General features: G+C 42.8%; 3 protein-coding genes and 1 long non-coding RNA gene across 23 annotated transcripts in view; 3 read left to right on the forward strand and 1 right to left on the reverse strand.

Moving 5' to 3' along the window:
* Positions 1-4,269: 4,269 nt before the first annotated feature.
* Sytl2 (synaptotagmin like 2) lies at positions 4,270-112,732 on the forward strand. Of its 18 annotated transcripts, none has more exons than XM_076547089.1 (21): positions 4,273-4,655; positions 47,578-47,608; positions 49,447-49,935; positions 60,353-60,504; positions 63,009-63,141; positions 70,602-70,683; positions 72,156-72,270; positions 74,677-75,471; positions 79,005-79,076; positions 85,296-85,397; positions 87,735-87,788; positions 88,990-89,037; positions 92,473-92,567; positions 95,360-95,479; positions 96,737-96,906; positions 100,447-100,549; positions 102,335-102,505; positions 104,808-104,886; positions 107,492-107,591; positions 110,370-110,575; positions 111,745-112,732. In XM_076547089.1, the coding sequence occupies exons 3-21, from the start codon at positions 49,835-49,837 to the stop codon at positions 111,888-111,890; spliced, it is 2,844 nt and encodes a 947-aa protein (XP_076403204.1). In that variant the 5' UTR covers positions 4,273-4,655; positions 47,578-47,608; positions 49,447-49,834; the 3' UTR covers positions 111,891-112,732. The 18 variants fall into 18 exon arrangements, with proteins under 18 accessions (XP_042135195.2, XP_076403204.1, XP_076403233.1 ...); XM_076547101.1 differs by having other exon boundaries at positions 4,343-4,655; positions 63,090-63,141; XM_042279261.2 differs by lacking the exon at positions 47,578-47,608 and having other exon boundaries at positions 4,270-4,655; positions 79,005-82,724.
* A 6,992-nt stretch (positions 112,733-119,724) lies between these two features.
* Ccdc89 (coiled-coil domain containing 89) lies at positions 119,725-121,129 on the forward strand. The gene has a single exon (XM_006991140.4). The coding sequence runs from the start codon at positions 119,829-119,831 to the stop codon at positions 120,939-120,941; it is 1,113 nt and encodes a 370-aa protein (XP_006991202.1). The 5' UTR covers positions 119,725-119,828; the 3' UTR covers positions 120,942-121,129.
* An 18,796-nt stretch (positions 121,130-139,925) lies between these two features.
* Positions 139,926-142,363, reverse strand: LOC121830211 (uncharacterized). Its single transcript, XR_006073257.2, has 3 exons — positions 142,248-142,363; positions 141,219-141,362; positions 139,926-140,448 (listed from the first exon to the last, which is right to left on the reverse strand). It is a non-coding gene; the product is annotated as an uncharacterized LOC121830211 (long non-coding RNA).
* A 189-nt stretch (positions 142,364-142,552) lies between these two features.
* Crebzf (CREB/ATF bZIP transcription factor) overlaps positions 142,553-144,179 on the forward strand; it is a 4,861-nt gene continuing 3,234 nt past the window's right edge. For 2 of the 3 annotated variants that reach the window (XR_013043120.1, XR_013043121.1), the window contains exons 1-2: positions 142,553-143,762; positions 143,977-144,054. Coding sequence is in view for 1 of the 3 variants with exons in the window: in XM_076547132.1 (XP_076403247.1) it covers positions 142,696-143,766 (1,071 nt within the window). In the remaining 2 variants the exon portion in view is untranslated. Of the gene's footprint in view, positions 144,055-144,179 lie in introns of those variants that run through there. The other variant, XM_076547132.1, reaches the window with a different exon arrangement.

Genomic DNA, 144,179 nt, shown 5'->3' on the forward strand with positions numbered 1-144,179 from the left:
TCCTGTTTCCTCAGACTGAAAGCCTCTGAGTTCTCATCCAAATGGATCTCAGCTGAGCTGCTGCTAAAAGCCTAAAAGCTTAACCAGTCTAGTTTCTGGTTTTCACGCCTTATATACCTTTCTGTTTTCTGCTATTACTTACTGGGATTAAAGCCTCTTATTACCATGCCTGGCTGTTTCCAGTGTGGCCTTGAACTCACAGAGATCCAAATGGATCTTTGCCTCTGGAATGCTAGGATTAAAGGCATGTGTGCTACCATTTTCTTGCCTCTATATTTAGTGGCTGTTCTGTTCTCTGACCCCAGATAAGTTTATTAGGGTGCACAATAATTTGGGGAACACAATATCACCACAGTCATACTTTCTTCTTCCTATGTAATTACTGTTGAATTAGACTCCAGGAACTTCGAGAACTCCCTCTCAATCACTATCATGCTATTAATTAGTGTTGACCAAGAGTGTACTGTACTGTCTCTTTTGCACAGTACAAGTAATGTTATCATTTTCATTTTATAGAAGAGAAGACCTGACAGAGGTTTAATGACTGGTCCAACGTCATCTAATTAGTTCCATCGAGGAACCTGGACCAAAGTCTGTACATTTAGCCTTGCTCTGTAGTACGCCTATTCTCTTGCCTTTCTCTTCGCATCTGTATTTAGTTCTATAGAATTTGTGTTAATTATATTATTTCACGTGGATGGATATTTTACTTGCATGTATCTATTTGCACTGATCTTTTGCCTGGTGCCCATGGAGACCAGAAAAGGGCATCCTATCCCCTGGAACTGGAGTTACAGATGGTTGTGAGTTGCCATGTTGGTGCTGGGAATCAAACCCAAGTCTTTCCTTAGAGCAGTCAGTGTTATTAATCACTGAGTCATCTTTCCAGCCCCTCTGTAAACTGTTTTGGGGCCAGTGTCCTACAGGTTAAACAGGCCATTGTTGTATAATTATGATATAATTGTGTTAATAAAGCTTATTCTACACTTGTCATATACAAGGCACTGAAATAAGCTCATGTATTTTTCCATTTTAACTCTCATAGAGAAGATAATTATTGTTTTTGTTTGTTTGTTTGTTTGTTTGTTTGTTTAGGTATTAGATATTGAAGCCAGGACATTGTTCATGCTGGGCAAGTGATTTACCACCAACCTGTATTCTTAGCCTTATTTCTTTTTTAATGCTGAGAGAGAGCCTTCCTAAGTTGCCTAGGATGCACCTGACTGAACTCATTCTTCAGGCAGCCGTTGAACTTGTGACCCTTCTGTCTCAGGCTTCCAGGAAGCTGGGATTGCAGGCCTGCGCCACCAGGCCTGGTTTATTATCATTTTAACAAATGAGCAAACTAAGGCTCAGAGGGCTTGAGTAATTGGTGTAAAGTTTTATTAGAAACCGAGGGGATGAGTATTTGCACCTCAGCTATTTGACACTGAATAAGGAGTCTTTTTCTGTCCTGCCAGCCAGCTCCCAAATAAGGTCATAGAGACTTCTTATTAATTATGAAAGCTTGGCCTATAGCTTAGGCTTGTTCCTAAGTAGCTCATATAACTTAAATTAACCCATTTATATTAATCTATGTTCTAACACGTGGCATTACCTTTCTTTCATCCTTGCACCTCCTGTTTCCTCTCTGTGCCTCCTGGTGTCTCTCCTCCAGGACTTGATTCTCACCTCTGACTTCCTTTCTCTCCTCGGAAATCCCACCCCTTGCCTAGCTATTGGCCAGTTAGCTTTTTATTACACCAGTCACAGCAATACATCTTCACACAGTGTACAAATATCCCACAACAACACCTGATCTCTGGCTTTAATTTCTGAACTATACAAGATGTAGAATAAGTTGGGAAACGTAAGAAGATTTTACCTCAAAATTTCTCCCCCACCTGCCTGCCCCAGATCCTGAAGTGGGGATCCTGATCCCCCTAGTGGTTAGGCATCCCTGTTTATTTCTAGGGTAGATGTGACACTGGGAATAGCAGGGATTGACTTTCTTCAGTGCCCTGTGCAAGATGTTGCAAGGTTTCTACAGGTGAGCAGCACCATGTGCCTGCCCCCCAGGGCTGGAGATGGGAAGGAAGACTCTAACCAAGGCAGATGTAATCAGCCATGAAAATGAGACTCTGAAAACATCCAGCCACACCCGCCACTCAAATCATCCACAGCAGCTATCACCAACAGGGCACAGCCTGCTTTCCTCGAGAGCGAGCAGGCATGGCTGCCCTTCCAGTCTCCTCAGTTTTTTCTCTGCCCTGCTGCCACTGTGGTAATATGACAAGCACTGCCATGTTCACCAGTGTTTTTCATCCCTTCTAGCTGACCTAACTGTGGGCCCTCTTTTAAGAACCACCTTGGCCACATGTGTATTTAAGCTTTTGTTATGACAATCTTCGTGTGTGTGGGTGGTACTTGTGCACACCCAGTAGTACATCGCTTATCCAAAATTGAAATTATTTGCAAAGTAGCCTCTTTAAAAGTGAAGTGATTAGTTTAGTCAGTCCTCTTGTGTAACCTAAATGCTCTCTCACAGGACCCATGAAATGCCTCGGTATTGAGAAAAAGCCAGAATACGTTCCTTAAAACCTATAGTTGAAGGACTCCCAGGCCTGTTTGTGGCCTACAGCAGAACTGAGGCAGGACAGAAATACAGGGCAAGTTATGGGGACATGGAAGGGAGAGGAGACCCTACCCTTGTTGTGGTGCACAAGTCTTTCCAGCTGAGACTCAGGATTGCTTTGGGCCATTCTCCTTTCCCAACTGTGAACCTGCAGTTTTCTAGGACTCTTTCCAGAAGCCCCTTGTGAAACCCCAGTGGCTCCTGGTTTCATCAGGTTTCATTGCAAGCCCATACAAGGTGCCTCCAGAGCCACACTATAATCTCATTTTTTTTTTTCCAGAGCTGAGGACTGAACCCAGGGCCTTGTGCTTGTTAAGCAAGCACTCTACCACTGAGCTAAATCCCCAACCCCTACAATCTCATTTATAGAAGGAGAATACAGAGAGAGCCGGAGAGGGTCCCTTGGAGATGGGTTAGGCAGTGAAATTCCAAAGGCTTCCACCATCCTGTATAGTCACCATTAAGACTTAACCACGACTCCTCTATGAGAAGCCCACACCTGTGGTCTCTGTCAGGCGTGCTTTATTATTGTGTGCATTTGTTTCCATTTTTAATAAACTCCCACTGTGCTTCATCCTGGCTCGCCTTGAAATTCTTTCCTGCACAGAAGCCAAGGATCTGGTTTTATCTGAGTCTGGGTCTCTAAGAGGTTAAGGGAACTTCTCAGACTGCATGGAACTGTGCCTTTCTGACAGAACGAAGCTGTTGGAGGCAAATGGTTTTGTGAGTCCTGGAGAAGAGTTTTAAAAGAACCAGAAGCAGACCGGATCCAACCTTAGTTGGCTGGACAACGCTAATCCCGAACATGAAGAGGAAGGAGAAGGCCTCATGTGCAGGAGTTTGCTTGGGCTGGCCATGTTCTCCGATGCTTAAAACCTGGACAGGATACACTTCTGCCTTTAAAGATGTGCCTGCTTTGGCCAGAGCCTTGAGGATCACTGACGCTAGAGAGAAGTGGGAAGAGGGAGGGAGGGAGGGAGAGGGAGGGAGGGAGGGAGGGAGGGAGGGGAGAGAGAGAGAGAGAGAGAGAGAGAGAGAGAGAGAGAGAGAGAGAGAGAGAGAGAGAGAGAGAGAGAGAATCTGTTTCCTCCTTTCAAGGAGGGATGAGGAATCACACTCAGGGGTTTTGGATTGTCCGAAAACTGCTTTTATCAGTGAGCCATCTCACTGGCCCTGTATTAGCAGATATTTTTAATATGCTTTTTTTTCTTTTTAAAGAGTCCCATTCTCTAGTAGAGGCTAGCCTCGACCTCAAGGCAATCCTCTTGACCTTGGTCTCCCAACTTCTACTTTTAAATCATCACATCATTTAATTCTAACTATCCCCATAAAGAAACTGATCGTGAGGTACCTCTTCTCCCCGAACAGTGGTGACCGTCCCTACTTTTCAGATGGAGGGTCCCCGCACTTCTTATGCATTGGGATTTTTTTTTGTCTGTGTGTTTGTTTTTTAAAGTACGGCTTTCTGTATTTGAATAAAAACCCATGGCTTCCCGGATAAGAAGAAAAGGAGGCTTGGAAGGAAGCTCGAGGAAGCTCAGGGACTCGCGCTCAGGAGGCGGCGCGGCGGGCGGGGTGGGCGGGGCGGGCGGGGCGGGCGGGGCGGGCCCTGTGCTCCGGGGAGGGTCCGGCGCTGCCCTCCCACTCCCGCAGCCGGGACAGCAGCGGGCGACACCTGGGCGGTGCAAGCGGCTGCCAGCCCCGGTGGCAGAGAGAAGCTCGCAGCGCCGGGGAGGTACCGCGGGCAGCCCGGGCGCAGACTCCAAGCAGCGGCCGGGGAGGTTGGGGCGGAGACCCGACGCGCGCTCTGGGTCTGGCTTTTCTGCCCACTGGCCGTGCCACCTGGACTGCTTTTTGGGTCCTGCCCTGGGTCTCAGTGTAGCCGGAGGGAATTGGTGTAGAGAGATTTTTGTTGCCCTTGCTATTCTGACCGCTAAAACGTGAACGGTGTCGGCAACCGACAAGCTTCATTCCTCAGTTTCTCCTTTAGCAAGACTCACTCCTGCTGCCCTCGCCGCGTCCGTGAAGCTGGGGAGTCCAGGTAAGCGGGACTATGCTGGACGGTAGCGATGGGGCGGGGCGGGGGGCGGCTTTGAAGGACTGATCCCAGACCTGGGGCTGGAGGCAGCAGAACCTGGCTGCAGAGCAGTGGCCCCCAGGGCGCTCAAATAAGGACCGGCAGAGGGTAGAGCTTTGCTCAGGTGCTTCGAAGGGAAGGGCAGCTAAGGGACCCGCCAACTCTAGTTTCAAAATGAGCAGAATTGTTTTGGGACAGTTTTCCCTACATCCAGCCAGACCTCTTCTCTTAGCTAGCTAAGTTACAGGGGTGGGATTTGCCCGCTTCAAACTGCAAAAGCTAGTGTTTCAGGGTGTAAGACTCCAGCCGCCGGTAGGAAGTGGGGTAGGAAGTGGGTCTCTGCCCTCATCGTGCCTCCTCCCTTTTCCCTTTCCCCTTTCCTCCCTTTATAAGTCGCCTTTGGCTATGAGGGGCTCCATTTCCTGCGTCATTGAAAAGTTCTTATTTTTACCAAGGACTAGTATGTGACCAGCAGCCTCCGGAACTCCAGGCTGTGGGCTCCCGATTCAGAGGGGATTCTAGACACATACTTGGAATCACAGCTCTCTGACCCTACAGCCTAGGAGCAGTGTGCAGAGGAAGCCTGATGGAATTCAGGCTGACGCTGGCGGGTAGGATGAGTTCAAACTGCTGCCCAGCCTTCTCTTTCCCCTTTGACAACCCTTCGGGGCTAGTATACTGGTCCCTGCTGTCTGCAGGATGGAGCAACCGGACAGAGCAGGCGAGCTGAAAGTAGCTGAGGTCTTGAATCAGTTTCTGTAGCTCTCCAGCCTACCTGTCGCCCCGAACAACTTCCTGCACCTCCGCAGCTCTGCCCTTCATCACTCCTGGAGTGGCAACCATTTGAAAGCAGATTCTAGGACCCACTAACTGTGTCCAGGAAGAAGAGAAGGTCGGGGAAAGAGGGAGGGGCGATGCCGAGTGCTCTTTACAGGACGTTTATTATGGGCCAGACACACTGTTCTCTGTATAAGGTGTTCCTAAATTCTCACAAAGCCTCTCCAGGTTGATACACTACACCTCATTTTACAATTGAGACACTGAGGCTCAAAAAGACTGTTTCTCTTATTCTACCATAGCTCATCATTGGCCCAGCTGGGATTCAAATCTAGTTTCTAATTCAAAAACCCTTCTGCTTTGTACTCTTCTGTAAAGATAAGCTGGAGCAGGTAAAAACCAAGCAAGCAAGCACCAACTAACCCACCCACCCACCCACATTATCGAGCTCTCGCTAAGTGCCGGGCACTGTTAAAACATCTCAGAGGTCCTATTGGCATCTATGGTCAGGACCGTCCATCGTTTTGGGGGAACCAGCCACTGACATTGCCTCTCTCACAGCAGCCCTGTTCCAGAAGGCAGGTCACACCCACTTAGCTGCTACTGCTTGGGTGGGGCAGGAATTCTGTTTGCTTTATCCTGGAAGTGGTTCGGGGGTCTAAAGAAGGATTGATTGTCTGAATCTGATCCGTTAGACCTGACCGTTGGCTTGTGAATGATCCCTCTGTCCCCTAAGAGGCTCATTCCAGGCTTTGCTCAATAAACACTTGTGGAATGAATGAATGAATGAATTAGCACCTTGTAGAGAGCGATCTGCTACCCCAAGGACAGCAAAGCAGTGTGTGGGCAGCCTAGGCCTTATCCTCCAAACCCATGATGCCAGCCAGAGGGTGTTGGGCAAGGGAGGTAGGGTAACCTGTGCCTTTGTGGACTTCCAAAATTCCTTTGCTAAAAAGTTTATACCCGTTTTTATAGAATTAAAAAACTTACCTGAGAAGTGATTTGGTATTAATGAGGTTGTCAATGCTCTCGAAAAGCAAGGGGCCTATAAGGTGGTTCTGTTTGCTTTAGAGCTTCCAAAATCTCTCCTAGAAGGATCCCTAATGGGGAAGAAGAAGAAGTGCTCTTGGGAGAAGGGCACAGATCAGCTCCAGCAAGTTTGGCTATCGCCTTGATGACATAGGATGTTTTCATGATCTATGAATCCCAGCTTAACTGCATATTAAAAGTTTTTTTCTGGGCCAGTGAGATGACTTAGCAGGTAAAGGTGCTTGCCATCAAGTGTGACTACCTGAGCTTGAGATGTGGAACCCGCATGCATGCCATGGTGCGCGCGCGCACACGCGCGCGCGCACACACACACACACACACACACACACACACACACACACGCACCATACAAATGCAACAAACCAAATGAATTTAAAAGATTGTCCCCCCAAGAATATTTGAATGAAATTAATACTCAGGTAGCATATTGCTTAGGAGAACCCAGAGAATCAGGCAGTCTCTGGTCTGGTGGCTTAAAGAACAATTTGTGTTTTCCTTTTCTGGTTCACAGCAATTGAGCTTTTTAAACTCCCTGTGAGAGGCAATTCCCTTATCCTACTTTCCAGAATGAAGAAAATGTGTTAAAAATAAAAAAATGTTCTTTATTGTATGCTTTTTATTACCTAAACTATACATATTAATTGCAGAGAAAGATAAACACAGAATACTACTATAAATAATAAAACATACATCTATGCTTAGAAATAGCAAATGCAAAACTTGGGATATAGTTTTCTAAATCTTTTCTCTATATCTATGAATAAGTTAAAACATACACACACACACACACACACACACACACACACACACACACACACACACACACATCCCTTAGTTTCGGTTGAATTCCTATCAGAGTTGAGAACCATCTGACTGCTTTTAAAGAAGACAGAGAATGAATAATAAATACTTAAAGAATCATAAAGCTTAATTGCAGTGCGAGCCCCAGTGTGTATCACTTGTACCCTGTAATTCTCCTTTATCATTCAGTCTCTAGCAGAGAGATGTGTCAGGTGGTGGGGCTGCCCTGAAGTTACAGGGTCATCTGCGCTCCGCCTTGCTGAGTGTCTCACAGGAAGGCTTGCTCTTCTCTGTGTTGCTGTGCAAGATTAGAGCAGAAAATTCCAAAGCTCATTTGTAAAGCAAGAAGGAAGCCCCTCCCACCACCAAAGGTCCCTGCTGACCACTGCATTTTATTACCCCAAATGACCTCAGGCAAAGCTGGTAGCTTTTGTGAGTTCTCCCTTTTGTGAATGGAGATAATGAACCCCCTTATGTTCATCAGGCACTCTTACTGATCTTTTTTTTTTTTTAATTAATTTAATGTGTATGTTTTGCATGAAGTATGCCCACGCACCACATGAGTGCCTGGTGCCCCTGAAGTTCACAAGAGGGTGTCACATCCCCTGGAACTGGAGTTACAGATGGTTATGAACTGTCATATGACTTCTGGGAATCTGACCTGGGTGCTCTGGAAGAGCAGCCAGTGCTCTTAACCACTGAGCCATCTTTATAATCCCCTTATCCTTCTTCTTAAAGGTTCCAGTATGTCCCAGGGGTGTCACCAAACATTTAACACCTTCAGGGGACCACTCCTCTGCTTTCCCCTGTCTGTCGCATGAGAACCAAGTGTTAGGAGTTATTATTTATTACTTGAGTTGCACACAAGTGTGCGTGCTATTAACACGTTTAAATACAGAAAGTTTAGATAGAAGCTTTGTCAGACTTAATGAAGTGGTGGGATTCAACTTTTGACTCAAAAGGACTTAATATAATATGTTTTCTGGAACTCGAACCCAAGTTTCATTTTGTTTCTTCTTTCTCTCTCTCTCCCTTTTTGATTTAAAATTAAGACTCCAGGAGTATTTGGTGGCTAATAGTTCTCTATCTTAATCACAGTCCTGAGTAGAAGAGGCAAGCAGACACTTCTGTTTTACAGTGTGATGGCAGCGTTGACCTTGTGCAGGCAATTCTGAAGCAGAGTTGTGCAGGCAGAGTTGTGTTTGTGCAGGCAATTCTGAGAGCTGTCCAAGCTAGGCAGAGGCATGCTAGGTGGAAACAGTAAGAGCAGCTTGAAAGGCAGGGGCCCATTGGTGAAAACTGGGAGCTGTGAGCCATGGCTCCAACAAGGCTTCTCAGGCATGACCATACTCTTTGAACCCTGGGAAGATGGACAAATGGGTCCTACTGTGGGAAGTAGGTGACTTGGCTATCACCTCTGCACCCACAAAAGACAAATTGTACAAATTGGCCTTCCCCCTTCCTTCTGAACCCGGGTTTTTTTTTATTTACACAGTTAGGGAGCTGGATTGGATGAGATTCCTTTCAATCTTAAAAAATCTGACTCTGGATGATTTTCTACTCAGGTCTCAAATGACTCAAGTAGTCAGACAATGTTCCCACAACTCTCTGTTGCTTTGAGCTTTTGGTGACCCTGTTGGGATAGTCCTCACCTGACTGCCCTTCACACACTGTCTAGAGGGCAGTTGTCATTAGTCATTCAATTGTAAGCTGTTAGTCTAGAACCTCCTACAATGTTGGGAGGAGAAAACAGTTTGGGGGATAATTTTTGGACTGGCAGGATATGGAAATATAATAAAAACAGGGTTTTAAAAAATCATAATAAAGTCATGCGGTTCATCATGTACTTGCCACTTAAGTTACTAAGGACAGTGCTTTTCTGCAGTGCGCCCTTGGGCACTTGGCCATGTGCTAGAACTTTTCCAGAAGATGGGAGAAGCACATGACCCCACTTGACTAGCACAGCACCAGAGGGAGTGAAATAGAGGATCCAGCAGACAGGAGAGGGAACCCAGCAGTGGTCAGAACAAGAATGCAATGAAAAGATCCACGTAGGAAAAGACTGAGACCCTGAGGGCTCGGACTGTGCTGTTCAATGCTGCACCCTGAGGCTGGTGCCCCATAGAAGTTTAGTGAGGTATTTTAAACTGCAAATGAACAAATGAAAGAAAGAATGAATCAGTCTGTTGAAATGAAGTCTGCTGAGACATGGTACTATGCCGCTCTGATGGTTACAATGGCTTCTTTATGAATGTAAACCTCCAAAACCACATTCATAAGTATTATAGGGCTGGGTCCTGGAGGTGAAGTGCTTGCTTAGCATGCACAAGACCCTGGGGTTGATCCCCAGCATGTACAGAATACAAGAGTGTGGGCCCACATGCATACACAGAAAGACCTTGTAACCAATTCCACACACATCTGAGCTAGAGGAGAAAGAAAGGCATCACGTGGCCTCTGGGTGAACAGTCTCTTCTTTTTTCCCCTGTGCAAGCATTGTTTTACTGTGAGGTTTTCACAGCACTGAACTGACACCATCGGCTTCTGATCAGACAGATGTGTTTTATGCTGCCATTACTCACGGCCACAGGCGCCTAAGCTTTCCTGCCACTGGCTGAGTCACTTGGTTAAAACACAGGCCTGTGAGGCTGAGGGCATGAGCTGGAGCCCAGACCAGAAGAAGCCGTTCAGTCAGATCTGTGCTCTGACCGCTCTGCGTCTCTCTGCCAGGCATCTTCATGGGGAAGAAGGTAGATGTGGCAAGCTGGATTCTTTAAGGCAGATTCATTACCACTGTTGGTTTGAGACTAGTCATTTGAATTTTGGAAGTAAAGGGTTTGGATTTTCAGTTTGATGTTTTCCAAATGTAGGCTAAGGTTGTTTAGTTTCGTCATTGTGGAAATGTTCAGGGAATGCATCTTGAGAACTCTGTTGTCCCCAAATTCTAACTTGTTACTGTATCCTATAGTCTTTATGTGTCCCTAAGATGTCTTTGGTCCTATCTTCCTCCTCATATCGCAGAGAGACTTGGACAAGCTTGTATATTTAAAGAAAATCAGCCAGAGCAGACGCTATTGTCGAGTGGCTGGTCAAGAGTCATCATTTGAAGACTTGCTGCTTCTTCATACCCATCTGAGGCCATTCTGATTTAACTAGTTTCCATGTGTCATGTTTAAGGCAACTCACGAGCAGTTAAAACCACAGACACTCAATCCATGAATGCAAGAAGTCTTTTTCATCACTGTTGGCAAGGCACCACCATTGGTTATATAGGATTCATCTTCCTCAGTCCCTTTGAAAGCATTTCACCTGAGCTGGGTGTGTACATTATCTCTAATCACTTCAAAATGCCCCTTTCAACCCCATGATGCAAGCAAGTAATGACAGTGGTATCTGACATTGAGTTAGCACTTATTATGTATCAGGTATTATTCTAAACACTGTACCTAGGTACGTTTGTTAATTATCGAAAGTTTATTACTGATACTGGTTTTGGTTCCACTCATTGAAAATTGAGGCACAGTTAAGTTATAGAAGGTCACATAGCCAGCAAGAGATGTGCACTATGGCATCCTGACCTCAGAGCCCATGGCTCAGACCATCAGAAGACAAGTCAAAGTACCTGGTACCTGCCTGTATCCCACTGGCATCCTGACCTCAGAGTCCATGGTTCAGATCATCAGAAGACAATTCAAAGTACCTGGTACCTGCCTGTATCCCACTGGCATCCTGTCCTCTTGCTCGTGAACGCAGGATACAAGCTGTAACTCAGGTTAAAAATTGACCTCTAGGTGCAGAAGGAGGACGCATAGTTTATACAGTGTTGAGACTACACAAAAGAATATTTGAAAATGGGTGTGTTGTAAAAATTTGGGAAATTTTCCTATAGAAGATAATAATAATGGGGATTAAGTAGTTCAGGGACTATCTAGGGTGACAATAAATTACAAAGTGATGAGTCAGTGGCCTGTCAATACTGGGCCTAGTAAGATGGCTCAGCAGGTAAAGTCTGATGACCTGGGTTCAAGCCTACGGACCCATACTATGGAAGGAGGGAACTGACCCCTGATAATTGTCCCCTGACCTCCATATTTGTTCTGCAGCATATGCCCCATCTCAAATCAAACAGGTACACTTTAAGAAAGGATCAGTACTGCTCTAGAGGAAGGTAACTAATGTGTTATCCTCAGAGCATTAAGCACTAGTGCTGCACACATTAAATGAATCATATATTTTATGGTCTTTAGAAGAGAAAACATTGTTTCTCCCCCCATTCATTTTGGTGATGCTACAAATAATAACAAGAACATAGTGATAAGCAGAACATCCATTTAATATTTATTTATTTTTATTTTATTTATGAGTGTTTTGTTTGTATGTATGTCTGTACCACATGTGTGCCTGGTACCCGTGGTGGTCAGAGGAGGGCCTCAGATCCCCTGGAACTGGAGTTACAGATAGTTCTAAGCCACCATGTGGGTGCTGGGACTAAAACTTGGTTTCTCTGCAAGAGCACAAGTACTCTTAACTGCTTACACTCTAGTCCCAAGCAGAGCTATTATCTAGTACAGTATTTTCTCACCAGTCTTTTGCTTATCTAGCTGGAAGGAGAGCTCTCAGAAATAATACACACTGCCTTCACAAAAATGTAACCATTGTGGTCTTGCTAGACTCCTGGGACACTTTGCTAACTGATGGTTAATAATGGACATTTCTTGAAGCACACCCATAGATAGTCAGAAGCTGGGACTCTCATCTAGTCACATGACAGGAGAAGGGTTATAGTAAAGAAGGTATTTCTGGTTAGTGTTCATGGTCAAATATGGGTCTGGAAGCCCATGTTTCCCACAAAACCAACTGGCAGAAGAATAAACCTGGCTTTGGAGTCAGGTCACCTTTTGGATTCATTCACCAGTTGCTGAAATTGAGCAGTAACCTAGTCTCTCCAAGTCTGTTTCCTTTTCTGAAAAACTGCTTCATAACCTCGTAGGGTGAGATAAGATACATTAAAGTAAAGCTGTTCCTCCTGTGTACAGAGTACCGAGGGTTTTACTTCCCTGTCGCCATCCCCAAAAGCCAAAGGAAGCCAAGGGGAATGGAAGAAGACCAGACAGAACAGAAATAAGGACCAGGAGAGGGGTGGAAAGGCAGCAGTGTTGGCGAGTGTCGGTTCCCTTCTGTGTGCTCATGTGTGCGTATGTTCATATGTGTACACACACGGACGCACGTGCAGATGTGAGGCCGGAGGCCAACCTCGTGGACCTTCCTCCGCCATTCCCCACTTGATTTTTTGAGACAGGCTCTCTCACTGACCCTGGAGCTCATGGACGGGGGAGACTGGCTGACAAGGAAGCACCTGGACGCTCCTGCCTCCCCATCCTCAGCTGGGATTAGAGGTGTGTGTTGTCACTCCCAGCTTTTTAATGTGGGTGCCCGAATCTGAACTCAGGTCTCCATGTTTGGGTGGCACTCTACTGATTGCCATCTCCTTGTCCTTACTCCGTCCATCTCGGTCCTCTTCATTTCTCTTGGCCTCTTCTTTCGGTTCTTTTGGACAACAACAGTTAAGGAATAATCACGGTACAAGGTGGTGAGTGTTTTGGTAAAATAAATACAGCTTACTGTGAGATCGCTGAGAAAGCAGCTACCTAGAAAAGTTGGAATGTGACAGATGACGTAGATCAGGCTGAGTGGCATTTCGCTAAGTTGGGAAGGGGACAAAGTGGAGACAACAGATACAGAGACACGCATCTTTCAAAAGTACAGACAGGAGGGACCCAAGATGGGAACATGGAGAGACCACTGAGTTGTCACACGAGGCAGTTCAGTTATGGCTGGAGGTTCTGCCAGTGTGGTAAATCGACAGCCAGAAGTCAAATCAGGCTTAAAAACCTACCCTTTATCTTCAAGAATTCAAGACATTAATGGAAGTTTCTCAATATTGTGAATGAAATGGCTAAGTGTCTTTTTAGGACAGTCACATCCTGAAGGATAGAAAATGCACTTGAGGTTGATTGGTATAATTGGTATAATTGTAGGTACAGATGAGGCACCGGGTTTTAAAGATTTCTTTCTTTCTTTTTTTTTGGTTAACATTATATGTAGATGTGGTACCGCTATTTAATTCAAAGTTGCTTCAAGAAGATACATGGTATATTGAAAAATGATGATCCCTATATTTCATTTTATATGAATCACATAGAAGCCATTTTATTTGAAAAAAAAAAAGGCAAATATGTTATGCTTTGGGGCTAAGCTTATTTTCTATTTTATTTATTTATTCATTGTTTGATTGGTTGAATGTGTATATGCATATGTATGAAATGTATTTATTTATTTATTTGAAATAGACATTGAACTCAGGGACACTGACATGCTAGACCAGAACTCTACCATTGAACTGCAGCTCCAGCCCTTATTTGCTATTTCAAATAAAAAGCAAGGTGTCCTTTTGGCAAAATGATTGAGGCTAAAACCCAGAAAGAGCATCTAAGGACCCTTGCCATATCTCCAGAATTGAGTTCAAGAGTCTAGGATTAGACACCCACTGTGTGCTGAATTTGGTCAATGCACTGTACCGTTTTCTTGTGCTTAGTAGGCACTATTGTGGCTAGCAACTTCTGAGTTTCCTGGCAGGAACTTCTCCACAAGCAGTTAGGACCAGACACAAGGACATACAAGTGTGTGTTTGTGTGTTCCTAGGACTCTGTTTATGTTTTCCAGAGTGCTATCTGCTTTATTCAGACCACAGGGAAAACCTGACCTATACCTGGAGTTCCTTAGGGAAAGCAACTGGGGAGTTATCCTTGGTTACTTGAGTTCAGTGTAAAGACAATCACTTGCCTCCCTCCAGGAACCAAAGTATGGCCAGGAGCCAAGGGTGTGGAGGAAGTGTAACTCCACCTGTCAGATCCTGCCAGACAGATGCCCTGCCGTGGAACGGAGCTGTTTGCTTGGGGCGTGAGGAAATAAGGAGTGGGTGGATCTGTTTGCTTTTTCCTTTTTCTTTCAGACTTTCCCCAAGATCCCTCTCTGAGCAGCCAGAAACTAAAAGCAATCTTTGGGCTGATATTCAGTGCACAGAGTACAAGGCATACACTTTAAGCTTCTACAGGTATTCCACATTGAACTGTTGGAATACTAAACCTTTGAACCCAATCTCTTTCTTGGGCCCATGTTCTAATGGTGTTAATCAAGCACAGGATTGGTCCTGTGATAGATTCTGCATTGATCTCTTTCCTTTGAGACCAAGGCATTATGATAGATTAAATTCCAGTACGAATGCTCAGGTCCTTGAGGGTGTGCGATAACCATGCATACAATTCTAGTTTTACATGCATTGGTAGAATTGGCTGTCCTTCATTGAAAAAAAAAAGTGGCAGTTTATTGAAACTGTTATTAAGCTATAAATATTTGTTGATAAAAGGAACAATATGCCCTGGCCTAGTGGGATAAATATCAGGTTAAAGGATGTATTAGCTCATTCAACAAATACTGTTTTCTACATACCAGAAATTGTTTGAGGCTCAGAGTCCTGTGGGGAAGACAGGTGTCCATCATTATTGTGCAGTATGGTGTTAATAGTCAGAAGTGAGCAGAGTTAGGCAGCCAGATGGAAGAGGAAACCAGTGGTATAGAAAGGCTTCTTGGAAGAGAAGACACCTGAGGAAGAGACTTGGATGAATAGTACACAGCGAATTCAAAACAGTAGAGAAATAACACAGTGGGTAATGGAGTCTAGCCAAAGCAAGGCTGACAGGACTTGGAAACTGGCCGAAGCCAGGGAGACTGGAGTGGGCTGACTGACCATGGATAGCCTTACACCTTTGAGATGGGATGTTTATTTCAGTGGAGTTGTGTAGTCTTTTGTCAAGCTCTCCCTGGCCCCATCACTCTCGAATTCTGCTGTCCTTAAACCCCCAGGGCTAGGGGTTCTTCCCCAGCTCTTCCTGGTCCACTGCTGTGTGTGTGTGTGTGTGGGGGGGGTCTTGTCCTTCTCTGACTGGCTCAGCGTTTGCCTCATACCTCCTTTCCAGGGTTATCACCCACCACTGATTCACCCATTTGGACGCACTCCCTTTGTCTTCCTTCTTGGTTGGACTGCCTTTAGAGGCAGGGACTCAGGGAGCTTACTAGTCCCTGAATTCCCAGCACTGGGAGACCAGCAGTGGGAAAGTACATAGAATAAATATTTTGAAGCACCACTCACGCTTCTTATAAGAATTTAGAGGCTAATAAACAATTCTTTTAAAAATATTTATTTTGTTTTTCATTGTGTATGTGTATGGGGGGCATTGTGCCTGCAGAGGATAGAGATGTCAGATCCCTGAAGATGACGTCATAGCTGGTTCTGAGCCATATGATATGGATACTGAGAACAGAACTTGGGTCCATCACCCAGTCTTCTGTAAGAGCAGTATGTACTCTTAACTGCCAGGCCATCTCTCCAGCCCACCAACAAACTATTCTTAACTACAAACCTACAAATTCGAGTTTTTGATCCCATGAAAGCTGAAAGGAATTAATTTAGCAGGCCTAAAATTGCTTATCTGTGTCAGGTCTACTGGCAATGTTGGCCCTGGGCTGCCATCTGGGTATCAGGAGGGTTCCCAGCACTCTAAATGATAGGAGCAGCTCACTGTATCTAGGCTGCAAAGATAGCTTATGCTGGATACCTACTTTCCTTTGGGGAGTTCTGAAAGTGGGTACATGCCTATGTGACCATGTGACCATCTTCCCAGATAACCCTGCACCAAATCTCTGAGGAACTCTTAGTTGGAGACATTTCACACACATTGTCACCATTTGCTTTGTTCCCTCGGTAACTCCCTTGAGGACCTTGGAAGCTCAGACCCATTTGTTCCCCCAACGTTACAGCATGTGCTTTGTCTTTTGCTGACTCAGCTTGGTATCTGTTCACTGTGATAAATTCATAGAGGTGAGCGTGACTTAATCTTGAAACCCGAGACTACACTTGGCCGTTCCTTCAAAATAACATGAATTGCCACAAAGTGCAGAGCCAAACTATTTATTTGTTTTCCATTTTATTGTTTATTTATTATTTATTTTCCAGTCAGGGCTTTGTGGATACAAAATCTCAGAGAGGTTACCAGTCCTATAGAGATGAACCCGTTTCTTAACTCATATGTATATAGTACTATATATGTATGTACATAGTACTTTGAAGAAGTGCTTTCAAAGCTTTCATGGGGTTTTGTCATTTCACAAGCCAAATCAGATTTCATCCTTTGAAAATAAATGTCAGGCTTTGAAATACCAAACTTTGAGAATGTTGGGGTCTCTGATTTTTTTGGGGGGAGGGGTTTGGAAGCAGAGCGAACGAAGATGGGAATGTTCACAAACATGACACCCACACCAAACCTGAACTGGAATCAGTGTGGATAGATTATGGTATGAGGTAGGGGCCCTGCACAAGTAGAAAGTAGCCACCTGGGGAGAGTTATGCATCAGCACAGGAGCCTTAGCTTTTGGGGAACCAACAAAAGACTAACATCTTCTAACATAATATTTGTATGGAGATATACAGTTTTCAAAATGCTTTCACAAATTCTATCATCTGATGCCAAAATATCTCCATTGGGTAGGTATCATTATCAGTTCAAAGGTGAGGAGACTGATTCAGAAAAAAGAGTCTTGACTTGGTTAGTTTCAGATAGAACCATCCAGCTTTTCTCATTTTAAATTTAGATCCAGAGAAGCTTCAGCTCTATGAAGTCTACTGGAATCCACATGGATTCTGGCTCTAATGTGTGTATCAGTCAAGCTTCAAAAATGAAGAGTAGCAGTGAGTCAGTGAAAGCTTCGAGGCTAAGTCTCCACGCTTGCTGGGCGCCATCTTGGGTGCAGTTTACTTACAGGGAGAGAGTGCAGGTGGCCTTTCTGTTTTAGTACCTAGGTTGAGAATTGGACAGAAAGAGAAAGGGACAGAGGACCTGGGAGGATGTGAGCCACGGTTCTGTGCTCATGGTAAGTTGTAGGACAAGGCGGAAGGAAGCCTTACCGCTGGCCCCCTACAGGATCTAGATGAGAAGGAACTAGGGAGAAGGTTTGGTTGTCCATTTCACAGCACCTCAGATGCTATCAGAGTTAAAAAATATATCAGCAGAATTAAGGTAGTAGACAAATTAGGGCCAATAATTGCTTTCAGTTCCTTCTTCTTATTTCTGTATTTCCACACTGAACCCTTTGAGGACAGTCATTAATTATATTGAGTTTCTACTGGGTGTCAGGTGTCTAACATAAAACATTTCTTTGATTCTCAAAAGTAGGAAGTTTAAGTCATCTAAGAGATAACAAGATGAGACTCAGAAAAGTTTAAATATTTGCCCAGGATCACACAGCAAATTCATGGCAGCCCAGGATTCAAACCTTGATCTCAGACCTAAGTCAGGGCTTTTTCTTTACTCTGTTGCCTGAGAACAGTAGCATGACTTCATGAAATAAAAGCCATTCTTTCATATTGTTTACAAGTAGCTAAATCTTGTGCTGTTTTTATTTTTGGAGATAGCCTTTCTGGTATGTAGTCTAGGCTGGCCTGAAAATTTTAATTCTCTCACCTCAGCTTCTTCTCCTTTTCTCCTTCATCTTCTCTTCCTTCCCCACCCAGTGTGTGTGTGTATGTGTGTGTGTGTGTGTGTGTGTATGCATGTATGTGTGCAGGTGTACTCACTCATATGTGAAAAGCCAGAGGTCAATGTGGGGTGTCTCTCTTTTTTGAAATAGGGTCTCTGACTCACTGAGGCCTCATGGTTTTGGTTAAATAGACCAGTGAGCTTTGGGGAATCCTCCTGTCTCTGCACACACCACCACCACCACAACCACCACCACCACCACCACCACCATATTGTGGTTACACATAGGTGCCACCATGTTTGGCTTTTTCTTTTCTTTTCTTTTTTTTTTTCTTTTCTTTTTTCTTTTTTTTTTTTTTTGTTTTTTTTTGAGACAGGGTTTCTCTGTGTAGCTTTTGTGCCTTTCCTGGAACTCACTTGGTAGACCCAGGCTGGCCTCGAACTCACAGAGATCTGCCTGGCTGTGCCTCCCAAGTGCTGGGATTAAAGGCGTGTGCCACCACCACCCGGCAACCATGTTTGGCTTTTTGTGGGTGCTGGGGACCCAAGCTCAGGTCCCCATGCTTCTGCAATAACCTCTTTACCCACTGAGTCATCTTCCCAGGCCTGCCTCAGCTTCTTGAGAACTGGAGTTGCAGGCAGGTACCACCACGCCCAACTCTTTCCTGGGCCTCAGTAAGTAGTAAGGTTCTTCTAGTGAGAAGGTTAAAGCTAACGGCCACTTGAGGGGGAGACATTCTTAGTGAAGACAGCACATGCTTTGTGTGTGGATGTGTTTCCATTCCTGGACTCCAGGGTGGCAAACTTTCTTATTCTTCTTGGATAAAAGGGGCAGTAATGGTCTCTTCTGTTCATTGGCTTCAGAGCCAGCTTATCTAAAGCCATCCCTTCTTGGTAAAATTTCATCACCTGGGAAAAATCCGCCTTATTAGGTAAAGATTTTTATATTATAGAACTATAAGAAAGAGGAACACAGATCATTTGAAGCATCATTTCTTTTAAATAGTCAGCACATTACACTGAAGAGACGTTGTATCTTGAGATACAGTGGAAGAGCTGACCATGGGCAATTAATAGATTCCAGGATGATATATACTGCTGCACACAGACTAGGGACACTGTAGTAAATGCCTGCAACCAAGACTCCTGGGCACGAGCATCTGTCTCAAGAGCAGGGGAGCTCGGGGCCTGTGAGCCTGCTCTGGCTGCAGGTGGCAAGGTTCAGCTTTTCTAGATTAGATGGTGAACCAGGGGCCAGGTCACCACCACTTCAGGGAATGGAAATGCAAACATTCTTTTAGAGGGTGGGGCATGATTTTATTTGGGATGCTGAGAACAGAGCACTGTGAGTAGATGTATCAGTTAATAATGACTAAGTTCTTTATACATATGAGCTCACCTGATTTTCACATCATGCGTTTAGGTAGGTATTTTACCAATGAAAATGCTGTCCTGAGGTTTCTGTTGCTGTGATAAAACACCATGGCCAAACCAGCTTGGAGAGGAGAGGGTTTATTTCAGCTTACAGTTCCACATCACAACCTATCACTGAGGGAAGTAAGGGCAAGAACTCAGACAGGGCACGAACCTGGAGGCAGGAGCTAATGTAGACAGAGGCCACGAGAGTGTGGCTTACTGGCTTGCTCATCCTGCCTCCTTATAGAACCCAGGACCCAAAGCCCAGGGCTGCTAACCCCATACACACAATGGCCTAGGCCTTCCCACACCAATCATCAATCAAGAAAATGTACCACAGGCTTGCCCATGGGCCAATCTGGGGTGGGGCATTTCTTCAAGTGAGGTTCCTTTTTCCAAAATGACTCCAGCTGGTGTCAAGCTGAACTAAAACGAGTCATCACAGATGCGAAGTAATTTACCTAGAGTCATTCAGAAAGTTCGAGATGTACTTGCTAGGTCCACAGTGCAGCTGGTTCCCGTTTTAGCGACACTGCTAAGGAGTTAGGACCTGGACATTTAAAAACCACAGCTATTTCTTGTGCTGTTGTTACTTGAAGAAGCAGTGTGAAGTGGCTCCACTTTCCATCAATTCATGGAGCAATCCCAGAAACCCAGCTTTTCTTTGATCTCCATGCAAACCAATGAGAATGTTTGAGCTGATTAATTAATGATGGATGTTCTTATACATCATCCTCAATCTACTGATACATTCCTAACCATGAAGATACCAAGCAAATAGCAGAAATCAACCCAAACAAGCAGGAAGACGTTGAAAACCATAATCCTGTCAGTAGAGGACTAGTTCACAGAGAGACATGATGCTTATCTGGAACTTTGGATACTTCTCAGTTTTGTGTTATGGAGGTAAACTCTATGATCCTGAGGAAATAGGTTTTGTCACTTCTTTTGTCCTTTATTTTATTTTGTGTGTGTGTGTGTGTGTGTGTGTGTGTGTGTGTGTGTGTGTGTGTGTGTGATACATATGGAGGTCAGAGGACAGCGTCAAGTTGTTGCCTTCTGCTTTGTTTGAGACAGGGTCCTCCTGTTGTTTTATGGCTTCATACACTGGATAAACTGACCCCTGAACTTCTGGGATTCTCTTGGCTCCACCTCCCATCTTCCCTTTGAAGCACCGGGATTACAGGCGTTTGCACTGTGTCTGGCTTTTATAGGGGTTCTGGGGATTCAAACTCACATCCTCACGCTTTCACAGCAAGCACTTCGACCTACTGAGATGTCTCCATAGTCCTCTTTGGTCCTTTAAAATTCACATTTGCTCTTTTGTGTCTTTGGGAAACAGGGATGGAAGAACTGAGATTTTTTCCCCCCTCTAATGAATTGTAAAATTAATTAATGATAAAAAGCATTAGCTTCTCATTTTGTCATGTTTGCAGTTACATTGGACTTCTTTTACAAACCACGTAGTTATTGCTAATGAAATGGTTTGTAAGGATCATATTTGCATGGAGGGAGGATCCCGAGGCTAACAGCACAGACAGGCATGCTCCCCAGATTCCTGTCGCAGATCCTCTAACCTTTCCTTTGGTAATAGAGGTTGTCACTTGTGCGGAACTAAGTTGTGTGACAGCTGGGAGACCTTCATCGTGGAAAAACCAATTTCTCTGCCTGTTGAAGCAATTTCCACGACAGGAAGTGTTGGGACCGTGGCCTTGATTTCTAAGGACAGATGTATAAAAAATTGGTATGAGATCTAGCAGCTTAAATTTCATGGATGTGAGGAAAGTTTGAGATGGCTGAAATTTTTCTTTGTACATGTCTCTGAGAAATTTTGTGACTCAAAGTCCCCAAGGAAGAAAAAGAAAACTGTTTGACTTTGTAACACAGAAATTGGCAGTAAGAATGCTTAATTCTTTTCCTTGTGGTTATTTGTGTTTTGTAATGAAGGAGGCATAATAAAATACAAAACTAGGATTCTTGGGGCAGGGGAATCATTAGCAAGTAATTTGTTTCTGTGATTTCTCTTATGAACTCCCTTTTAGCTTTTGGTTTATTATTTCTAGAACGTTGCTTGTTTGAAGAAGGCAAAAAGATCTTCTAGGAGACTGCAAGGCCCTTAACATGACACATTTGGCAGGAGCCCCATTTAGAGACATTTTGCGTTAAACAGGATGAAAAGGTTACAGGTTGAGAGACACATGGTTGGCCCTGACATGAAATGGAGCATGGAAAGATTAGTGAGGTGTGCCTCTCATTGCCACCACCACTTTGTCTGCTGGCCTGTCCTGAACTGCTCCTGTCACGTAGGTTTGAGGAAGCTAGATTCTTTGAGCCCAGACTTACCCCTAACTTGAAGATCCATTGCTTCCTACTAGAGGCTACATTGGTATCATGGCTTCCCTGGTGAGTTACATTATGTTGAATAATTCCAAGTCTAACCTTCTAGAGAGCAGCAGGCATTCTCTGGGCCAGTCTATATTCCTCATCTAACCTTTCTACCTGATTTCCTATGACTCACATTGGGTACACATTGTAAATTTAACACACAACAATAACCTGTCTTGCAGAACTCACCAGTTGTGTATGTGTTTAGTTTTAATTTTTTTCACTGTCAATATATCAAGGTTATTAATTCCTCTCTCTTCCAGCTCTTGTGTCCTCAGAGCAGCTGGTAGAATCTCCAGAGAGTAGGGTTGAGAACCATGTGTGATTTTCAATTGCAAGAAGCTGAGAGGCTGAGGGTAGTTCAGCAGCAAAGCATTTTTCTCTCTTGTGGGCCTGGGTTGGATCCCCAGCCTTTACTCATGATCTCGAAGTTTAGACATGAGTCCACAGGAATTAGTTTGGATATCTTGCTAAACTCACGACTCCATTCAGCACTTGGATTTCGGCTAGAGCAGAGAGAGTGAGGTGGCCATGTGGAAGGGTCTCCCAGTATGTGTCTGAAGAGCTATTGTTGGCACGTTGGAAAGCAGCTGTTAGCTGTGTCCACAATGGACAGAGCAGCAGGGAACCACAGAAGGCAAATTCAACAGTAAAAATGCAGACATCAGAGGACTGGTCTTTCTTTTGATCAGGAAAAGGTACTGAGAGATCACCTTTCCCAAGAGGGTGAGTCCCAGTTCCCAAGGTTAGTGTTTGCATGTCTGCATGTTGAGCTGGGGGCTTGGGGCTTGCGCTTTGGTGTTTTCTGGCATTCCTTGGCCCCAAGTCCTTAATCATCAGCCCCCAGTACATGGTAAAGTGTTCCACCAAGGAGAGTTTGAAGGCTATTTCTTTCTGGAATTTGTGTTTCAAGTCTAGATAATTTTCTTACTGGGGAAGTATAAGTAAAGAAGAATATTCTGGAACTCATCACAAGAATATTTACAGAAACATCTTTTGTTGGAAGACACACATTTGTTCTTTTCAGCATTTTCTCTGCTGGATGTTGTCTTTTCATGCGAAAGTGATTTCTAGGTACCTTGGTTCTTTTCAGCTGTAGGATTGTGATCTGATAGGGATGCCAGAATCCTAGGGTGCATCTCAAACTCCCTAAACTAGGGAGGGGTTGTCTTTAAAACTTGTTCTTTATCTTGAGGTAGATGAGAGTGCAGAGATCTCAGGGAGCTCCTGGGAGCAGATGGAAATAAATGCAGATGCGCTTAGCATGGCAGAGAAGGCCCAGGTTTTAGTGGGCCTGGTTCCTTAACAGAGGGTTGAAGAAATGGACCAGGGCTCCCGTGTTGGAAGGGAGCCTAAAGACAAATTCTACTCACCCCTTTCATTTGACGGAGTGAAGTACGCAAGACCGAGATGCTAAGTGGCCTGCTGAAATGGCAGTTATTCAGGAGTGGTGCTGGGTTCTGTGTCCTATAAGACTGAACCAAGGAAAATGGCCAGTTTGGTGGATAAAAGCCATTTACACTGACAACTTCTATAATGGTGCAGCCTCATTCAGCATAGTATGTTTTTATTTTATTTTATTTTATTTTTTATCATTTTATTTTTTTTTATTTAAGAGTTCTTTTTTCACATTAGAGACCAATCACAGTTCCCTCTCCCCTTCCCACTGTTCCCACCCACCCTCCAATTTTCCTCCACCCAACCTCCTATCCAGTCCTCAGAGAAGGTAAGGCCTCCCAGAGGGAGTCAAGGAAGTCCTTGCAGTCCTTGCAGGACCAAGCTGCTGCATCAAGGCTGAGCAAGGCATCCCTCCATGGGGAATGGGCTCCAAAAAGCCAGTTCACAGCATAGTATGTTTTAAAGATCTATGCTATGTATATTTTAATTTTAGGAATGCCAATAATAACATTGTCTTTCTTCCATAATCAAGTAAGAGGATAGTAATGTAGGACTGATTTTGGAATACTAATTCTGAATCAGTAGCTCCTTGGTTTTTCTAAGCTGAGATTATATTGAGTAAAGACTATAATTATTAATATATGCATCACTCTTATTTTTTCCATTTTATTGCTGTGTGTATATGTATGTCTGTATGATGTGTGTGTATATGTGTGTTGGGTATGCAAATGCGATGGTGCACGTGTGAATGTCAGAGGATCACCTTCTGGAGGCCAGTTCTCCCCCTCCGCTTTCATGAGGGTTCCTGGTACTGAGCTTTGGCTGTCAGGCCTGCATTGCTGGTGCCTCTTCCTGCTCAGGCGGCTTTTTGGTCCTATAAATTTGGTCCTATAACCCTATCACTTTGAGTTTTTTTTTTTAATTAAGTGATATGATTCTTTGAAGGGCTTAGTATAGGTAGGGCCGGGCACACATTAAGTATTAATAATATTATTCAGTTCCTAATTGTACTAAAGAGGAAGAGAGCAAACTCATCAGGTACTACAAATTTATAAGATTTCTAAAAAGCACATTTACCTTTCTTGATATCTGGAGCACGTACCACACCTACTTGGACAGCAGGGACACGTCCTTACGTTATTTCCTATGCTAATCCTACATGTAGGGAATATACTTGGAGTGGTGTTCTGAATTTCGAGTCTGTTGCTTTTATGCACATCTGTGCGCCATGCAAGATCACGCAGCAGGAGCAAAGCAAACAAATGGGAATGTGCAGAAGAAAGCCACAAGCTCCTCAAGGGAGGGGCCTGTGTGCAGCAGTCACGGATGGCTCATTTTCCATTATGAGCAAAGGCCAGGTGCATAGCTGTGGCCCAGATGCTGTTGCTTGGCCACATGACTTACAATATGCCTTAAACACTGGACACAGGACCATGTCCCATGTTTGTCTGTTCCTGCCTCATGGATCAGCTAATATCTCCACTGCTTGGGCTCAGAGATACCCATGTGTAAAGTGTTTGTCAGAGAATCCCTCATGACCCATGACACATCAAGAGCAAATATTCTGTCAAGCAGCTCGACACTTGGGGGAAGAGTTACCACCCTGGGGTAAGAATAGGTTGAGGCACTCCCAGTTCTGAGGACAAACAACTTCCCTAGCAGCGAACTTAAGAGGTTCCTTCTCCTCCCTTTCAGGACCTCCAGTCTGCCATCCTTTCTCCTTGGTAGGTGTTTTTAATTTTTTTTTTTATTCTCTGCTGCTGATGGCCACTGCATGAATCCATGGAGGAGATGAGCAAGTCCCAGACAAGGTCTCTTGGGACGTGGCTTGTGGTGTGAGGGATTTTCACAGCATCATCCTAAATGTCCCTAGTATCTTCATGTTGAACCAGCCCCTCCCATTTATTTCATCATCTTTCTTTGACGTTCTGATTGCGAGCCTAGACTTCACTGACAGCTACCTCTCCAGTGCTTCATCATCTTTATGCCTTTAATTTATCCACATGACTTTTGCTGTTATGGATGGAAGCAAATTTTAATCTTTAGAAGAGAGTACTAGCCTCTGTTTTTAACTATGATGTGGACATTAGTGCCTAGGGGTATCTATGGGAGGGTAAAAACACTCACTGAGAATGAGATGAGGTTGGCTTCAGTCACAGCCTTGCAGGAGCCCAATACCATAACCTTCACATAGCAACTTTGCAAAGTATTGCCCTCCATTTAATGGAAACTCAGAGATTCAAAGATATTAGTCAGCACATGTTCACACAGCAATGATTAGCACAGCTCTCTGACCTTTACTAAAGTGATATACACTCTTGCTACTGGACAGGCTCAGCTGAGATGGCATTCCGTTCTTCGGAGGCCTGTGAGAAAGATGGGCACAGCTACGTCAGCCTTGTGAAGTACAGAGAAGTAGCACAGAGCATTGTGACTTTATAGTTGATCAAGTTTGTGACTGCAGAGTGCATTGATCCATCCCTTCAGAACACTTGCTCTGAGTTTTGGCTCAAGGCTCAGCTGTAGTATCCTGGGAATGAACATGGAGGAGCTTTACCCTGGATTGGGGCTTCTTATAGATTTTCCACTTGTTGCCTATTTTTACCAGCAAAATTTTATGAGACCCTGCATAGACAGGCTATATAAAGTAGGTACAAAATAAAACACTTACTGATAATAAATTATAAGGAAATTTGTGAGGCAATTCTTTGGTACCCATATAATCTTATTGTTTATTAAAGATGAACACAAACACATACACATGAGATGGATATGATTGCTTATTTTTTTATAGAGGATTAAATCTTGGCTGAATATTTGATACTAAAGGATGTAAAGCATCTTCAACACTATTCAGGATTGATTAGCATTTTAATTTTGTAAGAATTGATGTTGACAATGCTTCTTTGCATACACACATTCTAGAAAATGGCAGAAGTCCGTCTTAGGACCATCTCAGAAACAGCTAGAAATTCTGTTGTAATCCCAGACCAAAGTTCACTGAATGATATTTTAAAATGAAACTTAGCTGGGCAGTGGTGGTGCACGCCTTTGATCCCAGCACTCGGGAGGCAGAGGCAGGCAGATCTCTGTGAGTTCAAAGCCAGCCTGGGCTACAGAGTGAGTTCCAGGAAAGGCTCCAAATCTACACAGAGAAACCCTGTCTCAAAAAACAAAACAAACAAATAAACAAACAAACAAAAAACTTAAGACAGCAAGTCTTAAGACTGAAATATCAAATATGCTAACACTATACAATCCTGAGACATACTAATACATACTTACATGTAGAGAAGTGATGGTATGAAAACGCTGGAAATCTTTGTGTTCTGTAAATTATGACATTAACATTAGCGCCTGGGAGCAAACCAGTATGCTTCTATAAGAGCGGGAAGTCGGATTATAGTAAAAACACTGTGGTTGCTAACACACAGTCTTGAGTCTGCGTGGAAGTGTTCCAGACTACATGTTGGCCTTTGGTGGCATGAGAGGATGAGCAATGCAAACTGTGCATATTAGGCGTCCAGCTGCGGTGACGTCATCTGGTGCTATGTAAGTAAGCATTCCCAGAAACCCATGGATTCCGGACACGTGGAATTTCTGGTTGTTGTGTGTTTAAACATCTTTACAGTTGCTGAATTTTTTGAAATCCCCACATGCATCCAGTTGCATCACCCTACATGGGTCACAACGCACAGTCTAAGAAGCTTTGTTCTGAATGACAGGTGAGTCCCACAGTATTTGTGTGTGTGTGTGTGTGTGTGTGTGTGTGTGTGTGTGTGTGTGTGTGTGTGTGTGTGTGTGTGCAAGAGCAGGAGATAGATTACCTGATAAAAGTAATTGGCACACTGGTGACTTTAGAGATGGGAGAGACTCCTGGAGACAGGAGAGGTTTTGTGTGTGCTAAACACTCCTTTCTTCCCCTCCATGAAATGAGGCCCCAGCAGTGGCATGGAATTGTTTTAGGAGGTTGTAAAGTTAAGTTTTCCATTTTGGTCAACTATAGATTTGCACAAGATTAAAGGAAACAACACAGAGAAATCCATGTACCTTTAATTAGCTGTGGTGTGAAGGGCTAGAGATTCCCAGGGCTGATCAAAACTGGTCTATAAACCTGGATAAAAGAGACACGTTTTCTTCACCAGCTCTGTGTATCTGTGGAATTATGGAAAATAAGATTCAAGGTGCTATATAAATGTTATTGCTTCTCTGCCTCCTCTTCTTCCTTCTTTCTCTCTCTTCTCCCTCCTTTATTTTTCTGTCTCTCTTGTGACTTAGCAATTATCCAACCTAGTTTCTCTCCCTCTCTCCCATCTTTCTGTTAATTTTTCAAGTTACATACAAAGTGATAGGTTTCACTATGGCATTTTTAACGTGTGTATCATTTATTATACTTTGTTCTAATCCTTCCTCCTCTCTTTTACTGTCCCCCTAATTCCCCCCCACTAGTCTTTCTACCCCCAAACATTTCTAATTCTGGCTTACCTGTCACGTGTATTCTCCTCTCTCTTTCCTCTTCCCCCTCTCCTGTAAGGTATCTTCCTTCCCCTCCTGGACTGCTTTCTCTGTTAGCATGGTATACACACACACACACACACACACACACACACACACACACACACACACACACACACACTTTCTCCCCCTCCTGGACTGCTTTCTCTGTTAGGATGGTACACACACACACACACACACACACACACACACACACACACACACACACACACACACACGCAGAGGAGGGTACCACTAGGTCAAATAGAAGCTCTATTTTCAGTTGGTTGAGAAATCTCCACCCTGGTTTCTAAGGTGGCTGTACCAGCATACAGTCCTCCCAGCAGCGGATAAGTCCCCTTCCCCACATCCTCGCCAGCATTTGCTGTCATCTGTTTTATTGATAATAGCTACTCTGACTGGGTGCCATGAAATCTCAAGACAGTTTTTTTTTTTTTTTTAGTTTTTCGAGACAGGGTTTCTCTGTGTAGCTTTGCGCCTTTCCTGGGACTCACTTGGTAGTCCAGGCTGGCCTCGAACTCACCGAGATCCACCTGGCTCTGCCTCCCGAGTGCTGGGATTAAAGGCGTGCGCCACCACCGCCCGGCTTCAAGACAGTTTTAATATGCATTTCCCATGTAGCCAAAACTATTGAACACTTTAACATATTCACTGGCCGTCGGAGAACTGTTCACTCAGATCACTATTCATTGATTTGATGTAGGGCTTTGTATTGATTGATTTCATGCATTTATTGATTGGATATAGGGCTTTGTTTTTGTTTTGTGGGTGTGTGTATTGTGTTAAGTATTTGGAATTTATTCCATTTCCTACACATTAATCTCCGGTCTGATGTGCAGTTGGAAGCATTTTCTCCCACCCTGTAACTTGTCTCTTCACGCTACTGATTGCGTCCTCCTCTGTGCTGAAGGCTTTTACCTCATAACATCCCATTTATCAGCATTTGAGGTGATTTCTACCAGAGACCTTTTCAGAAAGACTCTGCCTATGTCCATATCTTGAAATATTTTCCTTATTTTTTTCTCTTGCAGTTCAAAAACACTGAAGTATTTGATTTATTTTCAATGATTTTTTTTGTACAGGATCAGAGATACAGCCTTAGTTTCATTCTTCTACCTGTGACTATCCAGTTTGGCCAGCAGCATCTGTTGAAGAAGCTGCCTTTTTTATCCAAATGTATATTTTTGAAAACTTTGTTGAAAATTGGATGGCTGTACCTATAGGGTATATTTCTGGGTCTTGGTCTGCATGCCTGTTTTTTTGTGCTGGTACGACACCCTTGTCACCGTCTTGGTCAGGGCTATTATTGCTGTGACGATATACCTTGATGAAAGCAACTTGGGGAGGCAAAGATTTATTAGATCATAGTTCACTGTCAAGGGAAGTCAGGACAGGAACTCAAGCAGGGCAGGAACCTGGAGGCAGGAGCTGATGCAGAGGTCATGGAGGGGTGTCTTGCTCATTGCTCATCATGGCTTGCTCAGCCTGCTTTCTTCTAGAACCCAGGACCACCATCTCAGGGATGGCACTACCCACAATGGGCTGGGCCCTCCCCCATTAATCACCAATTAAGAAAATGCCCTATGGCTGGATTTATGGAGGCATTTTTTTTCTATAGACATTCCCTCCTCTCAAATAACTCTAGCTTGTGTCAAGTTGCCATAAAACTAGCCAGTACAGTCACTATATAGATAGGGAACATAACTGAGACCAGACACTGTGATTCCCTAGCATAGCTCTTTCTGCTTAGTGTTGATTTGACTATTTGTGGTTTTGTTGTTGTTGTTTGTTTTTGTGTGTGTATGTGTGTGTGTATTTTTTCCATATGAACCTTAGAATTTTTTTCTAGCTCTGCAAAGAATATTATTGAGATTTAGATGGGGTTTGCATTGAATTGGAAGACTGTTCTTTAGTTAATACAACCATTTTTACAGTATTAATTTTGGCAATCCATGCTTGTGGGAATTCTTTCCATTTTCTAGTATATGTTCCAATTTCTTTTCTTGGCATCTTAAAGTTTTCATCACAGAGGTCTTTTGCCTCTTCTGTTAGGTTTGAGTACCAGGTGTGTTATCTGTTTCAAAGCTCTAGTGAGCGGGATTGCTTTCCTGACTTCTTTCTGAGCAAGTTATTGTATAGAGAAGCTGCTGCTCCTGACATGTCGAGTTTACAACCTGTTACGTCATCAATTTTGTCTCTCACATCACGAATCTTCTGATAGAGTCTTTAACATTTTTGAAGTACAGTATCATTATGGGCAAATTTGGATCATTTGACTTATTTTTTCCCTATTTGTATACCTTTACATTTTTCTCCTGCTTTTTTGCTCTAAGACTTGGAGTACAATATTGACTGTATAATAAACCACTTGTCCTAGCTCTAATTTTAAAGGACACATATAGGTGTGTCATGTTAAGGTATGTTCCTTTTATTCCTAGTTTTTTTTTTTCAGGTTTTTATCATGAAGGTCTGTTGATCTTTGTCAAAGGTCTGTTCTGTATTATCAAGATGACTATATGTGACTTCTGTTCTTGGGCTGTTCATGTGCTGAATTATATTTATTGAGTTACATATTTCTATGCTTCTAATGTATGTAATCTAATAAATAAACAAACATACAGTAATACTTAACCCATGATGATATATTTCCCTTCTCTTTAGTGGCATTTGCCAGCCAATATTTAGAGATGATTGTAATCATGGTCCCTAAATTTGAGATGAAAAAGCAGTATAGTCTCAATAGTTTTTCTTGATTTCTTTTGGTCATCTACTTTTTACTTTCTTAGATATAAGACAAAAAAGTCAGTGGAACAGAATTCATGTCTTTAGACAAGACTTCTCTCCAAATCTCTCTCAATTTACTTACTCCTTTGTGTAAGATGGTCATGGGCTTTCTTTCCTCTTGGTGGCTTTGGCGCCCTAACAGGAGAATCAGGCTGGAGGAATCTGAGGCATTCCGTGGTTCAGCAGCCCTGAACACTCAAGCTCTATTTTCATACCATTGTATTGCTCCATCTCCACCATTAAACTTTTGCAAGCTGCTGTCCCTATTTACAAGTTCATCAAGCACTTTCACTGGGGAAGTGTCCTCTCTTCCAGAGTTGGTCTCTGAACAAAGGTGAGAATTCTCCTGGGGTTTGTGAAGGGAATTTCCAACTTGGAGTGGTGCTGCACTCTTATAATCCCAGCATTTTGAGTTAGAGGCAGGGGGATTTTGAAATCAGAGTTAGCTTTGGCTACATAGTAACACTCTGTCTCAAAAAAAAAAGTGCAGTTACCTTGTGAAGGTATCTGCAATTAACACATAGACCTTGTGGCTAAGCAGTGTCCATCATGTGGTTGGGGAAAGGCTCCTGGGGACTCCATTCCTTGGGATTTTTGAGAATTTCAGTTAAGTTTGGGAATAGACTCTGAGCTAGACATTAGAAAAATGAGTCAAGGTATGGAGTTCATAAAGGTCATCAATAAGAGATGAAGAGCCAAGGACTAACAAAGATACAACCCATCCCATCTGTATACTGGGACACTTCCACTGAAGAAGGCAGGGTGGTTTGGAGGTCAAGAGTGTGCACACTGGGACCTGCCTGGACTGAGTCTACCAGGTCAACCCCGGTCCTCGGGGGAGACCTTGATCTGGAGGAGGTGGGAATGGGGGGTGGGCTGGGGGGAGGGGTGGGCGAGAGGGGGAGAACAGGGGATTCTGTGGCTATTATGTTGAACTGAATGGTGTTATAAAATAATAATAATAATAATAATAATAATAATAATAATAATAAAAAAAAAAAAAAAAAAAAAAAAAAAAAAGAGTGTGCACACTGAAGCTGGACTTCCTGTTCTTTTTAAAATACTACTGTGTCACATTGTGAGCGATCCAAGTGGTAATGACGTGAAGTGCTTAAAACAATGACTGGCATATTCTAAATGCTACACAAGCCTTATTGTTATTAATTAATATTGTTATTAATATTAACGGCTTATTTATCATCAAGAACACCTAGTCTCATCTCACCACAACACAAAACAGTTTTGTGACCCTAGATTATGTGTTTGCCACATAGAAGCTGAGCAATCAATTCTCTCAGACATTATCTGGGTATGCTCTCACTCAGTGCTTTATCTACATGGATACAGCACCAGAGACCACAGCTTAAGGGGCTCGGTTCCACAAGACTGCCTTTGCTTCAGATGATATTTGTAAATAATAGGTTGTCACTTACACTTCTGACTGACTACAAAATGGAGTGCCTGCTGTTTTCTACCACTTGGTCTTGACTGAGTACAAGACCTCACAGAACTCCAACAGGCCTGTATGTTAAGGAACAGTGATCACACAAGATCAATTAATTTAGTGGAAAATAATCCCACTCTTTGGAAGATTAAGCACTATCAAAAGAATGACTATGTAATTTCCTACCAACTGTGGGGTAGCTTTCCTCTGGCGTTTGAAATGAAACAAGTGTTAAGCTTGTAAGTTACTGTGGCATGGTTTGTTGTATCCCAGTTCTGCTGTGGCTCGAACTGTGTTCTTTCTCCACTCCATGTCACAGTGCCCATTGCTGGAAGGTCGCTATGGGAGAGGTCATCTTTTCAATGGCTTCTTTGTGAATGAGGAGATAGAGACTTCAGGAGGTTAAAATTGACTTTGGTTTTGCATTATGCCCCAGTCTTCTGTGATCATACCCATCTCAGCAGGGAAATGTACCCAGTGAGTCTCACATAGTATGCCCTTAGGATGGACTCATCCATTGTCCCCCATTGACTGAAAAACTAAAAATGAGTACTTGTTTACCTTCTCAAAGTTATAGGTAACGTTGTTTTAGTGAAATCTTTTTAGTTTGCTGTTCTTGCTTGGGCTTTCATTTAAGATTTGCCTCCACTGGGGTAAAAACAGAGGTTTTGTTAGGTGTTCACTCACGTTTGGAATTTTTCAAATGAAAAAACATACATACTATACACACACAAAAATACATACATACATACACACACACACACACACACACACACACACACACACACACACACACACACACACACTGAAATGGCCATAAGCAGGGATTATACTCTTCAGTAAAATGAGCATGGTAAAAACACTCTCCTTTTGGTGTTGACCATAGCCTGGTTGAACTATCTCTATAAGTATGGTGTATCTTCATCAAAATAACAATGACCACACATATAATCCTGATACCATCCTCCCAATATTCATCTACCTCTTAACCCAAATAAGCCTTGTTAGAACATTTTTCTGTAGGGGAGTGGGTGCCTGATTTTTACTCCCTGGTACCAGTTTGATGGTTTTATAGACACTTAGCAATCACCCTTATAGCTTTCTCTGTATTACATAATGATTTAAAAATTGTATGCAAATGATTGAGAATTAAGGAGGGGGGAGGGGAGGAAGAGGGGAGGAGGAAGACGAGAAGGAGAAAGACAGAATTATCCCACTCTTAGAGAAGCTTAGAGAAAGATTGGTTGAAAATTGTCACACTCTTTAGAGAAACCTAAGTACTACTGAAAGAATGCACACATAATATACACACACTATACATACACACACTACACATACATACTACACAATACAATACACACACACATTACACACACAATAACACACCACACACATACATACACACACACACACACACACAGAGTATAGTTAGTACAGTATAGTACCATGTGTACATCTCACTTCTCACTAAGTAGCATTATTAGGTTTTTACTTAGACAACTCTTCATGTCTCCACAAAGCTTGATACCTTCAGTTGAGCTCAAGATACTGCAAACCCTGGAAAATCTGCTGAAGAGCCTCCACGCTAGCTCAAGAGCTCCCTTTGCTCATGGCATTTGCTTCCCTGTTGGCTTCACAGCTGATGTGGGGGAGGAGAAATTTCATTGTCAGAGCTGCTTTCCAAGGTTAGGTTTTGGCTAACACAGTCACACAGCACCTGTCCCCACACTAGCCACATTGCTTGCTAGTTGCTTAAGGATAGAAATGATTTTTTTTTCAAAACTTCATTGTACCCTATATTGTATGAATTACTGTGAATTTCACCTAATGACTCCTGATGAAATAGATATTATATATGGGTTTCCACGTGTAATAAAATTATTAGAATTCTGTAGGGTTGACTCAACACTCACTGGAAGTTAGACCTATAATTCTGAGAAGAGTAAATTGTCTTCTAGGGCAGCCGGGTGGTAGTGGGTGGCACACGCCTTTAATCCCAGCACTCGGGAGGCAGAGCCAGGTAGATCTCTGTAAGTTTGAGGCCAGTCTGGTCTACAGAGCAAGATCCAGAACAGGCACCAAAACTACACAGAGAAACCCTGTCTCGAAAAACAAACAAACAAACAAAATTGTCATCTAGGTTCCTTTCCAAACATAGGTCTGCAGGTAACCTAGATCTTGCTCTCCTTTGTGTGTGAGGCCTTTTCCTTAAGCATCTCCTGCTATTTGCAGCCTCCCCACTGGCAGTTTGGCTGATATGCAGAACACTGGCTGTTTTTCGGAGCCAGGCCTGCTAGATTAAACCTCTCTGTGATCCTGAGGCTCTATCATCGCCTTGAAATCTTTCCAGCCATTCTCCTCCTCTCCCTTCCAGCATCAGGAACAGGTCCAGGTTGCTCATTAATTACATTCTTGAGGCTTGGTAGCAGCAAATGTGGTCCGGGAGGCGGGCTTGCTGTGCAGGCATGTGACTGGTCACATCCACAGTTGGGAGCACCTTGCCGGGCAGGGTCAGCTACCTCGGATAGTTACGCAACAGTCAGCAATGCCAAGGTCAGATGATTTCATCCTCTCCCAGTGCTGTAGACCCCATTCCCTTTGCCCTACACGAGACCCCTCACAATACCCCCATTTTCCTAACTATTCCCCTCTCCTTCGCTATCACTATACCATATGGAAGGTGCTTAGATTTTTTTGTGTAATACAGCAGGATGACTTTTTTTTTCCTTGAGTAGTTTAAATAGTCTGCCTCTGTGTTTCTTTCTGCTCTCAGCTAGCTCAGTGGGGAAGCTGGCATTTACTTTGTCATTTGATTTTATGTGTGTGGGGAAAAATAATATTGACGGGTACACCTCATTTCACAAGAGTGGTCGGCCAGCCAAGTGAGTAACGTCAGGGTCATTAGTAGTCGGCCAAGGATGAGAACCCAGATTTTTGTTCCTCTAGGCAGGGCATAGCAAACCCTATAGACACAGGGTTTATAATCATTTACTCCTTCCTGCCTTTTGGGCTGCTTTAAGATTTGACTAATACCATTAAGTTCTTTCCTAGACCAGTGCAAAGGGATTTTTTTTTTTTTTAAATAAAGATTTAGGAAAAGTGCTGATGTGGCAACATCGTAACTTCTACCTGGACCCTAGACTAGGAGGTTCTTCACAGACATTGCTACATTGGAGCCACACGCAGAATGAAACTGTTGGCATCACATGGCAAGTTTAACAAGTGAGTGTCCTAGGCATTCAGAGGGCCTGGGAGTGAAAGTCCAGCCCTGTTTGCATCCTGCAGGGTTCCAGGGGAGTTCCTGTGCAGAGCGCCACACACCTGGTCCTTCCTGCTGTCCGTATTTCTTCTCTCCCTGATGTGTCGTATAGAACTTAGGAGCTCCAGCTATCTTGGGGCAAGTTCTGACTCAACTGCTTAGAAGTGTTATGGACACAAGTTAAGTCCCTTATTCTCTCTAACCTTCAGTGACTTTCCTGGAATGTGAATGATGGTGACTCTGATGCGCTATACTATAAGACTGGGGGAAGGGAGTGGAAGAAGATAAAATGTCTGTTTCTTTTCAGACTCTTCCACCAAGTGCACATCCAGCTAAGGGACTGTATTAATTAAGTTTCTTTTATCTTCTGTAGCACATACATACTTTAGTGTTATTAGTGGTTAATAAGGCACTTTGATTTTCCTGTAGAAGACTACATTCTTCCTTGCTATTTGTTATTTAAGTTTCCAGCATTTGGTTGAGAAATCTTTGGAAAAGGAAGTGTATAATTATTCCTTTGGGCTCAGCAAAAGAAAAAGAAACCACCAAGCTGGACATCATTTATAGCTTTGAGTTGCCTTTTTAAGAACTGTGGTTCAGTTGGTTTTAAACCAATGAAAGTTTCTTGGGGATAAATGTAATGTATATTTTCAATCTTGGCAAAGATTATGTCATAGTTCTGAGCAGCTATATATGTTTTTTCCTAATATGGTAAAAGCTTGGAGAAAAGTTACTTTCTCACTTTTTGAGCAGAGAAAACACTTCTTAAAAAAAAAAAAGAAACGAAAAAAGAAGAAAGTTCTGATCTTTTGGAATAACAAGAAATGCATGTGGTACTTTGGTGAAATTTGGTACAAGGTCACAAAACATGGAGTGGCAGACATAAATCTGGCACTGGGGAATTCTGGGGAGCCAGACAGGATATCTCTGCTTCCAGGGGAGCTTAGGTGAGTGGAGACAGGAGGTAAACAGACAGTCACTCTATAACTCAAAGCTAATGTGATTTGTGAGATGGGCTAGCCTCATCTTTCCAAAGAAAGCAGGTATGTGGAAAGATGCGTAGGAGTTTAAGGAGGGCTGGATGGGCCTTGCAGTAGGGGGAGCTGAATATCTCAAAGGAACAGAGGTGTGAGAGGTAGGTGTGAGGCACTTCCAGGAACTGCATAAGGAAAATGGAGAGGAAGGCTGGGGAAGATGTGGGGGCCGGTGTAAAGCTGGGGTCTTGACTGCTGTTTGGAGGCAGTGAGGAGTCATTAAACGTACCTCCTAAAAAGAAGCCTTAAACTGAGCAAGGGCCTTAGGTCAGAGCCCACCACTTTATTAGATAAGTGTGGAAACTCTGCCGACAGAGGAGAGGTTTCTCATGGCCACACAGGTCATGAGGGGTTGATGGTATCCACATGTCTTTACATAGGGGTGTCAGGGCTGGATGAAATGAATGCATTTCATCACAATGAAATGCAGCATTGACCTTCTGAAGGCAGATTCTCATAGGAACGTTTGGCCAAAGATTTATCACGGGGGACTGTACTGTTTGGGCTAATGACCCCAGCATGCCTTTTTGCATAGTATTGCCTTTAAAGGAAAGGCCATCACTCCCTAGAAATGCTCTTTGGTTATTTTTAAACCATGTGGTAGGGGGAATTAGTGGAATTCCTAAGGTCATCTCCAGCTGTTTTTCTCCAAAAGACCAGCTGAATATTTCATGAGATTTGCTCATTAGGACTTTTATCCTTCTGTGAAGCATTGTACCGGGTCTGAGTCAGGGAAGTCTGGGAAATAAGAGCAGGGAGGGAGTTTGAGGGAGACTGAGCTGGTGCTGCTGCTTTTGGCATTTAATATTAACCTTAACTGCAGTTCTACATAAAGGTGGTCATTTCTCTCACCTTCTCATAGGCAGGGGGCATCTTAGTGGCAAATGACCACTTCCTCAAAGGATGGCTGGAATTTGAAGGGTCAGGGAGGGACCAGTTCACCATGATGCCTGAGCAGAAGTCCTGACCAAATTACCTGATCGTTAACATCATGTAACAGTTCCCATAATGCAATAGCACTTCTTAGTCGAGAAGGTTACTCCAGCCAGATATTCCTGAAGACTTCAAGGAGGTTTCCAAGTGGTATTTGATAGCTGTGGCTATAACACGACTTCTTTTATGTCTTAGGGACTAATTGAAGGCAGATGAAGAAGGCATTCTTCACTTCCTCTGCATGGCACTATGAACCCTTCTGTTAGCCAAACTCAAGGGTATCTGCTAGGAGCTCATGCTGTGTTAGAAGATGAATAGGTACATATAATTGTGTAGCATTTTATTTACAAAATGCCTTTGGATATGTGGTCCCATTGGCCCCCTGTAGCATGTCAGCAAGGGAGTTTGGAGGATGTCTCAACTTCAAAGTGGAACAAATGAATGCTTAACTGAATGCTTTATTCTTGGTCAGCAAGCTAGTGAGTGACCACATTTCCAACAACATGCTGTGGATTTAAATCTCACAATTTTCCCTTGTGACACTGCCAAATAGATTTGGAAAAGGGGGTCCAGTTTCCCCTCTCACAATAGAAATGGTTTAAGGGATACCTTTACAGGAAGGAAATTCTGCTGCACGTATGCCTGAACAGTGAAGGAGAAACCATATCATGGGTTTTTAGACACAACAAGTCAAAACAACTTTATCTCACCAGTTCTGGAACAATGGTTGTTGTTTGAGGTAATGTTCAATGATGTCACAATAACAATGCACAATTATGCTAATGAAAACAATACTTATTTATTACTCGGCTGGGATAAATCATGGGTTAGTAGTATCAACCAAAGACGGATTCTGCAAAGTTTCCATCTTAAAATTTCTCTTGGGGATAGGGAGTTAGCTCAGTTGGTAATGTGCTTACCACCCAAGCATGGGATCTAAGTTTGAATCCTCAGCAAAGAGCCAGGTGCAGCGGCCACACCTGTAATTCCAGGGTGGGGAGGGGGAAACGGGCAGATACCTGGAGCTCACTGGCCGGCCAGTCTAACTGAAACAGTAAAATCAGGAGCAGTGAGCACCTCTGTCTCCAAAAAGTAAGGAGGAGAGGGACTGAGGAAGACTCTTGGCATTGATGTCTGGCTTTTATACACACCACTACACATATGTATATCCCTGTACATGCATGTCTGTGCTACGTGCACGCAAAGGAATTCTAACGGTGATGCTGAAAAAAGATCCAGTGTCCTTGTCCTCTGCCTTGAAACATCTGGAGGTGAGGTCATCCTTGTCCAGGTGGGCAGGACACTTAGAGGAATGCTCCCAACCTTTTAGTACCTTACTCAATACTTAAAAGATTTTTGTCACTACCATGGGCAAGAAGCAGTGGCTTAAAAAGATGAACTGGAGAGAAATCTTCCCTAAAAGAGTGTGTGAGTCAGAACTGCATTTAGAAGTTACAATAATGCTGATGCTTTCATTATCAAGTCACTTGTCTTTTAGACACTATTTGCTTTATTCTTCTCAGGAACTTAGTAAGACCATTACGATTTTACCTATTTTACAGACATGCCTGAAGCTCAGGGAAGCTAGGCAGCTTGTGCTGTGGGAGTACACATGGTTTGTATCAGTCTACCTGACTCCAAAGACTGTGTTCTTTCTTCCTAGGAGAGACGTAGCAGCATTCCAAGGCCTCAGTGAAAGAGTTAATATGGCTGGATTGCGGCAGGGGTATTTGTGACCGGAAGTGGGCTGTAGGAGCAGTTTCATGAGGGAGGTGTCGTTCAAGCTGGGGCTTGAGAGAGAGAAGGTTTTACTGTAGAAAGATACTCGAGAAAGGTGTTCTGGATGGAGGAAGCAGCATAAACAACCACCAGGTGATGATGTGTATGGAATGAGGGAGGAGTGCCTTGGCTGGAATTCAAGGGATAGGAAAGAGGCCCAACGGGAAGGAAAGTTGGCTACCGGCCTCAGACTACGAATGATGTTGATACTAGGTTAAAGAATCTGGGTTCTGATTCAAGAAAGCTCTGGAAGAAGGGTTTAAGTGTTGGTATAGCATAAGCAGAGTGAATCTATTAGATTACTTAATAATCCAATACCAATGGAGAACGAGGCCGGAAGTAGAACTGGAAGGAGACTGCAGAGGTCCAGTCAGCTGCACCAGGAATGATTGGAGAGAAAAGTGTCCAGGTTGCCTATAGTTACTTATAGTCAGCAGGGGTGCTGGGGAGGTGACTTAGGTAGAGTGCTTGCCTAGAATGTGTGAGGCTCTGGGTTTTATCTCCACTCCTGCAAAACAAAACAGAACAACCACGAAACACTAAACACACACACACACACACACACACACACACACACACGCACGCACGCACGCACGCACGCACGCACGCACACGCGCACACGCACATGTACACGCACAAGCACAGAGGCCTAGCCAGCAAACTGGGGATTCAGAGACAGATGCGCATGTATTGCTGCTATGCTAAATTTAGTGACATTAAACACCAGCAGATTATGAATGACAAGAGTCATAGGCGCTAAAATCAAGGGGCCAACGGAGTTGAGTTCCTCCTGAGGATTTGTTTTGTGGCGAATGTTTCCTAGTTTTTCCAGCTTCTAGAGGTGGCGTCCCTGACTTCTTCCTCCAGCTTCACAACACACCATTCCAACTGTCTTCTTCCAGGTATCACCGCCTCTCCTCTGGTTGTCCTTCACGTAAAGACCCCATGGTCATGTTGGCTCTACCTAGATAATAGAGCATAGAGGTTCTCCCTATGGCAAGACCCTTGATCCTATTTGCAAAGTTCTTTTTACTATATAAGGCAACATATTTACAGTTTCTATGAAATAGCATGTGGAGAGATTTGAAAGATGGCCATTCTGCCTACTGCAGTTACCAAATACACATATGGAAAAATTTTATATGCCTCGTGTCATCCAGCTTGACATGTGTGTGTGTGTGTGTGTGTGTGTGTGTGAATTGACTTGATTTTCCTCTCTATCCTCTTTCCCTTTGTCCTTCAATTATGCAATAAATGAGGTACCAGCTATGTGTCAAGCCCATGCTAGGCACTGGGGACACGGTAATGCCAAGGCCTCTGCACACTACTGAAAAAAATAAAATCAGAGTAGAATCAGAGCGGAGAAGTTAATGTAGAACCAGAGACCAAGATATCACACTTTTGGCTTATAGTATGCTAGAATGGGGGTCAAAACCTAAACAGGAGGATTGAGAAATTTTGACATTTTAAGAATGGAATCCTCTCACCAACTTCTCTCTTACCCATACTTCAAATTTAGAAGACTTTTTAAAGTTCTCTTCAAAGACCTCAGTGGTGGGGTCTGCATGAGTACACCCATAGAAACCAGTAATTTTCTCCCTAAAATGGGGTGGGAGGGCAGGGGAGGGGAAGAAAGTCTCTTGAGGTAAGAGGAAAAGCAGTGGCAGTCATGCTCCAGCCTCAAGGCAACATGGGAAGGTGGAGAGCTAGGAAAACACTGGAGCCTTCTTGTGAAGGGCTGTTTAGGGGCACTCATTATGCCCATTCTGTTTGACTTACAGCCAAATGTCAACATCATGATAACCCTGTCCAGCATGTTTGGCTACCCTTGAAATACAGACCAGGAAACTAACCTGGAGTCCTTAAGGGTGTCTTGAAAGACTCATAAGAGATCAGTCGTCTTCCAAGAAGACTTAAAAGCCAGTATAGTATGTTCAACTATATCACAGCAGCCCTTTAAGTCAGGAGCATTGAGAATGATCACAGAAGACACTGGATTTCAAAACATCTGTTTAGAAAGTGAAGAGGACGAAGGAAGACTTCACACGTTCTAGGAACTGGTGTGTCTTTGATGGGATGGTTCATGGAATGAGCAGAGATGTGAGTGGGTATGAGACTAGGGTGAGGAGCCTGAGGTGATCTAGTGTGTGGTAGCTTTTGAGACAAGGATGGTAAGTGTGGCTGCTGTACTGGCAGCATCTTTAGCACCTCCTTAAAATCCGTGTCCTGGCTGCATCACTCTTAGGGAGACATTCATTCTCAGGGTACTGGTGCACGATGCTGGACTGGGTGGCGCTGCTTCATGTTCTGTACCCTGGGTGCCTTATTTGCTTCATTCCTCCATACTGGATTTGAGCAGGGTTTAGGTGGGGGAGAAGACCAATTAGTTCAGCGGTCTCATCTCAAGCGCTACATTACAGTCACCTGGAACCTGTAACAGACGTCTCCCAGGGCTCCCACCTCTGACCTGTTACACGAGAATCACTTGGGGTGGGTGGCAGCAGGGAAGGAGGAGGTGAAGAAATCTGAACAGATTTCCTTTGAATACTTGAAAATTAGGATGCGGAGTGAGGGGCTCACTGTTGCAGTTTTGTATTATGTGTCTTACTGTGCCTTGTTCTGATTTATTCATCTCTCCATTGCCCACTTCCATTTCTCCTGAGTATTCTTGGTAGTTCCTTGCCTTCCCCTAAATAGGAGAGCTGGGAATTTTTTTTAAGTTTTTCAGGTGATGCAGTGGCAAGCTTTGGGAACCTCAAGTGAATACATCTGGAGAGAGTCGCCCCCCCCCAAGTCTGGCTGGGAATGTGCGTAACTCTACCCAAATGAGGCTTTTAAAGTCTAAGCTAATGGAAGCTCCAGTTGAGTTAACTTTATGTTTCTGGGTTAATTCCAGTCTAGTTAATGAATCAGCTGGCTCCTCTACTCCCTCCCTTTAACTGTGAAACCTTGAGAATAATTAAATCTAGAATTTGTCTGTAATTCCTGCTTGCTATCAGTGTGTGGGTTTCAGGAATACTGTGAAATGCAGGCCAACTCATCTAATAATCTGTATTTCCGCTGAAACGGGATATGCCCTGTAGGAGAGAAGTTTTCTTTGAGTGTCCTGGCTCTAATGCCGGGCAGCTGTGCGACCTGAAGCCCTTGCCTAACTCCTCTCTGCCTCAGTTTTCGTGTCTGCACAAAGACCTAGTGAGGACTCCGCAGCTGTGACCTCGGGGGTGGGCGTGGGCATTCACTCTTGCCACAGCTGGAAAACAACTGGCATGTAAAGGAATGTGTTCAACCTTTAGTGATTGCTGAGCTCTTAGCCAGTCATCAGCCATTTCTGACCTACTGGGGATCTTTTTTTTATTTTTTGGTTTTTCGAGACAGGGTTTCTCTGTGTAGCTTTGCACCTTTCCTGGAACTCACTTGGTAGCCCAGGCTGGCCTCAAACTCACAGAGATCTGTCTGTCTCTGCCTCCCGAGTGCTGGGATTAAAGGTGTGCACCACCACCACCCGGCTGCTGGGGATCTTTTATAATGGTCAGACAGACACATCATGTGGGGGGACATCTTAGAAAATGCACATTTCTGGACATCAGCACCTAATGTCGAGTCTGATGATCTGAGCTTGGTCCTTAGGATCCACCTGGTGGGGGGAGAGAACTGACTCCCCCAGGTTGTCTTCTGACCTCTACATGTGTGCCTTGGCATACTCATATCCATCTACACACACACACACACACACACACACACACACACACACACACACAAGAGGTGGGGAGGTGTGAATCTTAAATGGTCTTATTAATGAAAACAAACCCAGAGCCAGATATTGGGGTGAATGCTGAAAGATCAGAGAAGCAGAACAAGCCATAGCCACCCTCACCTCGCCAACTCCTCAGTTGATCTTGATTCCTCAAACTGAAAGCTTCTGAGTCCTCATCCATGGATCTCAGCTGAACTGCTGCTAAAAGCCAAAAGCTTAACAAGACTCTAGTTCCTGGTCCTCACGCCTTATATACCTTTCTGCTTCCTGCCATTACTTCCTGGGATTAAAGGCATGTGTCATCATGCCTGGCTGTTTCCAGTGTGTCTTTGAACTCACAGAGATCCAAATGGATCTCTGCCTCCGGAATGGTAGGATTAAAGGTGTGTGCTATCACTGCCTAAACCTATGTTAAATATAGTGGCTGTTCTGTTCTCTGACCCCTAGATAAGTTTATTGGGGTGGGTGCGCAATATGTCAACCACAGGGGGGAGGGAGGGAGGGAGAGTTTAAATAAACAAACCCTGTCAACTGTGTGACTGAACTGGAAGTGTTGGGAAGGGCAGCAGCCGCCGAATCCAAAAGTGAGGCTGAGGATTGAGCTCTAAAGTGTAAACTGCTCACTGGAAAGCTCTCCAGATAAAACCCAAACAAGTAACTCAACCAATGAATGCACAAATCTCAACACAGAGACAGAAGAAGGATGAAAAGACAAGCCACGTGGCTCCTCTAAAAGATCATTGCTCCCTCACAACAGAATTTAAAGATACAAAAGAGGGTAAAATGCCAGATACAGAATCTAGAAGCTTATGTATGAAAATGGCCCAGAGGTTACAAACAGATGGATGAATAAGTTAAGGAAATTAATCCAGAAGAAAGAAAGCCAGAGACAGATGAGAAGAGCAGCAGTATGGATGCCAAGGGGACCATGAGATAAATGTGGCTGCAGGGGGCCAGGTGAAATGGAGCCGGCGTGTAGAAGTGACCCGCTGGCTCCACCTTGGTGCAGTGGTGTTAGCTTTCATGCCTGGTTGCCCGTGCCTGGGGTGGAGGATATTCAGGAGAGGCCTTTCTTCCGGTGAGGGAGACATGGAAGGATCCTGATTGTCCTCCCTCCACCCTCAGCTTCTCCTGCGGCACCCGTGGGTTATTCCATGCACCCTTCAATGCCACTGTGATTAGAAAGGCTATGAGACGTTCAGCTCTGTGTGCAACGGGGCTGGTAAGTATTACTACCAGGAACGAGAGATCACTGGTCAGAGCTTTTCTTATTTTTATTTTATTATATTTTTGGTTAAGTACCATTCTCTCCAACTCAGACATATTTGTTTTGGCTCTTTTTCTATCGTCCAGTGTATTTTCCCCTTCTTTTTAGATTTGATCCTTGATGTCATGGGACTATCAGAACAATTTGCTTTTCTTCTGAATGATTCATCATGTGAGAGTCACTGCAGACATGAGTTTTCATCCCTTTATCAGGGCTTGAGGCCTTTTTGATACACCAACAGCTTTGCAGGAAAGCAAAGGATGGGTTCTGGCTCCCTTCTTGTGGCAGAGCATGCTGGGAAAGAGATTCTTTAATTAACCCGAGTTTAGTCAGCAAGATGACTGAGGTTGAGGCTGCAAACCCAGATTTCCTCTTTGTTATCAGCAAAAGCAAGTGCTGCTATGGTCTAGTTTTCTCCCTCCGGTTTTGTTTTTAGACACTTGACGGGAGGAGCACTCGCTTTTGTAGCTGAGCCGTGACAGGGGTGACACACAGCAAATGTCAATCAAGCAGTGCACAGTCAAAGCTCTCCTGTTTCCCTTCTGTGTCGCTGTTCCTAGGACTTCACATGTGCCCTAGTTTGGTTTCTGCCGCTGTGAACAAAAGCAACTTGAGGAAGAAAAGATTTATTTGGTTTAGACATCCTGGTCATAATTCATCATTGAGGGAAGTCAGAGCGGGAACTGAAGCAGGGCAGAAACCTAGAGGTAGAAGTTGATGCTGAGACCATGGAGGAGGGCTGCATATTGGCTTGCTTCACATGGGTTGCTCAGCCTCTTCTCTCTCTCTCTCTCTCTCTCTCTCTCTCTCTCTCTCTCTCTCTCTCTCTCTCTCTCTCTCTCTCTCTCTCTCTGATATGGCATGGTTCATAGTGGCCTGGGCCTTCCCACATAATTCATTAAGGAAATGACCCTGTAGACATGCCCACACGTCAATCTAATGGAGGCAAGTTGTCAGTTGAGGTTTCCTGCCTCCCAGGGGACTTCAGTTTGTGTCAAGTTGACAAAACCAACCACCACACTATGTGTCATCTGTACAGTCCTATGTTCTCACCAGCACTTTTTAATAATGTCCCTAAAGAAAAGAAGGCACTCACTCATCCTCACGGGATTCTTAGATTCTTCTCTAAGACAAGAGTCTAAGAGAAGCCATGTGATGGTCAAACCCAGTACAAGATCTGGAGCTAGAACCCAGTGGGTAACGTGGATTTGAGTTCTTACTCCTGGGTCCTAAAGCTGGGTTTATGGGAAGTAGATGCTCTATCCCTCCCTCCCCCCGGTCCCACCCCCTTCTTTAATTTCTACCAATATTTTCATTCCTATTTGAGTGGCAGTTGCTGCGGACACAAAACTCTCAGAAACCCAAACCGTGCCTCTAAATCAGTGGGTGGCAATGAGTGGACCTGAGTTCGAGACAGGCTGATGTCTATTGCGATAGTCTGAGTCATCTGCTAACAGAACACGGCAGAGGGACTCCAACCTGGCCTAGAGCCATTAGAGAAGGAGACAGGTACAGTAAGTAGCATGTAAATTAGGAACCAGAAGGCAAGACTAGCCTATGCAAAGACCCGGTGACCAAAGGAACTGTAGGTGTTCAGCATGGCTGGTTCTGAAGGGAAAGAACTTGAGGAAGAAAGAGGTGTGAGTTCCCAGGCCATGTTAAGGACTTTTAGCTTCAGTTATTGGACCATGGAAAGACAGCAAAGGGTTTTCAGCTTAGCATATGTTTTGTTTGGAGCTGAGATAGAGAATGATCACTTGGCAGCATGCCAAAGATGGGTGGGAGGCTGAGCACACAGGAAACTTTCTACTCACCGCTGCGATACTTCTGTGACTCATTGAATCAGTGATCCCTGTGAATACAGGAATGTTCTTTTTTTGGCTTCCTCTCCTTATAGATATTATTATCCCCTTCTAGGGTTGGTAAGAGTGCCTGGCACTTCAGGGGATATAACATCTTCTTATAGCCACGAGGCAGCGATTCCTGTATGCTTTAAGAAGAGACTGATGGTCTACAAACAGAAGAACTTTATTTTGCCACTTCATTTTAAGGAGTCTGTGTCGAAGTGGGCACCGAATAAGATGCCAACAACAGGTTGGGCTATCATGTCAAAACAATTGGTAAATGCCAATCTCACTTGATGGCAAAAGTCTTCTTTGGGCTCAGCCTCTTTGTCAAAACACAGAACCCACCTCAGCATCCTTCTGTGGAGAAGCAGAATGAGTACCAGGCATGTTGGGGGCACTTAGGAAACATTCACCCCCTTCTCTCTTCACCTGCCTCTCCTTAACGCTGCTCCATCTCAGACTGAGAGCCAGAATCTTACAGTCCTTCCAATACCCAGTGCAGTCTGGACCTCTTCCTCTCTGACCTGCTCTTCCTGTTATCCTGGCTCACTCTGTGGTACCCAGCCCTAGACAATTTGTGGTTTTCACTCCCACCTCAGGGTGCTCTGATATCAGCATGGCACATCTCTTCATCTTTCTCAAGTTTTTGTTCAAATGTCATGTCAGTGGGGCCTACCCTAACCAAATCCCCCTTCTCTCACATGGTTACTCGACTTCCTCTTCCGCTTTTTTCTTCCGTAGCGCTTGCCACCTTCCAACACAATACATAGTTTGATTATTTAGACTGTGCAGTTTAGAAAGAATTGGTTGTATTATTTAGTGTGGCCAGTCTCTTGCTGGTCGCACGTGAGGTCTACACAGCAGGAAACACTTCTCGCTTGCCCTTTGCTGCCCCTCCAGTGTGTGGAAGTATACAGGGCTCTCTATTGGCTGAGTGAAGGAATGAAAGAAACACTCATTTAGCTCCTAGCTAAATGCCATCTGAAGTAGTGGGAGCAGGTAAGGATGTGGTTCTGAAGAGTCTCAGCTGCCCTGGGGCAGCCTCTTACCGTCTGCTGGGTAGAGACCCCTGACTACCCACCTACGAGGAGAGGGTTCCAGCCCTGCACCGCATTGGAAAATGAGAAAATTACCCTCTGCCTTGCTGACAGCCTGCCATAAGAGGAGCTTTTATTTTTGGTTTTGCTTTGACCCTTAGACATCAGTACACACAAGTACCGGTTAGCTTGCCTTATTTTCCTTGGAGGTGTGGAAACCAACATTGTGCCTTCGGCAGCCCTTCCCATTACTACTGTGAGACGACTGAAAGTGTTTTTTCTCCTCCTGTCCCAACTCCTTGATCATAGAAGCAATCTCTTACTCAACCACACGGCAGTGCAGGGAAGGTCTCACTGTGGGTGCAGTTCTAAGTATGTGGCTTAAATCCATCTCCTTGCCCATCTTGGGGACCTGAGGAAGTTGCTGTGTGTAAAAGAGGAGAACAGAGATGACTGTGTCTTGGTAATGGTGTGTGTTGAAACTGATTTGTTCATGTATTTATTCACATCCAGAGATTCAGTAAAATAGAGGGGTCTGAGAGCAATTATAGTAGGGAATCTCTCTTTCAATAACATAGAACACTCACTATTGTAATTATATACAGATAAAGGAAATAAATATCCATATGTATTCATGAAATATATATTCACATATGTATATATACACACATTCATATATATATATATACACACACACACACACACACACACACACATATGGCAAAGGAGGATGCTTTGTATCAGCTAGGCTTCTGCTGCAAATGTGAAACTTTAGTGGTTTCTAACAATAAGCATTTGTTTCTTTCTTTTGTAGCTGTGCGTCAGCCAGAGTGATCCTGAATCAGGTGGGTCAGGTTCAAGTCTGTTGCAGGGAGGGCATGAAAAGTTAGGAACAGTAATTTAATGTATGCTAGGTTTTACTGCTGGCTATAGAAGTTAGTAAAGGCTTCATGGAGGTGGTAATTTTGATCTGCCTTGAAGAATGAGCAGATTCCAAGGCAGACAGGCAGGGTATAGCTTATGCCAGTACATGAAGTTTTTAAAAAGAGACTATTGAAATAATGTATTCATATAGATAGATAGATAGATAGATAGATAGATAGATAGATAGATAGATAGATAGATGTGTGTGTGTGTGTGTGTGTGTGTGTGTGTGTGTGTGTGTGTGTGTGTGTAGTTATTGTGGCAAGATAAAAGAGCTACAGGAAAATGAAACAAAGTCATCAGTTTCTGTTTATGAAGCTCAAATTTCTTATCACAAAGACAAATGGAAAACAGACAACCAAGCAAAATCTTTGGGTGTGTGAGTGAACATTTATTTTTCTCTTTTAAAAATGTTTATTAAAATTGTTTTCATACAATATATTTTTATCATATTCTTCTCCTTACACCTCACAGTTTCTCCCAACCTCCCTTACCACCCAACTGCATGTTCTCTCTCTTTATCAAAAAAAAAAAACAACAAAAAATGAAAATCAAAACAAATTATAAAAAGAAAATCAATAAGAAAAACAAACAAAAAAGTTGGAGTCAGTTTTGACCAAGCACAGTCTCATTTGGCAACAAAAGTCTGGGCTCCAAAGGGAGGCCAGGATGTATTTTCAGTGGCTGGTTTTGGTACAGGGTGCAAGATACGTTCTTGTTATAGTCACTGCTTTACTTAACCACTACAGTCTGTGAAGAACATCCTAATGCTGAGTATAGAGGAGCAGGTAAGACCTCGGGTGGAGTAACTTGATTAATGGCTTATAGCTAGCAAGCCAGTGGCCTATGGTAGCTGCCCAGTAGTTCTGTTTTGCAAGGTATCTATCTATAAACTCCACTCACTTGTGTACACATTTTTTTTTTCCTTCTTAAATGGGACTGCTTTAAGAATTGCTTAAGCACATGGCTTTGAGAGTCTGTTCCACATAGGCAGCTCTAGACTTGTTAAAAGGACCCATAATCGAGTAAATCATCTCTAAGGTTTTGCCTCATGGCATTCTTCAAATTTCACCCTCGTATTTCACCCATTTTTAGGATACTTCTGGTAAAATAGGATTCTTACCTGTCTTGTGACTCAAAACTGCTGACTTGGCATGGGAGTGTTTTGGAACCCTCTCTCTTGCTTCCTTTCCCCCAGTTTATATGTGCATATCATTAAGTGTTCAGAAATGAAGAAAGACAAGCTTGGCAGGTTCCTCCAGGCCTAGTGAAGGTTGGAGGTGCAGCTGAGCCAACAGTAACTACAGCATGTGCTAGATCTGCCCAGGGTGAGTTCTGCTGCATTACAGAATACAGATGGACGCCAGCAAAATGCTCCCACCTGCAAAAGTGGCAAGCACTTAGAATCTCTATTTTCTGTTTTTTTCCCCCCATAATTCCTTGACACCTGCAGTTGCCTCTTCCTGGCCCTGCTGAACTCCAGCATCACTTTTTAGGCAGGGATTTCTAGGGAGAGAACCTCCACTGCTCAGGTGGGTTGTTAAACACTGACCGGCATCGCTGTGTGTTCCACCTCTGTGATCTAGAACTGGGTGGAAGCATGTTTTTGACACATTGACCTTGAGCTCAGGAAGCTGGCAGAACTGGTTTCCTCCGCTCAAAAACCATCACCTCTGGTCATTTTAAAATGTACCGCTGAGCAGTGCTTACAGACAGGGACTTCTCATTGATTGGTGTTTGTTGTCTCCTGATCCTGCAGGTCAGGGATGCACCAAGGTGGCTGTCTCTCAAGATGGTGGTGATCGTGGAGAGTCTGTGTCTAAGGCTGGTCCAGAGAGGGCACACTCAAGGAATGTTGCTGAAGGCACACGAAAGGAATGAAGCATCTTCCTGAGACCTGTTCATCATCCCACAGACTGCTACTACCTCGAGGGACCTTACTTTTAGGATTTTGATGTCAGCTGCCTCAAACCTTTGTGGAGCCCAGACAAGACTTTTTCCTACCAAATAAGATATTTCATTTTTGTATCCTGTAATCATCCTGGTTATCATTTTAGCTGTTTTCCCCTGAGAATCCCAGGCCTCGTTTGTTACTTTTTTTTTTTTTTTTTTTTTTTTTGTGTGTGTGTGTGTGTGTACACTTCAAAATGATTGACTTAAGCTTCCTGACAGAGGAGGAACAAGATGCCATTTTAAAGGTTCTGCAGCGGGATGCAGCCCTGAAGAGGGCTGAAGAGGAGAGAGTCAGGTAAGAGAGAGTACTTGGGTATGAGGGAAGGAAGAGGCGGTCCACAGAAAATAGGGCTGTTTTCTTTTCAGTCATAACTGGTAGTTTGTCTTGCAGCCTAAACTTATGCATTCCAATTTTAGAGTAACTTCCTGGACAGAACTTTTCCCTCCTGATGCTACTTTCTCTCTTTCTTTCCTTTTGTTTGCTTGGTTTCGTTTGGTTTGGTTTTTGGTTTCCGAGACAGGGTTTCGCTGTGCAGCTTTGGTGCCTGTCCTGGATCTCGCTCTGTAGACCAGACTGGCCTCGAACTCACAGAGATCTGCCTGCCTCTTCCTCCCGAGTGCTGGGGTTGAAGGCGCGCGCCACTCCCCCAGCTCCTGATGTTTGTTAATTTTACCTACTATACTCTTGCTAGAAATAGGGTCTCAGTTTAAACTTTAGCCAGGCATGTGGCGTGGACCTGTAGCTCAAGCTGCTCAGGAGTGTGAGATGGGACCACTTAAGCTCACTGTTTGTGATCAGTGTGGGTAAGACAGTGACATCCTACCTCCTCAAACAGAAACATACCCATAGATGCTTTTGACTCAGTTTAAAATGAGGCACAGAACCAGGCATGATGGCTTATGTCTGTTCTGTAGTCCTAGAATTTGGGAGTCTGAGTCAGGAGGATTGCCTGGAGTTCAATGCTAGCCTAGGTTATTATATAAAACCCTATCTCTTAAAAACAAACAAACAAAACAAGACCAAAAAGCAAATAACCAACAGAAAAAGGCACTGGAGGGATAGTTCAGTCATTCAGGTGTTTGCCACCTAAGCATAATGACCTGCTAGGCATGGCCACATGTGTTTATAGTTCCATTGCTGGGAAGACAGGAACTGAGGACCTCTGAGGCTTACTGGCTAGCCCGTATAGCTGAATGAGTGGGCTCCAGCTTCAGTGAGAGCCTCTGTATAAAAAAAATGTAAGATGGAGAGCAATTGAGGATGAATATGTATTGTCAATCTCTGGTCTCCACATGTTCCTGTGTGAACACGCTTGAGCACATGCACACCAGCATGTGTGCAGGGGGGGCTCCCCCCCCACATTCAATACTGCACATGAAAAATGAAAATTTTAAAATACAGAAAAGGAAAAGAAATGTAGCTGGTAGTTGTGTGTGTGTGTGTGTGTGTGTGTGTGTGTGTGTGTGTGTGTGTGTGTGTGAGAGAGAGAGAGAGAGAGAGAGAGAGAGAGAGAGAGAGAGAGAGAGAGAGAGAGAGAGAGAGAGAGAGATTTGAGATTGAGACAGTGTTGCTGTATAATCCAATCTGGCCTCAGACTCAGGATCTTTCTGTCTCAGACTCATAAATAAGGGATTTATGAGCATATGTTACTATGTTCAGCTAACTTTGTATGTAGTTTTATATCCATTGACTTTTTTTTGATAAAGAATTGTGACCTAAGTTAAATTTTAATTTTTGTTTTTTGTTTTTTGAGACAGGGTTTCTCTATGTAGCTTTGCACCTTTCGTGGATCTCGCTCTGTAGACCATGCTGGCCTCAAACTCACAGAGATCCACCTGCCTCTGCCTCCCAAGTGCAGGGATTAAAGGCGTGCACCATAAGAGATGGCTCAGCCGTTAAAGGCTAGGCTCAGAACTAAAAATAAATTTTAATTTTTAAAGTTTAAAAAATAAGAGAAGTAGTTCATATTTCTAAATACTTTCAGAATTGCTATAATTTGTTTTAAGAGCAAAATTAAAAGTGCTCTTCAAACAGGTCAACTTTCCATTTGACTTGGGTCCTTCAAAGAAAAGTGCCAACTTGACCTACGATCCCTTTTGGATATAACCCAAATGTTCCCTGTCACTTTCACTCATCTGCACAGTAGAAAGAGCACAGAGCATGCTGCTGAGTGGCTGGACTTAATTATTCACTGTCCCTTCTAGGGTCTGGGTCCTGCCACCTACTTACTGTCTCTGTGATCATGGGCTTTGAAAGCAGCAAAAGAGTTCCTGAATGTAAATTAGCGGTATTGGCTTAGTGGTCCCAATCCCAGATTTCCAGAAGGAAAAATAAGCCATGCTCATATTTCCTGGAATACCCAGGCTACAAATGATGGATTTGTTTGTATTGACTCTCACTGAACAGGAATGATTTATTAAAAAAGCTCAATTCAAGCACTACAGCGTGTCCAATCATTGCTACCAAGGACAATAAATGAACGGTGCTTGGCAAGTCACAAAGGGATTAAGATGCTCATTATTTCTCTTGATCTTGCTCTCTTTTGTGCATTTGAGCAATGGAACAGGATATGATGACCCCAGTTGATTACATGTGGAAATTTACTATGTGAGAGGTGGGTGATTTGGCCAACTAGTAGGTGTCACAAGTGAGAGTCAAATCCTGATCTCTACTGACTTTTTCTCTCTCTGAGACATGCCAGTGGAGGAGGGGTGTCAATCATGATACCAGGCTGACATGGAGCTGTGATCATGAGAATGGGACCATGCTTTCTCCCATGTCACCTGCAAATGTAGAGGACTGATACCAATTCAGCCGCCAGAACTTTGCAGCAGCATTAATGCTCCACCCACTTACAGTTTACAAACCTTTTGCTAAACTTTATCCTCTTGTGCTTCTCGTAACAGCCCTGAGCCTTGGCAAGGCTAGGACTGTACTGTCCACTTAGGGGCAAGGAACCACTGGGCCATAGCCTCTTCAGCAGTGCTTTGTGTCCTTTGGGAGATTCTCCTTGAGTCTGTTGTTCTGGGAGGACCTGGCAGGATTCTGAGGGTTCCTGGCACTGCTGTTTTATTGCTGTTGTAAATACATGATAGGAAGAAGCCTAGAGGTGGCAAAAAGTCTTGTGTCAGTCCTAGCTACTAACACTTCTTGGGCATCTTTCTAACTAGGCACCAAGAATTTCTTGTGGACTTGACCACAGGTGGGGCCAGGCCCTTAGGACTCGTGCCAATGTGCACTGGAAAGGGCAGACGGTCACAGAACTGAGGATCCTACTGAAAGAGCCTCATTTGATGTGTCCCAAGAATGTGGCTCTGCAACCAAGTTGCTTTGGAGCCAAAGGGATTTGTAGGCAGTGGTTCTCAGTCTCTTCTGTGTCTGGCCCGGGACAGGGTCTCTGGTTTCTGAAAACGATCCTCCTGGGGCTTTGGCTCAGCAGCTCCTCTGTAATCCTTCACAGTTTATCTTCCTTCTTTGGTCAGTTATGGCTTGATAGCTCTGGCAAGACATGCTGTTGTTAATCTGCCTCAGTCATTTTACGGACAGGCAGGATGACAAAGCAGGGAGAGGGGAAATGGATTACCCAGGATCGCACAGCTGGTCACTGACAAAGCCATGATCTTGGTCCAGCACTTTATGTCTGTCTCATGCTGCTCGTTGAAAGTTTTCTTTCAGAACTGAACAACGAGAGTTCAGTCATTGACACAGGGACCCTGGAGTCAAATCCCATCACCAGTACTTGATCAGCTGTGGCTCATTAGGGCAAGTCACTTAACCTCCTTTCTGAGCTTCGACTCAGAGACCAAGAATGAGCAGGTCCTAACCAAGTCAGATTGTAAAAATGCTTCTTAATCTTCCTGGCATGCAAAAGGCGATGGGTACATTTGAATCCTCCTTCCTACCTAACTCGCTTGTGCCTCTCAAAAGGCACAGAGAGCGCCGCCTAATAGTTTGGTTCCTTATCAAGGAATTACTCCCCAGAGTCTCAACTATTTTTCATGCAATAACATATAGATGCATATCTTGTAAATGAAGAAACTGCCCTGGAGGATAATGCAATTGGTATCTGAAGATGATTGAAGATATGGTCCCAGTCCTTAAGGAATTTACTATCCCATGACTTTTATCCATTTAAAGGACTGTCAATTGGAAATTTAAAAATCTAAATTTTGTTCTAACACAGTTTTACAGCTTCAGTTATCCTTCTTGTCTAAGCCAATCTAGGGGTGTGTTAATTATAGTGAGTATCATTTGAAAAGTAAACTTGCCACTACTATCTACTCGGTGTGTGTGTGTGTGTGTGTGTGAATGCAGGCATGTATATGTATATTCCACCCTTGAGGGAAACATTACTACACACATGTGTGTGTAATTTTAGACTTTTATGGTTTGAAAATGTCATGGAATGCATGTATAGGTCAGAATAAAAGCTTGGGTATTGGCCCTCCATTTCCACAGTTTTTGAGACGCAGTCTCTTTTATTGTTCACCACTACAGGCATCAGGCTATGTGGGCTGTGAGTCGTTCTCCTGTCTCTGCCTCCCATCTTGCTATAGAAGTGCAGGGCTTATAGATGTTGCTGTACCTGGCTGCATGTTGGTTCTGAGGATTGAAGTCAGATCCTCATGCTGGTGTAGACAGCACTTTTTCTCACTGAGCCATCTTTCTAGCCCCTTTCCCATCTTCATTGTGTGGCCCAGGCTAGCTTCATAATGTGGTGCTCCTTCTGCCTCAGTTTCTCATGCACTAGGATTTCAGTTGCTAATGACTCTCATTTGTTAATTGTTTTGGGCGTTAGGAATACAGCCATCCCATAGCTTGAGGATGCCCATGGAGGACTCTTGTACTGTTTTCTATAAAGTCAGCCACTGATTCAGAATCCTTGTCAGTGAGGCTGTGGATAAGGTTTATACTCTCATGGAAGCTGGTTTGCCACTTTCCACACATCTAATGCTTCCAATTGCTCATGTCCAAATTCATGCAAGACTCTTTGGGGATGGTGTAGGTTGTAGGCTGCCTTCCACCCTGATTTCATGGATGACAAAAATGAACATCATGCAGGAAACACCCTCACTTCCTAAACTATCCAAGCTGTCAGTATAGCATATGGACTTGGACCCAGGGGAAATCCTCACAAGGTGGTTGGAGGGGGTTTTTACTTTTTTTTTGGGGGGGGGGGTCTGCCACCCAGATCCCAAATGAATCACACATGGAGATTTATTAATATTCTTAATTATGAATGCCTGGCCTTAGCTTGGCTTGCTTCTTGTCAACTTTTCTTAACCTAAATTAGCCCATCTACCTTTTGCCTCCGGGCTTTTCCCATTCTCTTACTTCTGTAAATCTTACACTTCCTCTGTGACTTGCTGTGTAGCTGGGTGGCTGGCCCCCAGGTCCTCCTGCTTCTCTGGCTACTTCTCCTTTTATATATTCTCACTGCCTGCCAGCCCCACCTATCCTTTCTCCTGTCTTGTTATTGGCTGTTCAGTTCTTTATTAGCCCATCAGGAGTTTTAGACGGGCACAGTAACACAGCTTCACAGAGTTCATCAAATGCAACATAAACAAAAGTAACACACCTTGAAATAATATTCTACCACACAAGGTCTCTAGCGTGCACATGGGAGGGCAACAGCCCCAGGTTACTCTTAATACATCATCTGACTTCTGTGCTGTTTCTACTCCAGTCACAAGCATTGGGCTCAAGTTGCTATCATCTTGTGCCCCCAACTCCCGAGTGGAGATGTTTAATAGGTCAACAGAGAAGCAGACATCAAGATAGATGTTTTCCTCTCTTCCACCCTGGCCCTCTGTCTGACTCTTCCACCCTTGAGGGAAACATTACTACACACATGTGTGTGTAATTTTAGACTTTTATGGTTTGAAAATGACATACTGCTGAGGTGGCGTTTCCTGTGCTTTGCGTCACCCTGCCAGCAGGAAACTGATGCACATATCTGTCTGTACACCACACCAGCACCACGTCCCAAACCCCATCTGCATACAACCACATCTACAGTGATGGGCGTTTTTTGCAGTCGATACCATCTCAACCGCTACCACATCTTATGATTCTCAGCTGCCTCTTTAGGACGTTGCTTCTTTTTTAAATGAAGGCAGTTTTCAATGAAGAACTGTGTTTCCAGGATCTCTGATGGTGTTTTCCATGAAAGCAAAGCAAAAAAGAAATCAGTGTTTATCCCCGGGCTGCAGCATTGAGGGGGCTTCACATGCATTTTTCTTTTGTTCTCAGAACAGTGTAGCTCAACTACCTCCAGTGGATGGGGAGATAGAGTGGAAGAGGGTAAGCAGCCTGTGAGACGACAGTCCTGCTGATCCAACTAAAAAAAAAAAGCCTTGGGCTTTCACACTCTGTGCTGCTACTCAGCAGCTTGTGGGGATCTGTGCATCTCAGAAATGCATTTTTCATGATTGTAAGGGATATTTCAGCTCATTTTCTTTCCAGGTCTGTTGGTTTCCAGATTCTTCATCAATGCTTGATAGAAAGCGTGAAGAGTGAGAACTACCTTAAAAACCAAAATCTTGTTAGGTTTTACCCAGTGGGGCGGGATTGCTGAGAGTCAAGCTAACTTCTGGGTCCGGCTCTGTGTTACCCTGAGCAAGTCTCTTAAGTTCTCTGGGCCTGAATCATTTAGTTTAGACATTGAGGCCATTTTTAAGTCATACAATCTTATCATCTTTCCTGGAATATATTGCAGGGCTTGTGGGGTGGGGGAGGGACTGACTCAGGAGAATGAATATGAGCATCTCTTTGACCGGTCTGCTGAGCTTTCCTATCCACATCTGAGTAGGTAGTATTGATCAGGTCTTGCCTGTGATGTCAGGCCTTTGTCAATCATGTCAAGGAGCTGGAAGTTAGAGTGCATGTGTGTACACAGTGAGAAGGAGGTGGGCTGGGGACAACTTAAATCCAGTCTGGAAAACGCCATTGTTCTTGTTTTCCTCTGTAAGTATGCACACTCCCCATGCACTGAAAAGAGTGGCCACTGGCCATCATGGCTGTAGACTGAGTTTTATGCCCAATGCTTCGTATATGTTAAGAAATTAATGAATGACCAAGTGAACAAATGACCAGAAAAGGTTTAAATGTGGCATTTAGCATACAGAGCAGACAAACGGCCATCTTTTGCTCTTGACTAAGTTCTTTGTAGTGAAATCAGAAGGATGAAATGCCATGCAGAGGCTAAGTGTGAACTCGCTCAAACAGAGCTTGTGCAGATGTTAATGGGCAGATGGGGTACTGTGCAGAAGACCTACTGGACACTTGGTCTGGAAGGCTGACAGGACAGTGGCATTTTTGGACTGAATGATGTCCTGCTGTCCACCAGTGTTTACCGGGCATTTTCTTTATGCTAAGTTAAACATCACGTGCATGTGTAGAAAGGGTGATGAAGCATGAACAGTGTCAGTTCCAAGAAATTTACCCTTTCCCACTTCAGCTAGACAGTGTAGCAATTAGAAAACCCAATGCTAATATGGCTCATTCAACCTTAAATCAGAAGAAAGGAAAGATAACGGAGCAATTGGAAGAGAAGGTTTTAGCACCACCGCAGGGGGATTATTCAAATGATTGACATCTTTACAAACTTGGTATTTGATGTCACACATATGGAGTCATCTGCAGAATATAACAAGTGACCAAGATAGAAAAAAAAAAAAACCAGAGGTTATTAAACCCAGCAGAAATAATCATATTAGGAAATACCAAAATGGCCCTCATTAAATTTGAAAAATTCTCCTTCTTTTGCCACTTTCAAACAAAAGAGCCAGAAACCTAGTCCTTACCACTATGCTTACCAGTCTCTTCTGGGGCTGTGTGTCTCCATAGGCATAACTCACATAGCCTGGGCTATTTGTGAGTCCTCCAGGGCCTTGCAGGCAGTTATTAAGATGAGAGAGGTTCCAGCACTCGGGAGGCAGAGGCAGGAGGATCTTGGTGAGTTCGAGGCCAGCCTGATCCAGGAAAGGTGCAAAGCTACGCAGAGAAACCCCATCTTGAAAAACCAAAAAAAAAAAAAAAAAAAAAAAAATGAGAGAGGCCAAGAGCGAGCGGCAAAGACCTCCAAAGGATCCATTGCAAAGTACTTTCCAGTTACCAAAAGCAATCTCATGAAGAGAAACTGGGAGTTGCTCTGCTGTGAGGGTTTGTGGTATGCTGACAGGTAACCATATTTCATGATCTGTTTTTTCCTGTTCTGATGAGAGATGAGCAGTCCTACATCATCAGAAAACCCTGCCACTACGGTGGGGTCTGGTCCCCTGAAACTTGGCAGTGACAAGATCTTCGTTATTTCTTTTGCTCAGACTGGGGTGGCTGTTGAGCACTTAACTGCTCCATGACTTACTCACTCTACAAACAGTTACTGGGTATCAACCCTGTGCCAGTCTCCGTGCTTCATGGGAAGACTATAAACGGTGATAAGGATGTAATCCTTGTATTCGAGGTGTTTGTAGAGTCCACAGTTGACTGGGTGAAACAGACATGCAAACAGAGTCTTGGGATACTGTGTGAGTGCTGAAGGGAGGCATTGTGGGAACGAGGAAAAAGGAAGCATGTCTTTGTGATGCTCAGGCTAGGCCTGCAGCGGCAGGAGGGGGACTATGCTGAGAGAGGTCATTGGCCTCTTTATAAAAAGATGGGCAATGCTACATGCTTCCAGGCAAAACACTTCAATGAATTATCTCAGAAGTCTTCAAGGGGAGGTCTTATTTCCCCCATCTTCACAAGCAAGGAACACTAACCTGTCCATTGTCATGTTTAGATAGAATTCAAACCAGGCTTTGGTCCTATTTGGAAAAGTCTCCAGAGCCCAGCTGTACTTTTCTACCTCTAATACCTACAGATGACAAAAGAGCAGTTTTGAGGGCAATAAGAACTTGAGTGTGCTGGCAAGTGGGGTTTTGGAGTGTCTGCTGGGAAACAAACCCCCAAAATCAGTCTGAAGCCAGGTGAACAGTTCTTCACAAAGCATTCCTTTACTCTTCATGCACATTGCTTTTTAAGGCACAAGGCAAATGTATATGAAACAAAGACCCTCCTTCCAGGAGCTCCATCTGACCAAGGAGAGGTGCAATTTTTTTCTTCTTCTAGAATTTGCCAGAATCTTGTGCCTGTTGGAAGAAGAAAAAATAAGAACTACAGCCAGTTGCCCAGTCAAGGCTGTCTGCTTGATCAAAAACCTTAGGCAATGAGCAGCTCACTATTAGAAGCATTTAGGAAGAACCACAGGCCTTTGCTGACTCAGGGTTGTGAACTAATGATGCTGTCCCTGCCAGGATCTGAACACAGGCTGTATGACTAAGAACTATGAGGAGCACGTTTGGAGCAGAATCACTTCTTCCCAGGTGTTTGGGAGAGGGGGAGAGATTGTAGTAGAGAGTTTATATGTGACAGGCAAAGAAGCTGTTTCCTCAAGCATACTTAGGAGCCTATCATTGCTGAGGCTGGGTAGCTGCCCCTCCAGCTCCTTCTCCATTTCCAGATGTGCCTCTGTGCGGTCCTCATCCCCTGCCTGGCCACTACAATGGTCCATTCACATTCTCTGGCTAATACAGACTTGCCACATAGACAAGGAGCATCTAAGCTTGAGTAAAAATCATAAACCCACTTGGATTTGTGCAACACATTATTTTTCAAGAGTTCAAAGTTTCCCAAAGGCTTTCTGTTGGATTTTACCCTGAGTGCATCTCTATGAGTAAGAAAAGTTAATTTGGGATTCTCATTTTATTGACTAGAAGGATGTAGAGGTTAAAAGACTCATTGATTAGAACACCATTTTTTCCCAACTGATATAAATTAGGGATGCTTTAGGAGGGCATCGGTTGGTTTGCTCTTTAGGTTTTAGTTATTCATTGCGCATGAATGATTATGGAACCCTTAAGAGCAACCTTGGCACTGATGGAACTTGCCTGTACCTCCTCATTTTAGCCTGCCTCAGTGCATAAAGCATCATGCCCCCTTCCTTCACAGATTTCCAGGAAAATCTCTGATAAACTCATTTCACTGTAAAGGGAAGAACCAAGGAACTGCTTATCACACACTAGTTGTCCAGTAAATGCCTAATAGGCCCTTGGCAGGTGCAGAGGGTGGTTTAAGTGTTTTAATTTAATCTCAGAGAAACCCCATGAGATGGGACATTTAACCCCATTTTAAAGATGAGGAAATGGCCAGAGATGCTTTCTCCATCACTGCTCTCTGGTGGTGCCCATTTGAATGGTAGACATAAAAGACTACAACTAAGAAGTGAATCTGCTCTTGAGAAGTTTCAGGTAGAATGGTTAAGAGCACTTGCTGCTCTTGTGGAGGACCTGGGTTCAAATCCCAGCACTTACAATTCACAACTATCTATAACTCTAGTTCTTGGGGGGGAATCTGACACCCTCTTCTGGCTTCTGTGGGTAATGCATGCCCATTATGCATTTACACGCAAAACATTCATACACATAAAATAAAATAAATAAAACCCTTTAAAAATCATGCTTGGCATCTCTGATTAGGTTTTATTTTATTTTATTTTATTATTTTTTTTAGTAAAAGCAGAACATTTGTTAGCCATCTGGGAGGTTTGTGGCACATAAATTATTAAGAGCTTCATTTTGCCTCATATTTACAAATTTCTTCATACAGTGTCAGAGTGAATTGTTTATTTACTGTGGGTCCTCAGCAAAGTAAACTTCTTTTCCTTTTGTAGACATTTGCCTGAAAAAATTAAGGATGACCGACAACTAAAGAATATGAGTGGCCAATGGTTTTATGAAGCTAAGGCCAAAAGGCACAGGGACAAAATTCATGGTGCTGACATCATCAGAGCATCCATGAGAAAGAAGAGGCTCCCAGTGGCAGGTGAGGTCACAGCCAATGTTTGTTTAGGAAGGAGGGTGGGGAAGGGTATGAGACCCTTCACTGAAATTTGCTGAAGGAAATCATTTGGTGGTGTGCTTTGCATAGTGTATGTCCTCACTCAAAATCCTCTTGCCTTGGATTTGGATGGTTGAGGATAGGGCTAAGTTACTGGTTATAGACGAAGACCACTCTTCAGGCACCATGTTTAAATGTAATAATAGTCTTAGTGCCTGGGTCTTATGAGAAATGTACATGCCTTTCATTGACCTTTTTTGATGTGTGTATCTATGCACATGGTTATGTATGGATACACATACAAGTATATGCATGTGTGTGGAGGCCGGAAGTCATCCTCAGGTAGCTCTTTTAGTATAGGTGCTGGGTATCAAACTCAGGTCCTGATGTTTGCATGGCAAATGCTTTATCTATGGAATCATTCCTTTGGCTTTTAGCTCTGGAAAGTCAGAGCCTTCTGAATAGCACAATAAAAAAAATTTAGGCAGAAATCAGATTTCATGTTCAATGATCTTGACACGTGGTACTTCTTTAATCAGCCCAACACTTTACCTAATAGACTATAAGAGTTTATTTAGAATTCTTCCTTTTCTTCTTTCTTTTACAAAGTAATTACTCCATTCTTTCTTTTTTATTTTATTTTTTGTGTCTTTCTTTTTTAACTTATTTAATGTGCATTGGTGTGAAGGTGTCAGAACCCCTGGAACTGGAGTTACAGACAGTTATGAGGTGTCATGTGGGTGCTGGGAATTGAACCCTGGTCCCCTAGAAGAGTAGCCTGTGCTCTTTCTTAACCACCGAGCAATCTCTCCAGCCCCTAGAATTCTTTTTATTTCACTACTTCATTTTTGCCTGCATGCTTACAAATTTCTATCTAACTCATTTCTATTTAACTCAAGATTAGTCATTGTAAACCTCTAGGTCTAGCTTGTTAAAGTAGCAATTAATGAGGCAATTCCACATAGTTTATCTCATAGTTAAAAGAGGTTTAATTTGGGGTGACTTCCAACCAGTAAAGGGGTTTGGTTATAGGATCTGGGAGAGGTGAGGTACAGTCCAACATGGTTCTCTGGAGAACTCTGACTTGGTCTGCAATCCAGCATCCAGGATCATGAGGAGCCAAGAGAGGCCAGCATGTATGCATCCCAGGTCTTAAGGGCCCCAAAAGGCCATGCCCCAGGGGCAGGTCATAGGCAGGTGTAGCAGTTACCTGCTGCCTCACTAGGGGCAGCACTTCAAGGTCAAAGCTGGAACAGCTACCCGCTACAGCTTGTGGACAAAGAAAAATACTATTTTTAAAGCATTTAAGATACAGTAAATGTTAATTATCTATTTTTTTTTAACTGTAACAGCAATTTTGTAAGGTAAGTATACTTTGCCTATAAACTTTATTGGGCAACTTAGGTTAACTTGCCCAATATTGCTAAATGGCACATGTGGGATTTCAAGTCTTTTGACTGTATCACACTTATTGCAGATAAAGATGGAATTCTAAGCATGTACAATGCATTGCTTGAAGCTCTCTTGGTTTTCAAGCTTACCCAGGCCTTAAGAAATCTTGGGTGGTACTGGTGGTAATAGTGGACTCCATTTGCAATCGAAGATGCTATACTGATGTGTGCCAAGAGCAGTAGGGGATAGATTCCACCTTGGAATATATTTAGAAATTGGAAGCCCCAACATTGCCTCATCTTAACACTGATGAAATTATTCTTGACCCTTATAATGTGACCTTAGGCAATTTTCTTGAACTTTTTGGTTTTTAATTTCCAAGTTTATGAATTTAGAAAATACCTCACCACATAGGATAATGTCCACAAAGAACTCAGCATAATTCTTGCTCATTAGTCACCACTCAGTTGATGCTAATCGTTTCAAAGATTTAGGTAAGGAGAATGCTGAGTATTGAGAGGCAAGAGAGACTCCTGAAGACACAGCACAGAGATTTTATGGGGGCACAAGAGCAGTGTGTTGTTGTGAATTTAGAATTTGGATTTGTGGGGAGACCCATGGGATAGGAGAGGCACTGGAGAGGGATATCCTCAGTTAGGATCATTCCTTTTCCTTTGCACCCCAGAGTCGAACATTTTGTTTGGCCTATTGTAGGCATTTAGTAAATTCCTAGTAAGGAGCTCAGTGATTACTACCACTCTGAGAATCTCTTGCCTAAGTATATCCAATCCTGACTCCAACTCAGGTTCTGTTAACCTAGAGGCAGTTAGAACCTTGCTTCAGTGGTCTCCAGGGTTACCTATATCTTTAAAGGCACACCTATCCTTTCAGGAGCCTGTTTGGGAGACAGGGACCTGAATCATGCAAATCTACTGGCTTCTCTAACAGCTATAATTTTGGTCCTCAGACACAGTGGTCATCTTGGTACTTAAAAGGCCCAAGGTTCTGATCTGAGCCCTCACTAATAGGAGCCAATGAGAAGGCTATAGATTGTAGAAGTGAGAGATAACCTTTCTGTCTATCATTTCCTGTTTCAGCTGAGCAGAGTAAGGACACAGCAATGAGGGCAAAAGAAAGCTGGGTGAATAATGTCAACAAAGATGCTTTCCTTCCCCCAGAGCTAGCTGTTGTGGAAGAGCCAGAAGACGACACAGCTCCAGCAGGCCCAAGGTAAGACAGTTTCACGGTTGGGATATGTAGACAAATGTAGGCTTGGAGTACAAATGAAGGACTGGAGTCATAGGTGTGGGGATGGGTAATGTTTGGGGGAATTCTGGGCTCCAGTGGGATGAAGCCTGGACAAGACTTTTCCCCAACTTTCAGAATTTCCAACAGATCTCAACCATGGAGTCAAAATGTCAAGTGGTTGTTTCTTCCAGTGTTAGGAGCGGTAGGTTTTCACTCTTATTTAGGATTTTCCTAGAGTAGGCTAAAGAGGTCTCTGAGTGCTACAGTTCATTCCAGGGGACAGATGGATTGCGATCACACTGTTCTGTCTAGTGTGATGGAAGAAGCTCAAGGACAGGAGCCAGGCAGGACAGACAGGAATGATAAAGACTGATCAGAACTGGTTCTAATGTATGCAGGACAGTAGGCACATAGGAGGGAGCAAATGTCTCTATAAAATGCAGAGAATCCTCTCTATTCTAGTTTTTCACTTTTTGATGCATTTTATTGGACATTTGGATGTTCTTTCCAAGAAGTAACCAACTGTGGGGGTATGTTGTTCTATAAACTTTTGAGGCATAATCAGTTGTTTTTACATATTTAAAGATACTCTCATTGACACACTTCTCTTGAGGGTACAGTTACTGCCTTTGGTGGGAAGAAGAGTTGCATTTTACCCATAGTGTCTCAGTGGAGACAGCTCACTTCAGAACCTCATACTGGCACAAAGTCAATGTCTTTGACAGCAGGACACATTGAGTCTAGGTCCAAGACCAAGGCAATGTGGGAACAGAGATATTTCCAACAGTTACAGGCAAGTAAGGGTGTGTGTGTAATACAGCTACCAATAAGCATCTCAGAGTCAGTTATGAGTAAAGTGATGCCACGCAGGTAGTGGAATACTGGCTCTAATAAGGTGTCTGCTAATCACCTACTTGCCATAAGTGCTGGGGGTCAGTTTTCCTCCAGGACCATTTGTAATGTTCTATTTCATCTGCATTGGTGTGCCATGTTGGCGAGAGGTCGAGGCACCTTGTTAGTAGCTGCTGGTTGACAGTGTGACCTGACAGTAGTCACACTTCTTTAGCCGTTACTTCCACAGCTATACAGTGAGACTGATAATCTGCTAAAAGAGTTCATAGGAAGCCGAATAGCTAGTAAATACAGAATCCCTAACATAGCCCATAGCATGTACTGTGTGTGCACTAGTAAGTAGAGATGTGGGCTCTTGAATGTAGCATTTCAAGAAACTCAGGACACTCTACTCATTCCTCTTGGTGTCCCACCCCACCCCCACTGCCTGCTCTACCTGGATGGATAGCGTCCTTACTGTCATAAAAAGAAGAAAATGAAGATGAGGCCTAAAATCTTAGAAACCCTGGCAGAAAAGTCCTAGTCATTTGGAGATATGACCAAGAAGCCTGGAGCAGATCTTAGAATCTGGGCATGATAGGGGCGGGGAGCGTGGGACATTAGCCAGCAGAGGGAACCAGCACAGCTGTAGAAGAGGCAAGAAGATACCTTGGGGCCTCAGAGGCAAACAGCTCATTCCACAGTTGGATCAAGCCCAGGCTTCCCATCCTCTCTCCAGGCTCTCATTCCATCTCAAAGGACTTGAGGGGCGAGGGCACCCAACTCAATTTCCTCGTGCCCCCCAGGCTGGTGAGCATTCCTCAGTCTTCCTTACTTCCAGGCTAATATAATGTCTGTGATTTGAGCATGCATTGCCCTCTGTGTGGCCTCAGGAAGGTCTTTTGGGTCGTATCTGTAAACTAGAACAGGCTTGCCTTCCTAGGATGTTGTGAGGTTAGCTGAAATTAAGGATGGGGCCTGGTTAGCATTTCTCAGGAAGAACAGACATGGGTAACTTCCAGGTGGCATTACAATTACACTATTATATTACCTGGATTAAGTGTGGTTGAGAAAGGCCAGCACACAGCTGCCAGGCGTATCAAGCATGCTCTGCTTGGGAAAGGCTAGTTCTGTGAGACGTGGCATGGGTGGCAATCAGTCAGCGGGACCAGGAGCAACTCTTGACTTCCTCCTTTCCCTGTAAGTGGCCACCATTTTCCTTGGTATCAATCTCCAGCAATGCTTCTCACTTATGCTTTCTTAACCTTTGTGAACTGGGTGTGTTAAGTGTGTTTTGGGGCCTGTACTTCTAGACGAAGTGGTTTGTAATAGAATGACTCAACGCTTGTCAATATTTTCTCAGCCAGGAGTGAAAAATTGGGGGGAATGTGAGGCTGGACAGTGCGGTTTCTTGAGTAGGCATGGTGGCAAGATCTTTTATTGTGCTGTAGCCCGGAGATGTTGGGGGGGGGCTCACCTATAAATTAAAATGCTGTGGGTGATCAGCAAGCATTCAGACGTGGGCAGCCACCTGCATTCTCTATGAACTCACCTATGCTTACAGCTGTAGCACTGGGAAGTTCAAAAAAGTCTGTAAACAGGGAAAGAACTCTGTTCCCTGAGGGCAGCAGATGGAAATCTGGTCACCAGCAGCTATGGCCCTGGTCACTAACTTAGCTGGATGGTGTTTGCTGAATTTCATAAACTATGCTGGAGGACCTGCTTCATTTTGTTTTTAATCTTTGATTTCTAAATGTCTCGGGCTGATGCCTTGATGAAATACAAAAGGGAAAAACCACATAGATCACTGTCTACTGAACATTTTGACAAATTACTGTAAATGGTCCTTAACACATACTCTCAGTCCCTGTATTTACATCACCAGGAGTCAGTGATAAACAGTTTATGAATTGCCATTGGCCCATGACCCCCACATTGGTAGCCTATCATATCCCCTCCTAAAATCGTCATTGAGCATGTGCACAAAAAGCCACAGGATATGGCTTATTCAAAGTGGGGCATACAGACTGAAGACCAGAGAAGCTCTTCCCTCTGTGTGTCAAAGTGCTACCCACAAGTGAAGTGTAACATGTCCTGTGTGGCACGGGAAACCATACTTTGTTATCTGAGATAATAATGTGTTCCATGAAACAAGTATGGGGCCCTGGGTACCATCGAGAGTCTAACAGGCATCTACTGACCAGGGCCTTTGATGTCTCTGCTACAGACACTTCTTTGGATTGAATAAACCTGAAAAGGGTGGACTTGTTAATTTATCTCTGTGTGTCTGTTCCTTTGAGACCACCTTTGGAGACTTCCCCTCTGATAGCACATATTGTTTTATCTCTACAGTTGCAGAGAGGCTAGCAGAAACTTCTAGAACACCAATCCTCACTTAGGTGCATTGTAAGCTTCCAGTTCTTTCTCCCGTTTGTCCCTTGTCCTCTTCTCTGTCACACACCCCTCAGATGCCTAACAGTGTCATGTGTCCTCTTGGAAGGATGTAACATGAATTAGATAATAGAGAATACTTAACTGATCCCCAAGTACTTAGCCTATGTACTTGGAAGCTTCCATCTCTTTTCCTTTTCTTAACGGTCACCTTCCTGTAATTGGGACCCAAACATGTTTGTGCCATGCTGGCAGGTAGACCAGGTGGTCTTCAGCTGCTGTGTAGCATAAAGAAGGTTTAGCCAGGCAGGGATCAAATATCTGAGGGGTTCCTGCCCTTCTACTGTGAAAGTTTTATTACAAAACTTATTAGGATTGACGACTTCTAAAAGTTGTGAGTTATTTTGTTATAAGCATCCTCATAAAGCTCAGAGTCTTCAACCAAACAAGTCAAATTCATAGGAGGGCCTTTGGGGGTACTGGTTACCTCAGTACCTTGATACTGTTTAAGAAAGGTGCCTAAACAGGGGGGTAAGGTCATGACAGGGGAACCCACAGAGACAGCTGACCTGAGCTCGTGGGAGTACACAGTCTCTAGACCAACGGCTAGGGAGTCTGTATGTGTGTGACCATTGTGTAGCTTTGTCTGTTTGTGGGGCTCCTAGCAGTGGGATCAGGACCTGTCCCTGGTACTTGAGTTGACTTTGGGGAACCTGTTCCCCATGTTAGGCTGCCTTGCCCAGCCTTGATGCAGGGGGAGGAGCTTGGTCCTCTCTCAACTTGATGTGCCATGCTTTGTTGACTCCCAGGGGAGAGGGGGAGAGGTAGATGGGAGATGTAGGGGGGGAAAACAGGAGGAGAGAAGGGAGGGGAAACTGTGGTTGGTATATAAAATAAATGAAAAAAATTTAATAAAAAAAAGAAAGGGTCCTAAAAATTAAATGTTATCAATAGAAGTCAATATAATACCTTCACTTTATCACTTTGACAAACCCAAGCCATAAATAAAAAAGAGTTAGGATGTATAAGTGGACCCTGTCTCAAAACAAACAAACAAACAAACAAACAAACAAAAAAAAACTTGTCATGTGTAATATATCGAATATCTTTTATTTTCATAACATAGTCCACCTCTCTCTGGGAGGAGTGGGATTCTAAGGTATAAAATATACGGTATCTGGCAATAAAGGGACTATATTATTTTAGGAAAGATAATGCTTCCAAGTAAAGACCTGATGTCATGATAGCAAGCAATACCAAGCAGGGAACAAATTCTAAGTCCAAAGTGCCAATAAAAAGTGTCATAATGAAGCTGGGCAGCAGTGGCACACACCTTTAATTCCAGCACTTGGGAAGCAGGGGCAGGCGGATCTCTGTGGGTTCGAGGCCAGCCTGGTCTACAGAGCGAGATCCAGGACAGGAACCAAAACTACACAGAGAAACTCTGTCTCAAAAAACCAAAAAAAAAAAAAAAAAAAAAGGTGTCATAATAAGAAAAATGATGCTATAGGAGGTGAGATTTGGATTGGACTTGGAAATGATAGGGCTGATTTCAACAGACAATGAAGTGGGGAGTTGAGTGGAAACAGTCAAGAGTCACGTGATTAGGCCAACTGCTTTGTTTGACTAGAGAACTCTGGGACAGACTTCAGTAAGGGAGAGACTGGTTTCATCTCGAGTGAGGAGAATCCTCATGATGTGCAATTTGGAGGTTGGGGGCACAGGAGCTGAATTTCCAGGATGCAGAGGAAACATAGGGTCAAGGTGCTGCTTATCTTCTGGGGCTAGGGAGTGGGAAGGAGCAAGTCTGCAGGAAAACATGGCTGTCCCTTAGGGACCCCCAGCCTCTGGGTTGGCTCTGATTATTCAGCTGCTTTACTTACTAAGGGAGATCGCTTATACTGAACCAGGCATTTGCTGTATATCGGTCATCATATGACCCACCAGCTCTTTTTATAAATAAATTTAAAATATTTTTGAGATAATATAATTACATTTACTTCCCCCCTTCCTCCCTCAAAACCCTCCGATGTACTCCCCTTTGCTCTTTCTCAAATTCATGACCTCCTTTTAAATTGTTGTTACATATGTGCGTGTGTTCCTAAACACATAAATATAACCTGCTCAGACTGTTTAATGTAACGTGTATGGATATGTTTTCAGGCCTAACCATTCCATATTGGGTAACTAATTGGTGTACTCTTGCATACTCTTCCCTGGAGAAGACTATCTCTCTTGCTAACACTCCTTAGTTGCCTATAGTTCTTTGTGCAGGGTGGGCTTTGTATAGATGGGCTTTCCCTCGTCCATGTTAGCATGTCTATTGGAGCTGTTCTTGTTCAGCTCATGTTTAGGCGGCAATGTTGGTGAGACTTCATCGGTGTGGTATCTGACTACATTTGTAGGAGACAGGATCTCATAGCAAACTCCCTCTCTGGCTCCTACAGCCTTTCTGTCCCCTCTTTTACAACGATCCCTGCGGCTTAGGTGTAGGAGCTGTGTTGTAGGTCTATCAGTTGGGATTGGGCTCCACACTTTTGCATTTTGGCCTGTTACGGTTTTCTGTAACGGTCGCTGTCTGGTGCAAAGAACTTTGCTTGATGATGGATGAAGAATGCACTTACTTCTGGGTATAAGGACAGATATTTAGAACATAGTTAGGGATTATGCTAGTGAATATAGTGGCAGTTGTAGGTTCTCCTCCAAGATCCATGACTTCACTCATGCCAGCTAGTTGGCTCCATTGCCCTACTGGCCTCTTAAAATGGCACTGAATAGCAATTGCTTCCCAGTTCTGATCCGTCGGCCTTTCATTGTGTGGACACCGAGTTCCATCACTGGCCATCCTTCTTTTTGATACTTTGCTGTTACCCAACTTCCTTTGACTTTGTGTTCATCTAGTGCAGGAATAGATTTCCTGTCAGGTCCCTTTCTGTCCAAATGGCGGTTCCATTATAAGTTCTTCCTGTGTTTTCCATTTCACACACCCTTCCTTCCCTCTTTTCCCCTTCATGCAATCAAGCTGTCAATGGCACCTCATTTGCTATACTTTGCTTTGAGATCAATAAAGAGGGTGATGGAAGGAAGAATGGCTTTCTTAATGGTTTCCGGGGACTAACTGTGAAAAAAAAAATTAGCAGTTCAAGTACAGAAATAAGAAAAGGAAACCACAAAATATCTAGCCCTGGGGTTGAGTGGCAGTAATCTTGGGCAAGGTTCCATGGCCCCAGGGTGAATTGTTTCCTTGCCTGGGGTTTCTGTTCCTCTGCCATGTGGGGAGAAACCATCACTTTCAGAGGATTTTTCCAAGCTCTTAAGTCTGATGTCACTAAGAGCTGGTGGAGATTAACAGGGAACAGTGGCTCCAGCCAATAGTGACTTCATCTTTTATGTCTACAGCAAGGCTACTGGAACGGGCCTTCTCAGCAAGCCAGTTTTCCTCCTCTCCTGGGATCCTGTGACCCACTTTTCATCTTACTCATAGTCAAGGGAGTGACCTGCTCAACTCACCATTCTCTGTGAACTCCTGCTCTACGCTTACCCCAGGGCTGCCTTGCCTCTGCATAGTGCCCCATGGTTTAGAGAATCCTCTGCACTTCTTCAAGCCAGCTGCAGCCGTCTACCCACCCAGCACCTTCTCAATGCCCCGTGGTACTTGTCTCTTTGTACTTGAGTAAGACTTCATCTATTAACGTGTTGGATTGCAAGGCCATAGGAAATTGCCCCAACACATCAGCCTCTGTGTACAGCTGACTTGGTCATACTATCTCTTTGCCAGGTCACTTGCTCTCCTGAGCCTTTGTTTCGGTTATGTCCCAGATGCAGTAGGGGAAACTCTGCTCTGAAATCAAGATTGTGTGACTTTATTTCATCCATAAAATCCATTGCTCACATTTGTCTCTGATCTTAGATTTAAGTTCGAAATGAGTTCATTTCTGCAAGTTTAAATTGTGAACCTCTTGCGAACCTGTACGCTGGACATCTTTAAAGGTCCTAATAGACGCCTTTGCCTTTCTTACGCTGCACACACTCTTTGCCCCACCGTGGCCTTTGTTTTTGTGCCTGAGCATGGCTGGACCCCGGTTTCTTCTCCCTTCCTGGCAGTTTGATCTTACAAACTTCCTTCCCTCTCCTGCCTTCAAAGCTCTCGACTGTGGAGCCATGATTTATGCTTCCTACGGGGTGAGATTTTGCTCTCTGAATGATGGTTTCTTTTGCAGTTCCAATGTGGTGGATCCAGCTTCCAGGGTGATTGATATGTCCCAGGAAAATACAAGGAATCCAGCTGTGTCTCTGCCCAAGGTAGATTGAGCCCAGACGTTGAAAAATCTCGTTATTAGCAGGAATGCCATTTTCCTCATCATTACCAAAGCAAAACAAATGCAGAGAAATCTTGTAGTTCATTTTGTATCCCATATGTGAATAATTTGGGTATATAGTTTAAGAAGTCACTCCTGTGGTGGATAAAGTTGATAATTATATTTGTGTTGCTAAAGACACAGATTTCTTTCTGTCCTTGAGAGTTAAAATGTCTAGGACTAGAGAGATGTCCTCAGTGGTTAAAAGAGTTTACTGCTCTTCCGGGGACATGAGTTTCTTAACTGCCTGCAACTCCAGCTCCACAGAGATCCAGTGCCTCTAGCCTCTGTGACCACTCACAAGCTCACTGTACCCCCAAGTACATATACATAATTAAACCTTAAAGTTATTTTTAAAAGAGCCAGGTGGTGGCCCATCATTTAATCCCAGGCCTTGGGATGGGGGAGAGCAAAGACATGGGATCTCTGTGAGTTCCAGGCCAGCTTAGTCTAAATAGCTAGTTCTAGGCCGGGCATTGCTAGGTAGTGAGAGCCTGTCTGAGAAAATAAAAATGTAAAAAGCCTATATGGTACTGCCATTCTTAGGCTATTCAGTATGGCCTGTTAGTTCTACCATAGTCCTTATTTTAGGCATAGCTTCTTACATCTCTGTTACAGGTCTGTTTCCAGGAAGGAACTGTCAATTTATAAAACTACAAACAGCAATCATTCACAGTCAGTCTTGTATTAATATGAATAATCAGAGGCAGGAATATTGTGAGCCCTAAGCCACTCCATAGACTGGGTAGGTAGGCCTTGTCTCAAAACAACAACAAACCCAGCCTATATGTACTTGTACCTTTGCTGTCATTAGAACTGGCCATAACAACGGTGAAGGCTTCAAGATGCCGGAGGTCATTTCAAACAGCTGTAATCTAGTACAGTAACTAATGCGGTAGGAAAAGCCCTGATGGGAATCTGACCCGATTAAAAAACCTAGGATTGCCTTACCCTTGACCAGTCTTTGCTATGATTCAGGGTCATTTTTTTTTTTTTTTTTTTTTTTTGAGACAGGGTTTCTCTGTGTAGCTTTGCACCTTTCCTGGGACTCACTTGGTAGCCCAGGCTGGCCTCGAACTCACAGAGATCCATCTGGCTCTGCCTCCCGAGTGCTGGGATTAAAGGTGTGCGCCACCACCGCCCGGCCAGGGTCATTCTTACCAATAAACTGTGCTTCTGATCTAATTTCAAAGGACTTTGGCAATGTGTATACTTTATATAATTGTATCTATGTTTTTGCATGATGTATAGTGATTTTATGCTAACCAAATTAAACAGTTTCCCTAGCCCCAAACATGTCAGATAGTAGATTGGACTGTTTAAAGCTATCAAATATGTGAGATCAGAAGCATTTGCTAATGCTGAGTCGCTGTTATGACATTTAAACCAAGTTTAATAAACATTATTTTTCCCCAGCAAAGGAAGAATCCATTTAACAACTCCAAGTTGCCAGAAGATCACTCACCGCAACAAACCAAAAATGAGCAGTCAAAAACTGGAAAAGCTGGTTTATTTCAGATTTCAAAAGAGGGTAAATATTATTTTTCTGGACTGGCTATTTTTATCTTTGTTATCCGTGGACTGGGGGAAATGCTCAGAGTTCCTTTCACTGAAATAACTCCCCAGAGAAAGTGAGAGGTCCTGACGGTCTTCTTTCTCTGCTGTGCCCATGGTCTAGAAATTAGGAACTGAATGTCTGTGCATTCCAGCCCTGGGGCTGCCAATTGTTATGTGACCTCCGTGCTTTGCATTCCCTCATTAGTGACGCAGGAAATTTTTGGACCAAAGGCATTTAGTTTTTCACATAACAGTATTTCTTGCAAGCCTACCATGTGCTGACACAGTTGTCTGTTTAAAATGAAAAGAGATTGAAAAACAATTTAGTTACCCCAGGAGGAACTGATAGAGCTTGCTGCTCAGAAGTATTTGAGCAAGTGTGTGCTTTGATTGATTGAAGTTTGTCGCTTATAGAATTTTACACGCCAAGAAGAGGAAATGTCAGATAATTCTGTCTCTCCAAAAGCAACTGTAAGAAGAGGTCACTCACTAAAAATTAGTCTAGGATGAGAAACGGTTGGACAGTGATCCAGGGCCCTCAATTAGGCTCTCTTAATAGGTTCCCTCTTGGGTACACTTTATAATACACAAAAATGTTGGAAAAAGTTATTGGGAAATATTATCATTTACTTTTTAAGCTTTTTTTGAGAAGACATTAGTTTTAGATATTGGGATTTTGATTTTAAACATTGAGTTACCTTTTATCATTTTAATATATGATTTTTAAAGGTGGTACTTGTGTTTTGTCTTCAGCCTCCTTTGAGAAATCTAAAAAATCTACTTTTAGAATATTTTTATGCATGCTTAGTGCCCTTGGAGTTCAGAAGAAGGTATCACATTCCCTGGGTACTGGAAGTAGAGATGGTTGTGAGCCACTATGTGGGTGCTGGTGATTAAACCCAGATCTTCTGCAAGAGCAGCAAGGATTCTTAACTGCTGAGCCATCTTTCTGGCCTCTAAAAACTCTATTTTAAAAGCTTTTGTAATCAGTATAAAAATCTTAAAGCAAATAAAGTACAGCAATATTTGCAATAATTTCTTTGCATCCAAAATGATGGGTCTTGTTATGACATTTTATACACGTATATCATTGTGTCTTGTTGTATTCTTTCCCACTACCTTCTTCTATCCCTCCCACTCCTGGTTAGCCCTCCTACTTGCTGTAAATAAATGCCCTTCAGATTTCTCACACACTTACACACACGCACGCACGCACGCACGCACGCGCCTAGATTTCACATAAGAAAAAAAATATGATACTTTTTACTTTTCTTCGTATTTCTATGTTTTCTTTCCTTGTCTGCTTTCTCTTTAAACCTCTCCCTATCTGCTCTCAGATAGTGCCTCTTCTCCATTCACATCCTCTGTGAGTGTGTGTGTGTGTGTGTGTGTGTGTGTGTGTGTGTGTGTGTGTGTGTATGTGTGTATGAGCGCCATGGCATGCACATGAAGGTCAGATGACAACATTGTGGACTCTGTTCTCTCTTTTTGTGGGTTTCATGGGACTGAACTCAGTTTGGCAAACTTGAGTGGAAGATGCCTTTACCCTCTGAACCATCCTCCCACCTTTTGTGCATCAATTTTAAAAGGACTTTTTTTTTCGTAACACTACCAAACAGAAAAGTATATCCTATATGTACGTACACCCTATGCTCACATCTGCAGAGCCTGTCATGGTTAGCATCTGCCACCAGAGTGGTATGTTTTTTATAACTATCAAAGTATGGTTGCTTTTCTATTGCTGTGAAGAGACACCATGACTGAGGCAACTTATACAAAACTCTAATTTGGGAGCTTGCTTACAATTTCAGAGGGTGAGTCCTTGATCCTCATGGTGGGAACGTGGCAGCAGGCGTGGTGCTGGACCGGTAGCTGAGAGCTTATATCTTAGTAGAAAGAGCAAAGAGAGAGAAAGTTAATGGGGAATGGGTGTGCTTTGAAACCTCAAAACCTACTCTGTGTGACACACCTCCTCCAATAAGGCCACACCTCCTAATCCTTCCCAAACAGTTTCACCAAGTGAGAACCAAACATTCAAACTACCACACAGATGAACTACGTTCAGACATCTTTGTCATCCACAGTCAATAGTTTACATCAAGGGTTCACTCTTGATGTTCTACAGTTCAAGTCTTCAGACAAATGTATAATGCCATGTGTTCACCATTGTAGTATCATAGAATAATGTTACTGCTGTAAAAATCACCTGGGTACCAAGGAACGAGCCTGTAAGCGCTTTCCCTCTTAGGTCTACACTTATGCAGCTTATTATCTTAAATGTTTCCATAGTGCTTACTAAATCCAGACTAAACTTAGAGGTGCTTTAAGGTGCAGAGTTGCTTTCTACTTAACATACCACTTAATGTGTTTTAACTTTCAGGTGAATTATCAGAATCAAAAGAAAAGACAGATATTTCAAGTCAGAAGTTAGAGACACCAAAGCAACCCATGCCCATGGCATCTGAAAAGGGGTCTCAAATCAAAGCTCCAATCCCCAAGGCCAGAAAATTGATCCACAAATCCAACGACTTAAAGACAGAGGATAACCAGTCTTTTCCTAGACAAAGGAGGGACTCCCTGAACGCGAGAGGGGCGCCAAGAGGGATCCTAAAGCGCAACTCCAGTTCCAGTAGCACAGACTCAGAAACTCTCCGTTTACATTACAATTTTGATCCAAAAAGCAAAATCCTATCACCTGGCCTAACCATCCACGAGAGAATTTCTGAGAAGGAGCAGTCTGTAGAGGATGACTCTTCCACAAACTCACTGGAGCCATTAAAGCATGTGAGATTCTCTGCGGTGAAGGACGAACTTCCTCAGAGTCCTAGACCTGCTCTTGGCCAGGAAGTAGGAGAATTTACTGTTTTAGAAAATGACAGGCTGCAAAATGGTACAGACGATGCAGGGGATGTGGACGTGTTTCAGGATCGCCAAGAGCCCGCCCACAAAAAGCCTTTGTCTCTTTATCAGCCAATGTCAAGCCCAAGTGTTTCAGAAAGGGAGACACACCAGCCAATGTCTTCTGGGTCTGTTCCAAGTGATGGGCTCCCTTGTCACTTGGACATTCTACCCGCAGGACCACAGCCTGTTGAGAATTCACCCATCATCGGTGAATGCCAAGATAAATCACCACATCTAACAAGACTTGAATCGGAGCTGTCTGGAAGCCCTGCGGGTAAGAGTTGTCACCGCAGGTCACAAAAGCTAGCTGGCCTCATAGCTTGAGACGACCACGCCAGTTATCGCCGTAGAAGACCAAGGTTCTCTTTAAGCATCCCAGCTAGAATTCAGATAGCTGCTGCAGGGCATGGATTTGGTGTCTTTCATAAACCATCACCGTTACCAAAGAAATCAGAATAGCACGGTGTCTAGCTTGTGTTTAATATGAGTTCCCTTACATTTGATGCAATAATAATAATAATAATAATAATAATAATAATAATAATGAAGTCAGCCAGGCGTGGTGGCTCAGACCTTTGGTCCTAGTACTCAGGAGACTGAGGCAGGAGGATCTCTGTGAGTCTGAGGCCAGTCTGGTCTACATAGAGCTGTATAATAGAGAGACCCTGTCTCAAAAAGACCAAAATAAACCAATCACTTGTACAAATGACAATACTTTGGGTTAAATAAAAGTGTGTATAGAGGTAAGAACTACATAAATTCTAATATGTTTGTATAGAGTAAATATATCATTATTCATCTGTCATAAGGCTAAGAAACCAGACTTTGAGTATTTATGAGGGGGTATCCCTCAAACTACCTTTTCATGTCCCTTCCGGGTGACTATATCATTCTTGGACCTTGAAAAACATAAATTGGAAATATAATGTTGTGTGCTTTCTCCCATTTTAAATAAATCTTCATTCAATCCTAAGATAATTTTTAAAGCCATAAAATTTGAAAGTAGCAATAATCAAGTTTCTAATTCGATTACCTCTTTTTTGGCGTTAGATTAACTCTTTAGATTAAGTACTTTAGCTTAGCCCACAGCTCGGTACTCTTTAGGGGACAAGGCTCCTTTGCTCTTTGCACATTTTAATTATTTCAATATAACGGAACTTCTTTTAAAAAATAACAAATGCTTCTTCAAGCAATGAGAGAATCCATGTGACAAGAAATTACTAATGATGGACCAAACATTAGCAAATAATCATGTGGCATTTACTTAAACCAGTGGTTCTCAACCTTCCTAATGCTGCGACCCTTTAATACAGTTCCTCATGTTGTAGTGACCCCCAACCATAAAGTTATTTCATTGCTACTTCGTAACTTTAATTTTGCTACTGTTATTAATCGTAATGTAAATATCTGATATGCAGGATATCTGATATGCAACTCCCATGGAGGCTGTGACCCAAAGGCTGAGAACCATTGACTTAAATGTTCATCTTAAGGATGAAAAAAATTGCAGGATAATATTTCCCTTTATTATAATTTATAAGGAGAAAGAAGGCTTTTCTTGTTTTCAGACTACATCTGCTTCCTCAAGACTATCTTTATAATTTTGTATTTAGGTATTTGTCCTGTCAGACTTTAAAATCATGATTGATTATTTACATTTTTGGAAGAAAATACTGTCAGCAAAGCTCTTGCTCATTGGCTGATAGCCTTCCTAGTCTCAGAGAGTGCTTACATACAAAAGTCTGCCCATTCACCAAGAGCTCTTTTCTGTTTGATTACTGAAATAACATACAAGAAGGTCCTGGGTCATTCAAAGAGCCCCTCTAAACATGTGACTCCTAAGGGCTTGCTTTAGATGTGAGCTTCAGTGTAACAACTCAACTTCCTTTCACAATGAAAAACAGCACAAAGGAGTCCTCCAGAGGGAAGGAACTATTACTCGCTATTTTTAAAGGACTATTCTTAATTCTTTTTTTTTTTTTTTTTTTTTTTTTGGTTTTTCGAGACAGGGTTTCTCTGTGTAGCTTTGCGCCTTTTCCTGGAACTCACTTGGTAGCCCAGGCTGGCCTCGAACTCACAGAGATCTGCCTGGCTCTGCCTCCCGAGTGCTGGGATTAAAGGCGTGCGCCACCACCGCCCGGCTATTCTTCATTCTTAATGTAACAAATTTATATGTAAAATACTTAAGAATCAAATCACACACAGAATTTTAAAGGTTCTCATCTGTAAAATTGCTGCTCAACATTAACTTTTGCTAACTTGTAGTTATACAGATTGCCTAAGTTTTAGGCATGAATATAATTCAGAAATTATATTTATAATACCCTGACTTCTTTAAGATTTACTTTTAATTTTTTTTTTAATGGATATGAGTGTTTTGCCTATTTCTATGTCTGTGTACCAAGCTGTGCAGGCCATAAGAGGGTGTCAGATCCCTGAACTGGGCTTGCAGGTGGTTTTAAGCCACCATGTGGTTGCTGGGAATTGAACTCAAGACCCCTGGAAGAGCAGCCAGTGCTCCTAACCGCTGAGCCATCTCTAACCCCAACACCCAATACTTTCTTTTTTCAACCAAGAGTTTATCACAAACATTTTCCTCATTATTAAATGATCTGTAAGTAGACACATAATTTTTAAGACTTTCACAATTACTGACAAATATTTAATGATATGATATGTACTTAAGTAAGGAAGCTGATCTCTAGTGTGTATCAGTATTATGCAAATCTCTTACATTTTCACATTTAGTCAGAGTGGGTTAAAATTAAGGATTGAATTTTATAGACTGATATGATTTTACTGGTTTGAAAATGTGGCTGACTTCATAAAAATCCAGGGCTTCTTGTATTAGGAACACCCCTCTTCACATACTGTATAGCCTAACATTAGAACAAAAATATCAAAGCATTCGATTTTTCACTGCTATCTTAAGTAAATGCCTGATGAGTTCTTATAAAATGCCTGGGTTCCTTTAGATGAACATACCGTGTACTTTGTGATTCAGGCTCACAAAGAAGTAAACACCCTTCTTTAGACCCCTAGCCATTGGTTAGCTAACATCAAGGAACCAGTTCGACTGGCTTGACTTACAGGAAATAGTTCTGACTTATAAATAGTAAAAAGAAAATGGGAAATAATGGAGGAGGCTGTTCTGATTAGAGTTCTGAAACTCCGGCATGCAGACCAATCACCAGGACAGCTGTTTGTCAAGATTCCTGGGCCCTGGCTTCTGAGATTCTGATTTAATACATCAGGAGTCAAGCTCAGGAATGCAAATATTCTCATTTTCTTATCCAAGTGTTCTGGAAAGAATTCATTGTTTAGTCTTACTTGAAAGTTGTTTTTCTAACTCCCGAATTACTTCAATTTGTGCTTCTTAAAGCCTTCTCTATGGTTAATGACAATCTCCCACTGGATAAATAAAGCCTTAAAACCAATATGACATATCTTTCTTGATTTTCAGTTCTATGCAAATATTTGAAAGTTGAAGAAGATTAATACTTAAAATGTAACGTGAAACAGAATGTAAAACTCACATGATTTTAAAAACATAAACCATGAATTCCAAAGAAATTTCCCAAGTACTTCTCCACACTACTTTGAGGGGTCCTGCATCTGCTTTCCTTTTCTGTTTCAAGGCATTTCTGACAGAATAGTTAATTAGAATATCTTACACCAAACTCCCTGAAAGATGCTGGTATTAGCAGCTAATATTGTAGAAAGTGCCCACTTTAGATGATGGTATAAATGATTGAATAATGGGTCTATAAGCATTATCTTATTGAGAACAGCATTTCTATGTTGCAGATAAACTGACACCTTGTGTTGAGCCTGAGTCATCTCAGACATCAGATCACAGTTTTAGAGATCATCAGCAAGGTAAGCCCCTTCTCATGGCTCTCAATGCTCAGACATCCTCGTACTTGGGTTCATGCGCTACTGAGACAATGAAGACAACTGATGATTCCATATCTAAAGTCCTAGACTGGTTTAACCGGAGTTCTCATACAGAGGACAGCATGTCACCCCTCCAACGTCTCCAGGGAATAGATCTCAGACAGCAAAGAAACTCAAAACCACAGGTTACTATTGCCTCGATGACAGACAATACCTGTGCAAAAGATGACTCAAAGGTCCTGCCAGCAACTAAAATTAAATTGAAGCCTGTGGGGTCTGATTTGACATTCCAAGAAGAGGGAGATGTGCCAGAGTCCGAAACGTGCCGAGACAGCGATGTACTTCTCAAATCTAACTTTGTAAATCTGTCCCAACAAGGTACCCCAGAGGAGGGTCCGGATACACTGCAACCATCTGAGAGCTACAGAACCCCAAGTCAAAGGGGTGAAAGTATGGATTGTAGCCAAGGCTCAGAGAGTACAGGAGAGGGATGTGGGACAGTTCCTCCAAACAGTAACGACCTGCTCAGTGTTCTGAAGAGATCTGTAGCAGAACCCCAAGTTCCACAGAACACTAAGCACACTGGCAGCTTAGGTAAAGAAGAACCCGAAGTTCATTTGCCCCGGAAAAGCAAAGGGAACACACATTTGAGCACTGATTCTTCAGTAATTGTTCTAGAACATAATTCAAAAGATGATGTGGAGGGAAAGAGCAAAACCAGAAATGCATCTATCCTAAAACCATCCCCAGAGCCAGAGAATAGTGAGTTGCCACTTGGTGCTGCCGACAGTGGATCTTCTTGGAAGAAGCCTGAGGGCCAAGAAGAAGCCAGTGAGGGTCCTCAAAACCAAGTGCTGAGAGAGAAATACAAGAGAGTGAGTGACAGAATATCCTTTTGGGAAGGAGAAAAGGCTGATGCTAAGATAAAGGCAAAAGAACTCACATCTTACAGCCAGGAGCCATCTTCTGCCAAAGCATACAAGCCTGTGAAGTCACAGGTCACGTTCACGGGCAGTTTATCTCCAGGCCAGAGTGACTATAGTCAAGTAACTGCTAAGAGAGTGGTCCTTGATGAGGATAACCAAACACCCCATCTCTCCAGTTCTTATTCCTCAAATAAACCTAAAACAACCAAACCCACAATATCAGGTCCATCCAATAACTATTCTTCAGCCAAACAATCAGATACAGTGTCTCCACTTCAAACTACTGGTCATGAAATACACCCTTCCTTGGAGAAAGACAGATTTGTAATTGATAAATCAAATGCCAACTTTAAAGTTCTGTCCCTAAGAGAAAGAATGGATGAACCCAATACAGAACAAGTCTATAATCATTCTCACTTTGAGAATTTGAGAAAGTTTTGGGGCCTGGGAGCTAATTTAAATAATAAAGATAGTGATGAGAATAACACTGCAACAAACAAACAAAATTCTGGGCCATTTAATAGCCCCAAATCCAAGGACTTTGAGAGCATGAAATCATCCAGAGAAAATACCCATGAAGTAGGGGAAGGAAGACATTTAAGACAGGGAAATATGACAGTGGAAGAGATGGGGAAATTAAGTTCAAAGTGCACCTTCCAAGCACCAGCAGATGAAGCCATAGCTCCACAAAAACCACCTAGAAAGTTTACTTACCATTTGGGAGGAAATGAGCCTTCAAAGGAAAATGTGGGGGGAAATATGGAATGTTTTGTGACTCCAGTGATTAAAGAGGGAAAGGATTGCTCCGATCCAGAAATTCAAGAATCCATAGTGAAAACAAGCGTTTGGCCTAAAGTCTCCAAAGACACGTTCCATGACAGGTTACAGAAGAGGCCGGCAGAAGGCCCGAAGCCAGCAATCCAGCCTTCTGGCAAGAAAGCTCATGAAGAGCAAGCACTCAAAGTGGGTGTTTCTGGAAACAGATCTCAAAAGAAAAGTTTTGCTGAGGACGAGGAAGATGTCACAGGGCCCAAGAAGAGCCCTAATGAGCATCTAGGTGAAGTAGCAGCGCTTCCAAAGGCTCAACAGAACTCCAGTGTGAATAAACTGAAGGAAGCAACTAGAACTTCATCGGCTGCCTTCCAATCCCCATTGGCGCCTGTAACTCCTAGACCCAACTCCCCATCTAAAGATGGCAGATCGTTTGAAAAGTGGATGAAACAGAAGCATGGTCCTTCAGCAGATCAGAGAGAGATAATAGCTTCCTTTCCACAGGGTGTTGAAACTTTGGGAGATATGACTCTCACCCAGAAGGCTGAACGTCGTAACACAGAAGGTGTGCCCCAGTCAGCTGCAGAAGGGTCTCCTCCATTGACCCAGTCTTCCTATTCTTTTGACGGACTTCCCAATTCTCCAGCAGATATGTCTTTATCTTGTGATACTCGTCTTGGATCCCAGGATGGCACATTGCCTTCTCAGAGGGAAATCTCAGAGGTTATAGAGAAAGTGGCTCTTCCTTCCAAACCGACAATGACTGATGTAAATGCTATTTTATGGAGGCTGCTTAGAGAAGCTGAAGAAATGAAAGCCAAACTTCCTGAGAGAGTGCCAGCGGCAGGTGTTAGACCCTCAAGTCCTCAGAGAGTGAGCCCTGCTGTGGATGCTGTTCTTCCAAATAAGAAAGACTGTCATTCCTTTTACACAGGGCCTGATACAGCTCATGAAGGTGGATCTTATTTATCTGCCAGAATGTCACCATCAGATCATCTCCTTAGGTCAACTGATTCTACTGTAACTCAGCATTGTCAGGAGCTCCTTCAGGAAGTGGCAGAGACAGTGAGGGAAACGGTTATTCAGCCCAAGTTAGAGTCCCTTGAATTTAGGGCTGGCTTGGAAAAACTATGGAAGGAAACACTAGAAACTTCCCCGTCAAAAGATGAAAAGGATACAGAGACTATTTCTCCATCAGCTGTAACAGGTAGTTGTGAGATGTCCCAGCATCTTGCTTCTGAATTCCATCCTAAAGAAGTACAAGAAACTGTAGAGAAGGCTGAGGCTCCATCAGTGACTCAGAGTGCCTTTGATGCTGGTTTTGAGAAACTTCTTAAAGAGATGTCTGAAGGACCTTGTCAGCCCCAGCTGTCACCTAAAGAAGATATTATGAAGAAGCAGCCTTCACAGGCAGAGCAGGCCAGGTTCTTGGAGGCAATACCCCATCCTGATTGGGATGCCTCGGGAACCTCTAAAATGAAGGCTGAGTGTAATGGTTTGGAATCCCAAGTCAACCGGTGTGATCAACTATTAGGAGATGAAGCTGTGATTGGTCCATCAATAGATGTCCGGGGTTACACAAGTGGGTTTGGGGTCCCTGAGCACTCACAACTTTGTGAAGACTGTGAAAGAGAGACCACAGTACAATCTGTAGAGGACGGAGCCAGAGAAAGGGCTGCTGCAGGAGAACCAGGGGCTCCCCAGGAACCGGGCTTTGAAGAGGCACCTAAAGAAGTTAGCGTGTCCAGAAATAAGCAGTCTATTGCTCTCCTGGAAGCAAAAGGAAGACCTACAAAAATGAGCAAAGTTGAATCAATCCTAGCAACACCACATAAGAGACAAGAGAAAGAGCGAAGACTGGAAGCAAGCTCTGAATCTGAGTTTTCAGATGGGAACACCAGTTCTAACGGGGAGAGCTGGAGAAATACCTCCAGTGAGTGTTTGGGAATTTTCACCCCATAGAGTCTGCTTTATGGGATACATGTGTAAAGGATGACTTTTTAAAGACTGGGGTCAATTTGGTATTCCCCCATAATGATATTCTTTTGTTTGTTTTAGTTCTCCTAAACCTTTCTTAATTGGAAAAAGCCATTTTATCTATACTCTTTATTTGGATAATTTGTATAAAATCAGCTTTCTTACAAGGCTGTGTTTCAGAATCATCTCATCAAATCTATACAATTTCTAGATTCCAACAGTATTTTAAATAACTTTTTAGGGGATTAGAAGAGCCTTGAAAACACATATGCCAGTTGTCGTTGTTGTTTGTTTAATTTTTTTTGGAAATAATTTGAATTTCTCAACTGACACTCCACACAGAAGTTTTTAGTTTAAAGAATCACCGGGAGAAAGCACCAGAAATGGACACAAACTTACCATTTAGGACCGGGGCTTCAGCACAGATGCAGCTAACGCTGAGGGCCAAAGACAAGGCAGCAACTTCCCTTCCCTCGGATACTTTGTGCTACGGGGTCCCCCACCCCATGTTCTCCCCTCTCTCTTTCCATTAATCTGCAGAATCAGCTTGCCCTTCTCAAATATGTTTTCAGTCAGATGAGCTCGCCCGATCCTAAGGGCATTGCCTGGCCCTGCTGCCTTGGCAAAACTGTGAAGGCTTTTTCTCAATGGCTACGTTCATCTGAGTGCACCGAGGGTTCTGCTTTCAGCCAGGCCATAAAACATCGGGCTTGTCTTGGTTTGATGCTAATCAACTCTTGAGCATTTTGGCAGAAAAACCCCAGATCAAATTGGAATGAGAAGTTACCCGATTAGACCAATGGGGCAATGGAGGACGCTCTCTGGCTGGCGAATTTTAACCAGAGCTGCTTAACCATAGTTGATCATCTTCTTTCTGGTTTGACAGTGTCATAGAAGGTAGATGAGCTTTATTTACTAAGTGGTTGGCTTGTGAGGTCTGAGTTCCTTGGCAAGGAACCTAAGGATCCATATGGGATCCCAATCAAGCTTAAGCTCTTTTAACAAATGTTGCTGATTAAAAAATAAACAAGAAAATATTTTCTGAAAGCAAACATATACAAGAATGAAACCATCCCTCTAACTTCATTGAGGTATTCTCTTACTAAACTGCCCTTTGAGTTAGGAGGGTAAACTGGTCTGTAGGGGATTTGTGAATTTGCACTTAGTAGAGAAACTTTTATGTCATGTGTGTAACCACTCCTGTAGTACACTATCATCTTACCGACTGAACAACGATAACGATGATCACACATATAAGTAAGAAGAAACAGTATTAATCACAGGCAGAATCCAAGAGGATATTTTTAAAATTACGAGTCACTCATGGTTTTTATAGCCTTTAAAACTAACAGGCAGAAAGTAGTAGAATGCATTGGGGAAGAAACTTACTTCGGGCTACCCTAGCTTTGATAAGCGGCTTAACATGCTGGACTATGACTAAGTTCTTAACCAACTACTACTTTAATATGTTCCTGGGGTGGTAGGGATGCTGTTCCATGGTCAAAAACTTTTAGAAATATGGGGTAATTATGTACAAAATGCATCCAGGATTTAATTTGTCTTAGAACCCATTTGCTGAAGGATGCATAGTAGACACATTGGGCAGATCTGGAATGCATTTCAGAAAATTAGTGCCTAGAGAAGTGGCTCATTGATTGATTGATTGAATCATTTACTCATATTTTTGACGTCTGTATGACTGTGGTTCTTCTAGTCATGAATGTTAACACTAAGGACTTATCCATGATGGAGTTTTCAGTGTTTAAATGAAAACATTAAGGACAGTTTAGAAAATTTGTAAACTTAGATGTATTTGACTGTTCTTATTACATGATGCCCTCTTTCTTTTTTCTCTTAGTTATAAATGTATATATAATAATACATAAATATAATACATAATGCATTATATATACCAAATATATACATATATGTATAGATAGATAGATAGATATAGGCATTAGTAAATGATGAAATCCCCCCTTCCCTTTAAAATGTTTTAGTTAATTAAAAAGTTGATTACTTTTCTTTTTTACCATTTTGTTGGTAATTTTCCTGAATCTTGAAATCTAGAAAGCCCACTCCTATTGGTCTAGAGCATTCACCCGTCTGAGTGCTCAACCATACACAGATGTTAAACATCTGAATCCTGCCTTCTGTGGTTTTTTGCTAACATTTTTTTAATGGCCCTAAATCATTTCACGTCTGTCTTCAAAAACTAGAATGTCAAGTGTGAAAATTCAAACTGTGGTTTAATAAATTATGTGCCCAAAATAGAGGTGTGAATAACTCAGAGAGCATTTTTGTATTAACATGGTAACCTCAGTTCTATTGCTTTATGCTCTCAAATAATAGGAAAATTATTTCTGAGGAGCATATTGGTAGTAGAGATTTTTAACGTCTTTTGCGAAGAACTTAGAGTGAGGTAAGGGAGGCTCGATGTATAATCTCTCTTTTCAGCCTACAGCTTCAGTGTCCTCTGGTTCTGCTTTTGTGGTGTGCAGCATTCATAGGTTTTGTCTTGTAACAGGTTCAGAAGAAGAACACAGTCCTGTTTTGAAAACTTTGGAAAGGAGTGCTGCTAGGAAAATGCCTTCCAAAAGTCTAGAAGACATTTCATCAGATTCATCAAGTGAGAATAAAGTTTGCCCCGCTGTCCATGCTTCACCTAAGCTTCCAAACGCTCGTGTGCTCTCTGTGGCCTCACTGCACGCTGGCATGCACCGAAGCCCCCAGCGCGGGTGTTACCACAGCCGACTAGACTATGCTTTCCCAAGTGCGCTCAGGTGGCTTGCCCTTAAGTGTCCGAAACTTTGCTCTTAAAATAACTCACAACATTTAATTATGAGAAAACTAGATGTCCTTGAATTGTGACATCCCAGTGTGAGTGTTTAAAAATACCCAGGAGATGGCTTGGTTGAAAAAGTACTTGAGATGCAAGCGTGAGTGCTATAGTTCATATTTCCAGGACCTACGTAAGAGCAGGGTAGGAATGGCAGCACGTCTGTAATCCCAGCAATGGATAGGGAGAGACAGAGCATCCCAGGGCAAGCGCACTGTTAATATTCTTCTTAGCTAGACTAGCCAAATCAGTGAGCTCCAAGTTCAGTGAAACATCTCGCCTCAATGCATCAAGTGGAGACTGACCAAGGAAGAAACCCATCTCAACCTCTGGCCTCCACAAGCATGTGCACACCTTAGGTACAAACCTACACACATATGCATATGTGAATATGCACACACACACACACATTTTCAATAAAAATACAAGTACAGTGAGTTTTAAAGAATTGTGGTAGCTAATAGTGCTAGTGAAATTTGTATTAGTTGTTAGCATCTATTGAATATCCAAAAGCTATCTAAGAATTTTTCATGAGCACCTGCCCATGAGAGGCGAATTGCATCTCCGTATAATAGCTGAGGAAAATGGAATTGAAGAGGTAAAATACCTTGCTTAGTATTACACAGTAGACCTGAGGCTCAAAATAGACGATTGTCCACAGTATTTACCAAGTGTCCATATTATACACGACAGTGTTGGGTACCTAACACATTTTCCCATAGTGTGAATTTGAATTAATCCTTGACTTCAAGAACTTTTCTTTCTCTTTTAATCACTTCTTTCCTACTCACGCACTTCTTTTGGCACTGGCCACAGACTAGCATGAAGTGATACATCAGGTACTGTTTTCGCACAGGCCGCTGCTTACCTGAAGAGGGCATGGCTTCAGATGTGGCAGAAGGTACATCGGGACCCATGTGCCAGACTAGTGGATTTACAAGCCATGGCCTCTGGAGTTTTGCTTCTACTCTTTTGAAGCAATGATCTGTCCTGGGATTGCAGATGGCCATGAGAAAATTTATTAAATAGAAGTTAACCACTGCCAAACTCAAACAATTGCGGGCATTGTCAGACTTAGAATAAGTTTTAGGTATTCACAATGTAAGATTTTAAACGAAAATCGGGGTTTAAATAGAGAGAAGGGGAAAAGAGCTCCTTCCCCAAAGCAATTCACAAACTTCAGAGATTCCCAAGGCATGGAAGACAATATTCCCAATTCAGATTGCAGCTGTAACCCTTCCAAAGATCTTGGAATTTCAGGGTTGGAAGGGACCCTGAAGGTCACTCATTTCAACCTCTCTCAGTAGCAGAATTCCCTCTAAAGCCTCCTCAACAGGTGGCCAACCCCCATATCCGCCTGAATGCTTCCAGAAAAGGCTAGTCTAGTCCTTTGTTGGGCAGCTCTGATTGTCCTTCCTTATGTTGGTGATGGGCACTGAGGGAAAAAGAAGAAAAAGGCAACAATTGTCCTATTTAATAACAAAACAAAACAAAACCCCTCTTGTCTGAGAAGTATAGGGTTATTTCCATGGCGCAGCTTTAAAGTCCTCAGGAATGTGTAGGGTTAAAAAAAAAAAAAAGTCAGCTGACGGTATTCCTGCACTCTCTCTTCCAAATACCGATACCCACTCTCACACTAGCCTGCCAAGATTCCACTTAGCAGCTGGTCCCCAGTTCCATCTCTTCAGTTGACTTCCCAAGCAAGCCTCCCAGAGGCATATGCAAACGATGATGCACATACACAAATATTTGTTAATGACCATAGGTTTGGGAAGGTGTTAGCCTGGCCAGAGTCTCACCCTCTGCAGAAGGGTAGAGAGGCTGCTTCCCCCTGCTGTCCGCGGATTGCTTGCTCTGAGCTAACCCTCTAACCCATGGGAGTCAGTGCATAGCCGTTTGCTGATGTGAGCCGCATCGGGCTGAAATGGAAGCGCCTGCTAAGAAACTGGCTCAAGCAGCCAATGTAAAGAGAAAGTATTTGGGGGAAGACATCTTGGTTGCACCTCTCACTGCATCTTGACTAATTGCTTCCAACTCCCAACTCCGGGAGCTCCCAGGGACAATCTCATTGTTCTCTTCTCATCAAGGGCCAGCCACATTAACCATTTGTTAATTTTTCCTGAACAGATCAAGCAAAAGTAGATAAGCTGCCGGAAGAATTAGTACGTAGTGCTGAAGATGGTAAATATCTTAATGTATTTGCATGCCTGCTTGGGTATTGAGTTCTGGGGGGATTTGGGCAGTCACCGGGATGCAGCTGTTGGATAAATAGAAGAACGTCATTTTCCAGTATGTATCGGAGAGTGTCTAAGTTCTAAAAGCATTCTGACTTGGTACATTTAATACTGCCTATATTCTTAAGGCTTTTGCTGGTGATAACATGAGGATCTCATCAAAGACACTAGGGGAGCAAGGGTTTCTATAAATAGGAAATTATATTTCTGTGAGTATGAGCTAATTTGTGTTACTCTGACTTGTAGAAGAACTCTCTGAAGGCAGAAAAGAGTAGAGCGGGATCCTGTGTTAAATTGTTCTTGCATTTGATTCTCAAATCTCAGCAGTTAGATCTTTCTGGGTACAACTTATAGTCTTAATCAAAGGAAAGGGTCTCAGGACTGAAGTAGGAAAACCTGCCAATGATTATATAAACGAATACAGAATGAGGGTGAGATGAATTGATTTCAAATATTATAGAGTCAGAAGGTCTTGAAGCATGTCAATGGGTTATGTATTACTTTTTTTTTTTTTTTAATAAAATTAGCTATGTAATAGAGCCTTGGTGAGGGAAAGGTAGAACCAAATCTGATTTTTGCAGTTCAGCACTTGGGCAAATGAATGATTTATATTTGCTGACGGTTGTTAATTTTTGTAAGCTGCTTTTGCTATAATCATAAAAATGTGTACTTAAATTATGCAAAATGCACCACTTTGCTTCTCGGAGGTAATCTTTTTTTACATTCATGTATAGTTTCCTTGGTTTGTACTTACAACCACCTTGTTGAAGCAAATAAGAAAATAATTTCAGTCTTAATTTTGAAGATTTAAGAAAAGAACTCAGAGAAATAAGGTGACCTTTCTACAGCCGTGGAGCACGTCAGTCAGCGAGAGATCAGGGTGCGTCAACTCAGATGCTCCTGGTTTGTGTTCCTTCCATGTCCATGCTGTGGTTCAGTGTTTTATGGGAAAGAGAACTCAGGCCTCCCTCCTCCCTCTGCTGCAGCTTAGAGGTTTAATTGAACAGGAGACTGGGTCACGACAAACTGAGAACCTGCCGATGAATTTGACAATTTCAGTTGTGAAACTAGCATTGGAATTTTACTTTCCTGTCTGTTTAATTCCTAATTGAAATGGTATTTATTCTCAATGTTACTCTTCTGGGTAGATCAAAAAGCAGACCAGGAGCCAGATACAAATGAATGTGTACCAGGAAGTGAGTAGCAGGACATTTCTCATAAATGACTAAATGTTTCATTCTACATAACATTGAATGTGCTAATGAACTAATCCATTAATACCACAGCACTTATTATTACTGTATTTCTGAAGCTTGCAAAAAAAAAAAAAAGAAGAAGGAAAAAAACTATTTCATTCTGATGAGGGCTTATTAAGCACAATTTACTACTGACTATACCAAAAGAATATATTTTCATCAAGGGAGAGTTATATAACTTGTTTACATACATTGTTATTGATAAGTTATTGACTTCTCTTCTCTGTTCTTTGAATCTTTGCTAAAAATCAAATAGGCACATTTTTATTGCAGTTCACTTGTATGGTGCATTATGGTTATGCATATCAGTTCTCTGTAAATTTTTAACAGCAATTTATCACTTACTAGGATCCCAAAACAATTGTGCTTTGGCAGTTCATAAATAGTATGGTTGGATATATCTTCCTACATATCTATATAAGTAAAATTTCTTGTGTTCAGCATTTAAATTATGAGATTCAAAACTGGCTTCCAATAGTAAATATTCTCCCTAAAAACAATGAACATTTGAATCTAGACAAAATAAATGTATACTTTTGCTACTCATACCCATCAGCTAATTTATGTCCACTAGAAGACAAAGGTAATGTTTGTTCCCAGTTTTCAGTATCAAGATTATCTACACAGATATGACCACCGTCTTAAGGGCATAATCTGTATTTAAAGTGGTTCTCTGGGGCCTGATAAAGCATGACTGTTAGCTCCCCTCTGTCACAAATGCAGACACTAGAGGTCTGAAGCCAGTGCTACCCAGGGCTGCTCTCAGGTCCACAGCGTTCGGTGTAATAACCCCCCCCCCCCAACAGCCTTTGCATAAGCTAATGGGCCTCCCGAGGAGAGCAGCTTAGTGAAGGAGCCAGGGTGATGGAGAAACAAAGTGCTGATGCTGGGAGCCACTCACATCGAGCTTGAAATTTGAGACTGCTCAGGAAGTCTTCCTGCCAAGGATGAAGGCACTGAGCTTTGGCACATGACTTGACAAATTCTTAAGAGCTACCTAGGAAAGAAGGCAGTTCAGGCCTGGCTCTGTGAGTATGCCGCTCTGTCTGTCTGCTGCCCAAAGATGTTTATGGATAAAGAGACTTTTCCTGTTACTTTTGAACTGGGATGTACTCAAGTTTGGGCATCTGATTTTACCTTGCTATGTTTGTTTAACATTTTGTTTGAGGCATGAAAACAAAACGTAGACAGACATATGCATCTATAGCTCTGATTTCATTCATAGCCTAATAGACCAATTATGTGCTGTTACTGTAGATAAATTAATTTCTTTAGCAATTTAAAAAAAAATTGGTTCTGTCTTTTCATTAGTAAATAACATATTCTTATCATAAGACAAAATGAAATATACTATTAAAAATAAATAACTGAAGTTCATGAATATGAAACTGATTACATTTGGGTGATGGGTGTCATTGAATTTGACCTATTTACATCATCCAACAACATACTTTGTTGCAATGATGCAACAAAAAGGCTTTTAAAACTTTATTGAACCATAGGACATGACCTAATCTTGAGTTGTTTCCACCGGAACTCACTCAAAAGTACACACACACACACACACACACACACACACACACACACACAAACTCATGTATACACACATACACAGATACACAAATGCAGATGTGCACACACAAACACACATTTGCACATTCACCCACATACTTCTATAATTCCATGGGTAATGATAAAGTAGGTATTCTAATTAGACACAGTGAATGGATTTGGTGTATGTATTTACCTTTGTGAGCCTCAGACTAGGTGAGAACTGATATAGAATAAGCATAAATTTAATATATGGGGTTCAATTTTGTTTTTCCTTCATTAGATTTGTTTCAACTAAAGATGAGATTAGCTAATTTGTTTAAGGCTGAATTTGTGCCTTTTGAGTTATGAAGAGAAATGCAATTTGATTTGTATCTATTTCCTAATGAAAATTTTAAGAATAAAGCCAAATTAATATATTTGTATTGTGTTCAAGACATAATTTGAAGTGATGTATCAGAAATATTGGTGTTTTAAAAAATACTTATACAGCAGTTAATATACACGAGGTAGTATAAAATGCCTTGAAATATAAACTCTCTCATTGTAAGAGCTATTACTCGCCATAATAAAAGTTTACACATTGTGATTCATATACAAAAGAAGAAAATAGTTTTCTATCTAGAGATATACAAATTAGGATTCAAGCTTATCCTCTGACTGGGCCTTCTTTACATATATTTATCATATCAGAAAGAAGTCATGTACTATATTTTCTTAGTCAATTACAGTGTATTAACTTGAACTATTTAAACCAGGCCTTGGTATATAATGAAAATTCTTTGAGCCAAATGATATCTAAATATATTTTTAATGACTTTTTTTTTCTTTGAGACAGTGTCTCTCTTTATGTAGCCCTTGCTGGCCTGAAACTTGCCATGTAGATCATGCTGGCATTGAATTCACAGAAATCTGCCTGCTGCTGAATCCAGAGAATTGAGATTAAAGGCATGAGTTTACCACACTTGGCTAAAATAATTTATTTTAAAATTGTAGTCTCTCATAATTCTGAGTGAGGACCACCATTAGGTCCATGGTATCACATGTGTGTCACACACACACACACACACACATACACACACACACACACACACACACACACACACACACACACACACAAACACACACACACCAAATCAGGAATTTTTATGATCACTAAATAAACAAACAATGATTTTAGACGTTCCATAGCCAAGGATCCTTACTGTTGAATTGTGAACAAAAATCCTTACTGTCCAAATGAAATAGTTTTTCAGCCTGAAGCATGTTATAAATGTCATGGATCTGGTTGGTGGGGAGCAGGGAGATGAACCAATACATGACAGCACTTAGAATTCAAGGCTCTGATGTGGAAAAAAAAAAGCAAAACCAATTTATATTGACAGGCAGGGGTCTTTTTGAGACCATGGTCTTTCTCATTTTGTATCTCAGACTGGCCTGCACCTCACTATGTAGCCCAGGATGGCTTCAAACCTACAACAGTCCTCTTGCCTCAGCCTTTCCTGTTGCTGGGGATATAGGCCTGAGCTACCATGTCTGGTAAATAATATAATTCAAGACCAACACGAGTTGAATAAGAACTAGTGGGTTTTTTTTTTCCTCGATTAGTTTTCATTTGGTATTTGGTTCAACTCCCTTTTAGTTCTCTCCGTATGTGACTTAAACAAACTGCATGTCACTTACCTTATGACCTATGCATGCAAACTACTATGTCTTTAACATTTATACAAAACAGCATTCATAAATGAAGCAAAGTGTGTTTGCGACTTGTGCCTAATGTCTGGTGGTTGTGAAGAGTTTTGAAATCCAAATGCTGCTCTTTAGTTTCCACAGCACCTTCACTGCCCGATAATCGGCTTTCCCACCCTGACCAACTCAAAAGGATGAGCAAGTCTGTGCCAGCATTTCTTCAAGATGAGGCAAGTTCATGTCTAGACCTTTGGGGAAACGGAGCCCAATAGGTGCTTTCTCTCTGCCACCCTTGGGCTGTCTGGACCCGACTGTGGCCTAGACCAAAGAAGTCAGTGGGGCTGGCCCTTGCCTCCCTAGTCAATGGAAGCAGTGTTTCTGATCTAGGAACAGTGCAAGGCATGTCTCCTTTCACTCCAACAGGAGTTATTTTGGCCAGTGAAGTCAGATTGTATAGATTTGGGAATGTGAAACTTTCGTTTCAGAGTAGGTACAAAATAAGAAATCTGGGGAGAAATGTGTTACATAATTTAATTATTCATCTGTAGTTAAGAGTTGGTTTGTAAAAGCTTGGCTTAGGATGTATGACTACTTCCAAAGCACTTGTTAAGATAATAAGGTAATAATGATACAAACTTTCAAGAGGATCTTACAGGCTCCATGAACTTTTCACTTATTATTTTATCTAATTCTCCAATGACCATGGTAAGCATCATCATTATCCCCAAATATTACCGTGAAAAAATAAAGCCTATGCAGTTAAAGTCTAATCACACAGCCAGACTGTGGACTGGAATCCAGATCTGACGCCCATGCGGGTAACCACTCTGCCTGACCATGTAAGAATATGGCTGTGCACTTCAATTCAAGTCAGAGTATGCACCAGGCACTTAATGCTCCAGTTTGGTTCCCAACACCCAGTTCCTACTACACAGTAGATCTAAGACTTTGCCTGAGGTCTTTTGACTCAGTAAGATTCCAGTTTCTTGCTGTCACATGATTAGGGGCCTGTGGTCTGTAGTAAGATATTTCCAGTTCTGGCTATGAAGCTAAATTATTGTATTATTACCAGGAACAAAAAATTTTTTTGGTTTCAGTGAGTCTGATTTTTGAGTATCTACTCTATGAGGTTATTCAGACTGAGTGAGCTAATGCAGAGAAAATACATAACATGGTGCCTGGAACACAGTGACCACGTCGTAAAGGTTAGCATCTGTGATTCAGGTTTTGCCCTGGTTTCTGAAGGGGAAATGAAAGGCTTCATACTCAAGCCCATTCTTTTAGAATACCAGATGTGAGCAAAATTCTGAGTGAGATGTAAGTAACACCCTACTTCCATCCTGTATGTCCTTCTGTCCATTAGGGACTTTGAGTGAACTGCACCTGCAAATATTTGGTCCTTGCAGATGTTTAAGAGCCCCATACTACAGTTTGGAAAAAAAAAATTACTCATCGGGGGAGGGGGCACTAAACCATTATCTGGAAGCCTGCCAGCATAAACTCCACACGGTTTCTGTGGTTTTAGACTTTTGGAGATCTGCTCTGGTCTTGGGAGGGTAGGTCATAGGAATGAAACATATAATTTGAGAGGTGAATTATACCAGTTTTTTTTTTAAAGTTTCTCCTTCAGTTTTAACCTGCTGTCTCAGCCCTTAACAAGGACAGTTGGTTTTGTGTATCAAAGATGCTGGAATTAAACTGTATCACTTTACCTTTCAAAGCACGTAGGGTTGAACTGGATATTAAAGGATTCAGAGATGAAATCAGCCCTTGCTCCTTTCTCAGCTGTCCCTTTGAAACTTAGTCACATCTGCTGAGTGCTAGCTATGTGAAAAATGCTGTTTCAGGTCTGCATCTTCCAGCCCATCCTCCCAATAACTTACTAATGATCTGATGTGTTAGATAGAATATACAATGTGTTCTAAGAGAGTGGACTGGATTGTTTAGTGTGCGGGAAGGGAATGTAACATTAGAGATATTTAAAAGGTATGGATTTTTGAAATTCTGACAAGGTTGTTTTCTTTTCCATGAAAGTCATTAATTTTTTTCCTTAACCCCTTAATTAATCTGCATTATAATTGGTACCCATGATGTTGATGTGTAATTGCATGGTCCTGGAATATGCTGGCATGAACTAACTACTCTTCCATAACTTAGGAGCCACTGCGCTGCTCCACATAGACTATAATTCCCAAATAAAATTGTTATGAATAATGAACTTTATTAGAAAACATCTAACAAACTTTAAGTATAAACACAGTTGAATTTGTCGTTGCTGGTTTTCTTCCTTGTCCCAGGTAGATGTTCCTTGGGACATATTTAAAATAAGTATCATATCGCTCTTTAACTTTTAAAGAAACATGTTGAAATCCAGTGAATGGGTAATTTACCATACTTTCCTAAAGCAACAGGAGGTTAAGTACAACAGCACTGTAGGGTCACGTCAGGGGTGCTTTACATTAAAAAAATATAAACTTTAATTAAACACGTCAGACTAGTTTTTATTGTTCCTAGTTTAATAGTATCTTAAGTAAAACATTCTGATTTTTAAGAAATCCAAAGATTAAAATAATAACAGTGGAAAGAATTAAGTATGGTACTTTGTGCTTTAATAGGATTTCATAGATGTTTCATTTTATGATACATATATACATATATATGCACACACATATATATTCTCTAAGAAATGTGGATATTTTAAGAGTGACAAGAAAGTTCACTGTAGTGCTGTTTTCTGTAGCTCCTGAGGGTCACACTGTGGCAAAAAGATCATTACATCATTCTCTTAGCTAAGCGCTGCCCGCCTTGTGTGAGGTCCACCGTAGACTACCACTCCATCCTGAATCCCCAGCAACTAGCCCTAGCATCCGTTGCCTTTGGGGAAAGCCATAGATCAGTGTGTAACACGATATCATCCTTGCCTGAACATAGATGCTAACTTTGACTCATTCCGAATTTAAAATATGCTGACCTCGACTTGCTCTGGATTTAAACACTGTGTATGTGATGTGATGTTTTGTAGAGTGATGGCAGAGAAACAGATACAGCATCAGAGAGCAGTTACCAGCTCAGGAGATGCAAGAAGAGCCCGAGCTCATTAACCAATCTTAGCAGCTCCTCTGGCATGACGTCCTTGTCCTCTGTATGTAAATGACGGCTCCATGTTAATCTCTCTGCTGCTCTAAACCTTGCTCTTGTGCCCCTGCTCACTGTAAAGTCATCTCCTGTCTCAGCTCTAAAACTCAAAGTTGGTTTTTTATAATTTGCCATTAGCTTCTGGCTAGCTATATCTTCCTTTTCTCATAGCATAAGGGGTTTCGTGTACATTATAAATTGAAAAAAAAACCTTTTTGATATGCTTTAAAATTCTAAATTGGCAACAAGGTAAACCACTCAATTTTCTGTGCAACAAACGGGGTAACTGTAGATTCTGCTTGTCTCAGCTATGACTTTACACACTGCTTACAGGCATAGAGTTGTGCCTATCCTTTAAATAAGCCTATTGAAGGGTACTCTGAGTCCCCTGAAGAATGGGAGAGTAATTCTTTGCCTTCTGGAAGGATCCGGAACAGGGTGTTAAATGGAAATCTCCTGAAGCACGGTTGTTCATATTTGATCAAAGTGCCCGGGATTATGTGGAACTTTCCCCATAACTTGAGGTAGCTCTGTGTGCATGTAGTATATGCATGGAAATACACATATGAAATGGCGTTGCCAAATATTAAGTATTTTCTACTAGCCATACACATTCATATAGCTTAGCAGGTATACCAGACAAAAGACACAGTGCTGACATTCTTACTAGCCTTGTATTTCTGGAGCCATTAAAAATCTGTTTAAATTGATTTTTTTTTTTCCTGATAATCTATGTATGCCTTTGGGGAGGCTTTAAATTCTCCTCATCAGTCATCCATAGTCTCCTATCCTTCCTGAAGTCTAAAAGTGCATGGCTCAGCAAGCAGTTGCCTAGATTCAGAGGACGAGAGACATGGTAAACTTCCTTTTTATAGTGCCATGGAATTTTAAACAACGTGTCGCTGTGGTTTGTGTGCCTGGAGTCCCTCACATCCTTTTTCCTTAGCACTTTAAAACACTAAGCATGGCTAACAGTGAATGCAACCTAGCGTAAAACCACCCTGTTTTGAAATGAACTAGCATCTGAAAAACTTTGCGTTGCACTATTGTCTGCCATTGAGGAACAAGTTAGAAAATATCTTAGCCATATATATCATGTCCAATTGTCTGTGTTGGCATTACCTTATGCCATATTACATTAACTGCTTTTATGTGCAAGCTAGAAAAGCAATGCTAAGCAGGGGCTTGACTATGTCTGAGATTCTTGCGCTGGGGTGTCAGGAATGGGACGCGGGCAAACACTACCTGTTTCTGATGCACCCAGGTGAGCGGCAGTGTGATGAGCGTTTACAGTGGAGACTTTGGCAACCTAGAAGTGAAAGGAAGTGTTCAGTTTGCAATCGACTACGTGGAGTCCCTCAAAGAGCTGCATGTTTTCGTGGCCCAGTGTAAGGACCTAGCAGCAGCGGATGTTAAAAAACAGCGCTCAGACCCGTAAGTACAGACCTGGGAGGGCTCACCCATTTTCTCTTAGTTCTCAGTTAATCTGTGGGAATCACAGGGCAGGTCTGTATGGGATTGTGTTTAAAGGGGTGTTTGGAAAGTTGGAGTAGGGGATGCTATTGCACTTACTTTATAAATCCATATGCCAAACATTAAGTTATAAAAAAAAAAATACAGAGAAACACCAAATGTTTCAGTTTGGGTGGTTTGAAGGGGGATCACCTTGCCCTGTTTGTTCATTTTCCAGACAAGGAGACAAGGATTAGAGACAAGTAGTCCACAGACATGGATTCAGAAAGCAGCAAAATCCAAAACAAAACCAGAACCGTGCTCCCTCTAACAGACTTATAAAACATTTCTAAAATTAGAGGCACAAGGAACAGACTTCATAATGTTTCTTGTTGTAAAAATACTCAAGACTTACTAATAAGGTAGTTTCCATATTTAAATGATGTCCTACAAAGCCAGGTGTGGTGGTGCACATCTGTAATCCCAACACTCTGGAGGCTGAAGCTAGAGGATGGCGAATTGGAAGCAAGCTTCGGCTAGATAGGGAGATCCCCATCTCAAAGCAAAGGAACAATAAATGAAGTTAAGTCTTACATAGGAACTTCATGAAGAATTGCTTAGTCACCTTTTAAATCATGTGTATGGTTGTACCTTAGCTTATTGGAGGGGTAGTTTTACATTTTTCACTTAGCCTTTGAAGAAGTCTGGTTTGTGACCACTGCTCTGGGTCAATCTGGGTTCCTTTTTACTAATTTTTATTTTTTTTTTTAAAGAGCAATGTACTATTTTATTAAAAAATACAGTGGATAATCATAAGCATTCCAAATACAACTTACAAAAAGTTAGAAGGTGTTTATAGACATCAAATTAAGAATTCCTTTTTTTTTTTAAGTTTATTTTTACTTTTAACTTTTTGTTTCTGAGTGTTTTGCTTGTATGTAAATGTATGTACCAAATGAGTGCCTGGTGCCTGAAGAGGCCCAAAGAGGATATCTGATCCACTAAAGTTAAAACAGTTGTGAACTGCCATGGGGGAACTGGGAACCAACCCAGATCCTCTGTGAGAACGCAAGTGCTCTTTACCACTGGGCCATTTCTCCAGCCTGTTTCTTCTTTTTAAAAATAATTTTGATTTATTCTTTGACAATTACCTATAATGTATTTTTATCTCATTCTCCCTTCCCATCCCCTCCCCTTGTTCCTTCCCCACTCTCCCTGGAACCTTAGTTTATTCCAACACGCTCCTTTCACTTACATGTATTTCTTAAAAAAACAAAAACAAAAACCAACCCATGACTTCAATTAGGGTTGCTCACATGTTTATGAGTGTAGGGTTATTTACTCGATCATGGATAACTGACCAGCAGCTATACCCCTGAGAAAAACAACTCCTTCTTCCCCTGTCAATCATCACTGGCCAATAGCTACTCAGCTAGGCGTAGGGCCCGTTGTATTCCTTCCCCATACATTCAGGAATGTTCATGGTCTCCATCTTGTGCAGGAACCCACAGCTGCTGGGAGTTCGTGAATATAATCCCACGTCATGTCTAGAAGTTTGACAGTACTCTTCTTCATCCTCCAGCTCATACTCCAACTGCCCTTTCTTCCCGCACTGTCCCCTGAGCTCAGGGATGAAGAGGTTAATACAGATGACCCCTTTAGGGCTGAGTACTCAGAAGTCACTTGTTCTCAGTACTTTGACCAGTGATGAGTTTCTGCACTAATGGCTTCTCATGGCAAAGAGACTCTTCTCTGACCAAGGCTGAGTGCAGCACTGGTCTATGGTTATAATCACAAATATTTAGAAGGCAGTTTGATAACATGTTCATTTAGCAAAATAACAAGAATAGCTGCCCCCATAACTGCCCTCATGGGCTTCTGACCAAGTTTATAGTACCCAGGCATGAATTATGTCCTGTGGGAACAGACCTCAATTCCTATTGAAAGTGGTTGATTACCCTATAACATCTACGCCACTGTTGGATCAGTGGGCATATCTTGCCTGCCTGGTCGATCAGTATTGTAGCATGTAGGGTACACTACTGGTCAGATGGCTGATTATTTTTCTCTCCTGCTAGCTTATACAGCACCTTGCAACACTGTGAAAGCTAGGCAGCAAAGCAAATTTCCGGGTCAGTTTCAGCTTGATCGCTCTATGCCCTGCCACCAAAGTGTGTGGTAGCCTATATTATTCACATCTGGCAAGGGGATTTTCACTTAATAACTTGTGGCTTCTGGGGGAGGTTTATTATTAACCCATTCAGGGTACCTTCATTGAGACTTCCTTTAAAAGTTTTTTAAAAAATAATTTTACAAAGTAGCAGATACCCATAAGAGTTTCCATATCCATAAGACTTTCCATACATCCCTAATTTTGGTTAACTCATGCCCGACTCTGTCCTCTCATTTTTCCATTCTTTTTTTTTCACTCGTGTGTTTATGTGTGTGCATGCATGCATGCATGCATGGGAGTGTGTGTGTGTGTGTGTGTGTGTGTGTGCGTGTTGCATATTGATGTGTGTTAATGATGTGTATGTGGGTGGAGGCACACTAATGCCATGGCATATACATGGTGGTCAGAAGGTAAACTTAATAACTTTCAGGAACCAGTTCTCTCCTTCCATATTGTTTTGAGGCAGGGTTTCTCTTGGTTCTGCTGCTTCACCAGGGAAAGTGGCCCAGGAGCTCCAAGGGGACTCTTCTGTGTCTCCTTCCACATCATTGTGGAAGGGCTGGGATTACAGATGCACACAACCCTATCCAGCTTTTATGTAGGTTCTGGGGAGCCAAATTAAGGCCATCAGATTTATACAGCAAACCTCTCCCTCCCACTGAACAATTTTCCTTGTCCTTTTTTTTTAACTTACTGAAACAAACAAACAAACAAACAACAAACCCAGCATAGCTTCATTCATTGGCATCCTTCATTGATTTTATACTAAATATGGACCAAGCAGATGTGTGTTAAGATTAATTTGTTCATGAGACAATAACAAAACTGTTAAAAAAAATAGCATACAAATCCCATAAGTACCAAAGCCTTTCCCAATAGGAAACAAAACAAAAGAATTAAGCGCTATATTGAAAGTCTGTTTCTGGCTTCCCCTCCCACACCACATAAACATTAGGAAAGCCAATGGAAAATAATAGAGACTAGGTATGATGGCTCACACCTACAATCCAAGCACTTAAGAGGTGGATACAAGAGAATCATGAGTTTGAGGCCTGCTCAGCTATGCGAAGGAGCCCCGACTTAAAAAAAATTAAAAGGAAATTTTCTTTTAAAAATCTTTAAAAAGTCTTTAAAAAAAACATTAAATAATCTATTCTTCTAAAATTTCTTAATCCATTTAAACATTTAAAAATATAAGTGTGTGGACAAAAACATTCCTTAGTTTCTGCTTTTATCAGCATTAGGAGATAATTTGTGCTGCCGATTTTCAAGGTGCTTTAAAAGATAGATGTGAAAAACATTACTTTTGTTTTCTCTAACTTTGATGTCTACCCACTTTTCTTTTTTAGCTATGTAAAGACCTATCTGTTACCAGACAAAGGCAAAATGGGCAAGAAGAAAACACTCGTAGTGAAGAAGACCTTGAATCCTGTGTACAACGAGATATTGCGGGTAATTCTCAACTCTAAAGCTCAGATAAAGCTTCAGTGGTGACTTGGGCATTGAAATAGCCATGGCTGCTTGGGTAGTGTCTGTATTGAAAATGTCAGCACTCCAGCCTCAACTTTCCTAATCTTTGTTCCAGTCACCGTGTGTGCCTTTCTGTAATTCAGTGGAAGTTCATCTTCTTACACGCCTACATTTTCTGTGATAGACTTGCTCCCAATCCTTCCTTGACTGTCTTAAGTTACTCTTAAACGCTTCTTCCTTAGCAACCGGAATTCCTCTGATGTCCACTAATTCCATAACCTTGACACTAAATGTTAAGTTCCATGAGGGCAAGGACTAATCCTGTGATGTGTATAGACTGTGTGTCTTTGGGCAAATTACACCACTGCACCCCAGATCTGAGAAATGAGGCTAATGATGATTTTGTATTTGTGAAAAGGAAATAATGATACTCATATACCCTCTTTGAGAATCACAGACTAGACATTAAATGCCTCACATTAGACATTTAATACTGATTTGCAGCACAGTGTTTAGGGTAGGCAACACCACCAAAAAAATGTTTATTGGAAAGATGGGTGGATGGACTGATGAGTGGAAATTTGCCTAGCTCATACATCTACATTCTTTCTCTTTCTACATGTCACATTGTGTGATAGCTATCATGATTAACAAGCCCTTTAAAGTTGTAAGTAAGAGATGTGTTTCTTCTCTGTTTCTGAAAACTATGATATTTGGTAATCCTCCAGGAAGAGGGGAAGAAGCAGTTAAGTGACACTGAATTAGCCATTTGTAGATTCATACAAGTTTGTAATTACATTTGACTGTGACATGTCCCAGGACCCCTAGCTAGTTCTGGGTCAACTGCTTCAACCCTATACTCAGGAAAAGCCAGCTAACTTAAATGGTAAATTCAGGGAATGGTAGGTCTGATATAACCAAAATGGACCTTCAAGTAATATGTCACAAAGCCAAGTGGAGATTATTTTTAGATTGAAGTACTATTATTCCTTCCATGATTATATATAATCAAGAGTTGACTTAATTTGAGATGAAAAACTGGTAGATCACTAAATCCTTTCTACTTAACCATGTGAGGTTGGAAAAAACAAATTTACTTTTTAAGAAAAAAAACTTTCCTTTTTTTTTTGTCTAATAATGAGGGGCGTGTGTTTGTAGGGCAGATGGTATATGGGGGCTGCACCTTGTGCTTAATTCTTCTGTGAACCTGAAACTGTTTTCAGTAAAGAAGTGTAGCAGGGCATGGTGGTCCACACCTACAATCTGAGTACTTGGAGAGGAAGTAAGAGGAATGCAAGGTTATGCTCAGCTACGTAGGAAGTTCCGGCCAGCCTTAGCTAAATGAGACTCTCTCTCAAAATAACAAAAGGAAAAAACTTCAGTCCTTGTCCTTAGGTAGAAAAACAGAAGTAGATTCGGTTTGAGTTGTATTTTTAGAATGAACCTGATTTGTGATATATCTAGTGTAAAAGCATCCAACAAAGGTTGAATAATTGACTTTTGTTTTTAGAAAGCTATTTCTAGCTATGATATTTGAGCCCTGGTCTGCCTTTTCCAGCAGAGGGGAGAGCATCCGCTTTTGTGAAAGATGGGAGTTATAGCTCTTTGAAATCAGACACTGAGAGTAAAATGCCTTTGTAAGCTTTGAGACCTGAAACCAAACAGATGAGGAATTTGGATCCTCACAGATGACTTCTCATCTCTGTGTCATAACTTTGGCATAAGGCAATGCTAGTCACCATTTTCATTTTCTTTTCTCCACTGCAGTATAAAATTGAAAGGCAAGTTTTAAAGACACAGAAGTTGAACCTGTCCGTTTGGCATCGGGACACGTTTAAGCGCAACAGCTTCCTGGGGGAGGTGGAACTTGACTTGGAAACATGGGATTGGGACAGCAAACAGAACAAGCAGCTCAAGTGGTACCCTCTCAAGAGGAAGGTAGGTTCTGAGTTCCTTCTTGGTGGGCTGGGTCGCTGTGGGATCTGGTCTTCAGGCAAGAGCCAGGTTGCATTTACCTCACAGTGCCAGTGTGGAGCTTGGGATCATTTGAAGTGAGGATTGAATTTCCTTTGTATATTTGGTAAAGAAAGAGTTTTTTAAATTATATGGAGAACTTAAATCGTTCAATGCAAATGTTTGACTTCAGTCTTCAAGGCTGTTTAAATGCTCCAGTCCTTTGACATCTGACACAGACTTTTAGCCTAGCATATGATGAGATTGTCCCTTGAGAAGAAGGTGCCTTGTTTTGTTTAGAGACGGGGTCTTATTATATAGCCCAGGCTAGCCTGGAACTTGCCCTTTAGCCTAACATAGCCTCCAGTTGCCATCGTTATAGGCATGCTCCATCATATTCAACTTCCAATATTTTTTCTAACTGAATTATTTAATTTATTTGTACTTAATATAATTATGAATGTGTTAGGATAGAAATCTAATGTCTTTTTTGTTTTGTTTTGTTTTTTCAAGACAGGTTTTCTCTGTGTAGCTTTGCGCCTTTCCCAGAACTCACTTGGTAGCCCAGGCTGGCCTCGAACTCACAGAGATCCACCTGTCTCTGCCTCCCGAGTGCTGGGATTAAAGGCATGGGCCACCACCGCCCAGCGAAATCTAATGTCTTAATATTTATGTTATTTTTATTTTTATAATTGCTTCTATGAAGATTAATCAATTATCTCATAATTTTCTTTTCCCTCCATCAATACAGAAGCCATAGTTTCTTTTTTTCATTAACAATATTTATCCTTGAATTAAAAATGCCTACTCTAGGGCTGGAGATACAGCTCAGGGGTACAGCACTTGCCTATCATACACAAGGCCCTGGGTTTGATCCCCAGCACAGGAAAGAAGATGTGTCTAATACAGTTTAGGACTTCTACCATGTCCAGACCAATGAGAAGAATCAAAGTATTTTACTCCGTTTACTAATGACCACATCTTTTCTGATATCTTCAGTCACATTTTAATGATGTTTGTATTTAATTTTCCGCGCGGTAACTCTTTAGTACAGAAACACTCATTTAGGTTTGACCAGGTTTACTTCCTATTTCTTCTTATCCTTTTGTTATCTCCCACCCAAGTCCTCACAAGGCCCAATTCTAATTAACTTCTGAAATCAGAGGTTATTGACGGTCAGGATAGGATGGTCACCTGATGACCATCCTGTGTGACCTGATGGTCCCTGCCTGTACCTTTCTGTGGAGTTACATTTTGTGCCAGGGACTTCTGTTACTTTTACCTTTCTGGCTTTCTTTGCTTCATGACATCCTCTTCACATTTCTCTCTGAAGGACATTTTTGTTCATTTGTGAGGCTGAAAAATGGTCTCTGTGAGCACTTTTACAATGTCATTCCGTATTCCGACTTCTGTAATTATATCGGAAAGTTGCCTATTAATCTTTTTCTTCTTTTAACTTGTTAGAAGGTTATGTCTTAGCTTTTTCTTTCAGATTTTAGGCCCTTTTTTTGTCTTTTGACTTTTGGAAATTTTATTATAATGAGTTTCAGTGTAATTTTCCCTCATCTCGCTGAGGCTCACCTGAGCTTCCTGCAGGAACTTGAACAGAGCAGGAACCCGAAGCGGAAACCATGGAGGAATGTTGCTTACATGTTGGCTTGCTCCTCCAGCACCATGATTAGCAAGCCTAGGCCCACCTACATGACACCATCCATGATGGCTGGGCCCTCTTACATCCATCTTCAATCAAGAACACCCCTCACAGACATGGACAGAGTTGAGGGGCCCTCTTCCCCGGTGACTCTAGGTCTGTGTCCAGGTGAAGATAAAGGCTAAGCAGCAGACACCCATGGTTTCTATTTCAAGTTCCCTCTGCAGAAGCTCCTTCCTTGCTGCGTTTCCTGCCTCGACTTCCCTCAATGATGGAATGGACTGAAACCTGTGAAATGAAATAAACCCCCTCCTCCCCAAGCTGCTTTTGGCCAGAATGCTTTATGAGAGCAGAGGAAAAGCACACGAGAGCAGAGTCCATGAAATGTTTTCTGAGTATGTTGCACGGTTGTCAAAGATAGGTAACAACTTTTCTTAGCTATAAAAATAATTGTGCAGAGGATGCAGGGGAAAAACTGAATTCAGAGCACACGAGTGATTCATAGTCCCAGAAATGGGATGGGTTCAGTCCTGTAACAGAGTATTCACCACCAGGCTAGAAAAAAACAAAACAAAACAAAACAAAACAAAAAAAAAACCTGTTTCTTATACCTGCTAACATCCCTTTATTTTTCAGACAGCACCAGTTGCCCTGGAGACAGAAAACAGAGGTGAAATGAAGCTAGCTCTCCAATATGTTCCAGAGCCAAGTCCAGGTATGAGATGACTTTACAGCCAAACCCTCTACTTATCCCTCTGCTCTCTAGAGATGGCTTGGGTTCTCTCACATTTTCAAAGATGAATTCCTGAGCAAACATGCTAAGTTAATAATTGTACGGACCAAAGGAGTCAACCATAGTTTCAAACTAGAAAAATCTCATTATTTCTCTTATAGTAAGAAATGCATAATCCTTACTGTCTTAACCATTTAAGTCTATAACTCAGTAATATGAACTATACTAACACTGCTGTGCAGCAGAGTTCCAGAACTTTTTCATCTATAAAAAACACTGTATCCTTTAAATTGCAGCAAACCCTTCCCCTACCCCAGAGCTTGGGAAATATCAATTTACTTTCCATTTCTGTGAGGAAATTTTTTGTTCCGTCTTTTCCAGTTTCTAGCCCTTGCTTTGACTTCCCCTTGTCCTGGGGAAAATGCTGGTGTTTGTACCATGTGAATGGGCTTTGCTGGAGTGAGAATTTGGGCCTGTTGACAGTGTCGTGATAAGGAAGGAACTCGAGTTCCTTTCCCAGGTGGGAATTAAAAGGATTCATAGAAAGTTCCTAGGAAATCAGAGCTCCTTGATCTTCCCTTCTTAGTTTCATTAGGAGATAAAGCTCTGTGTCTTGATTACTGATTGCAGCCTGGGCACTGGGGCCTTAGGTCTCCAGCCAGTACAACAAGCCCCAAAAAACTGGCAGGAAATGAGTGTTAGACCTTGCCAACAATTCATTTTCCAATCAAATTGTCCTCAAGAAGCTGTAGGAAGACAGAAGCTGTTAAAGTCAGGAGCTGCGAACTCACATGTTCGATAACCAAGCCTAAGGAAAGCTGCTAAGGAAAGGAATAACGGCTGGTACAGGCATAGGTTGAAGTAGACAAAGGCTGTCTTTACTTATTAAAAAAAAAAAAGATGAAGGACAGGCAAAGCATATCTTTAGGCCAAGTTGCTGCCCAACCATAATTCTATTACTTCTAGATCTTTTCAAAGGGCAGATTTTTTACATATAACTTTGTATCTTGTCACTTGAGGTCAACACGCATGGAAATGCCGTTTCTAATTTTCCTCACTGTGACTTGGTGGTGAGGGCTGAGGGAATCATGTGTGGTGATGCACTTTCTCTTGTCTTAGTTTTTACTCCCATAGGAGCTTTTCCCTACATTTCCCTTCCCTTCCTCGATCTGAGTCTTAGATGGAGTCTGAGCCCCACAAAGCTTTTCCTGACTGAGTTAGCACTCATTAAGCACATTGTTTTCTAGAGCATTGTGGTAATAGCTTGACATTTTACACCATGTTTCATTTTTATTAATTAATAATTTATAAAATTAATTTATAAATTAATTTCTATTGGGTTTTTTTTTAATCATTTGTTGAAAGATAAAACTCAGGGATAAATATTAGGGAATAAACCTGAGAAATCCACAGAGCGACCTAGACACAATCTTCCCTTTCTACTTCCTCAATCTAAAGGAGTGTGCAACCCCTTGACCCCTCCTCTTCCTTCCCTGTGTGCCTTTCTTTCTCCTCTTAGTCAGCCAGAGAACTCGATGGTCCACTTGGTCAGCTGAATGTGGACTTCACCCTCTGAACTGAGGTCAGCTTCATTGGTGGTCTTGGAGCAATCAACCTGAACAAATCTCCCCCAACACATTTCTCCTGTATAGATATAATTTTCCACGGGACATAAATTATTTATCATATTCCTTGTGTGTGTACACACACACACACACACACACACACACACACACACACACACACACACTCCTAAGTATGAGCACTTTATGGATGTGGTTATAGCCCAGGGAGTATGGTTTAGTTGACAACTAAACCACCCAGGGAAATCCAATAGTGTTCCTCTGTTTATGTGCAAGCAGTCTAGCAGCACCTTCAGACTAAGCCAACATCTTAGTAGTTGTCTATGACACTAATAGTTGTGCATGTGTGTGTTCATTAGCCCCATTACATATGTAAGGACTTCTAACATGACAGGGAGAAAGCTATCCTTTAGCCAGTTTCTAGTTCGGTCACTTTACACTCAATCTGCACTGGCAATGGTATTGGAAGGGCTAGGCATTGTCTTGAGATGTTTTGAGTGTAACTGTGAACAGATGACCCACACCCCTGAGGTCTGATGTTGAAACAACTGAAACCCCAAAAGAATGACAAACGCTTTGTACTTGGAAGCAACGTGAATGTTTTCACTCTCCAGAATGGCTGTTCTCATTTTTTATTAGTTCTCAGAATTTTACTCAGTGTATTTGGATCACATTCACCTCTCTCCCAACTCCTCCCAGATGGCATTCTTCTTGACTGTATGACCTTTTAACCTCTAGAGTGTGTCAACTAACCAGAGCCACATCCTTAAACAAAATTGACTCTCCCTCTCTCAGCACCTGTCTGTTGCCAGCAGCTCCTGTTTTTATAGAGCTATCTGACCTCAGGACAGTCAGGCTAAGAAGCATACAGTTGAATGTCTATAACCTTAATCAACTTAATACCACCAAGCGTTAGCTTGTTTCCTTGTGCTATTCCATATGCAAGGTGACATCTTTTCCAAAAAGAAATGGCAGCACATTTTGTTTTCCTTGTTCAATTGTAGGCAAAAAGCTTCCTACAACTGGAGAAGTCCACATCTGGGTGAAGGAATGCCTTGATTTGCCTCTGCTGAGGGGGAGCCACCTAAGTTCTTTCGTTAAATGGTAAGAACATTCATGCCGTGACTTTCTTTAGTTCTCCTGTTGTCTTGTCTTTGCTAGCTGGTATCAATTCTCAGTGTCAGCGATGCTAACACTCACCAGCCATAGATTATTAGAGATATCAAACTCAGGAGTCTATGCTATCAACTCCCAAGGCTTTATTTGGTTTTCAAATCAAATCGAGATCATGCCTGCAAAATGAAGCTAGATTTTTCAGACTCGTATGTGCAATATCTTCTGGGGTACGTCTGTTGCTAGGGGAAGTTCTTAGTACAAAATAGCTTAGCAATTTTTTTTCTTCTCCTTTTCAAGACAGGGTTTCTCTGTGTTGTTTTGGTGCTTGCCCTGGATCTCGCTCTGTAGACCAGGCTGGCCTTGAACTCACAGAGATCCGCCTGTCTCTGCCTCCCAAGTGCTGGGATTAAAGGTGTGTGCCACCACCACCCGGCTTGCTTACCAAAATTTTAATGTTGGATATCACACTACTTATTTCCTTAGTGAACAAGAGAGGATTTCTTATTTCCTATGTTTTTGATTTGTTTGCCAAGGGTTTGTTTTGGTTTTCTCTTTCTTTTTCTCTCTCTCTTTCTTTCTTTCTTTCTTTCTTTCTTTCTTTCTTTCTTTCTTTCTTTCTTTCTTTCTTTCTTTCTTTCTTTCTTCCTTTCTCTCTCTCTCTCTCTCTCTCTCTCTCTCTCTCTCTCTCTCTCTTTTTCTTTTTTTGCCTATTTGTATCAGATTGCAAACACTTTGAGAGTGATTAGCCAAACAAGTCCCAACCAGGAATTAGCACATAAGACACTTTGAGTTTTCAGGCAGCTAACTTTCTTCTCTGTTATGCACACAATTGACTGGTGTCTAGTAAACAGTAGCTAAATAGATGTTAGTGTGACTGTCTAGCTCTAATTTTGTCTATGGAGATGCTACTAGAAGATGAGTTGTTCCTATTGAGATAAATGTGACACAGGTTTAGGAGGATATGGTACAGCATTGCTTGTTAAACACATGCATGCTCTGCCTAGGTGTTAGCTGGTATGATGTTTCAGCTCAGGTCAGTTTCTCATTCAGAGACCACTCTCAGACTTCTTGTTCTTTCTGAGCGGTGTGGTAAGTTAGTGTTCATTTATTATTATCATAAGTGAGACACGTGTGATTACAAAACTGTCAAATTATTTATTCTCAGAGTCAAATGTAGCAAATTGAAGAGATTTCTCCTTTTCAATTTTGTATGACATTAGTTCCTTGGGTTGACAATCAGGAATACATAGAAATTCTAAATTTTTAAATTACTGATTTGAGGAAATATTAACCAGCAGGGCTGAAGTTACAGCCAAATTTCTAACATGTAGTAATTATCCCTTTTGGGTATATGAAGTTTACTGTTGTGATCATATGGCATATTTTCTACATTTATTCCATTGGTTTTCTTATCTTCATTTATTTTTAACGTATACAAATTATCTTTTATATTTATAAGGTATACTATGATTATTTTTTACATTTTTAATCAATGCTTTAATATAAATCAAAAGGACAATGAGATAGGAAGAGGCTCATGTCTATTACAAACTTATAAAAAGGCTTTGTGAGCTTGAGAGTGTTTTTATTTTTCAATCAATCAATTGATCAATTAATTTTAGTTCTTTCCCATTGGCATGTATTCATTGTGTTAAATTATGTAAGGACGTTTTCATGCAAGTACATAATGTACTTTGAGTATTTCTGTCCTCCTTCCCTTCCTTCTGTTTATTCCGTGTTCCTAGACAATTCTGCTCCCACTTTCATCACACACACACACACACACACACACACACACACACACACACACAATTTTATGTCTTCTGAGTCTGACAATTCACTTGGCATGACCATCTCCAGTTCATCTGTGCCAAATTCTAAGAATCTTCCAGCAATTCCTACCACATTAAGTACTTAAACTGAGCTGTGTGTATTGCATGTTAGTTAATTCTAATGTCACTCTTACAAAGTCATCATCACCATTCCTACTTTGTACTGAGGAAGCCAGTGTCTGAGTTGTACTGAGTCTGAGTGTACTGAGTGTCTGAGTTGAGTGACTTTCCTGGAATTCATAGACAGTAAGTCTCAGAGTCAGGGTTCAAACCCAACTTGGCTGTTTTTGTGCCCAATCTTTCCAGCATGATACATCTTCCCATGACTTTTACTAAACTACCAGCACAGTCTCTCCACATGCTCGCTCGCTCTCTCTCTCTCTCTCTCTCTCTCTCTCTCTCTCTCTCTCTCTCTCTCTCTCTCTGTGTGTGTGTGTGTGTGTGTGTGTGTGTGTGTGTGTGTGTGTATGTGTGTGTGTGTGTGTGAAAGCCAGAGGAGAACTTGGGTATCATTCTCATGAACACAATCCACTTCCTTTGAGACAGGATCTCTCATCTGCCTGGTACTCACCAACGAGGCTGTGTGGCTACAGAGACTATTTAATTCCTAGTACTGGGATTGATGGTGCATACCACCCTGCTCAGCTTTTTGGTGCAGGTTCTAGTGATAGAACTCAGGCCCTCACCCTTGCCAGGCAAGCACTTCACTGACAGTGGCTATCTCCCTACCAGTCCTTTTAAAAAAAAAAAAGACTCAGTTCAATCTTCCTGCTTCAGCTTGATGCGTGCTGGGATTATAATGTGAGTCACCACAGTCGGCTTCCATACCTTTTATCCTTCATTGCCTATCCCATTGCTGTGCTGAGGTGTATTGCCAGCATAAATGTTCACTTTCTTAACTAAAATGCCTTCACATTACTTTCTCTTTTCGTAGTACCATCCTTCCAGACACCAGCAGGAAAAGTCGCCAGAAGACAAGAGCTGTAGGAAAAACCACCAACCCTGTCTTCAACCATACCATGGTGTACGATGGGTTCAGGCCTGAAGACCTGAATGAAGCCTGTGTAGAACTCACGGTCTGGGACCATTATAAACTAACCAACCAGTTCCTGGGAGGTCTCCGGATCGGCTTTGGAACAGGTAACATTTGTTACAAGTTTACTTCTCTATGAGCCAAACTCTCCAGGAGATGCTAAAGTCCTTCATGTACTGAAACCAGTGAGGGAAAGACCATTGGTATTCCAAGGGTTCTGGGCTAAGAGGACCAGCAGTGTCCAGGAGCTGCCCTTGTAGAACTTAAGTTACCGCTGGCAGGTTCCAAAATCTGAGCTTGAAAGTTCTGACTTCGTGAACAAATATCCTCACCTGGTGCTACTAATGAGTCGTAGGCTGAATGTCCAAGTCAATCCTCGTGCATTTATTTCTTTGATTGCATGGCTCAAGAGAGTTAAACAATGACAAGAGGTGTGCCCAACACAAAGTGTGATGCAACATTCAAGAATATGGTTGAACAAGCTAGGAAAAATTGTGTCTTCCCACAAATAACATGGCTAAAAGTCTGCTTTGAACAATTATAGTGACTACCATCTCATCACTGTCTTCGACGATTTACTTAGATTATTAGAGTTACTCCTTATAACAGTTCCACAAGGCAGTTAATAATAATCCCAAAGGAACCAATATCCTCAAGTAATAGCAACAACAACAATAATAACAATAAATAAATAACAGCTAATGACAGAGGCAAGTTATGAAATTGAGTCTTTCAGGCAAGGAACTTTAGCCAGTATTTGCAGGTAATCATCTAGCACAGTGCTTCTCAACCCATCTCGGGGGGGGGGGGGGGGGGGTGTCAAAGGACCCTTTCACAGGGGTTGCATATCAGATATTTATATTATGATTCCTAACAGTAGCAAAATTACAGTTATGAAGTAGCAGTGAAATAATCATATGGTTGGGGCCAGCACAACCTGAGGAACCGTATTGAAGGGTTGCAGCATTAGGAAGGTTGAAGACCACTGCTCTACCGTCGTCTGTAACCCAATACATGAACTCCTCTATGCCCCGGAAAAAGGCAACACCCAGCCTTTACATTCATGTGGAGAGCCACCATCTGGAAACCATGAGAGTTGAAATAATGAAGCCACGTGGTAGTAAACTAGTTCTTCCTTAATGCCCCAGATCTGCTCTCCAGGTGTGTGCGAACTCTTCCTTGTCTTCCATGGTGGTTATAATTGGGGAATGACTAACTCCCTTTCTCCCCGGCCCACAGTGGAAAACATAATTGCAAACATAAAACTTTCTTTCAGGAAAAAGCTACGGGACTGAAGTGGATTGGATGGATTCTACTTCCGAGGAAGTTGCTCTCTGGGAGAAGATGGTGAATTCTCCCAACACTTGGATTGAAGCAACACTGCCCCTCAGGATGCTTCTGATTGCCAAGATTTCCAAATGATTCCACTCAGCTGATTCCGCCATCAAAAACTACTTCCCAGGTGGAGCTGAGCTTGAGAGTTCCAACCTTGTGGACAAATACCCTCATCCTTTGTCACTAATGATTGCTATGCAAGCATCCCCAAGTCAATTTGCATGCATTGCTTTGATTGCACGGCTCAAGAGAGCTAAACAGTGGCAACGGGATGTGTGATGCCAACATCCGATAGTTGAACAAGCTAGGGAAATTGAACTGTTGCTTCTACACCAAAGAAAAAGTCACCAAAAAGTCACCCTTACTGTGTGGCCTGCAATTTGGTTATTAAGATGCTTGCTGGGCATATAAATAGGAAGATTAATGGCAAAGCGACAGAAAGGGACTCCTGGGATGGGGTGGAGAGAGGGAAAACAGCAGCGATGACAGAGAACTTCATAATAAGACAATTACTTGGTAACCTCTAATAAGACATTGAATTTCATCTTAGTGCAGCAAGACTGACTTTACTGCCCATAAATCTGCCTTGAGAAACCCTGCCCCACCCCACCCCGCCTTCTCAATCTCAAATGGACTTTGGTGCCACCTACTGGTTGCATATGGAATTCAGCTCTTGGCTTATTTTGGCTTAATTTGTGCTAAAAGGGATGGCGTCTGTATTTTATAACAATTTGCTAAAATATTGCATATAATTGAGCGTTTTTCTTATAATTTTACTATATGGACACAGAGTAAAAGTAGTCACAGATATGCTTTGCTACAAATTTTTAATTAGAATATAAATTGTCAATTTTATTGTACTTCCTATGTATAATTTTCTTAAGGTATTTTGTAAAAACCCTTAGAATAAATTATCATGATTTAAATTATGTTGCTAGTTTATCCTGACTTCTTGTTTTAAAAATACTTTGTATTAGGAGTCTTAAAATATAAATTCTCTAATATGGCTTATTTTTCTAGAGTCTTCAGTGCAACTCTAGGCATTGTTTCATCTAAATGAACAGCTGTAGTTATAAAAAGAAAAATTTTTTCTTTTAAAAATACTTGTTGAAAGCTTGAAGATAAGTCAGCATTTATTATGAAAATAAGTCAGCATTTATTATTTAAGATAAGTTAAAGTTTCTTCCTAATTTTCCCCCAAAGATTTCTTTGGACCATTTTGATGCATGAAACATTACTCCAACTTAAGACCCCAACTAGTTTTCATTTCTCAAAACAAACCTTGATTTATCGTGAATTTAAGGAAGTTGGGTCAGTGAATGAGCATGGAATCTTATAAAGATGCCTCATAGATATCATCAAAACCACTAAAGAAATCATGTGGCTGGTGCGTGCCTATAATTCCCTATTTAGTAGGCTGAGGCAGAAGAATTGCTTTTTTTTTTTTTTTTTTTTTTTTTTTTTTTTTTTTTTTTTTGGTTTTTCGAGACAGGGTTTCTCTGTGTAGCTTTGCACCTTTCATGGAACTCACTCTGTAGCCCAGGCTGGCCATGAACTCACAGAGATCCACCTGCCTAAGTTTGAGGCCAGCCTATACTACAGGGTAAGACTGGTAAATCAATCAATCAATCAATAGCGCCGACCCCAAACCAAACAATTCTCTCACACACGTGAATAAAAGCCTACTAGATGAGTTGCCTCTTTCCCCAAATGCTGTAGCCGTGAATCCACTCGTGAGCAACTAATGCAATTGATTCCTCCCTTGTCACCTCGGGTCTGTGATGGAAGTGATTAGCCGTACTCTCTAATGTTGAGGATGGGATGGTGAGTTAATAGAGCCACCCCTATTGCTCTGTGTTGAGGTGGTACTGGAATGCTGTGTCATTGCCAGCCTGGCTCTGCCTGGTGCCACGGTGACAGTGCAATTGCTTCCCAGCATCCATTCATCTCTGCAGCACTAATGAAATCAGTTGTGCTCCTCCAACCCCGGCCAGCACAACCTGCCTCTTCCCATCCTCACATCCCTTACCTTCAAGATACCAGTGTGAGCCATATAACCCCCCCCACACACACACACACAAGGAAACAAAGGATGATGGGTTTTGTATGTGCCTTCTAGGCAAAGACCTTTCTGAAGCGTCAAAGCATATTTTCTTAATCTGTTGTGTTGCAAATCTTAATGTGTTGCAAATGCTTGCTGCATATATCAAGGAATTTGTTTGCAGTTTTCCTGAGTGTTGCACTAGGATTTAACTATGTATCTTCACTACTTATTTAGTCATGTGCCCAGTTAGTCCATTTGACATTCTGCTTCCAAAACATTGTGTAAAGAGTAGGAATGACAAGGTTGACCATTGATGTTTCTATTGAATCGAAGTCTGGGTAGGTGGGAAAGGCTTTCATGTGTGGTAAGAATCAGAGGCTAAAAGGTTGGCTAGTGTCCTAGGGACTCCATCTACTTCTTCACCTACTTCTTAGAAGTAACCAAGCATTTTTCCCCATTCAATTTAAATGTTGGATTCATTCTTTTTTAAAGTATATTTTATTTTTGACAATGTCATATCTGTATACAATGTATTTTGATCAAATTCACCCTTCTGCCCATCCCTCCAACTCCTTCCAGACACCCCTGACCCACTACATCTCCTTTTTGACTTCTTGTACTCTTTATTTAATCACTCAGTCTAGTTAGTTCTGCCAGTTTGTGAACAGGCGTAGGGCCGTCAGCTGGAACATGGGCAAGGTAGCCTCTCTGAAGAAAACTGGTGATTCCTCCCCCAGTAACCATCAACTGCCAAGAATTTCTCAGCTCTGGGTGGTGCTTTACTCCCACTCTGTTGTGTGATAAAACTTTCCCTGGGGAAACACACACACACACACACACACACACACACACACACACACACACACCTCCTTACCTCAGAAAGGGATCCCACAACAAACCAAAGTACGGATACCACCAAAGTCCAACTTGATGAACCAATGAGTTGTGTTGGGGTAACTTATGGGAGCATGGGGGACAGCTCACAAAAGCTGGGAACCTGGAACACACACTGCACAGTCTGCAAGCAGCTCACCAGGTTAAAGAGTGCCCTTTCCAGGTGCCTCAGTTGGTCTAAACTTCTTCCAGGCAGCTTGGCTGGTTTCTGCTTCTTCCAGGCAGGTGGTCTGGTCTCAGTCTTCTTTGCAGCTTAACTTGGCCGAGTCTTCTTTGCAGTTTAGCTCTATTAATCTGAAAGGGACTCAGCTTTTGTTGCTTACTCTGGCAGGGAGGGACCTAGTAGAGCTGATCAGTTTCAGGGACTTCCTGAAGCTATTTTGAGTTGTTTACCTTCCTGCTTAAAGAGCATCCCGGAAGAATGGAAGGTTTCCATCTTGGAGGAAACTGCTACACGACAACATATCCATGTGGAAATTTTGACTGGCTTGATTTTATGGAGGTCCATGTGCATGGACCCATGACTGCTGAGTTCACATCCAGAGTGGACCTTTGTGGTGTCTAGGAAACATTGGTTTGAGGCAGTTCTTGTAAACCTCTACCTCTTGTTATCTTTCTACTCCCTCTTCTATGATGATCCTTGAGCTTTGGGGGGATGGTGGGTTGGTAATACAGATGCTCTACTTAGAGCTGAATACTCTATAGTCTTTTATTCTTTGAAGTTTGACCAGTTGTTACTCTCTGTTTTAGGCACCATCTACTGCTAAAAGAAGCTTTTCTGATGAAGGTTGAGAGCTGCTCTAATCCATAGGTATAAAGATAAGTGTTTAGAAGGAAGTTCAATCTATGCCCATTTAATAACACAATAGTAATAGATTCTTTCCTTGGCCCTATGACCTACCAAGGCCATGGTTCTTGACCCAGTTAACAGTACCAGGTATGAGTCCCACCTTGAGGGATAGGCCTTAAAGTGAATGGGAAAAAAATGCTTGGTTACTTCCATAACATTTGTGACATTGTTGCACCAGTGAGCATATCTTGCTGAATGGATCCTTATTGTAGCTTGCAGGGCTCACAGCTGAGTAAGACTGTGGATGACTCTTTTTCCCCAGCAAGGCTACAGAGTACCTTCCAGCACTATGAACGCTAGCCAAGAAGAAATACTCTTCCCGGTCAGTATCAGCTTGCGTTTCCATATTCTGTGACAAAATCATGTGGTGTCTTGAGCAATAGGGTCTTATTATCAAGTTCTGATAGGCAACCAAAAGCAATGGGAATATCTTGTGTTGTTTTGAGGGTCTTTGGGATTCTTGTGATCAACAACTTGAAGGCAAGTGTCTTATATCTGGCATTTAGCTTTTTGCTAGGTGATCTATGGCTTCTGGGGAGGACATTATCCCCTGTGTAGGGAATCTCCTATGTATGCATGTGTACACACACACACACACACACACACACACACACACACACAGATAGATGCTGTAGTATTTATATTTAGGAAGCTTTCCCAAACATCCTATGTGTTAGTTATTCTTCCTCCCACCCCTTAATACATCTTTTAAAGTTCTTAGCTTTGACTTTTTTTTAATCTATGGATTTGATGTTATGTTACAGAAGCTAATTTGTACATAAAGGAATAATTTTTTTTTTTTTTTTTGAGACAGGGTTTCTCTGTATAGTCGTCCTGGCTGTCCTAGAACTTGCTTTGTAGACCAGGCTGGCCTCAAACTCACTGAGATCTGCCTGCCTCTGCCTCCCAAGTGCTGCAATTAAAGGCATGCACCACCACTGTCCGGCAAGAATAAATTTTTAAATGTGGAAAAACTATGCAACAGATAAATATCACTGAATATCCATTATGTGCGAGGAGCTTAGGAACGTGATGAGGAGACCGTAATCTCAACCTGGAGAGACAACTGCTCTTATTATTTTGGGACTTCTTCCTGTTCTTAGGAAATATATTTTGTAATTTCAATTTGTTATGCCATGTAACTATATAAGGTAATTGACAAATACAATATTTGCTGTTTGTAAAATGAGAAGAGAGCCATCCTAATTTTCTGGTCACGTGTCTTGACTGTACAACTTCTAGTTTATGCAGTGTAGCTTGAGATTTAAGGAAGATGTATAAAATGAGAAAAAAAGTTACAATAAGTTTACTTATATTTTCGGTATTTCCTTTTCCCATTTTTATTGATAAAAATTTTCTGACAAGTTTCTACAACTATATGATCTATTTTAAGAACTCTCACCACCCCCACCTTCTCTTATTGCCTTCCCATTGATAATTCCTCCTCTTCTCCACAAGTCTTTTCCCCAGATTCCTCTCCTTTTGTTTTTCTTTATTTTGTTTCATTTTGTGATCCACTGATTTTTAGCCAGGGCAGTCTATGTGACCATAGTTTTGAGCTATCCACCGTAGCCTGGTTACTTTACATTTTAAAAAGTCTTTGGCATCCATTTTTACAAAACTTCAATATTTGCTAAAATTTCAGTTTAGCAGACCAAACCAATACAGAGTTGAAGGGTGGTAATGGAGTCGTGGCCATTACATAAGGAACACCCTGCAGCTAGCTGACTGAAGACACACTAACCAGTTGACTGACTTATTGGCAAGGCTGGAGCCAATGATGTTGTTTTCTGTTTCTTGCCAATGTTTGCTGTATAAATACAACAACACTTTAGCCACCATGTTCCTGCTGCTGGCTAGAGTTCCCAGAACCTGCTATGGTGAGAAGGAACAGGGAGAAGTTGATAGATGGGTAGTGTGCTGGTTAGCTTTAGTCAGCCCAACACAAACTGGAGTCATCTTGGAAGGGAGGACCTTAGGTGAGGAATTGCCTCTGTGAGACTGGCCTGCGGGCACGTCTGTGGCACATTTTCCTGATTAATGATTGACATGGACGGGCCAGGCTCACTGTGGGCGGGGCCTCTTCTGGGCAGGTGGGCCTGACTGGTGTAAGAAAGCAGCGAGCAACATTCCTCGGTTGTGTTTGCTTCGGTTCCTGCCTCAGGCTGTTGTCCCCGCTTATCTCGATGACGGACTGTAACATGAAATAAACCCTTCCCTCCACAAGCAGTTTTGGGTCCTGGTGTTTATCTCAACAGCAGAGGGACAAATCACAACGGGTACTAAGTTACTGTTAAATGTAGATGGGACCAAGAAATTCTGCTATGTCCTCAAATAGTAGGGTGAATGCAGGTAATGCCAAGATATATCTCAAAAAGGTAAAAGAAAGGATTTTTAAACCTTTTCACCATAAAAAACAAATAAATAACCTTAGTGTGGAGGCTCATGCCTATAATCCAGCACTCCAGAAGTAGATATAGGAGGATCAGAAGTTCAGAGTCACGCCTGACTACATAGTAGGTTGAGGCCAGCCTGGGCTATATGAGACACTTTCTCACAGAAAGAGGAAAAAAGAAAGAAAGAAAAGAAGGAAGGAAGTGACAGAAGTAAAAGTGTGAGAAGGCATATTTAATCTGATTGGACGTATGTGTATATATATATATATGAAATTTTGTACAGTACCCTTTCAATATGTATGTTTATGCTTTTATCAGTTAAAAAAGTTTAAAAGTCTAAAACTTCCAGTTTAGGAAAGTTTCTAGATCGTGATGTCGCAATCCATGCATAGACAAGAAATTCATGATCTGGGAAATAATCCTTAATATTTGAGACCAAAGGGAGCATCTCAACCCCATTGTCTTATGTGTTGTTCCCAGTGAAAGCTGAAGTATTTAAACAACCCCCAATCGTTACCAGGACACATAGACTTCTTTGTTACCATAGCGGTATGGATGAGATCTAACTCCCCAACACAGTCATTACACAAAGAGCCAACTCTTTCTCTCTCCCTAAGTTTAAAAATACCAAGTTTATTTTGAATGTCAAGTTTTGTACCTTTCTTTTCTTCAGTTATCTTTCTAACATGAGTATTTCCAGTACCATGAAAACATGATAATGCTCAGGAGCTGCTTCTTTGCGGTATTTAGGTTTCAAGCTTTTTAATTATTATAAGGCAGACAGCAAAAGCTATGCACAAAATCTTTTCTTTCAGATTATTATACAAACAAAGAGCTCCTGACAAGGGCAATTACGAGTTCACAGTACAGCTGACGCACTTTTAGTTAGCATAGATACTCTTAACTGACTTTCACCGATAATATAGCGAGGGCTTTTTTCCCAGCATCCGCTCCAAGTCCTAGGTAGTCATAAATGGTAGAATTTTTTAAACCGATTTTGGTGGATGAAATACTACCTAATTTTCACGTGCATTTGTTGGATCATTCGTGAGCTTCAGTTCTCAGATGTCTCTTTTCGAATGTAATTTGTTCGTTTCTTTTTTAACACGATGTTCTATTAATCCCTATAAGCTTTATATTTAAAAAAAAGTCAATCTTATCTGACAAGCTAATTAAAGATATTTGATCTTTACCGTTGGCCTCTGCTCAACATACTTATCTCCGTCTCTCCAGTGTGCTAGGCACAAGTGTAAACATCATGTTTTTGTTCGTCTTTGCTGATTTGATCACATTTGTATTGCTCATTGTGTCTCCTTCTGTACACCTATTTTCCCAATAGATTAAAACAGGAGTGCTGAGTGCCCGGGCGTAAGGACGGCCCTAAAGAACAGAAGAAATTTCATTTAGAACAACTGAGCTAAGCACCTGGGTCCAGACGCCCATTTGTTTCTACAGACAGCAGTTTCTTTTCAGGACCAAGGGGAGGAATGAGTCTCTCTGTAAGCTTGCTTTGTTTACTCTTAGCAGAAATCAGGCGGAGTCGGGCCCCCTGTTGTGAGTAGAAAGCTGGTTTTGTGGTTGGCTTCTTGGTGCTGCGCAGGCTGGAGAGTGGCAGTGAGCTGAGAGCTGTGATAGGTTAAAAATAAAAAACAGGCAGGCGTAGCCTGACCAGATTGGCTCTGGACGCCCCCTATTACCTCACTGCATTCTGAAGGTCAGCCCACCAATTGCAGGACTCCTTACTGGAAAAACCAACTGCTGGAGCGTGCTAAGAATCCATAGCAACGCCCTTTTGAAATCAAAGGGGGAAAGACTGAAGTCAGCTCTCAGTCAGAGCGTCTATGCCTCAGGACGGGAAGACGCTTAGGATGGACACCCCACCCCCTGACGAGCTCATGGGAAAGCAAAACGAAAACCTGCAAAACCAGGATGAAGAGTTGGGGTTTAAGGAAATGGACGGTCTGAGAGAAGCTTTGGCCAACCTTAGGGGACTGTCCGAGGAAGAGAAGGGCGAGAAGGCAATGCTCCGTTCCCGCATCCAAGAGCAATCCCAGCTCATCTGCATCCTGAAACGCAGATCCGATGAGGCTCTGGAACGCTGCCAGATACTGGAACTGCTCAACGCTGAGCTGGAGGAGAAGAGGATGCAGGAGATAGAGAAGATGAGGACCCAGAGTGAGCACGTCCAAAAGCTGGAGGGTCGTTTTATGACCCTGGCAGCCAACCACGAGCTGATGATCCGCTTCAAGGACGAGCACAAGAATGAAAACCTCAAGCTGAGGGAGGAGAATGAGAAGCTGAAGCGGGAGAATAGCAGCCTCTTCAGTCAGGCTCTGAAAGACCAGGAGGCCAAGGTACTGCAGCTCACTGCCCACAACAAGGCCCTGGCAGAGGAACTGGAGGTCTTGAAACAGAAATGTGCTCACGATGCCAGCCAGGCACAGGCCCGAGAGAAGGAACTGCTGGGATTGCAGAACCAGCAGGCCTGTGCCCATGCCAAGGAGACAGAGCAGCTGCTCAGCCAGCTACAGAGCCTCAGGCAGCAACACCGGCAGGCCACCGAACAGATGGCGAAGGACCAGGAGGCGCATAACAGCCTGAGCCAGGAGCTGCAGGCTAGGCTGCAAACTGTCACGCGTGAGAAAGAGGAGCTGCTGCAGCTGTCCATGGAGAGAGGCAAGGTGCTGCAGAGCAAACAGGCGGAGATCCGCCAGCTGGAGGAGAAGTTGGAGACAGCGGCCATGGCCAAGAAGCATGCACTAGAACGTTTTGAGCAGGAGGCAGTGGCAGTTGACAGCAACTTGAGAGTTCGCGAGCTTCAGCGTAGGGTAGATGGGATCCAAAAGGCTTATGACGAGCTGCGTCTTCAATCAGAAGCCTTCAAAAAGCACAGCCTGGATCTTTTAAGCAAGGAGAGAGAACTTAATGCCAAACTCCGCCATCTCTTTCCATAAGGGAAATTCTGCTTCCTGTTGCCACCTTAATACTTCAGATATTTGTGCCTTAGTATTATGGCAAAGCAAAGATAATTCATTTACTCTACTTTTAAGTACAAAACCACTTTACTATGATGTTGTTACTGTTGTAAAATTAATATTAATATTCAGCTCTACCACCTAGAATACATTTAAGATTAACCAGAGTCCCCTCTGTGCCTTTGAAGTTTTCTTAAGATTATCAGTATCTTCTACCTCATAACTTACGCATCTTCTTCAACCTCAGATGTCTTCCTGTAGCTTAAGATTTATGAGTTAATGGATCCTAAGATGAACGTACTAGCATGAAAAAAGGAAAACGTAGCCCCATTTGCCATTGCAGAGAGCTACTGTAGCTAAGATCATAAACAGAGGTGAGCCTGGTTCTCAGCGAAAGAGTGTGTTAGCTTGGCAAACCAAAAGTTTGATCACTCACTTGTTTACCAAAATATAAAATCCAGCTCTGTTACATCATTCTATTGAGCATTAAGATTCAAGTTTGCTAAGTCACCATTAATATTTCCTGTAAATTTAGCTCACTTCCATTTTCCTGGTCTTTCTCCTTAGTGACAAATAGGATTTAGATGTGCTGCATTGAGACTCTCAGTGGTTACATTTTCTATTGTGTAGTAGCTAATAGGCAAAAGTATGTCAATTTAAGGCAACCAGTCATAGCAGATTGGGTTTGTTTTTATAGTAACTCATATATTGTTTTCTGTTTCTGTCCATACATTTTCTTGTAATTAAATTTGCATTTTAAAAGTCCAAGCTTAATGTATATATATATGTATGTATACATACACATATATATACTTATGGCATTTTTGTAGGAATAATTTGTTTTTGTAGAAATAGTTATTTAACATGACAGTTAAATATAGATTTCAGTAAAGTTCCTAAAGAAGTAAAGTCTTCAAGTTAATTAACAAAAATATGATTTACTTCCTTATGTCCCGCATATTTAATCATTTTATATACTCAATTATGAATACCTGTAAGATAGATTATAGTATAGTAAATTTTCTCATTCATTTGGTGACAAGAACACCAACAGTTACAAACAAGTTTTTTTTTTTTTTTTTTTTTTTTTTTTTTTTTTGGTTTTTCGAGACAGGGTTTCTCTGTGTAGCTTTGCGCCTTTCCTGGAGCTCACTTGGTAGCCCAGGCTGGCCTCGAACTCACAGAGATCCACCTGGCTCTGCCTCCCGAGTGCTGGGATTAAAGGCGTGCGCCACCAACGCCCGGCTACAAACAAGTTTTATTTACTAAAAAAAACAACCCTATTACTTATAGGCTTTCTTTTTGCCTGTTGTCAGTTTTTTTTTAGTTTAGTTTTGGTTTTCGTTTTCGTTTTTCTGAGACAGGGGAACTTAGCCCAGGTTACCTTGGAATTCACCGTGTAGCCAACGTCACCATGTAACGAAGAAAGAAGAATGGGAATATGTGATTGTTGTGCATCAAAGATTTTTCTTTAAAGATTTTTTTAATACTTTTTGTGTGCAAGTGTTTTGCCTGCATGTGTGTGTGTGTGTGCACCATGTGTGTGCCTGTAGCCAGGGGGCTTAGAAGACGGCACCAGATTCTCTGGAACTAGAGTCATGGATGGTTGGGAGCCACCATGTGGGTGCTGGGACCGAGCCAGGGTCCTTAGCAGGAGCCACCAGTGCTCTTAACTCTTCCCTCCCTCTCTCGCTGGCTCAAACCCTTTCGTCTCACCCTACAACAAGGCAAGAGGGGGTGTGTTGTCACTGTTTCACAGCTGGGACAGTGAGGCTCTCAGAGGGCAGCTTGTCTAAAGCCGTGAAGGTCTGGAGAGGCAGAGGTGAGATCTGCACTGAAGGCTCTTGGGCAGGTGCCATGGAGCTCCCTGCCTTGCTTTAATCCTTTATCGTCACTGTCATGTAATTAATGTTTTAACAAAGGGCATCACACTTTTACTCTTGTGCAGGGCATTGCCAATTAAGTAAGCAAGTCTGCTTTCAGGCTGTAAAACCCATGCTTCTTCCCAGTGTGTAAACTACCTTTGAAACACACACACACACACACACACACACACACACACACACACACACACACACACAAATACAAGCATGTGCGGGGTTACTCCCTGTGTGCCCATCACTTTGTATCTGACCATTCAAGAATGAGCAACCAGGATAGAATGCTTTCTTTCCTAAAGTAATATTTATCTTTGGAACATTTAAGTTCCAATTCCAATTGTATCCTTGGAACAAACTGACATGTCAGTTGGGTTATTCTAAACCATTGTGTTTAGAGGGAAAAATTTAAAAGCAAAACAACAAAACTCTTCTAAAGCAAACCCAATATTCACACTCATGGGCAGTAACCCTAAAATGAAAGGCAGCAGAATGGAGACCCTAAAATTAAACAGTGTGTCTGCCACATTGCAGAACTAAGCATGACCTCTGGAAGAGCACAAAATTGTAAGTCCTTGGTGTGCCTTGAAGGAATGAGTCTAGTTCTAAAGATGAATCAGAATTTGCAAAGAGAAACATTGGTGGACAGGTGAATTGCCATGTTCTCAGAGCACTGTCTCTACGTCAGTGAGTGAAAATGAATTCAGGCTGGTTCCTAGTAAGGGGTGGGTGGAAAACCTAGATCTCCACAGCTTCGTTCTCTCGAAGTTTTTAAAAAGTTATTTAAAGACTTGGAAGGAGCCCTGGGTACCCTTGCCTGTTAGTCTATCAAGCCCTATTTTACCAAGATACCTATGGAGTAGCTGTGGCTGGCTCAGGGCACTGAGCAGATGACTTCATGAATTATGAATTGATTCACTTCCTCACCATGAGACTGAGCAGAACTTTGAGACCTTGCCTATTAGGCCACAAGGAAAGAGTACTGATGACTTCTCTCCCTAAAACCTAGGTTACCCAATCAGATGGTGTGTCTTCCAGCGTCCATTGTCCCAAACCAAGCCATCTGGAAATACTTCAGCCAAGCATTTTCAGAGGGCATGTTGTGATGGTTAATTCAGATGAATCAGGCTCCACCACTGTGATGGAAAAGAGGCTAATCTATGTTTATGTGATGAGAAGAACTAGAAGGAAGGGGCATGAATATTTAATGGCCACTAACAGTATCTGCGGTACTATATCCACTTAGTTCCCAAGTCCATGTCAGGCGGGGAACACTTTTTTCTTTCTTTTTAAAAATTTATTTTTATGTTATGTGGGCCACTAAATGAGATTGTGGCTTCAGTGATTGATTGTACATTGGTGTTTTGCCTGCATGTATGTCTGTGTGAGAGTGTCAGATCTGGGAGTTACAGACAGTTGTGAACTGCCATGTGGCTGCTGGGAATTGAACCCAGGACCTCTGGAAGAACAACCAGAGCTCTTAACAGCTCTCCCCAGCCCCCAGGGAGTACCTTTTAAAGAAGTGCAATCACGAGCCTTGAAAACTTTTCTCAGAATGTGGAACACTGACTAAGAATAGGCTTTTGCAATTATTTCCCATCCTCCTAAGAACAAACTGACTATCTTCTAAATGCTAAAAACTTGTTAAGCTTAATGGCCTGGGCTATGCAGGTGAGCTCCAGTACCTGATGAACATCTCACTTAGGGGGGAAAAAAAATCAAGAACCAAGCATTTTCCACCTGGAAAACAAATCAAGAAAAACTTCCCCTTGGGAAAAAAAATCTGCCTGGTCATTCACTACATATCTAATTGACTATAATATCCCACAAGCCCCAAATTCCCGGGTCCACAAGGGGACATTTGCCTTTGCTAGTAGTCAAGTTGTTCCCATCCACATTATGATCCACTCTTCTGTGCATTCATCTAAAATAATTTTCTCTTTCATATTGAAGGTTTGATATAGTTTGAATCGTAAAAGTCCACATGCCTATGTGCTAAAAGGCTTGGTCCCCAGAGGGAGCATCTTTGGGAAGTAGTAAGAGTTGGGGCTTAATGGAAGGTCTTTAGGTCCCTTGCTACTGAAGAGGATTGTGAGACCTGGATCCTTTCCTCTTTCTTTGCTCTCTGACCATGAGGTGGGTGTTCTTGTTCTGCTTTGTGCTCCAGACACAATACCCTGCCATGCCCTGAAGCAAGGGGGGCTAATTAGTCATGGACTAAAACTGCAAAACTACAAGACAAAATAAACGTCTCCCCCTTATCAGTCAACTGTCAGTATTAGTTATATATACAAGATTATATATTCATTATTTCATTCTAATAGCAAAAGATTAGAAATAGCTCACAGCATTAAAGAGCACTCAGTTAACTTTACCCTTTGTAATTCAGCACAACCGTGGAGCAATAAAGAGCCAGTTCATTGTCTATCATATAAATATCTTCAGGATGTGTGTGAAAAGGTGAAACAATATAATACATACTATTTTTTTGTGTTCTTGACAGAAGAGGATAGGAGACTATGAATAAAATATATTTCTATGTATACAAATGAATATTGAAAAATACTAAGGAAAGTGGTTATCAATGCTGTTGTGGGACATAGGGAATGAAGACAGAAATAAGATTTGGAATGAAACTTTTCAGCATGGACAGTTCGTTATGTCATTTGGTTTTTGAACCATGCATCACCTTACCTAGTGGAAAGACAGTAACACTCAAAATAAGGAATCTTCCACGTGTCTGCTTAATTCCCAGCAGGCTTCATTTCTGTGTGAATTATTTAAAGCCTGCAGAATTTTCTTTCTCCAGCGAGGCAGGCAAGGTCTATTTTGGAGCAAGCCAAGCATGGCCTGACAGATCTGGGTCAGGTCATTCGGCTGGAAGGTGCAGCTCTCACAAACGTTCAGTAGCATATGGTTAGTCACAGTATGTTTTTGCACACCACAGAGTGCCTCCTAATGTCTAGCATTTCTCTCCTAAATGTAGAGATTGGGGTATTATTAGCTTTTCTCATAGATTTTTCACGTTTTCTTAAATCTTAGATTTTATATATTCATTTCCATTGGCGTGTTTCCATTGTACATGATGATACATTACAAAAACTATTTTCATATAGATCTATCGTGTTCTTTGAGCATACTTCCCATCTCCCCACCTTTACTTCTGCTGGTCGCCCGTGTTCTCCTAGACAGTTTCGCGTCTATGTTTATGTTACATGTATGTATGTAAGTTATGAGAGAGAGGAAAAAGGAAAAAAATTCATTCTATGTACATTACTTTTTTGACATATTTTTTTATTTAAAAATTTTTCTTTCCTTTTACATACCAACCCCTGTTCCCCCTCCCTCCCCTTCTACCACTCCTCCCCCTCCCCCCATGCCTCCCCCATCCCCTCTTCATAGAGGGTAAGGCCTCCCTTGGGTAGTCAACACAGGCTGGCATAGCAAGTTGAAGCCAGACCTAGCCCCTGCCCCCCTACATCAAGGCTGAGTAAGGCATCTCACCATAGGGAATCGGCTCTAAAAAGCCAGTTCGTGAGCCTGGGATAAGTCCTTATATACATTACTTTTTATCCATTCTTATACTGATGGGCACTCCGATTGGATCTATAACTTAGCTGTTGTGAATTGTGCTTCAATAAGCATAGATATGAAAATATTTCTGTGGTAGGCTTACTTGGAGTCCTTTAGTAAATACACAGGAATGGTTGGTTCATAAGGTAGATCTACTTTACCTTTTGTGAGGAACCCCTTACAGGTTTCCATGGGGGATAGAGTCCATCCCCACAACAGTGTATATGAGTTCACTATTGTTCACATCTTTACCATGTTATTTTATTGCCTGCCTTTCTGATGAGAAGGAAGTGCAATCGCAGGGTAGTTTTACTTTGCAATTTCTCTGATGGCTATTGAGACTGAACATAGTGTTCTATGTTTATGGGCCATTTTTACTTCGCCTTTTAGAGCCCACTGTCTATTTCATTAGCCTGCTTATTGATTGAGTTGTTTGATTTCTTGTTCTTTAGTTTTATGAGTTCTTCATATATTCTACATGTTAATTCTAAGTCAGATGTATAGCTAACAGATTTCCCTCCATTTCTGTAGGGTGTCTTTATTGAGTAGACTCTTTTTAATTTCATGTGATCCTATTTATCAATTGTTAGCATCATTTCCTGAACAACTGGGATCCTATTCAGGAAAGCCTTGCCTATATCTTCTAATGTTTTCCCCTGCTTTTCCCTCTACATGGTTTCGGAGTTTTACTTTAAGACTTTTGATACATTTCAAGTTGATTTTTGTACACAGTGAGCTTCGTTCTTTTACATGCAGACATCCAGTTTACTCAGCATCATTTTTTCAGAAGAGGATATCTTTTTACTAATGTGTATTTTTGGCATCTTTGTCAAAATTTGGGTGGCTTAGCCGCATGGGTTTATATGGATGTCTTCTATTCTGTTACAACCTTAGAGTTTAGGTAGTGTGTTTTCTCATAAGCTCAGTCTGTTAGACTTTGGATACTGGGTTTTGCTTTGGCTCTAGCAGAGGAATGGTAGTAGAGGTGGAGCAAACCAAACCAATATAGTCTTTCAATCTGATTTGCTGTACTTAATATATTTCATTCATTTAATAGATTGCTTTTTGTAATCTCTTCTAGGCCAGGCACTATGATAAGTGCTAGGATAGAATGCAAATAGGCTTTATTCTCATTGAATTTGCTTCCAGCAGTTAAAAAATGCTCAAGAATGGGATGATAGGAAAATGCTTACAGTCTCCAAACCTAATTTAGGAGAAATTATGGAAAGCGTTTCCTAGAAGTGGATTGAGTAATAACATCCTAGAAGTAGAATGCATAGTAATTGTTTAAGACAGTGGTTCTGAATCTTCCGAATGCTGCGACCCTTTAAGACAGTTCCTCATGTGGTGACCCCCAACCAAAAAATTATTTCGTTGCTACTTCAGAACTGCAATTTTGCTATCGTTATGAATCGTAATGTAAATATCTGCTATGAGGATATCTGATATGTGACCCTTGTGAAAGTGTTGTTTGACCCACCCCCAAAGGGGTCGTGACCCACAGATTGATAACCACTGGTCTGAGAGCAGGATTAAATATGCATCTGTCAGAAGTCATCTCAGGTTTCTGGGTAAGGAAACCATCTTCCCCGCTCTCGTCCCAGCCAAGGCTATGGGGTAGAGGTCACATCAGCCTCAGCTAATGTCCTCTAGTCAGAATGACCTCATTATACTCGCGTTAGCACTTACCTTGGTCCTCATCAGGAGTCTGAGCCTTCATACCTAACCCACACTCTTCTCCACTCTGCTCAGACGATCCCTCAGCCACTGGGAAACCTAAATCTCTAAGCAGCAAACTGGCCCCTGGGCTAGTGCAGCGAGTGAACGGGTTGACTAATTGCCTTCATTCAATCCTGTTCTTTACCAAGTGATCTTAAAGAAAGTCTATCTGGGTGGAGAGAAAAACCAGAAAACTCAAGTCTTGCATCATAAAGATGTGAACAGGGCCTGGGATGAATTTTACATAGGTGTAACCATATAGAGAGACGAACTCTCCTAATGGCTCTAGAAATATCATTTTAAATGAATGTTCTTTTTAAACATAATTTTTTATTGATTCTGTGGGAATTTCATATCATGCACCCCAATCCTGCTCATTTCCCAGTCCCTCCATATCTGCTCCTCATCCCCATAGCATCCCCTCAAAAGGAAATTTAAAAACTATTAATTAAAAAAAACAACTCACTTAGCTCCTCCATCTTTCCTGCCTCTCCGACACCTCTTTGTTTGTTTTAGTGGCATTGGGAGCTGCTGTGTGTCATGCAGTAGACCCTTCTGTCCACACAGCTTTACTTGTAAAGGTTCATTATAATGAGTTGTTGGTCAGGTTCAAGGCCCCCGGCCTCTGGCCCACCACCAATGCTGGACCATCACTGAAACTCCTCAGATATCCCACCATTGCCCTGAGTCATGGAGATCCTGTGGTTATGGTTCCTCAGGACCAGTCCCTTCATGCACTTCAGCAGGTCATAGATGGGTAGATGCTGGGGTGGGCCAACTCAAAACCCTGAATGTGGGTTTGGGTGGTAGCTGATTGGTCAGTCTGTCGTCGTCGTCGTCCCCCCCCCTCCCGCCCGTCGTGTCGTCCCCCCCCCCCCCCCCCCCCCCCCCCCCCCCCCCCCGCCGCCGCCGCCGCCAGACAAGGGGAAGAGCCAGATCTAAACCATGTACGAGCTTTCCCATGAGGTGGTGAGTGATGGGGCCATCCCTCCTGACTCTGGGGCCAGCTCTCCCATGAGGGGTGGGGCCAGCTCTTCTGCTGCAGTGACCAGTGAGGGGCAGGGCCAGCATAGGGTGGTAGCAGCTCAGCACAGCCCTCAGATTTTAACACTCCTGGTTCCTATCATCCCCTTTGGTATCTTGGGCCATAGAAATCAGCACAGACTTCAGTTGCAGCAGGACCAAGGACCCAGGTATGGTCCTTGGCAGCAGCTAGGGCCTAGATGTCACCATGGCCCCAGTAGCAGCCCAGGCCACTCAGATCATTATGGCCCCTGTGGAACCATAGCCCTAGGACAACAACATAGTCTCAGCTGGCTGACCAAACCCCAGGTATCTGCGTGACCCTAGGTGGTAAGAAGAGCCACGGACATCAAATCAGACCCTGGCTATTGCAGGGCCATGGACTCAAACATGGCCCTTCATAGCAGCCTGGGCCAGATGACACCATGGCCCCAGGTGGCAAGTAGGCCACTCAGATCAGCATGGCTCCAGCAGTGTCACAGCCCTCAGATACCAACATGGCCTCAGGTGGTGGTCCCCATCCCAGGCATCTGCTCAGCCTTTAGTGGTAACTGGAGCCCAGGCCCAGACCCCAGGCATTTGGACACCAGCTGCAGCAATAGTGGGTTTTCATTTATTAGAAGACATCCCACAAAAGGGGGTCATGACTGGAAAGGGTTTCAGAAACTCCTCTCTTTAGCTATTGTTACAGACCTGGTTCTACAGTTTAGAACCAGTTGTGGGCCCCTTCTGGTCTTACCGTCCCTTACAAATTATGGCTCATGGATAAATGGGCAGAGAAAATTGAAATGAGCACTTAGGTCTTTGTAATATTCTTATATTTCTTCTATATCCAGTCAAAAATTCAACCATGACTCAGCTGCATTCTCTGCTATCTATGATCTGAATTTCTGCCTTAGAAAAGCCAACAAATGTATGTATCAGTGCTGGAGCTGTGGTCTTTATGTGACATCTGGTATAGAGGTACTCATCTGTGTCGATCCCCCGCTTTAATGCCATGTCCTGCATTGTAAATATAAAGATGAAAACAAACAAACAAACAAAACCCTACACAAACTGCATTTGCCAGCTTCCTCTCTAGCTACAGATTGGATTCTGTTTCCACTGACTGACGTAGATCCTCAGTGTATTTGGGCTGCTTCTCATATCCCACAATTTCCCCACATGGCTGCTATAACCAACTACAAAATCTCAGCTTAAAGCAACAGAAATTTATTGCCTCAGATCTAGAGGCTAAAATCAGAAATCAAGCTGTTGGCCAAGGTGTGCTCTCTCTCTCTCTCCTCTCTCGTGACTGCAAAATAGACTCCTTTTCTTGCTTCCAGTCTCTGGTGTTTGCTGTCATATCTACAATGTCTATATTGTAGTTTGAATGAGAATGGCCCCCATAGGCTCTTACATTTGAATGCTGGTTTCCAGAGAGTGGACTGTGTAGGAAGGATTATGTGGCCTTGTTGGAGGAGGTGAACAACTGGGGGTGAGCTTTGGGGTTTCAAAAGCCATGCCAGGGCCAGTCTCTGTCTGCCTCCAATTTGCAGATCAGGATATGAGCTATTAGCTACTTCCCCAGCACAAGGCCTGCATTTCTGTTGCAATGGTCCTCACCATGCCGGTCATGGGCTAACCCTCTGAAACTAAAGGGAAGTCCCCAATTCAATGCTTTCTTTTATTAGTTGCCTTAGTCATGGTGTCTCTCTTTCTCTCTCTCTCTCTCTCTCTCTCTCTCTCTCTCTCTCTCTCTCTCTCTCTCTCTCTTTTTTTTTTTTTTTTGGTTTTTCGAGACAGGGTTTCTCTGTGTAGCTTTGCGCCTTTCCTGGAACTCACTTGGTAGCCCAGGCTGGCCTCGAACTCACAGAGATCCGCCTGCCTCTGCCTCCCGAGTGCTGGGATTAAAGGTGTGCGCTACCACCGCCCGGCTTGTCATGGTGTCTCTTCACAGTAATAGAAAAGTAACTAGGAGACCCTCTAGCAAGATCTAGTTCAAGGTCCTGTTTTTTGTATGTTGTGGAATGAAGGAACAAGCAATTTTTCCCCCTAAGTTTCTTTTACAGTCCTGGAGAGCTGCAGTATAAAACAGATACTTGAGATATACAAGTATGGCATAACCTTTCTTTGTTCATATGGCCTTTTCCAATGTATTAGGTTATGAGTATTCTAAAGCTGGTCAACCTCACAAAGGTCTACTTCATTCTGTTAGCATCTGCCCTCCACAGACTTAGAGCACAGCTGAACCCTGACTCATTCTACAAGTTGTTTAATACAATAACTAACCATTTATAATAGCCACTGTTAAACAATTGTATAGAAAATAAAATGAAGAACATGCTTCTTAGCTTTAAAATGCCCACCTGAAATCAACAGGTAGGCTCCAGAGGTATTGACCAGCAATAATGGGGCTGGAGAGATGGCTCAGAAGTTAACAGCATGGGCTTTTTTTCCAGAGGACCCAGGTTCAATTCTCACCATCTACATGGTGGCTCACAACCATCTCTGATAGTTCCAGGGGATCCAATGCTCTCTTCATGCCTTTGTAGACACCAGGCATGCACACAGTACACAGACATACATGCAGACAAAACCTCCATACACACAAAATAAAACTAATAAAAATTAAAATAATCAACAATAAGAAAAGGAAGCTGGGTTTTAATATGAACATTTAACTTAAAATGGTAGTGCCATAGCATTGTTGGTCAAGCAAGACAATAAGTATATATATAAAAAGGCAAATCATCATATATAGTACATATAAAATAAGACTATATTATTTTCTACCAGGAAAATTTGAATATATATGTTGAAAATAAACACTATTAAGAACTATTGGCGCCGGGCGGTGGTGGCGCACGCCTTTAATCCCAGCACTCGGGAGGCAGAGGCAGGCGGATCTCTGTGAGTTTGAGGCCAGCCTGGGCTACCAAGTGAGCTCCAGGAAAGGCGCAAAGCTACACAGAGAAACCCTGTCTCGAAAAACCAAAAAAAAAAAAAAAAAAAAAAAAAGAACTATTGGAACACTATTAAAATAAACACTACCTAACGCATTCAGTTAGGTAGTCAGCTAAAAATTTGATTGAAAAAAGATCCATGGTTTTTCTTTATACCAAGAACAACTACTTAGAAAACAGAAATGAAGAAACAGTCTATTCTAGTAGCAAAACCCAACACAAAGAGTTGAAAAACTACAAGTTTAATGGACAGCCTGGTCTGGCTAAAGACATCCACAGGCCCACCTGGGTCCTCATGGCCCAGGCTGACTGAAGGTATCCACAGGCCCACCTCGTGCCTTGTGGCGCTGGATGGGTAGGAGCCATTATGGTGAGCAAATACATAGCAGAGAGATGGGCCAGAGGGAGAAGTGAACCAGTTTGCATGCTGTGGAGAGAGAGACAGAACTGGAGAAGGGAAGGCAGTGAGAAACAGGCTGACAAGGGTGGCCTGCTTGCCACTCAGGGACATGGTGATGGCCAGCCCTGGGCTGTTGCTAAGGGCCATGTCTGGGTCTGTGGTCATCGCCCAGCTGGGGTCTGTGTTGACACTCCTAGTCTGCGTTGCTACCTAGGGCCAAGCAGATGCCCAGGGTCTGGGCCACCCCCTGTGGCCATGTTGGTGTTTGAGAGCCATGCTGCAGCTGTGTCACAGTGATCTGGGTGGGCTGGGCTGCCACCCGGGGCTACAGTGATGTCCAGGGCTGGGCTACTGCTGATAGCCATGTCTGGGTCCAAAGTCCGTGTGTGTGTGTGTGTGTGTGTGTGTGTGTGTGTGTGTGTGTGTTGATGTCCATGGCTCCTGTTACTACCAAGGGTCATGGGATACCTGGAGTCTGATCAGCTGCCTGAGACCATGTTAGTGCCACAGGGACCGTACTGATCTGGGTCACTTGCTCTGACACCAGGGCCATGGTGATATCCCTGCGCTGCTGCCAAGGGCCATGTGTGGGTCTGTGGTCCTGCTGCAGCTGGGGTCTATGTTGATGTCCATGGCCATAGGAATCATGAGTGTTAAAATCCAAGTGCCATGTTAAGCTACCATCACTCTTTGCTGGCTCTGGGAGAATTGGCCTTGCCCCTTGCTGGCCACTGTAGCAGAAGAGCTAGCCCTGCCCCTCACAGAAGAACTAGCCCCACCCCTCACAGGAGAGCTGGCCCACGCCTCACTAAGGGCATGGGAGAATTGGCTCTGGTAGCATGGATGTAGAAGAACGGTCTCTGCCCCTTGCCAGTTGATTTGGTCCAGACTGACCAAATCAATTACCACTCAGACCAACATCCTGGGTCTTGCTTTGGCCCATCCAGCCTCTCCTCTATCTATGCCTTCTGGAGTGCGTGAAGGGACTGGTTTAGAGCAACCACAGCCACAGGCCACAGGATCTTCAGGATCTCCATGACTCAGGCTACAGTAGCATATCCAAGAGGAATTTTGGTGAGGGTCTACTAGAAGCTGGTGGCCTTGAATGAAACCAACAACTCATTGCAATGAACATTGCAAGTAAAGCTGAGTGGACAAAAGGGTCGACTGTGTGACACACCGCGGCTCCCAATGCCACTAAGACAAATGAGGGGTGTTGGAGAGGGGCAAAGGATGGAGGAGTGAAGTGGTTTTTGTTTGTTTTGTTTTGTCCTAACATTTTTAAAATTTTCTTTTTTGGGGATGATGCTACGGGGGTGAGGGGTGGATATGGAAGGATTGGGAAGTGATTGGGATCGGAATGCATGATGTGAAATTCCCAATAAAAATTATGTTAAAAATAAGTTTAATTCACTTTCCATTCTAGCTTTTTAAAGCTCATGGATAGGTAAGATTAACATAGTAAAAATGGCAATTTTACCAAAAGAAATCTACAGATTCATTGCAATTCCCATCACAATCCCAACACAATTCTTCACAGATCTTGAAAGAACAATACTCAACTTCATATGGAAAAACAAAAATCCCAGGATAGTCAAATAATCCTGTGCAGTAATGGAACTTCTGGAAGCATCACCATCCCTGACTTCAAGCTCTACTATAGAGCTATAGTAATAAAAACAACTTGGTATTGGCATAAAAACAGATACATGGATCAATTGAATTGAATCAAAGACCCTGTTAATAAATCCATACACCTATGAATACTTGATTTTTGACAAGTCAAAATTGTACAATGAAAAAAAGAAAGCATCTTCAACAAATAGTGCTGGCATAACTGGATGTCAACATGTAGAAGGCTGCAAATAGAAAACTCAAGTCCAAACGGTTCAAAGACCTCAACATAAATCCAGTTACTCTAAACCTGATAGAAGAGAAAGTGGGAAGTAGTCTTGAATGCATTGGCACTGGAGACAACTTCCTAAATATAACACCAGTAGCACAGACACTGAGATGGACAATTAATAAATTAAACCTCATGAAACTGAACAGGTTCTGTAAGGCAGTGAACATGGTCAATAAGACAAAAACGACAGCCTAAAGAATGGGAAAAGATCTTCACTAGCCACACATCTGACAGAGGGCTGATCTCCAAAATATATAAAGAACTCAAGAAACTAGACATCAAAATACCAAATAATCCAGTTTAAAAATGGGCTACAGAGCTAAACAGAGAACTCTCAAGAGAAGAAGCTCAAATGGCCAAAAGACATTAAGGAATTGCTCAACACCCTTAGTCATCAGGGAAATGTAAATAAAGATGGCACTGAGATACCATCTTACACCTGTCAGAATGGCTAAGATCAAAAACACTGATGACAGCTTATGTTGGAGAGGATGTGGAGTAAAGGGAAACACTCCTCCACTGCTAGTGGCAGTGCAAACTTGTGGAGCCAGTTTGGAAATTAGTATGGTGGTTTCTCAGAAAATTGGGAATCAGTTTACCTCAAGACCCAGTGATACCACTCTTGGGCATATACCCAAAGGATGCTCAATCATACCACAAGGACACTTGCTCAACTATGTTCATCCCAGCATTATTCATAATAGCCAGAAGCTGGAAACTACCTAGATGCCGCTCAACTGAAGAATGGATAAAGAAAATATGGTACATTTACACAATGGAGTACTACTCAGCACTAAAAAACTATGACATCATGAAATTTGCAGACAAATGAATGGAACTAGAAAAAAAAAAAACATCCTGAGTGAGGTAACCCAGGCCCAGAAAGACAAACACAGTATGTACTCATAAGTGGATAGTAAATGTAAAACAAAGGATAACCTGGTTACAATTCACAGTCCTAAAGAAACTAGGTAACAAGGAAGACACTAAGAGGGATGCATGCAAGGGGAAGGGGAAATAGATGAGATCTGGGTAAACAGGTGGGGAGAGGGAGGAGGTAGAGGAGAGGAGGTGGGGAAGGAGGAGGGGAACACGAGTGAATGTTACAGCTTTGGAGGGAAAGGTATCCTGACTGTTTGGGAAGTCAGGCTATATCTGAAGCTGGGGTGTGGTAGGAGATGGTCTCCCTGCAGGATATAATAATGCTCCTCTCTTGTAGGGAGCCTTTACAGCTTAGCTTTGCTCTGGTCCTCCCTTAAGGGGGCTTCCCCGCAGAGCTCTGCTTCTTCTCTCCTGCCCAAGATGTTGCTTCTTCAGCTTCACTCTGCTCAAGGGGAAACCCCTGCAGGAATGTAGCAATCTCCATCAGCTCCAGAGAAAAGTTGTTACTTTATTCTGTTCCACTTTGCTCAGTCCCCTAAGGGAACGTCTCAGCAAGGTTTTTCTGCTCAGTCCTCTAAGGGACGTCTCAGCATGGTTCTTCTGTTCTGTACTGGCGAATGAAGATATTCACCCAAGACTCTTTTGAGAAAGATTTATTTGGGAAGGAGGAGTCCAGGAGAATGGCTACCTTTGCCAGGGTGGGAAAGAACAGCCAACAACTGAGCAGGCAGAGGGACTTATATAGGGCTTCTTAGGTGCAGAGTCTCTCCAGGGAGGAGATTTTCTGCTCAGGGATTGTTTAGTTTTCCTGCTCAGGGATTAGTTGGTTTCATTGGTCAGTGTAGACGAATTTCTAAACAGTCTTATTAAATAAGAAACACAGAGCCAAATACAGAGGTAATAGCTGAAGAGATCAGAGAAATAGTGAATAGCCACAACTAGCCTGAGCTTACCACCACACTGTAGCTTCCCCAGACAGAGAGAGAGAGACCTTCTTCCTGTCTAACCTGTGCTTTTATTGCCTTCCTGTTCTGCCTTCTCATTGGCTCTAAGCCCAGCCACATCACTTCCTTGTCATTCCCTGTCTACACAGACTTCCAGGTCTCTATGGTTGGTACTAGGATTAAAGGCATGTGTCACCACCCTTGGCTGTATCCTTGACCCCACAGAAACTCTACCTGCCATGTGATCGGATTAAGAGCATGTGCTACCCCTGCCTGACTTCTGTTTATGGCTCGCTATGTGACCTCTGATCTCCAGGTAAACTTTATTTATTAACATACAAATAAAATATCACATTTCAGCACAAATAAAATATCACCACAGGTCAGAGGCAGAGATGGCTCTGTTTTTAGGGCCAAACTGTCGGCAGCAATAAGTTTGCTACCTTAATTTGAAATGCCCTTTTTTGTCCTGTCCCAGTTAAGTTGTTTGTGTGGAAAATGTGCAGTTGGGTTCCAGAGGGTGCTGGGGATCAGTTCCCCCGTGGTTTTTCCTGTTTGGAAAGCAGGTCGGCTTGCCTCTGGATACAGAGTAGCTGTTCCTTGACCCCTGCTGTTGGAGGGGTATATAAGCCCATGTTGGTACGAATAAAGAGAGCTGCTTCCCTGATGAACTGAGACTGGGTGTCCAGAGTGCTGTTTAACCTCGGCATCCCTTGCCAGATTTTGTGCTCCAGACATGCGTGTCGCAGCACCAAACTGTATTTTCTTTTACTGGCCCTTGTAACACCAATCTTAAAATACTTTATTAATAAAAAATAAAAAAACCTGGAGCCAGGTATTGGGGTGAAAGCTGAAAGATCAGAGAAACGGAACAAGCCAGCCACATTCCTTACTTCTATGAAATCCTCAGCCTCAAGACAGCGAGTTCCTGTTTACTCACGCCTTATATGCCTTTCTGTGCCCTGCCATCTTCCTTCCTTCCTAGTGCTGGGTTTAAGGTGTGTGCCACCATGCCTGGCTCTGTTCCCAGTTTGGCCTGGAACTCACAGAGATCCACATGGATCTCTGCCTCCCAAATGCTAGGATTAAAGGCGTGTGCTACCACTGCCTGACCTCTATGTTTAATATAGTGGCAGGCTTTGTCCTTTGATCCCTGGGCAAACTTTATTGGGGTACACAATATATTACCACAGGCCCTTTTCAGCTTTTTGGCTATAATTCTAAGGCCAGGGCATATTTCTTTCACTGGCTCTGATTCTAGGGACAAAGTGTGTTTCTTTGGCACTGGTTTCAGAGTCAGGGCATGTTTCTTAGGTTCTGGGTTCAGGGGGGACAAAGTGTTTCTTTCACTGAGTCAGGTCTCAGATCTAGGGTGTGTTTTTTTCACTGGCTCTGGGTTCAGGGCCAGGGTGGATTTCTTTGGCTGGCCCCTTTTCCCTACAGGGATCAGGATGGTCTAGTTAGGGGAGGGATGGAGAGGGAGAGCAATGAAAGAGATATCTTGATAGAGGGAGCCTTATGGGGTTAGGGAGAAACCTGGTGCCAGGGATATTCCCAGGAATCCACAAGGATGACATCAGCTCAGACTCCTAGTCAATAGTGGAGAGGGTGTCTGAACTGGCCTTCTACTGTAATCAGATTGTTGACTACCCTAATTGTCATCAGAGATCCTTTATCCAGTTACTGATGGAAGCAGATGCAGAGATCCATAGCCAAGAACTGGGCCGAGCTCTGTAGTCCAGCTGCAGAGAGGAAGGAGGGATTAAATAAACAAGGTGGATCAAAATCATGTTGAGGAAACCCACAGAGACAGCTGACCTGAGCTCCTGGGAGCTCATGGACTCTAGACCGACAACTAGGGAGCCTGCATGGGACCAACCAAGACCCTCTGCATGTGGGTGACAGTTGTGTAGCTTGGTCTGTTTGTGGGGCCCCTGGCAGTGGGACCAAGATCTGTCTCTGGCATATGAGCTGGCTTTTTGAAACCTATTCCCTATGATGGGATACCTTGCTCAGCCTTGATGTAGAGGGGAGGAACTTGGTCTTGCCTAAACTTGAAATGCTATGCTTTGTTGACTCCCATGGGAGGCTTTTCCCATTCTGAGGAGTGGATGTGGGGGAGGGGGGTAGAAAAGAGGGGAGGGAACCAGAGGAGAGGAGGGTGGGAAAAGTTTCCTTGGTATGTAAAATAAATAATAAATCACACACACTCACACACTCACACACACACACACACAGCGAGAGAGAGAGAGAGAGAGAGAGAGAGAGAGAGAGAGAGAGAGATTTAAATCATGTACATGTAAGCCAGAATTTCATAATTTAGTAAAGACATAATAAATCAATCCATGATGGTGAGTTTTGAGTCAGATAAAAGTATATAGTTGAATGGGGATGGCATTTCCAGTCCCACGACACCTGAAGGCAAGCCAGAGTGAACACCACTGTGATCTGTGTGTGATCTTCTCCTGAGGAGGTTTAAAAGGGTGTGATAATCTTTTAATTGCTTGGCAAGATACCAGAGTAATATTTGTTTTTGTCCCTTGCAAAATCATTTTCATTTAGTCAGGTTACAGTGTTCTGCCTTTGGCCAAAATTGTAGCTCTTCCTCACTCATGCACTAACAAGCATTTGTTGAAACCTATGCTGCCTAGGCTCATTTCTGAAGGTTTGATATCTTAGTCTCTTGCTTTCTTAGGAACCTCTCTATAAAACTATAGTTGGACTTTCTTTGGACCGCCAGCTCCCAAATGATGACATGGAGGCTCTTATTAAGTGTGAAAGGTTGGCCTTAGCTTAGGCTTGTTCCCAACTATCTCTTAAAACTTAAATTAACCCATTTATATTAATTTATGATCTGCCACATGGCTCATTAGTTCTCCTCAGTATAGTACATCCCACTTCCACTTCCTCTGTGTCTGGCTGGTGAACACCTGCCTTTCAGGTTCTTCCTCCCAGTTCCTCTCTCTCCTTGGAAGTCCTGCCTATCCTCTTCTGCCTAGCTACTGGCTGTTCAACTCTTTATTTAACCGACCTGAAGGTGCCTTAGGTAGATGAGGTATAACAGACACATCTTCACAGTGTACAAAAAGATTATCCCACAACAAGAAACTGCCATATTAAAGTAGCCATTGTTGAGGGGACACACACACACACACACACACACACACACACACACACACACCATATATTCCATAGAATTTTCTTTTTACCTGAATAGAAAAGTTGTAAAAAATTCATCTCTATTTACTTTTATTTTTGCACTAAAAAGAATATAAGAGTTTATTCTGAGCCAAATATGAGTGACTATTGCCCAGCTACATGGATTCAGGTTGCCCCAAATGACATGTTCCACCATGAGAGGTTACGCAGACTTTTATAGTCATTGAACAAATCAGTGCATTTACCAAATGCATTGATGGGGACATCAGGTGGGCAGGTCCCTCCTACAGGCTTCAGATACCATCTGATGACATTCTTAGCTTTTGAGTTGGTGAAATACTACAAAAGTTTTATCTGATAGTGAGAATGATGTTAGGTATGGTGGTAAACTGCTATGAAAGGGACCAAAGACAGCTGAACGACTTTGTCATTGACACTGGAGTATCCTGACTCTCCACGCTGTTCTTGTCACTCCATCTCACAATCTGTAACACAGATGTAGCCTTTGGGGGATTTCCATTCACAGTTGCTCCTTTTTGGTGAAGCATCACATTTTGGGCATTTGAAAGCCAAACATTGTTTTGTGTCCCCACGTGCTAGGAAGATACCTTCCTAGGATCTGATAGAGACAAGGCTGAGAAGGCAGAATAGTCTGACAGGGTCTCTTCCTTGATGCTGAAGGGATCTTTGATGTAGCATCTTTCTAACAGAGGGAATCACTTCGTTTCCTCTCTTGATCCTACAGTTCTGCGTCTCCTAGGAACTTACTTGGAAAGATAACATCTAAGCAAAGAGGAAAAAAATGATACAAAAGGCCTGAGCTGGTCTTGGTGCCGATCCCGGTGCCTTCTTCAATGAAAATGGCTCCTCTTCAGTGTTCTGCTTCAGACTTCCAAGACTGCTCATATCTGAGCTAGGTGGAATTAGAGTCCCTTTACTTGTAAAGTTTGCAAGGCAGGAGACTTCCTCTGTCTTTTTAAGGTCAGATTCAAAGCAGTCCTTCATTGCTATTTATCTCATCTTTTTTTCTCAGCACATACTTGAGGTCCTCTATTGGTCTGTAAGTTAAGTTTGGAGATGAAGGAAGTTTACAAGTATTTTTACCTGGCAATGGTGGATTTGTTCTACTTTCACCATGTATACTGTGAACTGAATTTCCCAGAAAAAAAAAAAGAAACCAAAAAAACCACATCTCTACATTAAAGATTCCACATGGTTGAAAGGTTGGTTACAATGTGATTGTCCAGAATTGGGATGTTGCAGATACAGAGTGAAACTGTCTTGGGCTATGTTGACTTGTTTTAACATTCACTGTCTGCCTCTATGTCTGACCTTGTATCCCTTTAACTATCATGTAAAAGTGTTTGGAAAGTATTAACAGACCACTAGCTCCTACTCACCCCAAAGCTAGGAATTTTTAATCAAACATATCTGAGAATGTAACAGATTTCCTCGCTTCGCTGTAATCTGCCTATCTGGTGTTTCCACCAGTGTATTTGAAAAATGCCTTGCTTTATGGCTTTCTGTTCTTCTGTAGCTTTTATAAGAGCTTCATGAAACTATTTCCATATTCCATTCCAAATACGTCATTCGGGGCATCCTGAATGGCATGTTCCTGAGCCAAAGTCTATTCACCACAAGAATAAACCATCTTTTCCTCCCTTTGAGTGGCAGGTATTTTGCCTTGACAGTACATTACATGTGAACAAGTGGAGTGAGTTTCAAAGAACCAGGAGGTAGAACCAACTGATGGGTGGACAGACAGGAAAAGGAAGGACACATAATAATAAAGATTGCCAACTTCGGGCTTCTTCCTCACCACTTTTACCTGTGACAAAGGCCTGGCAGGCATGCTTTTTCTTAGGCCAGCAGTTCCCACTCCACGCCTTCCAGTGTGGTCAAAGCTGGTCTGGAACATGTTTACCTGAAGCTATGGGCCTGTTAGCTCCTTTCTTTCCATAAGTTGATCAAACTGAAATGGAAGGAGTGGGGGGCAGATCCTAGGCCACCAAGAACACTTACCACCCTCAATCCCCGTGTGTGTGTGTGTGTGTGTGTGTGTGTGTGTGTGTGTGTGTTCCTTCTAATAACATTTGACCTGTCGCTGCCTGCTAAGTTTGAGTTTTTTCTGCTTTTAGTTCTGCCCCCCTCTCTCTCTGAGCTTAATTAAAATAAGTGTGTATGATTCCATGCAGACCTATTCAGCAACTAACCTCCTTCTCTCTCTAATTCAGCTGTACTTCATTGGCCTTTCTTTGGAAAACATGAGCTATGGTGTGGTGTTTCAATATATTGTAGAGCATTTGTAAACGCTTCAAATCTTAAATACCTTATGCAACTAGAGAAATAGCATAAACAACCCAGAACCACAGATCCAGAATGTGTTTTCTTCAAGACAGCTGACTCGGTCTTTTCAAAGAGCCAATATTTTAAAAAGCAAAAGAAATTGTTATGGCTTGACAAATGAAGAAAACAAAAATAAAATACAAGCACAAAACAAATGGCAAAAACAAAACAAAACAAAAACAGACCAGTAAACAAACAAGCCAACTAATCCCAGCAAACCAGCTAATGCTGGAAGTGATCACGTTGCAAAAAACAATGATGATGATGATGATAATAATAGTAGTAGTAATAGCAGTGATAATAGTATGAAAGATCATCTGAGACTAAGAACTTCTGAATGCCGCCCAGAGTTAGGTAACATTAGTAGGTAAGTTACTCTGAGGTTGGTAACACTATTTAGATTAGTTAGGCTAGTCTTTTGTTTTCACGGTGGCTATTTCCTTATGTGTTGTTTTGCTTGCAATTTAGGGAGAAACAGCAAAAACAAACTATTCACAAATAGTTTACATACATAGGTACGTCAAACATGTGCAGAGGTCAAGTATTGGATTGTCGAGTTTGGTACTGGGTAGTATTGATGAATTAGGAGTGTAAACGAGGTTTCATTGTTTTTGCCGCTGTTACTATGACATCACCGCCAAGCTAGAGTTACTGCCCCTTGAAAGCACCGGAGTCTCGCGATACCCTGGCTGGAGGAGCGCGCCGCGGTGGGCGGGGTAGGGAGAGCGAGTAACTTCCGGCCGGGCCTCTGTCCGGGTGGCGCGGCCGGGTCCTCGCGGGTCTCGCCGCCTCTCGCTTCCACGGCCTCCCCCCCGCCTCGTGCGGGGGGCTGGGCGGCCGCGGGAGGCCACTCCGACCTTCCCGGTGCGTGCGGTTCACCCGTTCAGCGCCGTGGCTGTGCGCGCGGGGGCCCGGGGGTCTGAGGGCCTGCGGCCTACCCGGGCCCGCCGCCCGGCTCCATGAGGCACAGCCTGACCAAGCTGCTGGCAGCCTCGGGCCGCGACTTGCCCAGCCCCCGCGACAGCCGGGAGCCGCCCGCCCCGCGCGCCCCGCCGGGGGAGCCGACCGCGGCGGCCGCGGGGGCGGAGACGTCGGGGTCGGGATCGCCTGACCGCGAGCCGCGGCGCGGCGACGGGGGCGAGCCGGAGGCCCGGAGGGGGAGCCGCGGCAGCGTGGCCGTGCGCGCGCCCGCGCCGCCCTCGCCCGCGAAGATGGAGGAGGAAGAGGAGGACGCGATCGCCATGGTCCCCAAAGACGAGCCGGAGGACATGGACTTTCTGTCGGGGCTGGAACTGGCCGATCTGCTGGACCCTCGGCAGCCGGACTGGCACCTGGAGCCCGGGCTCAGCTCGCCTGGGCCCCTGTCCTCGTCCGGCGGAGGCTCGGAGAGCGGCGGCCTGTTGAGGGGGGACGACGACGACGAGACCGCGGCTGCCGAGATGCAGCGCTTCTCTGACTTGCTGCAGAGGCTGCTGAACGGCATCGGAGGCTGCAGCAGCGGCGGCGACCGCGGCAGCGGGGAAAAGAGGCGGAGAAAGGCCCCGGGAGGAGGCGGTGGCACCAACGACAACAACCAAGCGGCGACCAAGAGTCCCCGGAAGGCGGCGGCGGCCGCTGCCCGTCTTAATCGGCTCAAGAAGAAGGAGTACGTGATGGGGCTGGAGAGTCGAGTCCGGGGACTGGCCGCCGAGAACCAGGAGCTGCGGGCCGAGAATCGGGAGCTGGGCAAACGCGTGCAAGCACTGCAGGAGGAGAGTCGCTACCTACGGGCCGTCCTGGCCAACGAGACCGGACTGGCTCGCCTGCTGAGCCGGCTGAGCGGCGTGGGACTGCGGCTGACCACCTCGCTCTTCAGAGACTCGCCCGCCGGTGACCATGACTACGCCCTGCCGGTGGGGAAGCAGCCGCCGGAGCCGCTGGAAGAGGACGACGCGGCGGGAGGAGTGTGTCTCCATGTGGACAAGGATAAGGTGTCGGTGGAGTTCTGCTCGGCGTGCGCTCGGAAGGCGTCGTCTTCTCTTAAAATGTAGGGTCAAGTAATCTGCTCTTTATCCGCGTTTACCCCTTTCTACTCCCTTACACCATGTAAAACACCTTAGTGGGACATCTTCACCGGACACATTTCAGAGGCGGAAAAAAAAAAGTAATATTAAATCTTTTAAGTGTTTAGCTAAAAGCATGAATGTGACACTGTAACCAACTCCTAATGATAACCTGTGACTATTAAATCTCTCTGACAGTTTCTTTTTTAGGTGATTTCCTTCCTGCCAGGCTCCGTTGTAGGGGTTACAGAGCAGTGGTTCCCGCCTCACAACCTGGTAAGGATCCATCTCTTCCCGTAACGCTCATGCTCTGCTGTTTAGCCTACTTTAATGGGCAACATCTCAATTTGTGTGTGTGCGTGTTATATTTTTGTTTGTTTTTCTTTTTCTTTTTCTTTTTG

The sequence above is a fragment of the Peromyscus maniculatus genome, chromosome 1 (assembly GCF_049852395.1).
Source record: "Peromyscus maniculatus bairdii isolate BWxNUB_F1_BW_parent chromosome 1, HU_Pman_BW_mat_3.1, whole genome shotgun sequence".
In the NCBI taxonomy this organism is placed as follows: Eukaryota; Metazoa; Chordata; class Mammalia; order Rodentia; family Cricetidae; genus Peromyscus; species Peromyscus maniculatus.

What these genes read in the sequence shown, in the direction of transcription:
- Ccdc89 (XM_006991140.4), top strand. Translation starts at nt 119,829, where the DNA reads ATGCCTCAGGACGGGAAGACGCTTAGGATGGACACCCCACCCCCTGAC.
- Sytl2 (XM_042279261.2), top strand. Translation starts at nt 49,835, where the DNA reads ATGATTGACTTAAGCTTCCTGACAGAGGAGGAACAAGATGCCATTTTA. An exon ending in AGTACGTAGTGCTGAAGATG is followed by an intron (nt 87,789 to 88,989) that starts GTAAATATCTTA and finishes TCTTCTGGGTAG; the next exon opens with ATCAAAAAGCAGACCAGGAG. An exon ending in CAGCATTTCTTCAAGATGAG is followed by an intron (nt 92,568 to 95,359) that starts GCAAGTTCATGT and finishes GATGTTTTGTAG; the next exon opens with AGTGATGGCAGAGAAACAGA.